At 39.1% G+C, this 144,179-nt stretch overlaps 4 protein-coding genes and 3 non-coding genes across 9 annotated transcripts; 3 read left to right on the forward strand and 4 right to left on the reverse strand.

Annotated features, from left to right (window-relative positions):
- Positions 1-9,848: 9,848 nt before the first annotated feature.
- LOC121508028 (dynein regulatory complex subunit 4-like) lies at positions 9,849-19,272 on the reverse strand. Of its 2 annotated transcripts, none has more exons than XM_041784494.1 (12): positions 19,152-19,272; positions 18,894-18,983; positions 18,682-18,774; positions 15,431-15,628; positions 14,118-14,324; positions 13,986-14,040; positions 13,710-13,912; positions 13,404-13,571; positions 13,109-13,195; positions 12,821-13,030; positions 10,220-10,285; positions 9,849-10,138 (listed from the first exon to the last, which is right to left on the reverse strand). In XM_041784494.1, exons 1-12 carry the CDS (start codon positions 19,152-19,154, stop codon positions 9,992-9,994), a joined length of 1,527 nt encoding a protein of 508 aa, XP_041640428.1. In that variant the 5' UTR covers positions 19,155-19,272; the 3' UTR covers positions 9,849-9,991. The 2 variants fall into 2 exon arrangements, with proteins under 2 accessions (XP_041640428.1, XP_041640429.1); XM_041784495.1 differs by having other exon boundaries at positions 9,998-10,138; positions 10,225-10,285.
- Positions 19,273-21,808: 2,536 nt separating this feature from the next.
- Positions 21,809-74,444, reverse strand: LOC121508236 (E3 ubiquitin-protein ligase DTX4-like). Of its 2 annotated transcripts, none has more exons than XM_041784944.1 (12): positions 74,139-74,444; positions 72,351-72,577; positions 49,172-49,386; positions 47,356-48,254; positions 31,623-31,684; positions 31,300-31,461; positions 29,772-29,833; positions 29,038-29,204; positions 28,812-28,965; positions 28,060-28,149; positions 27,415-27,513; positions 21,809-26,293 (listed from the first exon to the last, which is right to left on the reverse strand). In XM_041784944.1, exons 2-12 carry the CDS (start codon positions 72,559-72,561, stop codon positions 26,162-26,164), a joined length of 2,253 nt encoding a protein of 750 aa, XP_041640878.1. In that variant the 5' UTR covers positions 72,562-72,577; positions 74,139-74,444; the 3' UTR covers positions 21,809-26,161. The 2 variants fall into 2 exon arrangements, with proteins under 2 accessions (XP_041640878.1, XP_041640877.1); XM_041784943.1 differs by lacking the exon at positions 74,139-74,444 and adding an exon at positions 72,827-73,295.
- On the reverse strand, positions 33,914-34,000 carry trnay-gua. Its single transcript is given in 2 exon segments — positions 33,914-33,949; positions 33,964-34,000. It is a non-coding gene; the product is annotated as a tRNA-Tyr (tRNA).
- A 1,169-nt stretch (positions 74,445-75,613) lies between the features above and the next one.
- trnat-ugu lies at positions 75,614-75,686 on the forward strand. Its single transcript has one exon. It is a non-coding gene; the product is annotated as a tRNA-Thr (tRNA).
- Positions 75,687-77,894: 2,208 nt separating this feature from the next.
- trnak-uuu lies at positions 77,895-77,967 on the forward strand. Its single transcript has one exon. It is a non-coding gene; the product is annotated as a tRNA-Lys (tRNA).
- A 3,393-nt stretch (positions 77,968-81,360) lies between these two features.
- LOC121509091 (tripartite motif-containing protein 16-like) lies at positions 81,361-84,263 on the reverse strand. Its single transcript, XM_041786316.1, has one exon. The coding sequence runs from the start codon at positions 84,249-84,251 to the stop codon at positions 82,575-82,577; it is 1,677 nt and encodes a 558-aa protein (XP_041642250.1). The 5' UTR covers positions 84,252-84,263; the 3' UTR covers positions 81,361-82,574.
- Positions 84,264-86,366: 2,103 nt separating this feature from the next.
- On the forward strand, positions 86,367-111,440 carry LOC121507968 (ribosomal protein S6 kinase beta-2-like). Its single transcript, XM_041784400.1, has 16 exons — positions 86,367-86,543; positions 87,828-87,882; positions 88,401-88,438; positions 88,542-88,656; positions 88,863-88,931; positions 89,302-89,449; positions 90,827-90,884; positions 92,200-92,300; positions 93,363-93,453; positions 93,948-94,038; positions 95,928-96,035; positions 99,096-99,158; positions 99,537-99,614; positions 99,811-99,918; positions 102,529-102,641; positions 103,726-111,440. The coding sequence occupies exons 2-16, from the start codon at positions 87,829-87,831 to the stop codon at positions 103,901-103,903; spliced, it is 1,413 nt and encodes a 470-aa protein (XP_041640334.1). The 5' UTR covers positions 86,367-86,543; position 87,828; the 3' UTR covers positions 103,904-111,440.
- Positions 111,441-144,179: the final 32,739 nt, after the last annotated feature.

The following is a 144,179-nucleotide window of genomic DNA, read 5'->3' on the forward strand; positions in this document are numbered from 1 at the left end:
CTGCACTTTGTGTGAACGGTGGGGGTCCTGCCTTATATCACTTTTAACACCTGCAGGTCTTTTACCTCCTTTGTTGTTAGCATTTTTGCTGCGACATGCCCTAGCAATGTGCCCCACTTTATCACAAGCATGACATTTTTCTTGTTTGTACTTACAATCTGCGGCAGTATGCTTGGTTCCTTTGCATCTGTAACAAACCACTTTAGTTCCTTTGAATGAACGAGTCTCCTGTGGACCTTTACTCACGTTGAAACACTTCACTGTGGTGCCTGGATTTTGCAGATCCTGGGCGTTTTTGTTTGCTGTCTCCGCTGCTACAGCGATTGACAAAGCTTTTTCAAACGTTAGATCCTCTTCTGCCAGAAGACGTCTCTGAATCCGGTCATCATTAATCCCACATACAATCCTGTCTCTCAACATTTGCTGCAGTGTGTCACCGTAGTTGCAGTCCTGGGCTAGCCGCCGTAGCTCTGCCACATAGTCCATTACCGTTTCATTCGGCATACGGCTCCGGGAGTCAAACTTGTATCTCTGTACAATTTCACTGGGCTTCGGATCAAAGTGGTTTTTTAACAGGAGTACTAACTGCTGGTAGGATTTGTCCTTAGGCTTTTCTGGGCTGAGCAGATTTCTCATCAAGCTGTACGTCGATGCACCCACGACACTTATGAGAATAGCTCTCTGCCTGTCTCCGTCGTCTATCTGACTGGCCGCATAAAACTGATCTAGTATTTCACAATACTCTCCCCAGGTCTGATTTTTTATATCAAACGCTGCTAGAGTGCCAATAGTAGCCATGATTTCCTGTTTACTCACTGTCCTTTATCCCCAGTTAAATGCAGATTCGCATGGTGAAGCGGTTAGCAAGCAGGCTCACAGGTAGCTCCTTTTTCCATTGTCCTCCTCCCCTTGAAGCTTAATCCTCGTCGCAAAAAAGATGTTGTATCGCCAGAAGGATGCAATGTCCACAACATCTCATGAGTTTTAGAACTTTTACTTAAGTTTCATGGAGACAGGTATAAGAGTTATTCCGCTCTCTTGAGGCTGGCTACTTTTGCTAACTGCAGCTTACTCTGACTCTGCTAACAAAGAGTAAACATTCAACTTGACACGGTGTGAGCTCGCCATCTACTGGATCTGAAAGGTAATAGCATCTAACGTGTGCTAAGCAGAGAGTGACTTAAGAAGGATTACTAATTAAACTAATCTCTTTAGCTGGGATACCACATAATGAGATCATGATATATTGCAGGCAGACACTTTTGGCATGAACAGGAAATTCTGGTTACCTCCTTTATTCTAGCTGGTTTTGGTGTTCTCCACCTTAAACAGGCCTGCTTCCTAAAAAACAAGTGTTATCAGCTGGAGGCATGTTGGTAAATCAACAGGAAACAGATAAGAAGTCGTGTGTTTTCAACTGTCTCCACTCGTCTCTGCTATGTCAGAATCCCCAACTATATAAAAATGGACTCATACGTTTGGTTTTAAACAGAAGTGGGCACAGTTATTCAAAGATGTAGCTCTCTAACTGTTAATCCATCATCAGATTGATGACAGTACACGGTAATGTTAAAGCCTGATTGAAACCTCTGGGCTTTTATTGTGTTTTCTCCTCATTATCAGCATCATTACTAAACTGATGGGCGTCAAGAAGTGGGGGGATGAATGAGTGAATGGGTAGTGCGTTAAAGGTCTAAATGGACTTGTGTGCTGCAATTATCATCAGATACACTGAGTACGATCTCTACACTTTACAAAAAAATGATTTTTTCCACAATTTAACTGATTTACCTGACATGGAGGCTTTTAACACAAATGACTCAGTCCTGAAGGCCTCCTAGTGTTGTAGCCAGACGAAGGGAAACATGAGTCTAGAAGAGTCTACGAGGCCAGCTGAGCCCCTTTAACAGACAAAATCCTCATTTTGTCACAAACATGCCTTTATTTGAAACGGTAATATAATATCAACTGAATAAACTTTGTGGGGTGTGGGACAGAGTGAAGTTGTGCTCCTCACAAATGAGCCTATCCTATGAAACCGTTCTGTAATGTTAGCCACCGTAGCTAGCACCAGTTTGAGACATCAGCTGAGGAAACACGTCAGGATGGACTAAAACTAGACTAAAATGTTTTGAGATCAGAGTTTAATGTGATAAACCATGACAAAACTGGACTGGGCCAAACTGGATCCCTTTGTAGAAATGAACCATACATGAGCGCTTATCCAGGCTTTAGATGGTTTTTGTTTTTTTGTTTGTTTGTTTGTTTTTTTTATTCCTGTCGGCTGCTGTTTCTCTGTGAGAAATGAATGCTTCAAATGAAGCTGTCTGACTCCACCCCTGACTCCACCCCCCCCAGGAAATAGCTGGCAGCTGAGAGGAGGATCAGGAGAAGAGGGCAGACCTTTCTTCCAAGTGGGGAGGGCCAACCAAACCTGGGGGTGGTGCTAACTCCCCACATGACATCATGAGGGGAAATCTGAGAATGGCTTGTTTCAGCACACATTTTCTGAAAGGTGGGGTATGGATTTTTCTGATTCTTGCGGGGATTGTGGACATGCCAGAGGCACATACTTTGTTAGAAAAGACAAAAAAAAATCTATTTTGCATAATATGTGACCTTTAACTTAAAGAGTTAAATTAAGCTAACTTAAATGTATGACTGAAACTGAGTTAATATAGCTTTAAATGGCTAAGTACCTGCTACTAAACAAGGTTTGTTTTTTTCAGACACTTAAATGTTTTATGTATTCAGTTACCTCTAATGTTTGAGTTCTAATTTCTTATCAGGGATCGTAGTGAAGATTTATTCTAACTCGAGTCTAATAAAAAAATTTATTTCCACTACAAAAAAAATTAGATGTAATGAGTTTCACGAATATTTTCAGTAGGTTTGACCTGCTTGATTTTACAGTGCACACAGAAAATCCATGAACTACTAATCTGAAGGGCCAGTTCAAATGGGAAACATGGGGTCCCTTTTTCAATATTTGGACTCTTAATCTTCATCATCTCGTGGAAAGTTTGTGTTTAACGAATCATTTTCTTTTATATCTGAACCCCTTCTCATCAGCCAGAGTTGTTAGAGTGTGTTTGTGTGACTGCTGCAGTTTTAACTGGTTGATCTCTAACCTTCATTGGTTTTCAACAGTCTGGTCAGGCCATGGTGGATGTTTTTGTTTTTCTTTGCCTTTGGCGCCCTCTGGAGATTATGCTGTTATTATGCTGGAGACAATTATATTACAGCCATTATGATTTCAAATAATAATAATAATAATAATAATAATAATAATAATAATAATGTGGCATAACTATGACTCCATCTTGGTCTACAGATAAACTAGTCAAAGATTATGGGTATGAGGGATTCTTTCAGGTCTGTTTGGGTTTTTGAGAGGTCGATGGCTTTTCTATTAAATGTGTGGGGGTTAAACACGTCTGCTGTGGTGATTATAAACTGTGGTCACCTTAACCTGAGCATTATTACAGGGGAACTAAGTTACTCCAACAAGAAGCATAGTTAATTCGCAGCGATACAATACATATATATTCTTGAAATACCAACGTTCGCACAACGTTATTCATCCCTGGTGATCTAGTGGTTAGGACGCTCTCACGCGGAGGCCAGCCGCGGATAGCCGAAGAAGAAAAAATCAGTGAACAGGAGGCTTTTCAGACAGGTGTGGGTTCGAAACCAGCTCAAGGCAAACAGAATTTCTAAGAACGGATCCAGAATTACTTCATGGAGTGTCAGTGCTTCTTTAAGTGGATAAACTTTGATGATTAATGCAATTACATACATATATTTAGGGACAAGTGTTTTAATTCTTTATCTATTTAAATGGAAATAAAATACTGACTTAGTGTAACTATGTAAAGTTTGTTGACTTTAAGTAAACATTATAATTAACTACACACACCTTATGCATTAAACCTGGCACAAAAAGATTCAAATCTGGCCCAGAGAGTAGAGTGGCACTCTCAATTTATATATAATATAATATAATATATACTATATAATGTAACATTGAAATTATGCATATTCTCCAAAATTAGCTTCAGTGTTACTATTAAAATGATTAAATTAAGACAGTGGTGAGATGCAAATGAGTATTAGTTAACATTTTCACTAGGCTAGCTATTTCTTAGTGGTGATCCTCTGTTTTGGTCAAAAATAGCACACTTTGAAAATGCAGCAAAACAAGTAAAAGTCCTTAATAACAACCCTATTAAAGTCTTCAAATATTAAACATTAAACAGTCAGGTAAATTATCTGCAGTGCAGTTAAATAACCATGGCCATTGTTTAATAACTATATCTGTTGATTTCCTTTGCACATATGTAAGGTTCTTTTATAGGTTTATTTTTATTTTTTATTAATTAAATGATTTATGCTGGCCCATTTCCTACAAAACCAGTTGTCCTCAGATAGGAGATAATCATTTCAACTTGATTAAAAAAACAAAAAGTAATTGTTGAATTGAATAATATCTTTACCAAATGAAAGAGTAAATTATAATATGTATTAAAAATTAAAAACAGTGAGTTTTTAACAATATTTACTATTATTTTGTGGTTGCTCAGTATTTAGATATTTATAAAAAGCAATAAAATCAGGCAACTACAAGGTCAACTACATTCCTGAGGACCCCATTTTCAAACCTTCAGCTCTACTGCATGCTTCAAGATCACTCAAACTCCTTTGAGTTTGATATTTTCTCTTAAACTTGTTCATATTTTTGGACACTGCTACTGTCACAACCATAACATGTCAACACCGTCTCTTCTGTATAAAAAATATTTGAATAGATTATGAGATAAATGTATACTTTTTAAGAAGAGGTCTGCAGTAGCTAGCAACAGAGGGGAAACAAGATGGCTTATGTGAACAACTCATGCATATCATGTGAAAGAGTAGGTTATTTGTCACCCACCGTCAGACGTCACATGTGGTGGCAAAAACCTCCAAATGGTCCTAAATGGAGGCTAGAATATAATTGTTGATCACAATAAATACCAATATGATCTGTAATGTTTCATTAACCTCTTTTATATTTTTATTTATGTAATTCCTCCTATATATCTTCTATAACGTCCACTCTAGGGGATGAGGTGTGCCTCCCCGCTCTCTTTCACTAATATGCCATGTTCATTTGGCTTACGTCACTTGGGATGCACATAATGCACCTACTACCCACCTACATAGCACATAGTATACAATATCCCTTTTAGGCTATGCAACAACAACATTTAACCAAATCTAACATTCACTGTAAGTTTACAGAAGAATATAATGTATTATTTTATGAGTAGGGGGCACTAGATGACAGTTTAAGATGATGTTAGTGGTGCATTGTACATTATTCCTACTGGTAATGACTTTATTTTTTACTATGATGGTTTGATATTTGATTATATGAGGATGGGGTACTTTTAATAATGATATTGCTTCATTGTACCTTATATTCCTTGAAAAATGTTTATCACAGTGCTCAGGATTGTTATTTTTTGGACCAAATAGTTAAATAAAGTTGTTCAGCAAGAAGCCATTGACTTGAGTGGTATACATTTCAGAATTGTATGTTGTAATGAGGCCACTGTCACCACCGTCAGAGGGAGTTTTATTTGTTTTAAATGAATATGCTTACAATATGTTTCTTCAGTGCTGTTGAGTTATTAAAGTAATAGTCTCTTTTAATACTATGTTTGTTAAATAAATAAACATTACTTTTTCTATCTAGACTAAAAGTAAACATTGTATGATGTTAGATCTTTTAAAGTAGTACACATGAAAAAGTATAAAAGTGAACAAAAGTGAATATACAACATTTAACAGCGTATATGTGTACTAAGAATCCCAGATAATTATTTAAAACTCTAAATACATATTAGACCAAATAAATTTTTAAAAAATGGCTTTTTATTGTGTCTGACGGTGTTGACAAAAACAAAGTAATAACCAGAAAACACCTATTTTATAAAAAAAAATACAAAATCTGGAGGTTGCACCGGTATATTGCTGAACAGCCAAGACCTTAACCTATAATGATATACCTTCAGATTTTGTAATTTGACTTACTTTTTATTTTCAAAATTAAAACCTGTTTTATCCAAATTCTCAAGAATCAGTGACTCAATAAAATGTTATTAATTATACACACCTTTTATACTCCATTATTACCTCACAAAGTGCTTGTCATGGAAAGAGAATAAGTGTAAAATAAGGGTATGGGTAGTCTGTAACAGGTGTTTGTAAATAAATACTACAGTAAATTATATGTAAGCCTGGGTCTAACTGCCATGAATAAAGAATATTTGATTCTAATAATTAAGAGTCATTTATTTATTCATCTATCCACAGTCTGCATTCCTGACTGGAAGCCTTCCTTCATCTACTCTCAGCCGTTCACCTGTGACTCAGGAGGACACGATGAGCTGGGACATATGAGAAGACTGGGATCCTGGAAAATCAACAGCAGCAGCAGAGGAAGATGACCAGCAACTGTTTAACCTGTGCTCTGCCAAAGCCCAGGTGTCTTAGGGATAGTTCTTTATTTAGTTTCTTTAGTCAGACATCAACTATGAATCATAAGAGTTTAATAATAAAGAGCACGTTCACATACAGAGGACTAGGACAGGCATTTCCACAGTTTTCCATAGGAGAAAAAAAAGCAATAAGGGACAATATTCACTACTGGAAAGCAGTGTCTCCTGTTGTTCACTATGTGTTTTTTGCACTTTTTTGTTTTACGTATATAAGGGCTCACCTTAAAGGTCAGTTATTTGTTTACCATGTGCAACTATTTGTTACTGTGAAAAATATTTGACTGTTCCTTAAATGTCGGCAGCCTTTGGTGATTCATTTTAAGCACCTTAATAACACAATTGCAGTGAAATGTAAATTATTATCAGCTCTGCTTTTTTTGCATCCTGTGAATGGCTGTGTAGTTTTATCACTGTCTAATAAAAAATCTTGAAGGCATTACTGTTCTGGTGTCTTTACTTGCTATTGGTACTAAAACAAGACTCACAAGATTTACTCAGGGACTTTAGTCCTTTGAAACCTGAAGCATTTACAGCAGTAAGAAAAAGCAAATATTAATATAGCTGTAAAATAAAAAAAGTAAATCAACAGATATAGTTATTAAACAATGGCCATGGTTATTTAACTGCACTGCAGATAATTTACCTGACTGTTTAATGTTTAATATTTGAAGACTTTAATAGGGTTGTTATTAAGGACTTTTACTTGTTTTGCTGCATTATCAAAGTGTGCTATTTTTGACCAAAACAGAGGATCACCACTAAGAAATAGCTAGCCTAGTGAAAATGTTAACTAATACTCATTTGCATCTCACCACTGTCTTAATTTAATCATTTTAATAGTAACACTGAAGCTAATTTTGGAGAATATGCATAATTTCAATGTTACATTATATAGTATATATTATATTATATTATATATAAATTGAGAGTGCCACTCTACTCTCTGGGCCAGATTTGAATCTTTTTGTGCCAGGTTTAATGCATAAGGTGTGTGTAGTTAATTATAATGTTTACTTAAAGTCAACAAACTTTACATAGTTACACTAAGTCAGTATTTTATTTCCATTTAAATAGATAAAGAATTAAAACACTTGTCCCTAAATATATGTATGTAATTGCATTAATCATCAAAGTTTATCCACTTAAAGAAGCACTGACACTCCATGAAGTAATTCTGGATCCGTTCTTAGAAATTTTGTTTGCCTTGAGCTGGTTTCGAACCCACACCTGTCTGAAAAGCCTCCTGTTCACTGATTTTTTTCTTCTTCTATCTGCGGCTGGCCCTCCCGGTCAGGGAACGACGTTTTTCTTCGTTTAGATAATGCACGTCTATGCTTGTTAACCCATAGAGGGCGATGAAATCGTCTTGCGACTACTTTTGCTCACCTTCAGTTGATCAAAACGCCCAACTGAAACCCCCTAGAACCACAATTTTTGATCCCCTAACCACTGCAATAAAAATAACATGCATTTATAAAATCAGGTTTTAATTCTAAAGTAGCTGCTTCAAATTAGCATTTTTTCCCCTGCTCATCAACAATGTCAGCCATTTCCCAATATTTGGCATGCAGGGGAGTTCCACACTTTTTACCATGGTTTCTTACAGGACCAATATTGGGAAAATTTAACAAATCTTAAAATTAAAGAAAAAAAATGACAATGCTTTAAAATCAATGTTGTTGGTCATTATTAACACAGTCAGCCCCCTTCAATGAGATTTAACTCTAATGTGGACTCTTTCTTTCATTTTCTAGCTATTCTGCCTCTCAGCTGTAGACAGCAGGGACCCCAGGTTTGGCAGAGTGCATAAAACACACTACCCTGATTTGGTACCAGATTTAGGCAAGAAAATAAATGCTTTGACAAAAAGTAAAAACTAAAACATGAGGTCTTTTTATGGACTAAAACTAGACTAAAATGTTTGGAGTTTTCGTCAACTAAAACTAGACTAAAACTAAAAAGTATAGAAATGACTATAAAAATGCCTTGCATTAGGTTTCTGTTATTACTGTTATTCATCACCTTCCATGTCCGTTCTTTCTCCTTTTTTTTGTCCATTTTAACCCCCCTATTATTTTTGCACATGTATGAAGTTCAGTTGGTCCTTCCTCAGTCGCCCCCTGACCCTGTGGAGGGAGCCGGCCGATGGGTTTGCCCTTTGATAATGTGCCATCTAGTTGAGCAACACCCAGACCCAAAGGGAGAGAGTCTGCTCACATTAGACACGTCATCTCTTCATTAATCACCGTTAAGGGATGGTCAAAGGAGGGAAGGGGGAGCAGGGTACTAGGAGAGATTAGAATGGACTGGGAATGATTGTCAAACCAACTGTAATGCAGGATGATGAGATTTTATGCGGAGGGGAGAAGAAGCACCTAATCAATTAACTTTATAATAATAAAAATAATAGTAAAACACAGAGTAAAGAGTTTAAAAAATGTAGATTTGAAAAATGAATAAAAGAAAACATTATAACATTGGTATGGCTATATGTTGCTGTATTTTATGTAGAAATATTAGTGATAGTAATAATAATAATAGTAATTATTCAATCAATGTAATAATAATCAAGAATAACTAAGAATTTGTACTTTCAAGTAAAAAGCTGGGGCCTCCACTTGACTAAAAGTGGACTCACACCTGCAGTTCTCCCCCCACATCCTTCTATTTCACCCCATTTCATTTTGTAGCTTTGGTTTTTATGTTTCTGCTCTGGAAGCAGCAGAAGATAATGATAAAAGATGACATATATCATAGTGATTAAAAAAAGAAGCCTAGCATTAGCTCAAACAGGACACAAAAGTCATATGCCCAGCCATGATCAGCTGATGGCCAGCAGCTCCTAATTATCACCTCTCAGCTCCCACAGCCAATCACAGCTCTTTCCCTCAACACAGCGACGTATTTAAATATGACACACTTCTCACTGATCCCTACTTACACTGATGCTGATGCACCACTCTGCTGCTGCTTCTAGCAAAGCTTAACCTCCTCCACCCCAGCATCTTCCTTTACAGCATTTTAGCACCCTCATTTTAAAATTCATTTTACTATGGATTAATTACTTTTTAACTAATTTTACTGTATTCAGTATGCATTGCTGTAAATGCATCTATCCATATGGGGGTTTCTAGCCATGTGCTTCCTGGAAAGCCAAAGCATGCTGCTTGCTTGTACTTGAAAAGGGGTATGTGGGTTCAAACTCGGCCTTTTGCTCCTCTTTTCTCTCTCCTATACTGTAAACGCTGAAATCAGCAGCAGCGGCATTATAAAGAAAAATGGAAACATTGCAGCAGGAGGGTGTAATATGCCAGCAGAAAATTTTTAATTGTTAAAAACACCAAATCAGAGTTCATTAAATGGATGTTAACTTTTCAGAAAAATGAGAGCCAGGTAGAGAAGTGGAGTAGTGTAAGAGGTGAGTGAATCTGACACCTGCAGCAGTATCATAGTTTGTCCACAGCTCCAAGAGATTTCTGAATCTCATTTTTTCTTCTAAGGATCTGTTTTGAAGACTTGAACGGAAAGTTGTACAGCGGGAGGCCCTGAGCCCTCCGTTCCTCTTTGAGCCTCTCCAGGTGGTCGTCGTATTCCTGCAGGTCACACATTCATGTCATCAACACAGTAATAAGAACAACAGAACGGTTGAAAACATGGCAGAGTTAGTGACTGACCTTACATCTCTGAGCCAAATCTTCTTTCAAGGCTCTGTTGGTGGTCCTTCTAGCATCCAGTGTTTCCTACAAACAGAAATTAAAACAGATTCAGCCTTTTGTTCTCCAAAAATAAGTTTGTTCAGTGCTTACATTTTCCCTGATGGGCCAACATGAAAACTTATTGACTAACAAACTAAACTGCTGCCCGGTGGAGGTGACTTCCAAAATGTATTCAGATTGATTCTTGAGAACTTGAAGAGAATCCCCTAAAGGATTCTTGAAGTATCCCACTCACAAGAATAGCATGGATGGATGGACAGACAGAAGTATACTGGCCAGCCCTTCTTTAGAAGAAATTTGTTCTTAAAACCCACTTCTGTCTGTTCAGATGGATTGCGTCTCCCTGTCAGTCCTTATCACGTTTACCTCAATAAATCTCCCTACTGAATTGATTCATTGTAGAACTGAACTAGAAAAATTCTGAATCAAATTCTGTACAAACAAGGAGATTTTTTTTACCTCAAAAATGCTAAATTATACTTTGATAGTTTAGCTCTCAGCTGTAGAAAACAGGGACCCCTGGTTTGGCAGGGTGCAGAGAACACACCACCATGATTTGGTACCAGATTTAGAAAAGAAAATTAATGCTTGGACTAAAAGTAAAGACTGAAGTGTGAGGACTTTTTATGGACTAAAACTAGACTAAAATGTTTTGAGTTGTTGTCAGCTAAAACGACTGACTAAATGACTAAAATGTGACTAAAACTAAAACCCATTTCATTTAAAGACTAAAACTAAAACTGAAAAAATAGCAGCCAAAATTAACCCTGCATGACTGCAACACTCTGTGTAACCTAGCAACAGTCTACCTACAATGCACTGCATTGTTTTAAGGCGTGGCTAGCGATGGTGACAGAAATAGCCCCAAGACACCAAGTATAAACATGTTCTTTTCAACTGTAGCTACAACTGTGTAAATTAAGTTTTTATGCACTTTAATATATGTCTGGGTAAGATGTGACCAAAATGATTATTAACAGAATTTCATTTTATTTTTCATTCTATTCATCTTATTCTTATTTAAGTGAAAAAAACATCTCTATTGCCTCAGGTTATGTGCAAATACAGCTCTGTTGTTTTGTTTTAATGCACTTTTTCAAGTGCTTTCGTCATGTTGCCAAACTTAAAGGGAGACTATGAATAAAAAGTGCATGTTTCTTATCAAACTGATCTGTATTGGTTTCAAATTTGACATTAGCTGCTTACTGGCCACTGAACATGTCCAGCCCAGCTACATTTCTTGATTTTAATATTTGGTCCAGTTACATTTGTAATTGAATAGCCCTGATCTAGAAGGTTCGGGGTCCCCCCACCACCAGCATAGTCTCCTATAATCCTGTGGGGAACACTGAAAGCTACATGCATAGAGTAGTGTGCATAAAAACAGCTATTCACGCTGTAAACACTTCATTGCAGTGGTCCCTTTATTCCTGGTCAGTCTTAAGCAAAATCATACAGCCACTTTCTGTATTGTTATATGGGGGTCTTTGTATAATATTGCACTGTTTCTGTTGTTTGGTCTCTGGGTGTTGTCTTATTTTAAATAAATTCTATTTTCATTATGTACATGCTTAATATACTCTTTAATATGTATTCCATCAACCTGCCAGGGACTACGGATAGAAATTAGCCCATGGCTAAAATCTGGCACATTTACATGTCCATGTTCATTAATGTGCGTTGTCCCCTACAACAAATAAGTAAATACAATGTATGTAAAGTCTGAGAGCCCTAAAACATTGTTTATAGAGACTGTAAATATCTGTGGTCCTAGTATTGAGCCTCGTGGCACTCCTGTTTTCAGACACAGGTAGAAATACTGTTATAAAATTTAGGAATGCACAATTTGCAAAAATAATCTAATTGCCATTTTTTTCCCAAATATTGCGATTGTTTATTTAAAATCTATTTATCCAGGAGAACCTCATTGAGATCAAGAATCTCATTTACAAGAGTGTCCTGGCAAAGACAGGCAGACTGTGATTTAATATGGAATTATTCTTGGGTTAATCTTGTGTATTTTTCAACAAATTCAAGCAATGAATAATTCCATAAATAAGACCAAGTGTATTGAAAACAATGAAATTGTTTCAGAAGCAATTACCCCATAAAAGCACGAATCTGAATAAGAGGTTGCAACAAGCTTTAAGCTACAAGAGGGAGCTGGGGTGGGGGAAGTGAGGCTGGCCATCAGCTAACTGCAGCTGGGGTATGACTTTCATGAAGTACCGCTAGGTTTCATCAGTTTTAGATAGAATGAGCTATCTATTTTTGCTTGCAATACAAATTTTAGGTCATTTGCTTTGTTTAAAGGTATTATCATTTTCACTCATTTTGATTAAGAAAAACACAAAGAGGAGGATTTTTGTAAACATTATTAAAAATTTGACACTTGAATGTTTGCATAATGTGCTTAAAATCTCTGCTGCTGCATAAAAATGATTCATTAAACTGGTATATTGACACATTTCATGTTAAAGAGATATTCAAAATCGCAGCAGGCCATATTGCAATTAAATCTAATTTGCGATCAACTGCCCAGCCCTAATAAAATTGTACCTGGAGTTTTTTTGCAGCACTGCTGGCTGCATCTTGGTCAAGGTTAGCGGCGGCGACAACAGCATTAAGCTGACACTCTGCCCTCTCCACACTTATTTCCAGTACGGCTATCTTCCTCCTAGCCACCATCTCCTTCAGCCCACGCTGCTGCTGCATGTCCAGGATGGTCTCCCTCTGTTTCTTTATCAGCTGATCCCGTTCCTGCTCAGCCTGTTGGACACAGAAACATTCATATAAAGAAATCTTGCACACAGAGGGGAAAACTCATAATGTGAGTAAGCAGGTTACCTTTTCAAACGCTTCCTGCAGCAGCCAATGCTCCAATTTTAAATCTTCTAGCTCCTTCTCTATGATCTTAGTATGAGCTTTCTTTTTCTGTCGGACACAAATAAGGGTCTTTTTTTAAAAAACAGCTGTCCGTTAATACTTTGATTTTTGTGCTTCTGCCACTGGAAGGAGATGATAAAACAACTAAAATGCTACTTATGTTGAAAACCCTGTTACAAAATTTTATTCCCACCAAAGCAGACAATATAACTGTGCTATATGTTGTGATGCTTTGTCAACTGTGCTAGGAACGCACCGCCTCCTCTTTCTTGGCTTTGTTGTATTCCTCCAGCTGTTTACTGTACTCAGATTTTTTCTGTTCAGCCTCCTGCAGCGCATCACGCAGACGTTTTAACTCTTTCTCAGCTGTTAAACGCTTTCTCTCCTTTCTTGCCAGCTCTTTCTCCAGATCCTGCAGGATCTCCTGCAGGATCACACACACACACACACACACCCACACACACACACACACACACACCCACACACACACAAACACAAAAACTGTTTTATTTTTAATTCTTTAGTGATTTTGCAAAGAAGAAGTGTTTGTGTCCTGTTTAACCTCCTGATGTAAATAGTGCCTCTTTCTTGTAAGAGCTTCAGTGTAGGCTCTGTTTACTTCTTCCAAAGCCTTATCATGGTTTTTCATTTGAGCTTCAATGTGGCTCTCCCATCGCTTCTCCAACTCCTCGAACGCAGCCCTCCTTTTCTTAAGATGGTCTTGAAGCGCAGCCTCCACGTTCTTGTTATGTTTGGCTCCAATGTCTATAAAAAAAATGTTAGTGTAAAGAGGAGAGGGGTTTTGACTCGAGCTCAGAAACTTGATGTGTTTGTTTACCTGTGAGTCTTTTGTCGTAGTGCATCATTAACTCAATCAGCTCCGACTCTTGCTTCTGTTCATAGAGAAGAGAAAAAAATGTGAAGAGGTAAAACAGGACACAAAAAAAAGTACAAAAGAAAATGGACCAACCAGTTTGAGCTCCTTGATGCAGTTATGTTGGTGGAGCATTTTCTCCCTGTAGTTGGCCTGTAGGCTGTGCACGTCTCCCTGCAACTTGAGCTCGGTCTCTGTGTTCTGATTCTGTATCAGCGAGGTGGCGGTGACGTTGTCCATCTTTATTCCTGACACAGCGTTATGTTGTTCAGACAGGACATGCTTCAGCTTCTCTTTGTACACCTGATGTGACATTCAAGAACCAATCAAAAGAGATGCATTCTCCATTCAATAAACTTTGTTTAAAGGGCTACTGCACTATTTTTTAAATCTTGGTCCAATTTTTCCTATTTTTTGCAAAAAAGGATGCAACATTTCTTTGAATTACTCCTGTAGGTAGCTTTGAAAACAAAAGATTGTTAAAATGATCAGTAATTCAAAACTTTCAGATGCAACACATCTTAATAAGTAATTCTTTGTCAGTTTTATGATAGTTTTGTTTGTTTTCTGATAGTTTCATGTTTGCACAGAAGTGTGAACAGATGGATGGATGGAGGTGTTTAAGTGTGACTAAATCCTCGCAACATTTGAGCTTCTAGTTTTAGAACTTACCTTTTGTGTAAGAAATGGGCATAATGACTGCCCTCTACAGGTTAAAACCAGGCTTCTGCTGCTTTTCTGTTGGCTGGGCCAGTACCATCTGACATCATCAACCACTTTAGAACCAAGTCCCAGTTACAGCCTGTGTCCACAGCTGGCTTTTTTTTAGCGCTGGCAGTGCCTATAACCTTCTTCAGAGCACTTCTCACCCCAATCCTTGTTAATATGTTACAAAAATTGAATCCAACTTTCTTCTGTAAAATCAATAGCATTGTTTTAAAATGGCTGTGTGCTTCATATTTATATATTTCAATGAAATATCAAAGAGAAAATGTGGAGACAATGTAAAGGAATTCTGCCCTGACATGGACTGCAGCTGCAGACCTGAAAACTACCCTTATAAAAGACCAAATAAGGACAAAGTTTCCCTTCCACCATTGTCAGAACCCCTGACCCTTCTTGATTTTAGTGGCTAGTGAGGGAGAAGTGACAAGTTCAAAAGTCAAGCTTTTTCAACAGAGAGAGCTTTAAGCATGGAGACAGGAACAGCTGGGATTGAGGGAGTTTTTGTTACCCAGTTCTGAGTGCTCAGAATGCTGGATTACATTGGTTTGGAAAAATAAAAGCTGCCAGTGCTAAATAAGCCAGCTATTAGCACAGGCCCTGAATGTTTTTTTAATACAATCCTTTTAGTGGGCTGTTTTATTTAAATGCATTCTAAAGGTGTCAAATACTCTGAAGCAGCTCACACTGATTTCCACCTGGTGGCGCTCCTCTGCCTCCCGTCTCTCCCTCTCCCTGTTCCTTAGCTTGGCCTTGGTCTCCTCCAGGTCTTTCTTGCAGGTTTCCCAGAATGCCAGGAGCTTGTCCCTTTCCAGCTGGAAGTAGCTCATTTCCTCGCGCTCTCTGTCCAGCTCTTCCCGGAGGCGAACAATGTTCTCCACCAGCTGATGGTTTACACAAATCCCAGTCAGTTAAGAGAAATAATAGCTGGCCAATCACAGCTGACTTTGAAAAACATACTAAGGCTTTGTGTGGGACTTTTTACCACAGATAAACAGCAACTAAAAGTGCCCTGATGTAAATGCTGGGAAAGACAAATGACATCAAAAACTTGTTATCCATATTTTTTTCATAATAATACAAACATAATAATATGTGATTCTTCTTGATGCTAAGACTTTATACTTACTTACTAATTCTGTATATGCCTAGTGCCTTATTATATGTTTTATAGTGTTGTGAAAAAGTCTTTGCCACTTTCCTGATTAGTTTTTTTATATTTGTCACACTTAAATGTTTCAGATCAACAAAAAAACTAATATTCCTATTAGACAACGATAACCCACAGTAAGTGGATTCTTTGTTGACCTGGCTTAGCAATACTCTCAGTGTTCAAATCAGACTTTAGCTGGGGAATCCAACACAGTTCCTAAGAACTTAAATGAATCAACAATTTCACAATCCTTACCATGAACAGAATTTGGATTAGTTTTTTCCTAAAACAAACAAAGAGCTCCTCTGTTTTTTAAAAGATTATGGTCAAAGAAGTTTTCCCCACACCAGTTAATAAAGTAGGAAGGGCACCACCATGATCTTAGATCAGGGGTCATCAAGTACATCTGCACAAGGGCCAGATTTAGTCTCAACAGAAACTCTGGGGGCCAGACTTTCAAACACAAAGAAATTAAATAAATGTTTTATATTATTTTAGGCATTACCAGTGAGATCTATCCCTATTATCTATAACACAGCAGGCCACAAGGAGAAAGGCCTGACAACAGGATAGGCCGGACCCCTAAAAATCACAGAGAACGGGCCCCCCCAGTTGTCATTTAGCACCAATATTAACCAATTTATGACACTTTAAACCTTTTTTTGATACTTTTTGCCCCCTTTTGCCTCTTTAACACAATTTTTAAAAGATTTTAACCCCATTTAAACCACTTTTCATGCATGCTTTATCCCCTTTGTGACACTCTTATCAATTTTTTGCCACTTTTCTTCTATTTTTGCCACCTTTTAACCCCTTTTCGTTACATTTTTTCAACAATTTTTGCATCTTTAAAATCAATTTCTCCCACTTTTAACCCATTGTTGATACTTTTTGCCTCTTTAACCCAAATTTTGAAAGGTTTTAACCCAGTTAAAACACTTTTCATGCACGTTTTATCCCCTTTGTGATACTCATCAATTTTTGCCACTTTTCTTTTTTTTCCACTTTTCAACCCATTTTTACTTTTTTCATCATTTTTTGCAACTTTTAAACCAATTCTTGCCACTTTTAACCCATTGTTGATACTTTTGCCCCTTGTTGCCTCTTTAAAAAATTTTTTTGAAAGATTTTAACCCAATTTAAAACACTTTTCCTGCATGTTTTACCCCATTTGTGACACTCTTTTATCAATTTTTCCACTTTTTAATCCCTTTTTTATTACTTTCTTGTACTACTTTTTGTCATTCGTAACCAATTGTTGATACCTTTTGTGCCTTTTTTCCTCTTCTAACATTTTTTTTGCCACATTTAACCTCTTTTCACCACTTTATTTGGTCATTTTGCAGCACTTCTGCCAACCTTAACCCTTTTTAAAATACTTACTAATAATGACAGTAAATCTCTGAAAAAAACAGATCAAATTTTGAGTCATTCTAAAACTATTTCAATGTTATTTTTTGTTGGATGGATTTAACAGCTGCAGACATTCAAAGCCAAAAGATACTCTTAAAATCTTCTTTTCCTCCTTTTCTGAATTTAACCATCTTTCAGGGGCTGGACAGGAAGCTTTGGGGCCCCGGGCCACCAGTTGATGATCAGTGGCTTAGACAAATGAACTATGCTATCAGAGAATTTGACCAGGTGGCTACCCTCTTTTTCAGCCTGCAACTTTCTGTGTACAGAATAAAAATAAGGAGGGACAGAACATAACCTGTGTGCCTGTGTTTAAAACCAGGAAATCAGACATGATCATTGGCCAAAATCTGCTGCTTCCTATCAGTTAAAAAGTTTAAAACAAATAAACAAAAAAAATGATCAGGCAAATTAAGAGAAGCAGAAAGGCAGTCAATTGAAAAAGCTGAAGAAAAGTCAGTTGCTTTTAAACCTCTTCCAGGATGAAGAGTTTAGCATCCTTTACCCCATGGTTCCCAACCTTTCACCTTGGGACATCCCTACTTGTGTCTAAAAATAGCTAAGCCCTTCAGGACAGACTTTGAAAAATTAAACATAAATTCTAATTTTTATTTTCTCACTGACAAAATCCCCATATAAAACATGTACAAACACTTGTTTTTGCCAATATCTAAAGTAACCGTTATTATAACACTATATTTAGGCCACTCTGAAAAATGAAAACATTAAACTCTTTCTTTTTTTTACTTTAAATACCTGAAATTTCTATGAACCAAACTTAAAATGATATTAGAGTGATGTTAGATGTTAAAGCAACAGGTTGAAAAGTCAATCAGTTCTTGAGGATTTTTTAAATTTTGGAACAGGTATTATAGTTGAAGTTCTTTCAAAATAAAAAGTAGCTGGCAATGATCAGCACACATTTGTCTGGATGGCCACTGGCATAAATCGAATCATCATTTTAAAAAATGCATTTTGTGTTTACTCAAGTTATCTTGGTCTAACATTAAAATGTGTTTGACGGTCTGAAACATTTAAGTGTGATAAATATGTTAAAAAAAAGAAAAGAAAGAAAAGAAACTGCGGTAGGGGGATCCTTCCTGGCAGTAATGCAGCGCTACATCATCAAAAGAAACGTGACCAAAATGAAACAAACTTTGAAATGATTTTAAGATCGCTTAACTTCATAGTCCTACACACGTTGTCTGTGAAAAAAATGTGGTTACTGTTCTGTATCATCTGATGTCTGAATATTTGAGGATGTATCTGCAGCTGAAGGTGTTTTGTACATTACTTTAATTATTTGTGAAGGCTTCCACTCCCATCAGCTGGAGCAGTGATGGAGAGGCTACAGTTAGCATGGGCTCTGACCTGATCTTTGGACATCTCCTCGGTCGAAAGTCCGTCCGCCACCTCAGACGGTTTCCCCTTCGTTGGCGTCTTTTTTACTTTAGACTTTGATGGCTGGAAATCAAGCAATCAGTCAAGAGTTACGCTATCATAACGGCTTTCCGTTAACTAGACTAGCTAGCTCTTAGCCTACTACCAGAAAAGGAGAGGCTACAGTTAGCACAGGCTCTGACCTGATCTTTGGGCATCTCCTTGGCCGAAAGTCCGCCCGCCACCTCAGGTTTCCCCTTCGTTGGCGTCTTTTTTACTTTGGACGTTGATGGCTGGAAATCAAACAACCAGTCAAGAGTTACGCTATCATAACAGCTTTCCGTTAACCAGACTAGCTAGCTCTTAGCCTACTAGCAGAGATGATACCAGGCCTAGGCTATCACATGCTAACCGTTCAGTATAACATTTAAGTACGTATTAGACTAAAAGAGTTTACTCACCATCCTAAAAAGCTCGGTGTTCACGAAAAAAGTCTGGAAATTAGTCACAACCAGCAGGAAAGGTTTCAGCTAACTAAATGTAAACATAGAGCGCTGCCATGACAACACCGTTGGAGCAGCGCTTTTTTTCTTTGAACGTATCTTTATTGAAAAATTCTTCATTTACAAGTTAGATCCAAACCTCAGAGAGAAACCCCCACAAGAGTACCTGCAGCAAGCCAACACGAAAAAAGCTGAATGTAAATTAAAACATTTATATATTTACAATACTGTTTTAACAATAACCTTCATTTTAAACATGTTGAGCAAAACTGTTCATCGAAAACAAGTGTGAAAGAGACATCCATCCAGATACAAATTTCCTTCATTTTCCAGTGAATATTGGATCATTTTAGTCCTTTTCTCCAAGGACACAAAAAATAACTAATCACATTAACTCAAAATACTGTAACTGAGTAGCTCTACATGCTTGTACATGAAAAATCTGACTTTAATCTGAGGTTTAAATAACGATTCAGACTTAAACCTGGGTTTAAAATTACGTTTCTGACTTTAATCTGAGGTTAAAATCACAATTCAGTTTTAAATCTGTGGTTAAAATTACTAATTGACTTTAATCTGAGGTTAAAAATCATAATTCTGACTAATCTGAGGTTAAAATCACAATTTAGATTTTTATCTGGGTTTAAAATTAAATTTCTGACTTTAACCAGAGGTTGTATTCACAATTCTGACTTGAATCTGAGGTTAAAATCACAATTCTGACTTTATGCTGAAGTTAAAAACAATTCTGACTTTAATCGGAGGTCAACAACAATTCAGGTTTAAACCTGTGGTCACAATTCAGACTTCAATCTGAGGTTAAAATTTTACTTTTCTGACTTTAACCAGAGGTTGTATTCACAATTCTGGGTTTAATCTGAGGTTGAAACCACAATTCCAACTTTAATCTGAAGTAAAAATCACAATTCACATTTCTATTTGGGTTTAAAATTCCATTTCTGATTTTAATCCAAGGTTAAAATCACAATTCTGGCTTTATTATGAGGTAACCTGTAGAATTGATGGTAATGCTCTTCTGTCTGGTCCCCCTTCAAAGAAAAATTCACAGCTGCTCCAAAACTCAGCTGTACAAATGCTCACAACGACTAGAAAGACAGCACACATTACACCAGTTTCAGAAATGATTTTAAGATTTATTCTATTGGTTTTATAGCTCTCAGTGGTCTTTATCCTTATTGGCTGGTTTGCTCTTACCTTATGAGCCCGGTAGAGCCCTCAGTTCTTCAGGAAGGACTTTGTTAACAATCCCCACAGTTAGAACAAAAGCGGGCCAAACACTACATGATAATCATGCTGATTCTCAGGCTGAATCCTCCCTGCTGACCAAAGTGAGCAAAAGCCCAATAATCAGCTGATTCTTCAGATTATCTTGCCATAATAATGCCAGTTGTGTGACAAGAGAAATTTTCCCTCTCCAGCCTGATCAGAGGCGCTCTGACCCAAGCCCACTTGACTTTCACATGAAGTTTTTTCCCCAAGTGGGCTTTTATGCATTATGCACTGAGGGGAAACTTCTGTCTACTCTGCCATAAAACCCAGATCAGTGGAGGGCTGCAGTGATGGTTGTCCTTCTGGAACTTTGTCCCATCTCCACACAGGATCTGTAGAGCTCAGTCAGAGTGACCATGGGGTTCTTGGTCACCTCTACTAAGGCCCTTGCTGAGTTTAGCTGGACGACCAGCCTTTTGAAGAGTCCTGGATGTGCCGAACTTCTTCCAGTTGAGAAATATGGAGGCTGTGCTCTTGGGAATCTTCAGACTAGCAGATTTTTGTAGCCTTCTCCAGATCTGTGCTTTGCAACAATCCTGTCTCTGAGCTTTGCAGGCAGTTCTTCTGTCCTCCAGGCTTGGTTTTTGCTCTGATGTTCATTGTCAGCTGTGAGGCGTTCTATAGAGAGCTGTGTGCCTTTCCAAATTATGTCCAGTCAGTTTAGTTTAGCACAGGTGGACTCCAATAAATGTGTACTAACATCTCGTCGAGATCGAGGGAAATCGGAGCTAAATTTCAAGCGTTTTGCAAAGGGTCTGAATAATTATTTCAATGTCACAATAATTTTTTCCATTTCTAACTAATTTGCAAAATTTCTAAAATTCTGTTTTCATTTGTCGTTATGGAGTACCAAGTGTAGATTTAGGAGTATAATCTTTAAATTGCAGCATCAGGCAGCAAAACAGGAAAAACAAAACAGTGAATGGAATCTGAAAACTTCCTGAATGTGCTGTTAATTCCTGTTATTTATGGCATATCTGCCATTGTTGTGTATGGACTACAGGGAGGTGGGGTGAGGTCATGTATTCTTCTTTTTTTTTGTTTGGGTTTGAAGCATCTTGTGCTACATTTTTTGAATGAAAAGTGCTATACAAATAAGGATTGATTGATTATTCTCGACCTTTCTATGTGCCTTTAAGTGCATAAAAAGAAAAATTCTTCCTCATCTCACGGTGTCCTTCTCCTCAACCACCCTAAAACGTTTAACTGTTCTACAAGAGCTGTGGAAATGAGATCCAAACCAAAATCTCACTTATGATCAAACCAATGTGCTCTGAAAACTTCAGTGACCTCAAACTTGGAGAAAAACAGACGGACAACAGGTGGAAAATGAAAATTTTTACCTCACAGCAGAGCAAGTGTACAAGGATTTTTGTTTAAACTTGCCGTTACATTTCACACTCAGATAAAAGTCTACCATCAGAATCCTTTTCCAAAGAAAAGACGATGCAAATCAGCTTAACGTCTGTACACAATGACAAAAAAGACTTTGTATTTCACAATACTGTCTTTGTAAACCAAAGATGGAAGGGCATAATAAAACAGGGCATAATTGACATAACATAAATGTACAAAATGGAAATTAATCTATCATAATGTGAAGAAAATGCTAATTAAAAAGAAAAGTGTAACTATAATTCATATTATTAAAAATTAAAAAGTTACTGAACAGGTAGAACCATCATCATAGGTAGAGGATGATGGGATTTCTGTGGAGGACCGTAATAAGACCTTAAACTGGGAGCATGTTGGTAGCATACACAGTACACAGATCCTCGTACGCACACATACAAACACTCATACGGCTTTAATAAAGGGTCATTAACAGACCCAACTCTGAGACTGGGCAGAGTGTCGATAATCGGTCAGGAGAGGAGGATTCCAGTCATTACTGATGGCCAAATTAATGCCTCATTCATCATAATGTGTAGCTGTCACATGATGCTCTGCTGCACCAGCTCTGTGTAAGTTCTGTCTTAATGTGGCGTTACATCCAGAGTAAACCCTACGCTGAAACTAAGTTATAACCTAAGTCCTATCATAGTTTGGTGGCACCACAGAGACGCTGAGGTTGAGCTGAATTAGAGGAAATTTACATCTAAACTAACAGAAATATTGTGGCAGATATGACATTTTCACTTCATTTAACCAATCAGTGAAAAGCATTTTTAACGCAGTGTTTGTTAAAGTGATGCCTGTCGTCTCTAAACAGGCTAACAGCTAAAAATAACTAAAAATAACTAACCAAGTATGAAAATTATGGTAAAGAAGGGAACCCAGGTTTTGCAGAGTGCACAGAACCCACCAACATGATTTGGTACCAGATTTAGGAAGGAGAATAAATGTTTGGACCAAAAGTACAGACTCAAATGTAAGAACATTTATTGGACTAAAACTAGACTAACATGCTTCTGAGTTGTCGTCAACCAAAGCTAGACTAAAACTATAATGGGTAGAAATGACTAAAATGTAACTAAAACTAAAGGCATTTAATCTAAGAACTAAAACCAAAGTTAAAAATCGCAGTCAAAAGCAACAGCGTTGGCACTTGTTAGCGACCTGTTTCCTCGTTCTTTGCTCTCATTGTAAAAGACAGAAGAAAATACTACCAGGGCACTGCATGGCAGGACACATTATGAGTCTGTGTGATCAAGCTGACTGTGTTGCTGGTGCGAGACATTCAGCACAGAAAACGCACTGCTAACACCAAACAGCCAGTAAAATTCTCTGCTTCTCTTCGCCCTCTGAGTTATCCCACCTTTTTAAACAACCATACCTTTCAAGCCTACGTTGAAACTATCTCAGCTGATGGAACACCTTAAATGTAACCACTAATTTCCATATACAGCAACTGCTCCATGCTCTGCAGCGCCACAGTTTAGCTCTGACCCAAGGTGAGTGACTGCACACGCTGAAGAGTGTGTCTAGAGTGATGTGACAGAGCGCAGACCTGATCAGCTTGAGACAAGAGGATAGCGCTCACAGGAAGACTGAGTTCATACAGGGGTAGCAGGTCAAAAGTGGATTGTGTTGTGTTATGTGTTGAGTTCATTTTGACATGATTCCATGATTTTATTGCTTCCATAGGTGAGTATGTTATGTAGTTAAAAGGTTAATGTTTGCTACAAAGAATCTGTGGTTTCATGTAAAATTCTGTGGTTTTCTAACTCAGAAGTGAACAACTCCTCATCAATGGTGCTGTGATAATTGTGACCTCCTGATGACCTTTTGCTTGTGCTGCAGGATGAGACGTAATGTTGATGTAGTGATGGAGCCCAGTGTTAATTTAGGCAGCTACTTTTAATCTTAGTCTTAGTTTTAGTCTTTAAATGAAATGCATTTTACTTTTGGTAACATTTTAGTCATTTTTATACTTTATAGTTTTAGTATAGTCTTAGTTGACGAAAACTCAGAACATTTTAGTCTAGTTTTAGTCCATAAAAAGTCCTCAATTTTTAGTCTTTATTTTTAGTCCAAAAATTTATTTTCTTTCCTAAATCTGGTACCAAGTCATGGTAGTGTGTTCTATGCACTCTGCCAAAATTGGGGTACCTGCTTTCTACAGATGAGAGGCAGAATAGATACAGCTGCATTGTTTGTTGACAGATTTACCCACAGTGGAGAAATATCACAGATTTTGAATGTCTGACAAAAACTTTAATACATTTTAGTCTAGATTTAGTCATCCAGACTTACTCTGAGTCGGTTTCAGTCATCAGAGAACTATTTTTGTTAAGTCTTAGTCTAGTTTTTGTCATGGGAAAAAAAGGCTGAAGACGAACATTTGTAGTCATAGTTTCAGTCTACAAAATTAACACTGCTTGAGTCCATGCATTGTGTTATATTTTGGGATTAACTGGATATGTCGCACATTTTTTCCAGCTGTTTGGATTGATCTGCTCTACGTGGTTGATGTGGTTTGGCAGCAGCCAGCTACAAACAGACCTGCAGCGTATTTCCAACAAAGCAGGAGTAAAGTGGCGTTTTAGGGATGTGCTGAAGCCGGACAGGCACTTGAACTGCTTCTATCAACTAGAGCGGGAGCAATTTGATCTGCAGTGCGCTTCGCCGGCCATTGTATGTGAAAATTGGAGGTTAGTGGAGCATAAACTCTGTCATAAGTAAGAACTTACATACAAACTTGATTACATTAGAACTTACACACAGCTAGTGTTGGTGCTACCCATTGCTGGTCTTTAAATGTATAAAATATAACTCTTGGTTTCCTGAAAACCTCACCTGTAAGAATATTTATTGACTCATTGAGGTCATAGTATCAAATGATGGATGTAACTGCTGGAGTATATTTCTTGCCATGTGTTTTGATGATGTTTAATATTCTCTATTTTAATGCTTTGCTCTTTTTTTCTCAGTTTTCAACACTGGGAGGCACTGTGCACCGCTCAATCCTTAAATGATGCTTAATAAGTAACTGCACAGCCCATTAAACGTTCTCTGCATCAGAAGAAAGTCCAGTTGTGCATTTTTTTTGTCTTCCTGTGTTTTATCTCTTGCCCTCTCCATGTTCCCCTTTCTACCAACACTCTGCCCAATCTGAGGGGCTCGTAGTTCAGTAACATCCCCCTAAAACATCATCAGCTTGTTTTTCTGACTCGTGCCTCTCTTTAGAGGGACACAACAGCAACATGATAAATGTGTACCGTCATAAAGAATAAAAACAAAATACAGATATATCTAAGGTTAACTTGTACCACAGTGGCTCATAGTAAGACTCTGAAAAGGCCCGAATGACTCGGCCTTAGTTTGGTCTTTTGTCGTGTCACGCTCAGTCATAAACAAACAGGTCGTACAAAAACCCAGCGAGTCAAACAGAGGAGGTAAAATATGGAATGACATTACATGAGGATTATAGTAACAATGATAAAAAAATTTAAAAAGTAACATGGGTGGATAACTCAGCAACATGTGGATTTGTTCCAGTAGCTTCCAGGCAAAGTGTAGTTCATCAAAATCACCACAAGAGGGAGCAGCAGCACCACGGTTCAGCCACAAGCTGGCACATTTTCCTCAGTAACTCTTGGTTTCTTTGTGTGATCAGTGATCTCTAAAGTACCATACAGGTTAGTTTTACTCTACCCCTATCCTACGCTACATTCGTTCACCATCTTTCCATCTTTCTGCTACGTCCCTCCTTCTCTCTCTCCTTCCTCCTGCCCCCTCCCCCTCATCTCGCTTTCTTTTTCCTCTCTTTTCCAGTTTTCTTTGAACTGCTCTAACATTTGACCGTCTTTTCCTGGTTTCTCTTTCTCTAAGTAAAGTAAACTTGGGTATTAGTACCAATTCATTCTCACTTCTCCATGTTCAGTACCTAGCTGTGGAGGCTAAAACCATGAGTGTGATCCTCCTCTTCCTCTGTTTCTTCCCTGTCTGTGCTGCAGCCTTCTCAAACCCCCTCTTAACTTCTGATGTTCAGACGGACCCGCATTGACAGGCAAGCCCAGCAGTGACTCAATCGACATCTTGAAAAGTAGTTACCTCTGCAAAACAAAATTAATCTTCTGTAACATCCCCCCGGCACCCCCGTTTTCTTTAAGTGCTGGCAGAGAAAGTGTCCGTCTCGGTTCCAGGACTTCCTCTTTTCCTCCCCTGGCTTCTTCTGCTGTTTAAACTTTCATCATCTTCATTTCTCCTCTCTGTTGTTGTCTCCACTCGTCCTTTCACTTCTCCATCAGTGCGTCATCTTCTGTGATGCCCTGAGCTCGCAGCTCCTCAAGGACGTTGTCCAAGTGTCCGGGGTCTGGGAAGCCATGGCCTGTCAGGTTGGAGCCAAACTCCGTCTTGTGGTGAACCTTAGGATGGAGACAAGACAGTTTTAGATGGACTTTAACATAACGCTGTCTTCTGACAGCCTTTTTTTAAACAAACGTTTCACTTTTTGTGTCTTTTATTCTCATTTCCCTCGGTTTCTTTTAATTGATTTTATTGTTATTGCTTTTATTTTTCCACTTTGTTAACTCGTGTTTTTAAAGGTGCAACATAAATAAATCTGTTGGGATCATAAATATTTGATGGAGGCAAATTTCTGCTGTTGCTTTAAAAGGATATTTAAACTGATATTTATTTCATGCATATCTCTTAAACACTGTAGGCTCCTCTCTGAGCACGCTCACACTGAGGGATGGGGCTGACACACACACATACTCTCATCATAGTAAGTTCCTTTATACATTTTAATTCTGTTAACTTTGTTTTAATTCTCTTCCTTAGGTACTTTCAAAATAAAAGCACATTTTACATCATTTTAACAGTAGGTAAAGCATTTGCAGCTTGAATGTTTAAGACTATAATGTAAAGGCATGTCAAAAAACAGTTTATAAAAAACACTTTTAGGTAACTGTTAACCTTTAGTGTCTTGATTATAGAAAAAGCAACTAAATGTGAACTATGAAAAACACATTAAACTTCAGTGAATTATTTGTACATGCACTCCTGCATATTTCTTAGTGTTTAACAGTGTATTTAACGGAATACACCTCTACCTCTAAGTCATGGTTTCAGCCCACACTGGTGTAGCAGTAAAGCACTAATCTAAATATTAAATCTCAAAGACAACATAAAAAACATCATTGATTCCTAAATCAAATAGTCTAACTGCATTTCAAGATGTTTTTTGAAATGCAGAATTCTCAAACTTTAAAGATACAAATAAAAATATGACTAATGCTGATTAACTATCAAAATGCAACAGTTGGTCACAAACATATAAAATATTTTCACAGCCTTATTCGAGAGTGATAAATCTGACCGTGAAGAGAAAGACAGATTAGATTTTAGAAAAAAATGCACAGATCAAAAAGAACAGCTTTGTCCACAGGGGGCGCCAAAATGACCACAAACTAAAAGGTCCATACAGGAGCTTTCATACATTCAGATCTTATCTCTCCCTCTTCTGATGTTCTTCTCAACTAACCTCGTTCCAGATGACGGTGTCAGACTCTCCTGTAGTGTTCGAAGTACCAACTGAGAAGATCAACCTGCGGTCCCACGCTACCAGGAGCAGTCTGAGTACCTGCAGGCAGGGGATTAAGAGATTACGAACCTGTTTAATGAAAATGGTCCTATCCTGCACAGCTGTAAAAATCTTTGATTGCATAATTCTGTTAAAATAGAGTCTAAAAAGCAAGTAGCAGAGTTTTAGGTAATGTGTCACTTTTACTTAACATTTAGGGTGTATAGTGTGTTTTTGAGTAATAGTAGTTGAAGATTTTAAAGCCATCAGCAATAAGAATACCAGTTAATGCTCTTTTTTCTATTCAACTATTGGATGATTCACCACCCCATTAATAAAAATGATAAAATCTCAGGAATCATAAATATTCTATTTTGAAAGAACCTAAGTATTATGACCTTTTCACCTTATGTTTATAAATTTAGAGACATTGTGAATATTTGTGTGGTAATACAGTGTAACAAAATATGATGAATGGTTAAAAACAAATGAAAGTATTCCAGAAATTATACCAGAAGAGGTGAAACTATCCATGTAGGTTTTAAGTGTTCGCACAGATGTGTAAATGTCGCTGGGTGTCTGTTGTTTGATGGTGGATTTTGTTACCTTGCGTCCTTTCTCGCTGTCTGGGAGGTAGCAGTGTCGGGGAAAGCCTCTGGCAGTGAAGGGCTTCCCTGGGTTCGGATGCTCTGGTCCCTGTGAGGTGATTTTAAAAGCCAGTCTTAAATAGAGTATCCTTTAAAGCCTTCATGTTGGAATAAAATGAGGACAGTTTGCTGAAGCTGAGGAATCATTTCTGATGGCAGGTAATAAAAACAAGAACGTCTATGGCTTCTATATTTGTTGCTCTGGTTTTGAGGGAAGTATTGATATTGTTGAGCTTTATTAGATTTGTATTTAAGTTTAAAAATCTAGTGTTGTGACAGTCCTAGCTCTAATACCCAATCCTTTAATTTTTTACATTCCAATAAAATTCAAGTTTTTTGACCCTAACTTGAGGAAAAAGTGGAGATAAATGATCGGGTGATTGTGAATGAACAATAGGAGAGTATCTCCAGTTTAAGACTGTACAAGGCAAGCCCAGGAGGGAGTAAATATGGTACGTTTGTGAGTGTTCAGGACTCTCACTGTTTAAAAACATTAAATGCAGGAGGGCTCTGACGCAAACATGACTGAACACCAAATTGTTGCAATCTTGTAAAAAGAGACCTGCAAGATATTCATCAAATATAACTGACATTTCCTCAGATGTGAGCGTGCAATTTCAGTTTAAGTTTCCCAGATGAAGGCAGAAATAGCTCTACTATTATCACGCCCAGTAGGAGAATAAAACCAAGTCCACAGTCCTCCTGCTGTACCTGAATGCCTGGTGGGATGTTGTAGATGATGCGTATGGTTTTGCAGTCGGGATGCCCGGGCAGAGAGTGGGGGATGACATGGTACTCCATCTTCCCTGCTGGCTGGTTGCCCGTCTTCACGCCGTAGATGGTTTTACAGGTGGGACACTGAAGACTGAGGAGACCTTTGGTTAGCTCTGCAGCAAAGTGGAGAGATAACAAAGTGTCTCTCTTTAGGCTAACTTACCTGCCGTCCTTGTTGCCATTGTTGTACATTGCCACCAGACACTGGAAATGGTACTGGTGTCCACACTGTGCTAGTCGTCCCACTGACTCAGCTCGAGACACAGGCCCCACCCCCGGACCCTTATATCCAGACGGGCCCCCTAGCGGCTCCATGCAGATGGTACAGTCCTGAGAAAGATGAGAACATTAATGAAACCCTATTTTTAAATGAGTGTGGTAAAAGTTAAGGGGAAACACAGGTGGTTTAGAAAATATGTTGCTTTCATACTGATTTAAAATGTTTTTTTTTCTCCAAAGACAGACTGAGACTGTCACTGAAAGAGTCTGAATACATTGGAGTTTCACTACAATGAGAGTACATATTTTTTTCTAACCAGGAAACATTTTTTTTCTGTTCTGTTTGAGGCCACCATACTCCACTGACAAAAAAATGCAACTCTAAGTTGGAGAACATGGGAGGTTCTTGTCTATTGCTTCCTTTCATTTTGATGTTGATGAAAAAACAAACAATGACAGAGATAAGCTAAAAAAAAGAGAAGTAAGAAAACAACAGGTAACTCCCTCTTTGTTGTAAGGAATACAGTCAAAAGAACCTCAGCAGGACGAAACTCAAACTTTAAATGGATGGATGGATTTCAACTGGAATTGTCTGCACTAATTCTTCATTCACTTACAAAAAGTCAGGTTTTAAAAAAGCTACAATATGAAAGCTACAGATAAAACTAATGTCCAAACCTCCTCTGGTGGGCTTTTTACTTTCTGCAGATACTTTTTCACCACCTCCTCTGGAGTTTTACCTGCAGAAGGAAAAGAGAGGAAACAGAAGAGGGGCATATTAATCATTTCAAACACTCACAATATGAATGTAACTTATTTATAGGGGTGGGAATTGATAAGATTTCATCGATATCGATGCCATTACTGATTTTCTTTTCGATTAAATTCTTTATCCATGCCCGTACCGATCCCTTCCTGTCAATTTCCTTTTTGTAAAAAAGTTGACTTTAAATGATTTCCCTATTAACTCAAATTTGAATGAGTCTCTTTCTCTGAACACTGAAGACGTACGCGACCTTCTCTCTGAGTCAGTGACGAGTACTCTACTAACTACTGGCTACAATAAACAGTTACGATTACTAAAAATGTTAAACATCAACTGTTTGGGAGGACAACAAGCTAAAACATAAAAAAAAATCCCTTAAAACAAACTGCCTTCTGCAGCTTCAATCTCTGAACTTGAACTTGAATTAGATTACAACACTAATACCAATTTCTTTAAAAGATAAAACCTTAAAATAGAATAAAGACTAGTCTCTGGATCCTAGATCTCTGGATGTACAAAAATAAATTGAAATCTTCAACAAAATCAACAATTCTTGTGCAAAAAGATGCATGCCTTGCCTGAAATCACGTGCCACTGAACTGTTCACATCATTTCTTGAGAAATGTGCCTGCTTTGGCCTGTTTTTGTGACTGTCTGCCAAGTTAACTTCCTCTACTTCTCTGTTCTTGTCATTGCTGACTGTCTCTGGTGAGACTGTGTTTTTTAAGGCACATAAAGTCATTGATAAGGGAATTAAGATTAAACATAAACAATGGCAATGGATTGACCCAATTGGAACCGATTCTCAACTGGAACCAGAGCTCAATTCCCATCCCTTCTTATTTAGGTATTATTATCATTAATTTCTATTGATATTGATGCCATTATCTGAACTACTATCAATACTTTATTACTATAGTACAGAAAGATGAGAGGACAATGTATTTTACATTGCCTTTTTAAAGTAATTTTGGTCAGCTGGCCACTACTGGGAGGGTTCACCACTGTTCCAAGTTTTCTCCATTTGTGAGTAATGGCTCTCGCCATGGTATGCTGGAGTCTCAAAGCCTTAAAAATGGCTCTGTAACCTTTTCAGACTGATAAATGTCTATGTCATTGTTTCTTATCCATCCTTGAATTTCTTTAGAAAGTGGCACGAGGGGCTGCTTTTCGAGATGTTTTAGCCTACTTCACTTTCTATTTAAGGGATTTCTTGATTCAACAGGTCTGGCAGTAATCAGACCTGCGTGAATTAACAGCAATAATTGGCTTAAAAGTGATTTATTTTTAGAGACTGAAAAATATGGAACATGTATCTTCCTTAAAGGACAGTGGTAAACACAAATAATTCCCTTTTTTTGGATAACAGTGTTCAAAAATGTAGAGTAATTTCAATAGTAAACATCAACAAATACATCCTTGGTTGTTCTTGTTGCTCACCCTTGCGAGCCTGCTTCTTGGTGGTCTTCCTGCAGCAGTGTCCGAAGCCTGGCACAGGCTTGATGTCGCTTTTGCTGACAGGCGGAGGGTGCAGCACGAGTTTAGGAGGCCGGGTCAGGCACACGGGCAGAGCAGCAGCACTCATCAGGATTCCTGTGATCCCTGAAACACAGCAGACAGAACATGAGTCTGCTTGGAGGAAGAAACTCTTTATCTCCATTCTAGTTATTTGTGATATTCTGTGAGAAGGCTCATCACAGTTTTCACCTTGTGCAATCTGTGAACTACAGCAGACTAAGGTTAGACTGTTAGGGTTTTCTTACCTGCCAGTGCAGGGTGAACAGGACTGGATCCGTTAAGGTTCTTCACTGGGACGGTGGGCACACTGCAAAAGAAAAACACTATTTAATTCAATGAACAATAAGTCCAGAATTTTCAACTTTGATATGATAAAAGTAAAACCAAGCAATTCAACGCCTGTTTGGATGTCATGGCAACAAGAGCAGAAGTCCAATGAACCCAACGTTTCTTGTTTTGCAAACTGTCTCAAGAAAACCGTCTAATTTGTACTGTTATAGTGGAAACGTCTCTTCATGACTAGATGTTTTTTTAAGATTTAATGATTTTAAATGATACAATTCGATACATAATTGGAGATTTTCTGTCTTAAAAACACTGTAAATTGAAAAATCTCAAACATTTAAACAATCTTGATGTATTTCCATCGGTAAAATCCCAACAAAAAGTTACCCAGGAGTATTGACTTGTAAATACTTACTTTGAAAAACAGATGACAGTCATTTTTAAACAAAAAAAGAACAATTCAGTGTACTAAAAACCTCCTGTCTCTTCTCTTCCTCGATCTGTGTCTCAGCATTAGACAGTAGGCTTGTTGTCGTTCAGCAGACAGAGAGTTTATGAATAACCACGCCAAGTTATGCGTGTTTATAAGAGCTAATCTGTGGAGTTTCCATCTGCTCAGTGAGCTCAAAGACATGGACGTCATCAAGCTGCTCACTGGGGATTACCTGCCAGGTCACAAAGCCCCCTCATCGTCATCATCATCATCATCTCAACACAAAATATGCTCTGTATCAGTGTTACTACCAGCCAGTCTCACTAAGAGATTATGGTTTTGGTTTTTGTCAGAATTTTAAAGGGCCTGTAAATGAGCTAGCAACTATGTCTTTATAATAATTTGCTTTGCTTTTCTTAAAGAAGAGGTGCATTTATTTATAAGATGTTTAAAAGTCAACCAGCACACCCTGGCATGATTAAACCAGTGAATCAACAAGGGCTGCAAAACAAGGACTGCAAAAGATCAAACTTTTCAGTGTGACTGATCTCAGAATTTCTGGAGTTAATCACAATACATCTTAATATTTTATCACATTTTAAAATACCACTATTTCACATCTAAAACTGTTTTTTTTCTGTCATTTTGGATTTATTTAATTGTCTTTGACTAAAGCCAGGTATGCACTGTACAATTTCAAGCTGACTCTTGAACAGTCATGTTGGATTGTCACTAAGGATGCCTGACCATCATGCACGATTTATGTGCTCACAGTATACGGTCCGATGGTTGTGCATGACCTCGTGATTATAATCATGATTAATTTCCCATTCCACACACTTTGGTTAAGCCATGTCAGCATCTCCCTGCAACCACAGTGATGTAAAATAAGTCCACTACTGCTCCTCCATACCTAATTTCACTGAAAAACCACGAGACAGCTCAAAGTCAAAAGTCATCTGCACCTTGTGTTATCAAACATTTACCTTTTTGACTCTTCCTTCACTTCCTTATCAACCCATAACAAGTTCCTTTTTCTGTGGTTGAACTCATGTTGAACTTTGATCAACCTATAAAAGCAGCTCTATAAGCAAACAGGAAGTCAGTTGCCTCAGTTTAAGAAGAAAAAGCCAAAATGACACAAAACCAGCTTGGAATGCAAAATAGTGGAATTAAATTGCATTGAAAATTCTTTAATTAATCCTCATTAACTACAGAAATTGGGAGGTCAATTGTAATGAAATATCTTAATCTTTAGACAGCCCTAGAAATGAAACATTTAGGAGCAATGGTGGACTTATTTTACATCACCGTAGCTGCAGGGAAACACGGATGTGGCTGAATCAAAACCTTCCGAAGGGACAATAAAGTGTGCGATTAGTTGTGATTAAAAAAAGTGCACAAATTGTGGACCATAATTAATCACTAATGATGTGATAAATCTTGACAGCCCTTGATCTAACCCTTCAAATGTACCTCAGAAGGCTCTGGTTTAAAAATACCGGGGTGACCCTTTAAAGTCTGAGGTTATGTTATAATAAACGACTCAGCTGACGACTCAATGTGCCATCACAGCAGTTCAGCGGGGGTTAGAGGTAGTCAGTTACAGCTGGAGTCCACTGAGGCTCTACAATAAACACACACATTGTTGGCTGAGAGTGTGCGCTGTTCTTTGTCTTCTAGCTGTTAAATGACCGCACACACGCTGTGGAAGTCTAAAAGGCTGCATTTAAGCTGATGACAGATCTGCTGGGAATAAAAAGGTGTGGGTGTCTGAACAGAGCAGTGAAAAAAAACCCTAAACAAAAAAGGGAAACGTCCTTCGAGCCGGATTCGAACCAGCGACCTAAGGATCTCTGCTTTCACCACTACAGTCCTCCGCTCTACCAACTGAGCTATCGAAGGGACAGCCCCTCTCACACACTGACTCATACACAGACACAGTGACTGACGGGAGCAGGGCAGAGCGCTGGGATGATCTGTTGTTTCCTGTCGTTAGTTTGGCTTTAACAGGCTTTCTGTCAGATCGCTAAGCTGCTTTCTCTTAACCCGACTCAGCCACACATGACGACACGCGTGTGAGTGACTCACACAGTCTGGTGTGTGTATTTGGTCTGAGTCCACATTGATTAGTGTGTGTGAAAGGAGGTGTAACTTTTACAGCTTCAGAGAGACAAACAGAGTGAATAGAAGAAGAGTAAACACACAGAGGGAGAGATAAAAAAAACCTCCTCTTTGAAATTAATACAGATTTTAACAATAGTTTGTACTTGCAGAAAATCTGGATTTTAAAAGAGAGACAAAAAAACCCCTCTAGATTATCTTTTTGAACTTCTGCTCCTTCTGCCAAGGTTTCCAAGTTCTCTTGGGCTACTTTTTCTGTACTATCACGGTTAGATTATGTTTGTTTGCTTTTGCTCCAGCTCATCAAACAAATTTTAATGTTAAACATAGATGACTTAAGAAAAAAGGCCAGAGTTCATGATTCAGCACTACGATGGAGACTTGGACTTCGGGACCTGTGGACCTGGACTTCTTGTTGTAACTGATGGGACCAAAAAGTCTGCTATCTACCAGAAAATCCTGAAGGAGAATGTCAGATAATCAGGTCTTGACCTCAAGCTCAAGCACACTTTGGATATGCAGCAGGACAATGATCCGAAACACACCAGGAAGTCCATGCCACTTAACCGCTCTTGTTAAATGGCTCTGTCATTTATATGAGGGAAGGGTTTATGCGTTGTACTTAGTACTGAATGATTTGCAAAAATAATCTAATTGCGATTTTTTTTCCCAATATTGAAATTGCAATTTACTAAGTGATTTTTTGACAAATTCAAGCAATAAATAAGCAATTCATACATAGTAGCATGAATCTGAATATGGGGGTGGAACAAGCTTTAAGCTATAAAGGAGGCGGCTGGGGTGGGGGAGGCGAAGATGGCTACCAGCTGAGGTATGACCTTCGCAGAGTAAGGCTAGGCTTCATCAGTTTTATTTAGAATGAGCTTACTATTTTTACTCATTTTGCAAATGTAATATCATTTGTTTTAAGGACAATATCATATTTATGTCACTCATTTTGATTAAGAAAAACATTCATAAAACACAAAAAGGAAGATTTTCGTACACCATTATAAGAAAACAAACTTGAATGTTGCATAATGTGGATGAAATTTCAGCAAAAAAAGATTTATTAAACTGGTATTTTGACACATTTCAAGTTGAAGATGTACTGCAACTTCTGCAATTTGTAAACTGCACCAGGCCATATTGCAACTTAATCTAATTTGTGATTAATTGCCCAGCCCTACTTAGTATTGATATAAAATATATTTTCCTTATGGTACTTCTGATACTAAATACTCCCCTGACACTACAAGTTTATAGCCTACACTATGTCCTACCAGCATGTGAGAATGAGACATTGCAATGCATTGTGCAGCATTGCACGCTCACTATTGACACTGCATTGAATAAATATGCAGGTTGATGACACGTGCATCATGAAACGACAAAGATTTGCTTTCAAAATGCAATTGTGCAGTCCAATCAGATTGGATCACTCACTAACAGGAGCGCTCTGCTGTCGTGTGCAGTCAAAGTGGTTTAAGATCTTAAACTCATCATAAAGATTTATTCATTAAAAGATGAGGCTGACTGGCAGCTTCCTCTGCTGATCGCAGGAGGGAAACACCTACATTAGATCTGCTCTGGATCAAATTAATGAATGACACACTGTGATAACACATGCATATACACACACTAATCTCTTTAAATCAGTCAGTGGATCTATAAATTATTAATAGGCTGCAGCGTTAGCAAGGAGGTATTTACCGCGTGATAAATAGAGGAGGGATGTTGAGTCACGTCTGATTGTGGATAAGCTTCATGTGGCTTATTAACACACTTAAAAGCTGACCCAGTGATTTACTGATGACACACACACACACTGACAAAGCTGGTCTTCGTCTCACACCTCTCCATAAACACAGTCGACATTTGTTTGTAAAGAGACATGCTTTAAAACACTGGTTCTAGCGCTAGTAATTACTAATGACCGTTCAAAGTAGATTTTAGATGAAAAAAGCTATTGGAAAAAAAAATCAGACTGGAGCAGCAGGATTTTCTACCTCACCACTATTAAGAGGTAAAATAATCTAACTACTTTCAAAGTTGTGTGTTTACACAGCAGGCATCAACATGCTTCTGTGCAAGCTTCCCTTTGTCCCCTATGAAACGTGATTCAATAAAAGAGGAAGTTTCAGAGGAAGTTGGGACTGAAAACGAGAGCAGTGAAGAAAAAAGAAGCCTGAGACCTTTAAAAAAGGAGGATCCCGTCGACGCCTGAGGAGGAGGGGGGGGGGGTCTGAATATGGTCTCCAGTCTCTCGACCTCCTGTGACCTCAAACCCGCCTTCCTCCCCTTCGCCCACTCCCCCCTTGATCACACACTCCCTCAGCTTTGTCTCGATCACTGCCCCCGTCCCTCTGCTCCTCCTCGAACTCCCCTGGGCCCAGATGGACATCAGCTGGTCTGATTTAGACCCCAGACAATAACACACTCCCTCATTTTCTCACACATATTGTCATGCGCACACAAAGCCGCACACAAATTCCTATAGAGACACACTTGCCTTGTTCATGGCTTTTCATGCAGAATTTCTCTGTTTCAGTGAATTATAATGTGATGTAGTGAAGGGTTTGCATTTGGGGATTTTCTTTAATTTCTCAAAATCCTAAAGGCTAATTGACTTTTTGTTTACACGTTCTTTCGTGCATGCGTGGGTTCTCTTTGGGTACTCTGTCTTCCTCTCACAAACCAAAAATATGCTTGTTGGGTGACTTGGGGACTCTAAATTGCCCGATGGTGTGAGTGTATGTGGTTGTTGTCTATACGTCCGCTCTGTGATTTACTTGTGTCCACTTGTGTCATCCTGCCCAGGTTGAACCCTGCCTCTCACCCAATGACAGCTGGGACTGGCTCCAGCCCCAGTAACCCCCAACAGGATAAGCAGAGTAGAAAAGGGATGGATGGATTTTGTTGCTGCACAGCAAGGCTTCTTCTCTGGGCTTAATGGGGAGTCCCATACCACCACACCCCTCCTGAACAGCAATGTGAAGTCTTGTGAGGAGGCAAACAAATACCTTATTATTATCATCAGTAGATTTTAACTGTAATATTATCAGAATTATAAAATTTAGTAAAATATTCGCAATATCAATAATGATAGTCATCATGCATCCCCAAGAGAGAGCTTTTCAAATTTTGGTTTGATGACAGACATGACTTTTAACAATCAGAAAACCTTTTAAAGCAGCATCCAAACACAAAAACGGCACAGAAGGTAACTCTGGGAACCTCTTCTAATATTTCCCAAACAATAAAGGATGTAATTTTGATTCATTCTGCATTATTCTACTATATCTGATAGGATATTTAACCTGTGTTTGCTTAGAGCTCCCTCTACGGGCCACATAGGATAAAGTAAATAAAGCAGCAACCTGTTGGTGAGCTGAACAGGTGCCAGCACCCTCTCACTGCGTCTCTCTCTTTTTAATAAAGTCAGACTTTCTCTCTTTCGTGCACCCCCTTCCTGCTTAATTTGATTTCCTAAATATGCTGTCTGTGCAGCCCCCTACCCAGAAACCCCCCAACATATCATCCCCTTTGTCTCATTTCTCTAATCCTCGACCAGAGACAGAGCAAGAGAGAGAGCACATTCTTCTTCGCTGCATCTCCACGTAGGATTGTCAATATTTACTTTTACTGAGGGTGAGAGTGAAGGACAATGTGGTGGTGTGTGCTCCCTCTCCCTGGTGTTGGCCTGATTTCTTGCACTGCTGTGTGATCAATCTTTGACAGTTTGCTGACTCGTTTCTTTGTCTTGTACCCCCCCTACCCAGCCCTGTTCCCATGAGCCCTCGTTTGGGCGCTGTCTGAGACTGAGACCATCTACACACACCCCTCCCTTCCTAAGAATTGGGATCGTCTGGAGGAAGCAACAATGCCGCCTGCATGGACACCATTGTCTTCTTCTCCCCCATCTAAAAGTATTCCAGTTATGAATAAAGATTAGGGCTGGGGGATATATACAAAACAATCATAACTTTAGAGCTGTATGGCAATACACGGTGCATTGTCAACAACTCTGTATATGGAGGATGTCAAAATGTTTGATCCTCTAAACTAAGACAAATGCTCACCATCTCATTCAGGCTCTATGGCTAAAATAAAGGTTGACAAATTGCTTTCAGCCTGCAGAATAATAAGAATACAGAGAAACTTCACTGGAAAAGTTCTGATAGAAAGGAACAACTCAAAATGAATAAAGGATATATACATATTTTATATTTATCACAATCATTCAAGTTTGATTCAGTGTTTATCAAATATTTTGTCTCTTCATCTCAAAGGTGATTGTTTTTTCCTTCTCCTAACATAACTTCTTTTTGTGCCTCTAATGTATTTGCATTTCTGATGTCGTTTACTTGTCCTGTAAACTGGTTTATACAACGGCTGCCACTAGTGCAGCGATTAAGTCAGATGTAGTTAAAGTATAGGGGCAGTTTTATCGGAATTGGGCCACATTTCTTTATTAAAACACGAGCAAAGAGCCACATTGAAAGCTTGTCTTGGCAGAGAAGATGTTTTTGCACTTCTACTGACTGTCCTCGGCATGAGTTTTACCCAACAACTCCACTGTTCATAAACTGCAGCAGCACCAGCCTGTTGAGCTCAGGTTACTATTAGAACTGCATATGCCTACTACCTCATTTTGTCTTGTCACTCTGATTGGCCTGTAATGAACATGACAGATAGAACGTTTGTCCAATCACCTTCTGAGAATTTTTTAACAGTCCTGCCATTCCCAAAAACTTTGTATTCGAGGTTTTCACACATCAATGTGAAATATAATCTGTTTGGTGGATATATATGAAACAGTTTATCAGTTGTGTCAGGTTTATATCCTCCAGCATTTAAGCAGAGGACTTTACTTTTCCCAACCAAACAAACACACCCACTCTAACAAGTGCTATGTAAAGTGGAGCGACTTTGCTAACAGGGAAAGTTGAGCCTAAAGTAGCGAGACGCTCTTTAAGGAAAAAAAGTTAGGAGAGCTTTAAAAACACATGAAAATTATGAAAGGAAAGAAAATGTTGGAAAGCAGCTCAGACAGGACTGAGCCTGGAGAGGGGGAAGGCAAAGGGAAGCAGAAAAAAAACGAGTGGAGGCTCAGCATTGTGCTGCTAATGCAGCCCAGGCTTGGCTAATCCAACAAAGGTTACTGTGGAGACCAACAATGAGGCTCTGAGGGGCCCAGACCGCTGAGACGCGACAAGAGAGGAGGAGGGAGGAGAGGAGAGGAGGGGGTCGGAGCTGGAACAAGCAATGGCGTCGAGGACGGAGGGATATGGACATAAAAAGAATCTTAAAATCATCTGAGCATGCAATCAGTTTCAGAAAACATTCATCGGGAATCTAAGGTGCTACTTTCAAACTTTGAATGCATCATGTTGTGCAGCAAAAGTGTTCACAGTTTAAAAAAAACCCTGGAGCAGTTATTTAAACCAAGAAGTTATCAAGCTTTATGAAGGAGGTTTATCTCTCTGCTTTATTATCATGCAACAAGCCACCGTGACATTGAGGCCTTTTTCAAACAATGTATAGAAAAGGGTGGGACTGCAAATGTCGACTCATAAAACTCAGCTTCTGGGGGCCATGAATGTCCATCTATCCAAAAACTATTGTGATATTAAGGTATGGACAAGAGCTGTCAGATTTACTTTGAGACATTTCCATACCACGTTTTGAAACAGTACAATCTGTTATTTTATTTTAATAATCAGCTGTACTTAAAGGTATGGCAAGGCTTTCAAAAGCATTCTAATTTCTTAGCAAAAGCTGCAAACCATTGCACACAAATTTAAGCAATCTGGACAGAACTTTGTTTGCATTTTTGGTATAGAAAACAAGAAACTAACTATTGGGTGCATATAACTTGTAGAGATTGGGGCTGCATTAGCTTAGTATTTTTAGGGATTTGGATAGGGAATCAGAGGGTTGCCAGTTCAAGTCCTGATCAGCTGTAGAGATGCCAGATCACTTCCTGAGCAAAGCCGATGTGCACTTTAGCAAGACGAACCCACAACTTGTTTGGCAGTCTTTCACATGTAACCGTTTACTCCCTGCATTTCTATTAACGATGAAAAAAAAAAACAGACTCGATCATCTCACTGCCAAACTGAGAAGCATGATTTGTCACTCTACAGAATGTTTCCATTGCTCCACAGTCCAGTGTCAGTGTGCTTTACACCACTCCATCCATTTCTACTAATTGGAATTGGGGATACGAGGCTTTCCTGCAGTTGTTCAGCCATGGAAATCAATTCTATCAAGCTCCTGCCACACAGTTTTTGTGTTTACATTAATACCAGTATAGTTCAGAGCTCTTCAGCTTTAGAATCAGCATACAATGGGGACTTTTACGCATAATGAGCCTTAGTAGTCGTTAACCCCTGTCTTCCACTCTGTGGCTGAGCTGCTGTTGTTCCTAAACGCTTCCATGTTCACATAAAATCACTTACAGTTGACTGTGGAAAATCCAGCAGGGGTGGAATTTCACAAACTGTCCCAGAACAACCCATTTAGGATCATGAATGTTTGCGAATGGAGACTGCATGGCTAGGTGCTTGATTTTATACATGTGGCAACAGGTCTGATTGGAACACCTGAATTCAATGTTAACAGGTATGGCCAAATACTTCTGTCCATATAGTTTAGTTTAAACTTTTGGGTACCTTGAAATGAACTCCAAGTGGATTAAAGTAGATTTGAGAACTGCTTGAACAAAAGAATGAGTTAAATCACTTTATGGAAGCACATAGAGATAGAGGAAACAGGAGGAGAAATGCTGAAGTGAAAAAGTCACAAACAGGGAGAAAGTAAGAAAAAAACAAGTTGACAGGCTGTAAGAGATTCAATAGAAAAGAAGCAGAGGTTCAAGGGTACTTAGGGGGGAGAAACAGGAGCCAGAGAGCAGTGGGGGAGAGAGAGAGAGGTTGGCAATCGAACCACACTTAAATTTGGTGTGTCCTCACTTGTCAAACTTGTGTTTTTTCTTATAAACCCCCCCACCCCCGCAAAGATTCATCATCATTTGGAGTTGCTAAACATCGTCAGCTCAGCTATCAAATGCATTTTTGTTTTGTGTTTACCACTTCCCCTCACACTGTCATGACAACAAACACATAGAGGAAGAAGAAGTGAGTACATCGGCTCACAGATCTGGTTATAGCAGCAGTTTGACGGCCTTTATAAGAGCCCCTAACTGGATTTTGTTTGCAATGGATAACCACTGACGAAAATGTTAAAGAGATAAAATGAAAGGATTTCCTGTGTTTTTCTTATCTTGCCACTATGTTTCTGCTATTTGGAGGAGTATTAGCCCACAAAAGATTATAAAAGCTCTAAATATAAACTCATAAACTCACCATAATCATAGGTTCCTGAAGTTTTTAGGGTAAGAGGCCTGCAAGATTGCAAACAGCTGAATTTTTTACTTCAATTTAACCCAGGGCTTTTCTAGCCTGCTGGGAAATTTTTCTGTGTATTTTCAGTTACAATTAGTAAGAATTCAAGTAGACTTTTCACATATAGTCCTAAACCTGAGGTTCTCTTTAGCATTAAATGCAGATTAAACCCTCTGAAACTGACGTTGTTGTATACAACAAGACAAGACACAGGTCATCAAAACTTAAATAACTTTTCAACTGGGGCTGGGCAATTAATCGCAAATTAGATTAAAACGCAATATGGTCTGCTGCAATTTTCAAATCACAGAAGGTGCAATATTTCTTTAACCTAAAATCTGTGTCAAAATACCAGTTCAAAACATTTTTTTTACAGCAGAGACGTTATGCATTACATATCATGCAATCTAGTGGCATATTTTAGAATCCTATTTTCTTCATTTTTCTTTTTAAATATTACAATTATATTAAAATCATCACTCCCTTTAATACAACAGTTCATACCGGATTTGCAAAACGAGTCAAAATCCTCACAATTAGATATTTCTTCAAAATTGTCCAGCCCTAGTTTAATCTAATAATGTGTTGTTAGTATAGAATGAATTATTGCTTGTTCTTGGTGGAAAATACATGAGATGAAAAACTTAAGAAATGATTGCATATTAAATCGTAATCGCGGTATTGGGTAAAAAATAAAAACAAATCACAATTAGATTTTTTTCCCAAACTGGTTGGCCCTATTATGAACCATAAATCACAGCCTGTTACTTGAAATTCCTTAGCCGTTCTGCTGTTTCACTGAAGCTATCCATGCCTTCAAATCCCTCATAGAAGCTTTTCGAGCGAGCTTGGAACCTGGGTGACTTTCTGGGGTACTTAAGAATTAAACTACCCCAGTAAATTTAATATTGAATGTCTTTTTAGCTGTTTTAATGCAGTTTTGATTATTTCTGCCACTAGTTTTGAATGCTTACCACGATGTTGTAACTAGGGGTGGGAATCACTAGTGGCCCCATGATACGATATTATCACGATAATTGGGTCACAATTCAATATTATTGCGATTTTAAACATTTTGCGATACTGTGAGTATTCCGATACCCTATATTGCGACACATTGCGATTTATACCATTTTTCAACTGTTTAACTGATTTAGCATTAGTCTTGTCTTATTTTTGTCTTATTTCTGCTATTTTTTTCTTCGTGTAGCACTTCTTGCAAACCTCATGTGTCATGTCCATGTCATTCATGTCCTGCTTGTGCTTCTAATGTCCTTCCCCTGGTGCTGATAGGTCTGTTGTACTATCTTTCTCCTGCTTAATGACCGTCACCTCTGCCGACCTCCCTGGACAAACAATTGTCCAAACAATTGATTTTACTTTTCCATTATCATAGACTTGAGTTCATATTAGCAATTAATTTGAAAAAAATTGATACTTGGTGGACAAGACGATACGATATATATCACCAGACAAAACATCGCGATACTATGCTGTATCGATTTTTTTCTCCCACCCCTAGCTGTAACCCACAATGCTTTGTGGCATGCTAACAACCAATGGGAGGCCTGAATAGCTCCTAATGGAGAGACAGAGAGCCTGTGATGTGGCCTTCTGTGTCACTGCAAACAGCAGTGGCTTTTAATAATGGCACAAAAACAGCCAATACAAAAAAAGTGCAAGGACCTTTTTGTAAATATATAAATACTTTAAAGACCTTTTGTCACGGACTATTTTTTTTTTTTTACTTCTTCGTCCCTAAGAGATAGGAGAACAAGTTTGCACAAGAAAGTCACGTTCATTATTGTTTACTGTGTGTCAGACATACAAATCCCTTAGTGTGAATTTCCTTTTGCTGTTTTTTTTTTTGTTTGTTTGTTTTCATAGTCCCATGCCTTTTTAAAAAACCAAGTGATATATCTGTTGCAAACATATCCTTAATGCCTGGGTTGTCCTGAAAACAAAAGCTTGACTGTGCAACACAGGGTTGATGTTTTACACGCTTTTAAAGACAAGTTCTGGAGAGGCAAAATGGTTAGGAAATAGCTCGGGGCTTGAAGGGTTAAAAAGGTGGTAACAGCCTGATCTGGTAGTCCAAGGGTTTCAGGACCCTTTAGCACAGAAAAACAATCATTTTATATTGTGTACTGTGTCAAAATGAATGGCAATTAAGGCCAGTTGGGTAGAAAGTCTAGCATGTTTTATTTTGCATGCACAAAGTCCAGGAACACAACAGGCCAAAAGAAGAGTTTTGCTTTTCATCAGTAACTTAATTTAGTCTGAAAAATTAGAATGAAAAAGACATGTGATATAATCGAGATCGTGATCTGGCCATCCAAAAAATCGATTTGTGATATTTTTCCACATCTCCTACCCCTAGTTTGAGTAAAAATATAATTCATCCTGGGTTTTCTCTGTCAGTATTTCCTGAGGTCTCCACAGTGGCTACTAATTCAGGATGGAGAGGGGGGTGCTGCTGACTCGTGGCCTTCACGCCCCCTCCCTCTGCTCTACAGATGCCACCTCACAGATGGACGACACACAAACAGGGCCGACTTTTGACACACACTAATGGCACGCACACACAGAGGAATCAAGTAAACAACTTCAAGGTCAATTTAACGTTTAACTTCAGTTTTCTTCTGTTTTCAAGAGAGTTTTTGTGCTCAATTATTGTTACCCAACATGATTTTGCTTCTTCTGAATGCCACCAAAGGTCAGTTTGTTGGTAATGCTAACACATGACACAAGAGCACAGAGAAACTAAAACCCAATCCCATTTGTTTCAGTGTTTTAAATTCCTCTGTATGCTCCTCCGCTTGATAATCTGTCCGTCCTTCATGCAACATCACTTTCATGTCTGTTTGGTACATTTCTGCTCAACACACCAAGATTTTAATTAAACAAATTAGCATTTAAACGCTGAACAGATTAAAGGTCCCACAGCAGAGACGTCCACCAGGAGTGAACGTGAGTCCAAAGAGTCACACCTCTGAAGTCACTTTCTTAAAAGTCACTGCAACGTGACAAATGCATGACTCAATGTGACACTAAAAAGCACAACACCTTCTGGGGCCACACAGGATGTATTTATTCTGATGGGAATGTGGCTCTGCGTTTAGCTGTGCATGCTCGGGTGTGCTTGTTAGTAAAAGTGTTTTTGCATGTTTGAACGTGCAAGTGGGCATGCGAAAATGTCAAGAGTCTTTATCAAAGGCATTTCTGTACTGACACATGTCAGTGCAAATCATCTAAATGTTTGCGATTAATATAGGACTGCAAAGTGTGGGAAAATATGCAGAAACACCTTGGGGGAGGACAGTAAGAGATACAGAGATATGTTCAGCTGCAGGTTTGAAAAATTACGGCGCGATTAAGAATGAAACTCATTTAATTTGCAATGTCTAACAAAACTAAAAGCGTCTATTAGTTCTGATGTGCTTTTGATCAACAACTAAAACAGTGAAAGAAAATTTGCTTCTTATTAATTATTAATCTGCTTCATTAAAAGATTAACCAGGAAAAGCTTCAGTGTCCCGGCCCAGACAAGCAGCAGCAAATTTACCAAAGTTATGGACAAGCACACTACACATAACACCTAACATATATGCTCAACCAATCCTGGGTCACTACTTAAAAGCATGATCCATGTTCCCATAATGATTTTAATTTTCTTTCACAAATATTGCAAAAGAACAGCCCCACTGGACATAAATCCTCCAGCAGCAGATTCTACATACCCATTTTTAAGAAGCATTTAGGGAACAAATAACATGAATGATGAACATTTAGGCTAGTAATGGACAATTTAGGCCAGCCAGCTCAGGCATTTAGAGTGCAAAGATGAGCTAGGTGTAAAGCAGCAGCAACAAGTCTTTTTCTGCAAGAAAAAAAAAACAAGACTTTTGTCTGACTTAAAAACACAGATGCATCTTTATAATCTGCTGAATATGAAGCTCAAAAGACAGATAACTGCCAGCTAAGAATAAAAGGTATCTAGAAGACAATACAGACTCATTTAACATGACAAGACAGATTGACTGTTTCACAAGTCTATCTATTACATAGAAGTATAAATACACAAGGGTAACATCCCATTAGCAGTGCTTATTAAGGGCTGAACCCTTTAAAAAAAAAAACAACTTGGAGGATGACTGAATGAAGGGTCTGTCGGAATCATTACAGGACAATCAGAGCAACGAAACAGGAAATATGTGATGCAGCAGGCGAGTGCTGTCCAAGGCAGTAGACAACATAACCCAAGCCTAAGAGGCAGCTGTTATTATCATTTTACTATCAGTGAAGCAAGTCAGTAAAATACACTTTCACCAAAGTGAGTCAACAGCAGAGCAATTCTTTTCTCTTCTGTTAATTAAAAAAAAAAAAGTGCAGTTCTGGTAAAACTGCCACAATAGCCATATCTACACTAATCTCTTTACTGGCTTGCAGTTGCTCCAACTAAACCACGGCCATAGCTATCACCTTGTTCTCCTCATATGATGCTGATTGGAACAAACATTTCAGCCTGAAGCTTAGTAAGATCAACCCGCTTGATGGCAGACATAGAATCTGGCCAATCAACTGGCATTACACAGTCAAGGCTCATTCATATAACCTTTGGAGGTAATATTAATCAGAGAGCCAATCCAGTATTTGTGTCAGGTTTACACTATTTTTATACAAATGATCAGACTGATGATGCCAATCCAGTTAAAAAGCTAGACTACATTACTGTTGTATTAGAAATGAGTGGTGCTAGCTCTAAGGCCCTGTCCACACGTATTTACAGAAAACTTTTTCAAAATGAAATGGAAATATATCATTTTCGTCTCCGTGTGGACAAGTCCTAAAAGCGCCGTCTGTGGACAAAGGCCATAAGAGCTGCCTCTGAAACTCCCCAGTTCCAGTCATGAACTGAGAAGGATCCAGGTCAACTCCAATTTTGTCATTTGTATCAGCCTGACAGATGGTCAACTTACAAATGAGAGGAAACGTTTTTACCCATGACCAAACTATGCACAGAGGTCGTAAAGAATTAACAGACCCATTGGTTAAATCCAGAAAAAAAACACTTAAGATGTTTTTCCATTGAATAAAAACATGTTTTCTGGTGCCCTTTTGCTGAACTTTAGGTCTGTGAGTCAAGCTGCTGTGGCTCAGTTTGTATCTCTCCTAACTTAAGATCTAATCACTAAAATCCCTTATTCAGATATAGACTTTCACTAAAACAACCACGGAGTTGTTTAAACTAAAATAAGTAGTCAGTAGAGCAGCACAGGTTGTAAAGATTCAAGATCAGAGTTCTTCCAACAGGTGACTATTCCTGCCTAGCGAAATGTCTCCTATTTGATTCAGCTGTTAGGTGAAACATATACCAGCAGGAAACTGATGGGACACAACAGATAAACACTAGCTACTGATCTCCGTTTCTGCCATGCTAGTAGCTGATGTTTGTCAACAGGGCCCATATCAGCCAATACTGATGTTTAAATCATGCATGGGTGCATCCCTAGTAGTCATGATGATATGTTGTTCAGTCCTGCAGAGAGCTGCAGTATAACTTCAGTAAACAGGCCTCTTGGCGTTAGACACAGAGGCTGATACCACATGATCGCCTTCTCCAAAGCAAAGAACTATGAAAGGTCATCATGCAATCTGCTGGTTCTTTTTGTGTGTGTTCTTCCACAGTCAGAGCTGTGTGTGTGTTTTTGTGTTTTGTTGACTCACCCTGATGCTATGAGCGCTCTGGACTGAGCCATCGCTATCCTCTGTAACGCCGGTCTGCTCAGCCCAGCTAAACTTGATCTCTGTGGCAACGGGGCATGGCACACTGTTGCTGCAGACGACGCACTGCGCTGCGGCTTCATCACCACTGGCGAGGGAGAGGGCACGGGAGAAGGTGGTGTGGTAACGCTGTTGGCAGGGGTGATTAATGTGGCGGTTGGCACTGAATCGCTGGCGGCTGAAGATGAGGAGAGCTTAGGAGGGATGGACGGAGGGATCTGGTTTGGGTTTGCTGACGGAGGCTGAGGAGGCGGGAGGGATGGTGGCGGCGGCCTGTTGGAAGACGAGGAGATACCAAGAGAGGACGTGCCAGCAGTGAGGGCAGCAAGCGATTGGGCGAAGAGCTGGGCATTCCTTCTAGGGGAGGCGACGTTTTTGGAGATGGCGAGGCCGTGCGGCAGCGTCTGATAGTAGTTGGAGTTTGAGTTTGAGTTCTGCTGCTGCCCTCGTCCCAGAGTGGCTGATTTGGATGGACTAAGAGGTTTAGCAGAGAAAGATGCGGAGTTCTTGGGCCGCTGCATGGTCAGTGAGCGTCTACTAAGTGTCTGAATTCCAACACCTCCTCCTGCTCCCCCTGTGTTGGCCTTCACACTCAGTACAAGCATGCACTGCTGACAGGAACACGGCTGGCCCAGTCCAGTAGCTGCTAAGCCTCCATTGGGGTACAGAGAGTTTCCAATCCCCATACTGCTCCCTGACACTCCAACACCCAGCAGAGCTCCAGTTAGACCTCCTCCTCCTGCACCTCCTCCTTTAGGCAGCGGGAGAGGCCCAGACACTAAAGGGTAGGCCAAGTCTGCTCGCCTCTGCAGCCTGCGACATCTCTGGCTCTGTTTGTTCACCTGCAGGAGGACAAAACAAGGCATTCACTTAATCCTGGTTATCAGTTAACTCCTAAATCTACAAAGGAAATGCTTTCATTGCATAGCTACAGACCAGCTACCATCTTTAAAACATCTGCCAGATGCTATGTGCATGATGTACCTGCAAACATGATGTGTGAATTTCTACCATTCTTTTCATTAGGTCTTTAACAAAGCTCTTACATTTTATGTATTTAAGCTATTTTTATTCTGAATAAAGGTGACTGGAATCCATAGCAACCTACAGCAACTGTGAGACTTGACATTAAAGTGATTGCACAGTGATCTGCTGCTGTTAGGTGTGCTGGGTTTGCTTTCCAGTTCTTAAAGAAATAGTTTTCACATTAAGCACAATGGTTCTATCAGGGCTAATAACGTTTTTTGTCTCCCCTCCACTGTGACTAGTAGACTGAATAATCAAGCAGACACCCAATTTTACTAGTGACTTTATTATGGTGAGAAAAAAAATATATGATAGAGCTGATAGATTATGGCAAAAATCAGGATCATGATTATTTTGATTGATATTGATGTCATGATTGTTAAACACAATTACTAAATGACTTTACATCTTTATATACAGGTGCATCTAAAAAACAAATACCAAGTAAAAGTTCATTTTTTGCTGTAAAATTACTTCAGAAAGTTACATTTCCATATATTCTAGATTCATCTCACACAAAGTGAAAAATTACACGACTTTTTTGTTTTAATCTTGATAACTTAAAATAAACTTTTTCATGATATTCTACATTAATACTATAATTTCACACTCAGGTAGCTCATAGAAAGCCTACCACCCCCTCTCCCTGATTACTCTTTCACTGTCCTAAAAAATAAAGGCACAAAAAACAATTCAGGAAAGGAACATAGGGTGTATAAAGAAAGAAAATCACCTGTGTCATGTTCTGGAAATCAATGAGGTAGCAGAAGCCGAGCGGTGTCAGGTCGAGGCAGGGCTGTTGGCGGTTGTGGGCACTCTCGATGGCGATGGCCACCTCCATGTCATAGGGCGTCCATGTCCCTGCATCGTTTTCCCACTCCCACTGCCAGCCCTGACCTGGCGCCGAGGCTGGGTCATAAAAACTCCTTCGCACCGGACGGATGGTTCCTGAAATAGACAGAAGAAGAGATGTGAGATTATTAATAATTCAATCCCAACAGGTTTCTTCACCAGGTGAAGGACACATGTTTTAGAAGCAAAGATAGCAAGATTTATACAGGCATGGCCGCCATGAATGCTAAAATTAAAGGACAAGATGGATTTTATCATGGGGAAAATCAACCAACAGTCCAACATACCTAATCAAATAGCCCAGTAAATCAAAACACTACAGAAAATGAGGGAAAGTTTTGCTTCTATGACCTATAAATAAACAACACGACTCAAGAAAAATGGAGGCTTTGCCTCCCACACCTAATAAATAACCACAATGCAGCCTTTTTAACTAGATGCTGAGTTTTCACAAAGAAATTGAGCTTGAAATGTTACAGTATTCCCAATTGTCTCATTAAGCAGCCACAAAATAAAACATGCATTAATAACAAGAAAGAAAAAGAGGTATATTGCTCTTTATACCATTTCTGGCTGATTACAATTAAAAAGACATCTATCCAACAAATCTTTTTAATGGGAGGCATTTGAAAGTCAGAGTTGTGAAGTTCTGCACACTGCTATCAATATTTAAGATACACCAATCAAGCTGGTTACTGGGAACGGATAATCTGTTTGACTGATGACTGGCCAGTTTTCAGAATATATCGAGACCTGCAAGTCCACAGATAAACAAACATAAAATACCACAAGATGAAACAATCAAAGATGACAGACTCCATCAAGAATTAAAGGTTGTACGAATTAAAGGCTTATTCTAAGTTAACAAAAAAAACACGTCATACATTCAGGTGATTAAACACCAATTTAGATAGGCCTGCTTTTAAATATAGATACTAGTATATATATTATCAAATTTGTTCTTCTAAAGGCTACTAGACTAAATATTAAACACTGTACCTTTAAATAAGTTGGTAAACATCCACCAGAAATGACACAAAAAAGGGGGATGACATTCAGGTGGCTCTATGCACTTAAGGCCATTGAATTAACAGAGGTTTGGGAGCAGTCAGTCCACTTTATTTCATGTTTTTATACACTTGAGTCTTCACTTTCTGTTCAACTTTTACCAACAAATGCTGTTCTACAGAGCCAAAAAACAGTGGAATAAATACTTAAACAACACAGTCTCAACAAAGTCCCTCTGTCCCCCAGTGGGATAGACTGGAGGGTTTAGAGGAGGGTCCCAAACAAGCCAACCACAAACTACCTCAGTCTCCAGTGGCAACGGGCTATTCAGTCAATGCCAGTACAAGAAGAGGACGGCATATGTGAGCATTTGTGAGAAAGAAAGACTTGTACAAGGAGGGGATACTTGCAGAGCAGTTCAGCACACGGACATCAAAAAGACAGGTTTGTTTTGTACGGTGTAAAAGAAAGAGACAAAGAGAGAGTGAATAATCAAACTGAGATAATGTACTCTGTATTGGCCGTTTTACTTGTACAGTACTTCATTTGCTAGAGGAACTTTCTCGAAAAGATGACATAGGCGTAGCCAAATAAATCTATCACATATGCAAAACTACTGAGAATAAAAAAAATGGGGGATGAGTTTCATGTAAAAACAGAAATGTCTACATTTATCAGCACAATTTGAGGCCACTAGTAAAATGTCAGTAAGAAGCCTGGGTGGGCAGTCGTGTTAACACAACAAGGAATATTTAGAAAATCCCTGTGGGCATGTGGACTGGGGTGATGAGGGTTATGTCCTGAAACTGCTGCATGACCAATTCAATCTTTTCACATGAAATAAAGTTATGACATGCTCTTTTCTGTTAACAGTATGTTCTTTCTCCACTCTGTTGAAACTGTTTGCCTGTGTGTCAGGGAACCTGACACAACTGGACAAAAGTTTTACACCTGCATGTACAGGTAGTAGTAGTATTATACAATTCAGAGGTCCACCTCAGAAGCAGCTAACAAAGATAGCAAGGGCAGCGTTGCCTTCACTTAGTTCGTGCTAATGTAATTGGTTAGAAGTCCAGGATAATGACAGTAAAAAGAAATGCAACTGGTATTTGGGGTGTCCAAATAAAAAAAAAATACAGATAGAAGCACTTGAAGGCTGCACCTACCACTGGGGTCACTGAGGTCGGGACCTTAGTAATTTTGCAGCGACACACTATATGGACAACAGGTGGCTTAGTGCACTGGGGCACAGTCATGTTGGAATACAAAAAGGACCTTCCCAAAACTGTTGCCACACAGTTGGAAGCATAGCATTGTCCAAAATCTCTTGGTATGCTGAAGCACTAAGATTGGCCTTCACTGGACACAAGGAGCCTAGCCTGAACCCTGAGCACAGTGGAGGTTCAAAACTCTTAATGTACATGAGAAAATTCTCATCGACGTAGGTAATGAAAACAACAAAGTGTGGATTCATTTACTGTTGGGAGTGCAAAAGATTTTTTCTCTTACATTGTAACTGAACAGATCTCTTTGTAGACACACTCGTCAAATATTGCATTCATACATAATGAAATAAATTCATAAAACCATGAGTTTGCTTTAATTGTAAAAGCTGCTATCCTTTGCAGACTTTATGGTGATGTGTTTTTAATTCCATTGTGCCCTTTATTCAGTTTCATCCACAAAGAACAAGTTAACTTGATGGACTCACTATGTAGACAAACAGCTGCAAATTAAAGTTGTCCACTTCAAAAGGCCAAACCACACAAGTGCTCTTTTATAATTTCTCCATTATGCTCAACATAAAGGAATACTGTGCAGCTTTCTGTATGCCTGGAGGGAAAAAAAACCTTTGTGCATGTGTGAATACAGCAAGAGCCAATTTTAGAAAGGGAATAATACGTGAATGGTCGGCAGATTTGTGTGTTTGTGTGTGGTTTAAGCTTTATCTGGTCTTGGCCCTCTCAGCAGGCCAACAGGACAACTTGCCTTTACATATAGCATCAGAAGGGGCTGTAAGCAGAGCAGCATGCCTGTTTCCCATCCATAAATAGTCTGCATGTGCACGGCCATGCGTGTGTTGTAGACTGCAAGCAGAAAAAGTCCTAAATCCTGTTGCTCTCTCACACAGTGCCACACTCCTTTAACAATTTTGTAACTGAAGCTTGCAGCTTATTTTGTATGCCAATCACAGTTCAGATCAAAAGCAACATGTGTGGGTGTGGCTACGCTGGGTTACTCTGTTTGCATTTGAGATTGTGGTATGTCAAAAATGAACCTGCTGTCTTCCCCAAAAGGGGAGTAAATCATTCATAGACTTACATGCTTTAGCTCAAAAACATCTGGAGGGTGAAGAAATGTCTGTTTTAAACATGAGTGACTATTAAAGAGTATCAGTGAGAGAAACTGAACTACTAAGGAGAGGAAGACAGAGGACAAAGAGGCCTGAAGCAGGTGGAGAAAGAGACCAACCATCTGGTCTGTATTGTTCTCCCTACCACTGACCCCTCCCTGCACACACACTATAACACACACATAACCACACATTGCTGCAGACTGACCAGCAGGCGAGCACATGTCGGGGTGGGGGTCAAGCTTCATGCATGGCAGGACGGTGCAAGTGCTCTTCGTCAACAGTTACTCTGTGGGAAAATTCAGCCCCGAGCGTGAGCCAGCACTTCCTCTTCTTGGTTTAGCTGCTGCACGACAAAATGCATGGTTGGCACGTTCACAAAGGTGTGTTTTGCCACGGTCTTTTTAGATCACTTCAGATAATTACAATCAAACTCAATTAAGCTTTTGACTTTCTCTGACTCTGCTGCTCTACAGTGAGAAACGGCCTGAAGGTCTTTCACAACATCGCCCATCACCAGCCCTGTGTTTACAGTGAGGTGATAATGAAGAGGTGCAAACAGCGACTCATCAATTATCTGAGAGTTATTAGCATATAAATTAGGCCTGGGTGATATGGCCTTAATATCAAACCAAAGTATTTTTTATCCCTTTGCAGTAACTGTATTACATCACAGAATTACATTAGAAGAATTTTAATGCAATTAAGTGAATAATCAGGAATTATAAACACCATCCCCCCCTAAAACAAACCTGTGATAGCACAATAAAGTCATGTCTAAGCTTAAGATCACAATAAAAGGTATTTATAAGATGACTTAGGTGTGTCAAGTTGCTACTGAAAACGCCACATTTCCTGATGTGGGCGTTCACACTGAAAGCACTCGGGGGAACAACAACTACGGACTTTTATTGTGAAGGATTTGTTGACGGTACAATGTTTATCATTGATCTGGCTTATTTTGACAGTGGCACTAGTGAGCTTATGCTTCTAGAGTCTGCAGCTGCTTCTCTGATCTTGTTCATCAACCTAGCCTGCTTCTTTGAATCATCATGGACTTTACAAGCAAATCAACAGTTTAAACACACCTCTAAACAGTTTTTTAGGCAGTTGTAATAGTAGTTGCAGCAGCACTGGGCTAAACACGAACCGTCCTGGACCAGCTCATATTAACACCTGACAGAGAAGCTGTTCAAAGTGGATACTTGAACCATGTTGCTGCTATCACAGACATCAAACTTTGAGAGGAGGGAACACACCTTTTAACCTATTACTGTGCTTCACTATAATTGCGGAGATACAAGTGGGTGATGTTGGACTTGTAATCTGGCTGCTCTTTAGCGTCAGAGCGAAACATGCTGATGACTGGACTCAGACTGAGCTCTGTCAGTTTGTAGAGCTAACGGTAGCAACGTTTTTACCTTGTGTGTGCAATATAGAGCAGACTCTAAGCTGCTTAGGACTTACAAAATAGTTTTATTATGGCACCATCATATCTGACTGGAGAACCTATATACCTATGTATACCTGGTATACCTAATGTAAATCAGGTATACCACCTAATGTAAATAAGGTATAGAGTTTTGTTTTAACACTGCTGGAATATCAAGGGATATCGATAAAGGCACCAGTATCAATACAAAATATCAGCTCCCATCTCTGGTTAATCCCTAGTAGCCTATATTATATGATAAAGATGTCTTTCTGCTAAAAAAAAAACAAACAAAAAACCTCATGCCAGAGAAAAGGGTGAAAACGGAGGCAGATTTAGTCGTAGCCATTATCTCAGTTTCAGAGTGTTGACATAGTGATACCTTCACACACTATTACCCCGGGATTCCCTGCTTCAACCACTCTACTGTATCAGACACAAGCATCTTAAGACTGTGACCTCATGCATTTGTGACTGCATATCCACACATCACCGACATGAAAGACTTTCTGCAACACCGCCGTCTCATTTCTCATGCTACGCTCCTGAAAGCTGACGTCTCCCAGTTTAAACTTCTGCCCTGACCTGAACCTGGTCCATAACAAATCAGGTGTAATAACTGCTTTTCAACCAATGGCATTCTGAAGCTCCTCTAAAAATATATCTTTGACCTTTTACCTCTCTTGACTAGAGATAGGACAGTGACAAAACTGATCTTCAGCAAGTAACACTGTCACGGTTTGATCTACAATACAAATGATGTTTCACAGCTGACGTATGGACAGAGAACCAGTAGAAGAGTCTTCCTCGAAGGTGAGAGGAAAATAAGGGACAGAAGAAAGCGAGAATTAGGAATGTGAGATAAGAGACAAACCAAGGCTGAAACAGAGCACTAACAAATGATCAAGAAGGTCAAAGTGACCTGGATTCTTTCATTCATTTTAGTTTCTATCATTTTCTCTTGTTTAGTTTCTCTTCATCACTCTCCCTCTTACTTCCTCTTTACGTGTCTTATTACCCAGCCTTGTCTCTGTTTCAGCACTTCTCCTTTTCTACTTACGTCTCCCCTCTTAGCACTGCTTCAATGACATTTTCCCATTTTTAACAGCCTATTCCCCCTCCCTATCTTAATTTCTACATGAGCAAACATCGACTACATTTCCATTCCAAGTCTTTAAGTCCTTATTTCCATACTTCTTTAAGATAATTAATAATCAATAACCATACATACTGCATGCTGGAACAACCACTGAAGTAATTAAAAATGTTTTAACTCACTAACTCAATAATTACAACCTGTATTTATCTGATTAAAGGCACACAAAACATTACGTGTTTAAACATCACATCTTCAGGCATTACAAAATTTGTTTGTTGTCTTATGTGTTGTTGAGTCAATGTTTTGATTGATTTTATATTTCATATCTTTTAATTCTATGACAACAAACATGTATTATTAAAGTTAATTTACTTTTAAACTGTTAATTGCAACAAATGACTTGTTTTTTCCTCTGAAAGCCCTCTGTTGTGCCATTCTAATGATGCTATCCATGCCTTCATAGCTCTTTGAACGTTTTCTAGCCAAACTGGAACTTGGCGGACTTTCCAGGGTCTTAAAGGATTAAATCCACACAAGTAACGCCAATACTTTATCCGTTTGTTTTCAATTTTCAATTGTTCCTGCTGTAATCCAGTTAGCCTGCTGCCATATTGTCTGTATCCCAGAATGCATTGCAACAGGGCCCTGACAACCAATGGCAGGCTGTTCCATCATGACAATGACTCATAACAGAGAAAAATAAACACAAAGAAGCTGTGACTTCTTAATAAAAATGTGAATATTTTGAAGACTTTTTGTCACAGTATTATTTTTTATCTCTACAGACCCCAAAATATGGAAAGACAAGTTTGAGCAAAAAAATCAACCATTAATGTTTACTGTGTTACTTACATAAAAATCTTTTAGTTTTGATTTCCATTTATTTTTTTTCTTTTGTCTTTGTAGTCCCATAACTTTTAAAAATTTAAGTGACATTGCTGCAGCATACATACTCTTAAAGCCAGTGTTAATTCTGGCAGCTATTTTAAGTTTTAGTCGTTGTCTTTAGATGAAATGCATTTTAGAGTTAGTCACATTTTAGTCATTTCTACCCTTTTTAGTTTTAGTCCAGTTTTAGCAGACAAAAACTCCAAAACATTTAGTCTACTGTTAGTCCATAAAAAGACCTCAAAGTCTTTACTTTTAGTCCAAGCATTTATTCTACACGACATTCTTGTCTAGTTTCAGTCTTCCTGATCTAAATGAAACTTACTTTTTGTCAGTTTTAGTCATCATATGTCTATTTTTGTTAGTCTTAGTCTAGTTTTTGTCATGGAAAAAAGACTGTTGACGGACATTGTTAGTCATAGTTTTAGTAGCCAAATAAACACTGCTTAAAGCCCAGGTTGTCTTGAAGAAAGGGATGTTTATAGCTTGTCTTTGCACCACAGAGTTGATATTTTACAAGCTTTTTAAGACAAAAGTCCAGATGAGACACAATGGGTAAATAGCTCAGCTCAAAATACACTGAAATAAGCATCAGCCAAGCACCAAACAGCTGGCTTTTCCATTTGGTGAATAAATATCAGATGACTGTGGGGCTGTTTGTACCAAAACAGTTGGTTAAAAGAAAACTGCAGAATTTAAAGTGTTTTTGGTGCAGCTCTGTCTCCTGCTCATATGGGGGAAGAATTCTTTACTGTAGCTTCGTAAACATCCCTAAAGCAAAGTGACTTTGCTGATTTTAGTATCTTAAACAGTGTTCCAGGTTTTGTACGAGGATCCAATGTGACGAAAATTTAAAGATTAAATTCATTTCTCTATTTTTCTGCAGTTGTGAAGAGATGTAAACGTGTCCTTTAGAAAGCATGAAGAATAAAATGTCTGATGCCACGTAACGTTCAACAGCCGCTGCTACTGCTCTAGGCTTTTCACCCTCCACGCCTCCATGCTGGCTATGTGGCTGACAGCTAGGAATACTGGAAACCTCATTGTTTTCAATCCTCAGAAATGCAAGCCAACTCCTTGAAATCACACAAAACTTTCACCTCAAAATAAAACAGACATCTTTTGAGCAATCATGCCAACTCAAATTCAATGTGACGGCAACAATAATAAATGAAATCAGAGCCAAATGTGGACGATGCATCAGAATTCTTAATCAGTGATCAACAACGTGCCTGCATGGTGAAGTTGCTTAGAAGAATCTTTTTACTGATTTAAAATCACTGAGAGAAGATGTTAGAGGGAAAGAAAAGGGGAAATTCACTCTATCTATCTATCTATCTATCTGTCTCTTTTTTCCATTTTTTTCCTTTTGTTGCTTTTCACCTCTTTTCCCCTCTGTGAGCCCCACTAAACCCAATCACATGAGAGTCAGCAGGCTCAGGTAATCCTTGCCTGTGCCTATGTGGAGATTATGTGTGATCTATTTTGTTTTGGAAGGAAAAATGTTTTCTCTGTTTTCAGTTGGAGGGTGTGTTTATTCAGTGGAATCTATGATACTGTAACGCAGCAGCGACACTAATATTTATTGATATCTCCATGCTGTTATTTACCTCGGCTCTGTGTATGTGACTGTGTTGCTGTATAGCGGGCAGTGAGTGATGTCCCCCCAGAGGCCTCACAGTACCAGTAACTCGACACGCAGAGTTTCACAACAACAACTCAGAGAGAAGAAAGCTGCGCTCTGACCCCTCCACCTCTTTCATCTTCTTCTCTCTGTATTTCCTCCTCATCTTTCCTCAGAGTTAGAATGTATGCAGAGAACGAAGCAGGATGCTGAACTGAACCTGGGTTAGCACTTTACAATGAGAATGAAAAGTGTATTTGTCCGGTCCTTTAAATAACTTTAAAAGAGTTTCATGTTATCTGAGTGGACAACAGATGGGATTACAGGTCGCTGCTTCGTCTAAATGCAAAACAGGCTAAACTAAAACACCTCCACGAGCAGCATATAAGCCAAATTAATCACTGAAATACTTCAAATTAGTCTGTATTCTTTTATCCCTTCTCAAAATTGACCTGATTTTCAATCAGTCAATACATCCAACAAGAGATGTATGATATTGGATGTTTGCCGACACCTGATATGCCGATATTTACATATTCATCTTAGCTGATATTGTTATTGATATACCTGGCAGGCCAGATTGATCATTTTATGTATCCATTGCATGGATACATCTCTCATTTGTCTGGAAAACCTTCCATGCAAAGTGTTTGGGAAGGGCAGGACTTTAAAGAAACATTCTCAGAAGGTGATTAGGCGACTGTCTGTCTGTCATGTTTATTACGAGCCAATCAGTGACAGGAGAAAATGAGGTAGTACACAATCCCAGCTCCAGTAATAACCCTGTAGCAGGATAAGACTCATGCCGAGGCCTGTCGTGAGAAGTGCAAAAACATCTCTGCTAAGAGAAGCGGTCAGTTTGGCTCTCTGCTCTTTCTTAATAAAGAAATGAGGCCCAAATCTGATAAAAAAAAAAAAAAAGAAAAAAAAAAGCTGCTATATAGCAATATCTTCATCTGAGATAAAAGCTACACCAGCAGTAACTTCCAGTACAACTAAACCCCGCCCACAGCTACCACCTTGTTCACCTCTAAAAACTGTGATTGGTCCAGACCTGGTACAATCATGATGTGAAAACTCCGCTGGACAGAGCTCGCCACTGAAGCACAACACGAAAATAGATAACAAAAAAAGCCTATCTTCATCTGTTTAAAAGCCCCTGGAACATTACCTAGATGCTCATTCCTAGATGCTATTGGGGATGTGCTTAGACTTAACAGACTAGTCTAAAAGGAGTAAAATACTTAAAGCAGAGTCAAATTCATCACAGGGTTACTGTGTTAGCGGGTGTGATGCAAGTCTGATACTGTGTAGAGCGTAGCTAACATTAGCAGCTAGCACCTTCAGCCTTCCTGTCTCTTTGCAGATTAATATCATGCTTTGATAAGTGCTACAGTTGAGAATTGCTATGAACACTTGAACACCTCCATACTACCTTTATCCATTTATTACTTAAAAACGTCCATATCGCACTGTTCCTACTCCACACTAACTGCTAAGCTTCTAATATTTACATCTAGTAAAGTGCCGGGGGGAAGCGCAGACAGGTAGGCAGCGGCCATTAACTTGAGCTACAGCAACTTCTGGTGGCGGGAGGTTCATTGCAGTTTGAAAGAGCATAATGGACTGTGATTTCAAGCCCGTGTTTATAACCCCCCCCAAACCACCACCGCATCCGTAGATCCTATATGATATAAGATGATTATCATTTCTTCCCCTCCTCTGTCCTGATGTAGCTCAGTTCACTTGCTAAATGTAAAAACATTTCTTCAACTATAAATCACTTCCAGTAAACCTTGCCTTTTGAACATTACTTTTAGACCTAAAGCTTTCTGATAACAGATTTGATGAAGCTCCTACAAAGGTGCGTGCTCTGCTCACAAGTACCTGTATAATGTAATTTTTGAACACCTGGAGGTCAAACAGTGGACATAATTACCGTCCATTCCTGCTGTCATGTTAACAATTTAATCAACAAATAAGAAATGATAGTAATCACGTAACAATATCTAGATGATATAGACCTGATAGGGTATTCACAGATGGCTTAGTCAAAGTATAATCTGAAATTAAGCGTGCCATGATTGAAAATTGAAAAAAAGATATTTTAAGTTTCTGTAGAAACCCTGTTTTTCCAGGCCAAAATAAACCAAAACTACAAAACTCAAAGCATTTTAATCTCCTGATACATTTTCTTTTTCTGTAAAATCAAAGCTGTTCTTTAACTTCTGTTGACCTTGTCATACTTATCACCCCTCTTTGTTCTGGCCTTGTCATGCCGCGTCCTCCCTTCCGCTCTCTTTCTGTCTTTGTCTCTATTTTGTCTCACCTTGAAGGAGTCCGATCCCCTGAGTTTTGGGTTCAGAGTCAATTTTCAGCTTCATAAGGAGTGAGAGAGAAAAGAAAAAGAGATAGAGAAAGACAGAAAGAAAGAGGAGAAAAGATTAGAGGTGGTGAGGGACAGATCAGATGGACCAGAGGAACTCTGACATGAAGCCGATAATGAGAAGAGGAGACTCTGACCTTAAAAGATTGGAAATGTATCCCTCATTTTCTGTGAAAAGATTCTAAACTACATGGACATGATCTGTCAAAAGCTCCTGAAATATTGATTCAAGAAGTCTTAATTTGCTAGCTCTCACAACAGAACAGAACTTTGTTATGTCGGTGCATCCTTCTCTGTTGGGTATGTAATTCTGTGTGTTGCTAGTGTGTCTGTAAACATGTTCTGTAATTTCCTGTCCTGTCTCAGTCATCTGGTTTGTTGTGTTCATGTAAACGTAATCGGTGTTAAAGTTTGCCTCAACTCCCTACCCCCATCCTTGTCAACACAGTCTCCCCCCTCCTCTGTGTCTCTAGGGAGTCTCCCATCCAACCCCTGCCCCCCTATCTACCATGACCTCGACGCCCCGGGGCATTGTGGGGGTCTGGGAATGTGTCTCCTTCAGCAGGACCAGCTGGAACAAGAAGAGCTGCAGAAGCAAGGAAAAAAAAAAAAAAAAAAAGAGGATGCCCTCGAAGTCTGAATAAACAAAGATGATTTCAAAAGTTACATGAGTTCAGTAGTCTTTTCCCATTTCTACCAACAGAGGCATGAATGCACGCCGTGTCCCGCTCATTTATCTCCCTAGTCTCATCCCAGGAGCTTGAATTTAGATATTATAAACGAATGAGCCCCTCCTAGAATTAAACACAACAATCTCAAACTCCTGTTTAAGACAGAAACCAAAGGAAAGAAAGCAAGTTTTAAGCTAAATCGTTCAGTTACCAACAGAAAACATGCAAGTCCCCACATGATGAAAAACAGTGTTAGTTTCAAAAGTTTTGTTCCTGTGGCGTGTGGAGAACAATGTGTCCAAAACAGCACTGACAGATTCTGTCATCGCTGCACAGTCCTGACCCAAAAATGAGAAATCTCTCAAGATCTAAACACAACTTTGGAGAAGTGAACATGGCAGATGTAAAAAGTTAGTATTTCAAGAGTTCAGCATTAATGTTTGACTTAAACAGTGATTAAAAATGTTAGTCGACTACCTTTTCCCATTAGCATAACAACACAAAGACAAGAAGAAAAATCAATTTTTACAAAGGAGAGTAAAATGAGATTAAAATGTTACTGAGTCATTTCATGTCCATGATATTTTTCCACTGATTGTAAATTCATTAAAACACAACATACAGGTGCATCCAGGGCTGCCAACTTGTGAGAAAACCTTGGAGTGAGACTTCGTCATTTGCGCGACTCTCACGCCAATTGCATGAGAGTTGGCAGCCCTGACTTCACCCTCGTAAGCTAGCTGACAAGTGCAACTCCTCCCCATGGGGGGTCTGATTTGACAAGAACAGGCTATCTTCCTGCAATTCAGCTAATCAGAGGTAGCTAGGGTGGATGCTTGGCTGAATTTCTAGAAATGAGTGAGGAATGGGAGGTGTGGCGTGAGTGCGTGTGAAAAGCGTAATTTGCGTGACTCTCATGCCGTTTGCGTGAGAGTTGGTGGCTCTGGATGCATCTAAGAAATAAGAATATCATGTAAAAGTTTATTTCCCCCCATGATTTACTTCAGAAAATAACACTTCCATTCATTCTAGACTCATCTCATACAAAGGGAAATGTTCCAAGACTCTTTGTTTTAATCTTGATGATTACCACTTAAAGCTCAAAAATCTTAAATCCACTATCTCAGAATATCAGAATATTTGATTAGAATTTGGTTTTGTCACACCATTTAGCAGCTTAAGTTAAATAGCATTTCTGAAATTTTAATTTCTAATACCAGATGCATTTTTGAAGTTATAAATCAGGGGCCTTCTGAGTACACTATTCATCCATTTCAGGTTCAGGTTTCAACATTTTTTAAGTAGCTCAAGATTTGAACGACGAAATCTTGAAGACTAAAATCTGTAATCCGCTTTTGTTCTCTGAGAAGGCAGTGACATGACCGGTTTTTCTGGTTGCCTAATAATTGGGCACAACCAGTCACTCCAAACTGAAAACAGGAGGAGTAACAACAGCACAACGAGATACTAACTAAAAACTTCCACATAGTAAAAGCCCACTATTCCTTCAATGGTTGTCACAATATCAGGACTTCAGCTCTGTTAGGATCCCAGTAAAACTGAACAACTGATATTAGATTTAACACCACAGGCACAAAATAGTCCATATAGGCACAAAATAATGGGTAATTTCTTCTTTTTAATACAGAAAATTGCATAAAGACTTCTGCAAACTCTCTAAATTGCACAAAAACTTTGGCAATGATTCAGTGTGCTGCAGTTTGCCTTCAATTCTTGAATGAGTATTTTTGGGGTTAACCTATTGATCATTATCAGGCATTTTTCTCATTAAAATTAGGGATACTCAATATTATCAGCACAATATCAGTATCAACAGATATAAAAAGTGCATTATTGTATCCGCAGGTATGACTATTTCTGCAGATATATACAACCAATATTTAGGGTTTAAAATCTGCTGACATCGTAAATATTGGCCCTACAAACCAACAGACCTACTTCAGATGAAGTCTTTCCTTAGTCATCATCATTCCTTACACTTTAAAGGCTGTTTTAAGGACTGCAATATGGTTATTTGTTCTTTCTTAAACTTAAAATTATACGTTTGGAGGACAAAAGTTTTAGATCTGAACTAGGGCTGAACGATATATTGGATTTAAACAGTGATGGCGATGTGCACATGTGCAATAGTCACATTACAAGGGCATGCACTTGTCAGGTAACCTGGTGCTTCCGTGCTTTTCAGTTTAGGCCAAATTCACACATTTTCTCGTTTCCTTGATAAACGTGCATTTCAGTAAACCTGAACTCAACCAGAAGACAGAGAAATGAGCTCTGTGCAGCGAATTTGTGTCTCTTCTCCTTAAGTCATGCTGCAGGTGATGCTGCTGCTGCTGCCACTACGATGGCATGATGCTCAAGTTATGCAAGGCCAACCCCAGGTGAGTGGATTCCCTCTATGGCTGGGCAATTAATCGAAAATTAGATCGAATCGCAATATGGCCTGCTGCAGTTTTCAAAGCGCAAAAGGTGCAATATTTCTTTGACCTGACATTTGTGTCAAAATATTAGTTTGAACATTTTTTTCAAGCAGAGACGTTACACATGACGTATCATGCAATCATTCAGGTGCAATTTTTTTTTAGATAAGTCCACAAAAAATGTATGGTCCTTTCTTTGCACAGACATGTTGATTGGAGGGTTGTCAAGAATAATCACACTAATTGTAATTTGCAATTAACAATCATCCACAATACGTGGGCTAATATGGAAATTAAACTCAATGTCTCAATTCAGTTTTAAAAGCTTACAGACAGCTCAGTAGACAAGTTGGGAGTCACCTGAGCCATGTGCTATCAAACATTTACTCTTTACTGTTAAAGTCTCTCCTTTTCAATCCAAAACAAATTCCTTTTTTCTGTGGTTAAGTTCATGATGAAACCTTCAATTTACCCGTAAAAGCTGGTTTGTATCACAAGTCACCCTTTATTTAAGACAACAGAAAAATATGAAATTATACAAAAACAGATTTAAATGCAAATAGAGGAGTTTTAGAATGGGATAGAGAGGGTGCCATTAATCCTGATTAATTACAGAAACCTTAAAACTAATTGATAAAAAATGTTAAACCTTTGACAGTCCTAGCTGACTGTTTATTTTACATCTTCAATGTGTGCGTATTAGGGCTGAGGCGATGTGGTAAAATAATCTAATTGCGACCCCCCCCCCCCCCCCCAATATTGCAATTGCGATTTTATATGTGATTACTCCTTGACTTTCTGTTATTCCTAAACAAGGCCTGAACAATTCTTTAAAAGTGTCTAACTCTGATGATTTTGACTCAAATTGCAAAATGGATATGAATTATTGCATTGAAGGGTTTTTGTCATTCTTATATTTAAGAAAAAAAGTACAAAAATGAAGACGATAGGATTTTTTTCTTGTAGGCTAGTCTAAAAAAAATTCACCCAAATGATTGCATGATGTTGTACACAACATCTCTGTTCCAAAAAAAAAAAAAAGGTTTCAAACTGCTCTTTTGACACAAATTTGCAATGCAAACAATATCTGCAGCTGCAAAAATAGGATTTATTTAACTGGTATTATGACACATTTCAAGTTAAAGAAATACGGCACCTTTTGCGATTTGAAAATTGCAGCAGGCCTTATTGCGATTTAATCTAATTTTTGATCAATTGCCCTGCCCAAGTGCGCATCAGTGTGAATATCGCTGCAGCTCGACCTTTCTAAGCATTAATGTAGTCATCAGTTGGACTCATGTTGGCTAAAGTAACTTAAAATGTGATTAGAAATGGCTGATGACATTTAAGGGACACAGAGGTTAGTTTACTTGTAAAGCTGATGAAGAAACAAGTCGCTACGTCCACCTGTCCTGTCTCTTCTTATCCTCATCCTCTGTCTGTGTGTTGGAGCTTTTGTTAGAGAGCTGCACAGTGAGATATTCCAAAATTCAAACGGACAGAAACACCAACAAAAATGTACAAGCTTTACTTAATGCACAAAAGGTCACTCTATTTATCTGGTTTCATTTAATTAAAAAAAAATCACAATATATTGCAGATAGAAAAACTATTAAAATGTCAGTTTTTTCCAATATCATTCATCCCTCATCTGAACTACATTTACACCTCCATATCAATAATGGTGACAGCTAAAAGGAATTTGTAAATATCAAATATCGGTAAGAATCATGTATCCCTAGGACCAGGAACTTTTTAGAATTGTAAATCGATTATGTCAAATCGTGACCCTAGAATAGGAATCTAATCCTGAGATGCTGTAATATTCACATTTTTATTAGGCGACCAATAGTGAGTAAAATCTTGTTAAATTTACCAAAATCTGCAGGCAAACTCCTCCACACATTGTCTAAACTGCAGAGAAACACTAAAAACAACAGTCAGTTCTGGCTTAAGTAGGAGAATTGTTGTGAAATGGGTGTTTTGTTCTTGCAAATTAAAAACAGCTTAGAGAAACAGAAGAGTCGATATGAGAGGCACGAGCGTCAGAGCTCAACAATTTCACTTATGTTAGCCCAAGAACTGGATCCTAGGTGGAAATAACTCTACCCTTTCCCTTCTTTCTCTCCTCTTCTTATTCCACTTTACTGAACTTGCTAACAACCAGCAAGCCCAGAAACATAACAAGCCTGTCGAGCTCTGTCCTGCTTCTGAAAGCCCCCAGACTCCCTCGATGTGTGTTTGTGTCTATCACAGTCACAGTGGAGTAACTCACATCTGTTCTGTGATATCCAACAATGGTGGAGCGGCTAAAGTCAGAGCGATAGAGAGAGAAGGAGAGAATGCAGACTTCCCAATCATCTCACTCCTTCTGCAACAACCACTCCCACTCCCTCGCTCCCCCCATACGACACACAGAAACTCGTATCGTTCTATCTCTCCCATGTTGTAGCCAAATCCAAGAGGCCCCTGGGACTTTTCCCTATTGACGAAACTAAACACTTAGAGAAGAGAGGTAGGGGGGTTGAGAGAGTGAGAGACCCCAGAGAGGGGGAGGGTGTTTCAGACAACTATGGTGAACTCTCTGCTCATTAGGCCTTGAAATATTCAATTCTTTCCATCAAGGTCCCACTGTGTGTGTTGGGTGAATGTGCAGCTGCTGTGTGCCAAAGTTCTTATGTGCCAGCATAGTGTTCATGAAAAAGGGCTAAAGCATGCAGCTAGCCCAGTTGCTCCATGGTCATTTGCAGCTGCTCTCAATCATCACCACACACACACTATCACACATTTAAGTTTCACAACAATCTTTAAGGCGGGGTATCCAGATTGTTTCTATTAACTTCAGCAGCCTGCTAAGTGTCTGTCTTGTCTGAATATAAAAAAAAAAAAAAAAATCTGTAGTTCACAGTGCAGTTGTACCTAATGGGAAATAACTGCCAGTAAAAGCCAGAGCTACAGGATACTGGCACAGAGATTTCACCTGAAATATTCCTGATTTAAATGATCATATGTGCATCTAACAGGAGGACACACAAGACATAAATACACTATCAGACAAAAGTATTTGGCCACACCTGTTAATTATTGAATTCAGGTCTTTAAATCAGACCTGTTGCCACAGGTGTATAAAAATCAAGCACCTAGCCATGTAGTCTCCATTTACAAACATTTCTGATCCTAAATGGGTCGTTCTAAAGAGCTCAGTGACTTCAAGCATGGTGCTGTGATGGATGCCACCTTTGCAATAATACAGTTCGTGTAATTTTATCCCTGCTGGATTTTCCATCGTCAACTGTAAGTTATACCATTAGAAAGTGGAAGCATTTAGGAACAACAGCAACTCAGCCATGATGCAAAAGACCACGTAAAATCACAGAGAAGGGTCAGCGTCTGCTAACGCACATGGTGTGTTAGTCGCCAGCGCTCTGCTGATTCCATAGCTGAAGAGTTCGGAACTTCCACTGGCATTAATGTAAGCACAAAAACTGTGCAGTTAAAGCTTCATGGAGTATTAGTTTCAATGGCTGAGCTGCTGCAGGCAAGCCTCGCATTGGCATCAGATGGAGTGGTGCAACGCACACCGACACTGGACTGTGGAGCAGTGGAAACTTGTTCTGTAGAGTGAAGAATAACACTCCTCTGTTTGGAGGATGCTAGGAGAACGTTAGTGGAGGACGTTTGGTGGAGGACGGGTAATGGTATAGGGCTGTTTTTCAGAGTTTGGGTTAGGCCCCTTATCTCTAGTGAAGGTCAACCTTTATGCTTCAGCATACCAAGACATTTTGGACAATGCTATGCTTCCAACTTTGTGGCAACAGTTTGGGGAAGGCCTTTTTTTCTATTCCAACATGACTGCACCGTCGTGCACAAAGCAAGGACTATAAAGACATGGTTTGATGGGTCTTGTGTGGAAGAACTTGACTGGCCTGCACAGAGCCCTGACATTAACCCTGTTGAGCATCTTTTGGATGAACTAGAACAGAGATTGTGTGCCAGAACTTCTCGTCCAACATCAGTGCCTGACCTCATAAATTCTTTACAGCATGAATGGGCATAAATTTCCCAAAAACACTCCAAAATATTGTGAGAAGCCTTCCAAGAAGAGTGGAGGCTGTTATAGCTGCAAAAGAGGGGGCGACTCCTTACTAAACTGCATGTGTTTTAAAATCATGTCACTACAGTCCTTGCTGTTGTAATGGCCTTCTCTAACACTATCAAATGGTCTTGCAGCATTTTCAATCTGACTTAACACATTTTGGTAAAATTTGCCTTCTTCTTTAGGCACTGAAACTTCAGCAGGTTTTCAGGAGTTCTTTGCTGGTATGAATGCATTGAAGTGAAATATTTTAAACAAACTTTAAGGGCGGTCTCTTTCACTCTCTCTGCCTGGAAAATTCAGGCATTCAGGACCAGACAGTTCGGTCATTTATAGAATAGTAATATACAGCTTAAGTTTTAGTTTTAATGTAAAACCAAACTTCTAACAAAATAGTGCCCTGAAATCACCACTTTATGCTAGAAATAGACTGGGAAATATACCTAGCTATTTCAAAGCAGAGTGTCAAACACTATGTATCTATAAATGAAAAAATCTTCAAACTTTGAATTTTAAAATCCTTTGAATTTATGTACGAGACTCACTTTTATTGTCAAGTCTGTTTACACACACAATGGATTTGTATTGGTGTTGTTTTACAAAAAGTAAATAATTCAAATTTAGAATATAAAATATGAACAAAGTTTCTGGTGTCCTTTCTTCAATATTAACTTTAAAACCCTTAAGACCAACAAGTGTTGTGAAAAAGAGCCTGACTAAGAGGAACTTTCCTTCTTTATTTTTCTAGGGAAAAACTGCAGCTAAAATTTTTCTTGCATGCTTTATTTCATTCCAAAATTTATCCATGCTCTAATTTTGATCAGTGCTCGGAGCTATCAAAGGCATCAACAACACAAATAACCCCACTATTTATTCCATGTAGTCACTAGTTAGCAAGACCCACATTTAAGCTGCAACAAAAGCATTAAGCTAGATAGCCCAGGGGTTCCCACACTTTTCAGCCCATGACCCCCAAAATATCGGCATCAGAGATGGGGGACCCATACTTCCCTTGGAGGTGGGTAAATTCACATTTAAATGAGTTTTTGCACACATTACTTACATCTAAGCACAAGTCTCACTTATCAAAAACTATGTTTTTGTTTTAAATTAAACTTATTTTAAGATTTGTTTTTACAATAATTGATCAAATCTATTACTTTGAATCACTTTTCTTTGTCTCTGGGGCAAGCATCCTGCAACCCCCCCTTAGTGTCCAACGATGCCCCCCAGGGGTCCTGACCCCCACAGTTGGGAACCACTGGGATAGCCCACATTAACTGCTAGGTTGCTGACACCACAAGCTAACAAACCAAACCAAAGATACTTACTGATTGAAGTGTATGTGGGAATGGTAACAGCCACAATCTGGTCAAAAATGCATTCTTTGATGGATTTCTTTTTAACCTGTAAGCTTACTTTAACAAAGCAAGCAATCCACTGCTATGTTTCACTGTGAGAGCCGTGCTTGTTTAACAAGGGAGATGATCTGCCTCTCAACAATATTTGGAGAATTTTATGGGTTTTTCAGGGAATTCCAGGACATTACATTAAAAGAAAAGATGTAAAAATGCCATACAAAGCAACAAGTCACTAAGCTGAAAACTTTTGCCCGTGTATCAATGCAACATGTAGGCTGACATTTACTGAATCAACAAAGGAGAGGAGACAAACATACTGAGAAGCAGTGGACATAATGAAACTTTCATGTCATGCACTTGGATCACACAGGTCGCACGCTGTTGGCAGGATATAAACTGTATTGCTCCTTCCCGTGCGGCCGCTGTGAACAATTTTGCATTTACACATGAAGCTAAAACATCTCTGGAAATTTGCTTTTCCAGATGCGTCACATCATCACAAACTATAATGCTGCTGTTTCTGGGTCCATAATGTCATCTTAAAGCAGACACACTTGGGTTAATTTCACTCCCTTCCTTAGGCACTGTGTCTAAACTAAATATGAAGCTTTCAGCCCTGTATTGCTGACCAGTTTCATGACCTTTAAGGTAGCCATCTTCACTCCAGTACCTTTGTTTGAGCTTTGTGAATACCCATCCACCTGTCAAGTGATGTGTCAAGTGCAATCAGGCTCAAGTTGAGTGTTCACTTTGCAATTTCAAGCCGACTCCATGACAGTCATGGTTGAAAGTAGGGATGAACGATTTGCCAAAATAATCTAATTACAAATTTTTCCCAAATACTATGAATGTAATTCAATTTGCGATTATTGTTGGGTTAATCTTATGTATTTCTCAACAAATTCAAGCAACAAACTATTCCATAAATAAGACCATGTGTATTGAAAACAATGAAATTGTTTCAGAACTAATTACTCCATACTAGCATAAATCTGAATAAGAGGGTGCAACAAGCTTTAAGCTATAAAGGAGGCGGCTGGGTTGGGGGAAGTGAGGCTGGCCATCAGCTGATCGCAGCTGCGGTATGATTTTTGTGAAGTGCCGCTAGGTTTCATCAGTTTTAGATAGAGTGAGCTAACTAATTTTGCTTGTATTGCAAATTTGAGGTCATTTGCTTTGTTTATGGGTATTATCATTTTTATGTCACTCATTTTGATTAAGAAAAACGTACATTAAGCACAAAGAGGAGGATTTTTGTAAACCATTATAAAAAATTTGACACTTCAATGTTTGCATAATGTGCATAAAATCTCTGCTGCTGCATGAAAATGATTTATTAAACTGGTATTTAGGAGATTGGAGAACTGGAGATATTGCAACTTCTGCGATTTGAAAATTGCAGTAGGCCATACTGCGATTTAATCTAATTTGCAATTAACTGCCAGGCCTAGAGGAAAGTCAGCGTACACTGTGACTGATTCGTTTAAAATGCGCAACCACCGCGCACAATTTAAGTGCTTACACTGCACAGACCGAAGATCGTGCACAACTCAGTGTTCACACTGTACAAGTGAAGTCAGGACGGAGTGTAACAAATAGAAATGAAGCGTTCTTTGAAAAGTCTCACCCACAGAGATTGAAGTCAGCTCTCTTGTATCGTTTTCACATTTTACAAACAGCAATAGAAATGCTCTCATCTCTCTCCCACACAAATACATATTAACACCATCATCTGCAAACACAACTATCAGCTACATAGTAAAAAATATTCTGTGTCAGCTGGAGGTCAGCAGATAGGACTTATATCCTTTGCTGTTGGGTAATGCACATCAAACAGGTAATCTTGTTGCTTTCATGGTGATTTAAGATGCTGTTCAGCGATTTACAAAGGAAAAAAGCCCCAAAAGTGGAGATCTGGCTTGTAGCTCTGCTTTCTCTGTGGAAGTGTGCAGTCATACAGCCAAAATATCAACATCAGACAAGCTGGTTGGGCTATGGTCGGCCAGTGCATCCCCCTGCACGCTGCACAACAAACAGCACACAATCAGGTTGATCAGTCTGATAAAACATATAATAAATCATGATGCAGATTTGCTTACCGTTAACAGTCATGCTTTCCAAAATCCTTCCACAAGATGGATCTCAAACAAACATTCCACCATTTTTTATGCTCTCTTGGGACAGAAGACAAATCACAAGACTCCAGTTTTTGCCCCACAGCACTGCACAAATATCCTAGTTGAGTATGAATGTGTTTAACCCCCACAAAAGGCAAAAGACACAAACCACTCAGAGAGTTGACATTCACCGTTAAGTCAAACTACATTAGGGTAATTCAAGCTTCATTAAGAGCCGGACTCTAGTCTCACGCACTGAGACTACATTGGTTTATTGATACAAATATGTCCAACTCCGCCGTGATAGGTGCTTAAATAACCACTTACATCTAAATTCTACTAGACCTTCTTCTGGTTGACCTTGCCAACAAGTTAGCAAGTAAGGTTATATGTCAAATGTAAGAAACATTCTTACATTTTTTCTGCTCTGTACAAATCATACATGTCATACGCGTCAGTTACTTCACAAATGCAACAAACACTATCCCTTATACTTATGGTGATATCCAAAGGTAGACGACAATGCAACTTCTGCTTGGTTATAAATCTCTGCTTGTCAACTTCTGGGTCAAAGCCCAGTACAGAAACTGAGGTGTATGTGCAGAACACCTGAACCAGTGTGGGGCAGATTGTGATGCAGACATGCAAGAGTAAACTGATCACTAATGGCATTTTCTTGGTGTGTTGGCATTCTTTTTTCTATGAACATACATGTAAACCTTAATTCTGTGAAAACATAAATGCATACTTGTAGGGATGCACAATATTATCCACATGAAATTGGTATTGGCAGATTTAAGTTTAAAATGTGAACTATCAGTATTAACAGATGTGAACATTTCTGCCAATATTTTGACCATAAAATCTAACTATAGCAGCTGTAGATATCAGCTAACAAATAAATAAGTTAGTGAAGTTTTAGGCTGGGCCAATAGACCTTACGTCAGCTGAACTATTTTTCTTCAATTACCATCATTCCTTACACTTTAAAGTATGCTTTAAGGACTTATATTTGTCAATTTGTCCATCCTGTAACTTCAAATTGTCTGTTTTGAGGACATAAGTTTTAGATCTGAACTACATTCAAATATCAGCATCCATCCATGCTGGCTAAAATTCATCTGTAAATATCAGCATACCCAATATCAGCAAAAATCCAATAGTGCATCCCTACTAACTTGAAATAGAATTTCTGTTCTGCTAAACAACCAAAATTACTGTCTTTTGCTAACATTATGTAGTTGGATAAAGGCATGATAGCAAATTTCCTGAATTTACATGCAGTATTACTTACATTTTGGGTTTTGAAGTAAGTTATTAGAGGCTGACAGCATTAATAAAATGTGTGTGCTCAATCATGACTTAAAGCATGAAAGGTGTGAAATAAAAATAAATAGGACGGTATCATAAAGCATGCAATCAAAAAGAAAGACTGCACAGCAACACACCTCCTCAAGGAACCATAATTTAATCTTAACACTGGTTAAAGCAATGCCTTCACTTACAGGAAGATTTTATGACCCTAAAGCCTCCATAATGAGCCAATAATGACATTCTCGTCCAGTGCATCACACTCTGCCTTACCTGTGTCCTGTCTGAACTGATGCATGGACTGGAGATCTATGATGTAAGGCGACAGCCGGCTGTCCACTTGGCCGAGGACAACGCTCCCTCCGCGGGGGTCGCTGCTCCGGATGGCCGCCTCTATCTGGTGGGATACCGCCGGGCTGTATGGCCTCCAACGGCCGTGTTCGTTCAGCCATTCCCACACCACCACGGCAGAGGCCAGGAGCATGTTGTTACTGTTGGCCCTGTGGAGGACATTTATGATTAAAACAAGGGCAAGACGTCTTTTTTTCAGATATAGTTTAAGTGTTGCGGGGTTTGCTGGCCAAAATATAGCTTGCAGCTTGCTTGGAGGAGGCAGAGGCCAGCCAAACCGCAAACACTGAGGCTTTGGCACATAATTCTGTGTAGTTTCAATTCCAATTTCACTATTTAATGTGGCAAATGATTAAAACATATCGTATCCCAAAGCTAAACAAAGATATTTGTCTTACATGGAGCCGTGGCAGAGCTAACGCCGGGAGAGACCGACACATTCTTCTGCGGACATCCGAGCTCCTCGCATGGCCAAGCGGAGAAGGAAATCACGGTCCTCGCGCCGCTGTGTTTGTTATAACACCGTATTATGGTGTTAAAACTGCCGTTTGATGAACAGAGAACGAAGAGGCCTAGGTCTGTATGTTTTAGTCCTTGCTCCAGACACACAGATAGCTTCTCCGGCGGCTCGTTAATGTCCAGTGACGGCCTTTTGTGAGATTTTGGCTCGGTGGAGGAAACCCCCTCGGTGTAGAGAAAATACGGTTTAAAAAATGACGTTTCGACTGATATTTCATCTATCAACTTGGCTTATCAGTCCAAGCTATAGCAGCTTCGGTGGGGTGGAGATAGCAACAGCTAGAGTGTTTTCCTCCCGTAGTTTGGGGCGTTGCATACCGAAATGTTGGGAAAGTGTAGTGGCTTCCAACAGCGCGCAACCTCAGTAGTAACGACTCTCCAACCAGGTGTTACGCCGAGTAGTGCTACCCAGCGAGAATTGTGTGCAGATCGCGTGAGCGCGCACAGCTCACCACACTTTTCTCAGCATTTTTTACAGCATTTTTCATTAATCAAACAATAAGAAACATTTAAGCGTGGCAGTAGTATTTGTCCTGAAATATAATTTAATATTTTTAAGACTATCCCAGATTGTTTATAGACTTTGGTAAATACAACTCAACAACTGTGTTTTAAACTCAACCAGATTTACATTTAAAAGTTCAGTATATTTGCTGGAAGCAATATTCGGTCCTTTATTGCCCTTTTTAATGAAAGAGCTGCTAGCATTCTTTGGAATAGTATGGTATTTCCCGGTGGGCGTTCTCTTAATTCTCCAACACTCAAATAATGCGGAAATAATGTGTTTCAACAGTAGAACTCATCGTAATGTCTATTTTCGCCTTATGTGTGCGCGCTCCCGCGAGTCGAATGCAAATCTCTCGTGACGACACAGCTCATCACACCACCGGGTCATACCAGAACAGGTTCAACTGGTCTCGATCCCGAGAACACAGCACTTTAAGTGCACGCTGAGGATACTTCTTACTAAAATAACTCACAACAGACATTTAGGCCTCAGCGCAATGCTATGGTATTTTATTTTACATTTTACAGCTACTAAAGTGATTCATCTTTCAAGCTGTTGGAACAAATTATACTGATCGTTGTCAATAAGCTGCTGCTGCAGGCTGGGACTATAACACATCCAATTTGCACGTTTCTTTACGGTCAAATGCACCACTTTATGAATTCATTAAACTCAAAATTTACCTGTTGCTATGAACTTCAGGGTCCACTCTCCTCGGAGGAAAATCCAGGATCGTCTCAGAATTATTTTAAGCTAGCCTTTTCTTCTTCTCATCTCCACCATGGCTCCCTCCTTCTCCCTCTCTGCTCTCACAAAGCAAAACCGCTTCGATTTTGTCTTCAAGAAAAAATCCAAACAGAGACGAGGAACTAGATTCCCTTTGGCGAATCAGGCGCAGGGAAAAATAGAAGTAGATCCATGGTGCCGTGAAATAAACTCAACCATGCTTGTCATAATGCTATCCTTTCGGGTCCATCTTCTCCCGTGTGGGAAAAGTTTGTATGAGGGTAGAGAGGGGACTGGGAGCACAGCAGCCCCCCTCACCACGCCCAGAAACCCCCAGGGAGATCCACTGCCAATAGGGAGCAGGTCTCCAAAAACATTTCAAGCTTGACTTGAAATATATTTTGCTTTGAATTCTGCACCTTTGTAACTTGGTTCACTATTTGTTGAAATATTCCTTATAAAAAGATGTGTGAGTGAAATACTACCATATGTGAGTTGAAGTGTTTACAGAAGAAAGTTTTTGAGCTGATTTGCACAGATAAACTTAAAACGAGCTTTGTTTAAGGGAGATGATTTTAAATTAAGAAAAAAAGATTGGCATTCAATGTTCAGCAGTTAACATAGTGGTTTAGGGATATCCAGCACCAAACATGTAATTATTCTTTACGTTATATCACATGCCAAGAGAGATCTCTTATGAAAAAAAAACACATCTTAAAACATAAAAGGGGAAGAAAACAAACACGCTCTTAAGTATTGTCTGTGGGGTTTTTTTTTGTTTTTTTTTTTTTTTTTTAGGAAAGATGCCTTTATTTACTTTTTCTTCCTCTGCTTTGTGAAATTTAGTCCACAAAAATTCTACCTCATGGAATGTTTGTCTTTAAACCATTTAAAATTTTAAAAAGCTACAATTTTACACTTCTTACATCTATGATTCATATCTTGTATAAGCTCACATCTTTCCAAACTGGATTTATGATCATTTATATGGGGAAAAAAATGGTACTTTACTGCTACGAGGCTCAACACTTGTGAAAGTAGCGACATGCTGCCACCTGCTGGACGGATCGGATTGGAACTTGCACCACGTTTTTCAATGCAGTTTGATACTGACACCACGACGTAAACTACAGACCAGGATGATTGAAAGCGCTTTTACAGAACAAAATTGTGAGTTGATGTATTTACTATAGATATTTAACTTTATTACTATTTAAATTGCCGGTAAATTGGTAGTTGTGTGGTTTTTTTCACGCATAATATCCGTGCAGGCTAATACTGGATGGACGCTACTAGCAAAGCGTATCCCAGTGTTCACGGCGACACAGAATCAGTTAACCATCCAGACTATATGTACTTGAATACTACGACTGTAATATCACGTCCGCAATTGAGCTTTTTGAACAAACGTGACGTCATAGCTTGTACACAAGGCTCCATAGCTCAGGGGTTAGAGCACTGGTCTTGTAAACCAGGGGTCGCGAGTTCAAATCTCGCTGGGGCCTGCACGTAACTTTTCACTTCTTTGTTAAGGGTGCAGTGTGTAAAACTTTATAACATCTGGAAGTGGGTTTTAGATTGCATTTCTCTGCTGGAAACTGTGGCAACCAGTTTAATGTGTTTCTGTAATGTCAATACAATACAATAACTATTTATCCTGTTTCCTTTTTTCCTTTATGTTATCATGGAAACGTAAAAATCCAAGATGGCGGCATCCATGGAGGGGAGCCTCCCTATGTATGATTTAAAGGTTAATTCTATGTTGTTGTTTTTTTTCAAAATAGCTATTTTTGAATTTAGATGACTAAACAGTTACGTAGATAGACCGTCTTAGAAATGTTTTGCTTTATTTTACCAAGTTTGTTCAGCTAAATGCTACTCGGCTAAATATTACACACTGCAAGGTTAGCCTTCCACAATTGTAGGTCTACTGTGTATGTATTACTCATTCCTGCAAAAGCATTGCACAAGAAGAAAATAAGTACTCCAGGGGTGGTAAGTGACAAGGTTTGACCCTTGGCTTTTCGATTTGTTTGAATTTTAAGAATTGAGTTGTACCCATTTTTAATGTCTTGTATACTTAGTTCTGATCAGAATTCCAGTTTTTTTTTTTTTTTTTTGGGTGGAGGCCAGTGTTAATTTTGGCAGCTATTTTAAATTTTAGCCTTTAAATGAAATAGATTTTAGTTTTAGTCACGTTTTAATCATTTCTATCCTTTTTAGTTTTAGTCCAGTTTTAGTCAACGAAAACTCAAAACATTTTAGTCGAGTTTTAGTCCATAAAAAGTCTTACATTTTAGTCTTAACTTTAAGTCCAAGCACTCATTTTCTTGTCTAAATCTAGTACCAAATCATGGTTGTGTGTTCTATGCACCCTGTCAAACCTGGGGTCCCTGCTTGCTACTGCTTTTCACACTTTGAACGCTTGTTATTAACCTAAACAGCTCAAAAAGAGCGTTTTGGTAGTGTTTCTCTTTGTTGAGATCACTTCTTGTCTCCCAAGGTTTTCCACAGCTGAATGACACCATCTGCAAAGAATCTGTATTTCACAGGCAGTCGTTATGGTTACTCTTCCAGTTTTTATTTTTGACTCCAGTGTTATGTTAAGGGAGGCAGCTAGTCATGCTGGTATTATTAATTTCAAAATCAGCATTTTTCATCATATATTTATGTTTGTTTTTTGACCACTTTGACTAGTTGCTGCCCACGGGCAGCCACCTGTAGCCTACGGAGGCAAAATCCTATTTTGAAAAATGACCGAAAGAAGAGTGATTTGACCCCAAGCATTTGGTATCTTTCTCTTTCCAAATGAAGTGTTGTTTACTTTTACAATAAATCCCTTAACTTCAGATTATTTAAAAGAATGGTACTTCCAAGTCTAACTTTATGGAGACTTCTTAACTGAAAATCAGTGTAAATAATCAAACTTCCCTCTCTTACAAGAATACTTTGCTAGTAAGCTAGTTGTTAAATAGTAAAAGCTAATAACATATTTAAGCTTGTTTATAATCATAAATAAAGAAAAGGGCTTGTTTTCTTCTGGGACGATGAGACATGGTGACTTCTATCGTTCACGTTATAGCTCTTAAATTTAACTAAGCTTTAACATAACGGCTATACAAGCAGTCATGTGTGGTGTATTTCCAGTTTCAACCATCTAACTGCGTGTTGTAAACACCAGAGTACATGGTAGCTGGTGTGATTAAGGTTGGCTTTTTTTTGCACAGACACTTGATGAGTTCGGTTAGCTTCCGGGCAAACCGACCTCGAGAAGAAGCACAGTAAAGGAGGAGTTTACTGAAGAAGTAGGTTGATTATCGCCGAACTTCGTCGAGTGCGAGTTCGAGTCCCGTTTAAGACAGACAGTAACGGCCAGTTTATGCTTTGACATAACGTGGTCGATAAACACCGAGGTCTCAAGCTCGCATCCCGTTCACAAGCGAAGCTTTAGCGTCGCTAACCTATCAATGAGGTGTCTCCTAGAAGAACAAGCAAGCGGATGTCTTAGGCCAAACCAAACACCTACTGTCTGCAGCAGGAAATAGAAAAGCCGATTGTTTAGCCCGAACGTTAGTGCGTAAGCGTGTTTAATTGTCGTTCGCTAATTGAATTCGTTCAGCCGAGGACGATGCAAGAAGAGTGACCATCACAATGGTACATTACCTTAAAACGTAACAAAGTCTTAATGTGTCAATATTTCTGTTGTTGTCAGAGCCCGGATAGCTCAGTCGGTAGAGCATCAGACTTTTAATCTGAGGGTCCAGGGTTCAAGTCCCTGTTCGGGCGTTAGAACTTTTTGCCCATCTACTATTGACTCCAAACCTCCTCACAAGCTGCCTATACATCTTCTTGATAATTATGAGGGAAGTACATGCTGAAAGCAGACGCACTGAAGTACGTTCCACCTTTACTTTGTATTCCAAGTGGCTCATTCACTGCTCCAAGCACCTTAAAACTCTAACAGGAGCGTTGTCCTTCAATCTTTTTTTTTTTGTTGTTTTTTTAATTGTGCTTCAAATATTATGTTGTGATAATCACAACCTTAAAGAGCAACTTTTTTTTTTCATATTCTTGTCTTAAAAAGCCTTTTGAGTAACTAATGGAGTGGAAAGAGTAGGATGAATCCAGCTAAAATGGGCCATTTTTGGTACATTTGACTATAACTTTTTTCATGCACAAGATCAAATTATACTTTAATTCATGGGCATAAGCCTCATGAATAACTTTTTGTTGAAAATGTGGGAAAAATAGAATTATTTTTGAATTATCGGGCAAGACAATCAAGACACCCAGTTTTGAGCTACACCACTGTCGCAGGACAGTAAACATGAAGATAGGGCCTTAGTTTTACTCTTATTTTAGTCTTTATTTAATAAAACACCCTGTAATGAAGACCAAAAGACAACACTGTAATATTATTTATTCACAATGTAAAACTTCAGTTTACATACATCAAATCAGTGAAGTCTCAAGAATGATTCTTGTTCAATGATTTCATCAACAGATCCACTTAATCTTCAAAATCAGTTCAAAATTAGGTCTGCTACTAATGTTTATGTGCATGTGCAAAGATTTCTCAAATGAAAAAATTAGTGTTAAAATATTGATCAAAGGCTGAAAGTGAACAAGCTTTAAACATCTGAAAAAGGACTTGTGCATGTTATAATCAAAATTATAAAGCTATGTATACACTCCATCTAGTGAAAACTCCCAGGGAAATCCAGTGTATGCGAGATGTTGAATTTGTACAGAATTACATTTATCAAGGGTGGCGTGGTTTAAAGAAGTGAAGTCAATGACCCTACTGAGCAGATGAAAAGGACTCAGATACAGCACAACCATGGTTATCATGTTAATGCTTGCATATCTAACTGAAAGCTGAACGAAGAAATTACAATTTTTCTTCTTTCAGCTTTAACTTTGGAATGAAAGAAGAAGTTCACAGTATACAAGCTCTGACTTCAAGAGGAGCTGGAGACTCTATGAAAGAGCAGCTATGGGTTGCACCAGCTCTGTACAAGTTCAAAAGTAGTCTAGTTTAAATGTAAATTCATACTTAAGACAGAGTTTACACCCTACTAACATTTAAGGTCTGAAATAGTTTCAACCAAGGCTGAAGTTGTTATTTAAACTTTACACATAACTCTATGAGGAAATCAATGAATTAATCTATTTCCATCATTCACTGTCAAATTATCGTGTTATTGACAATCTAGATACTCTTATTTTATATTGAGTATATGATCAGGCTGTAGGCTTTAATTATCACCAAATAAAAATGATTTCTCATATTTTTGCAAACACATTCAGTGTTGTTTGAGGATTAGCAGCAGTCAGTAAAAGTTAGTTTTAGCCTTTAGCCTATTCATTAAAACGAGAGACAGCACTAAAGCAAGCACTGCATTTTTATGTATTTACACTGTAGTACAATGTAGCCCTTTTCAAGATGTAAACCCCTTTTCTTTAAACAGAATAATCCTTTCATTGGTAATGACAATAATGTGGATGGGCACATTGAACTAAACCATTTGAAAAGGAATGTCAGATATAGTGGTGTGAAAAAGTATGTGCCCCCTTTCTGATTCCTGAGTTTTTTGCGTATTTATCATACGTTTAGGATCACCAGACCAATTTTTATATTTCATAAAGACAACCCAAGTAACTGGAAAATGCAGTGTTAGAAAGATTATTTAATTTTTTAAGGGGGGGAAAAATTCCAAACCTCTCTGGACCTGTGTGAAAAAGTAATTGCCCCCTTGTTAAATCATGAGTTAACTGTGATTAACCACAGTTTTTGGAAAGCTGAGTTCAATTTCACTGGCCACACCCAGGCCTGATTACCACCAGATTCAATCAAATCAAAAAATCACTTAAATAGAAACTGTCAGACAAAATGAAGTAGGCTACAAGATTTCAAAAAGAAATGTATCATGCCACGAACCAAAGAAATTCAAGAACAAATGAAAAAACAAAGTGATTGGAATCTATCAGTCTGGAAAAGGTTACAAAGCCATTTCCAAGGCTTTGGGACTCCAGCAAACCATTGTCAGTGCTATTATCCACAAATGGAGAAAACAAGGAACAGTGGTGAACCTTCCCAGGAGTGGTCAGCCAACAAAAATCATTCTGAGAGTGCAACCACGACTCATCCAGTAGGTCACAAAAAAACCTAGAACGACTTCCGAAGACCCTTAGGCCTCACTGGCCTCAGTTAAGGTCAGTGTTCATGACTCAACCATAAGAGAGACACCAGGCAAAAATGGCCCCCAAGTTCCAAGGCCAAAACCATTGCTGACCAAAAAGAGCACAAAGGCTCGTCTCACATTTTCCAAGAAACATCTTGATGATTCCCCAAGACTTTTGGAGAAATATTCTGTGGACTGACGAGACAAAAGTTGAACATTTTGGAAGGTTTGAGTCCCGTTACATCGGGCATAAAAATAACACAGCATTTGATAAAAAGAACATCATGCCAACAGTCAAACATGGCGGTGACAGTGTGATGGTCTGGGGCTGCTTTGCTGCTTCAGGACCTGGACCACTTGCTGTGATTGATGGAACAATGAATTCTGCTGTCTACCAGAAAATCCTGAAGGCGAATGTCCGGCCATCAGTATGTGCCCTCAAGCTCAAGCACTCTTGGGTTATGCAGCAGGACAACGAACAAAAATACACCTGCAAGTCCACCTCTCAATGGCTCAAGAAAAGCTAAATTAAGGTTTTTGAGTGGCCCAGTCAGGGTCCGGACTTAAATCCAACTGAGATGCTGTGGTGTGACCTTAAACAGCAGTTCATGCTGGAAAATCCTCCAATTTGACTGAGTTAAAGCAATTCTGTGAAGAAGAGTGGGTCAAAATTCCTCCACAGTGATGAGAAACACTCATCACCCATTATCGCAAACGCTTGATTTCAGTTATTGCTGCCAAGGATGGAACAACAAGTTATTAGGTTCAGGGGGCAATTAGTTTTTCACACAGGGTCAGATAGGTTTGAACCCCCCCCCAACTTAAAAAATTAGATAATCTTTCTAACACTGCATTTTCTATTTACTTGGGTTGTCTTGGTGAAATATAAAAATTGGTTTGATGATCCAACACATTTAAGTGTGATTAATATGCCAAAAACTCAGGAATCAGAAAGGGGGCAAATACTTTTTCACACTTCTGTAATAGGGTAGAAGAAAGTCTGACAACTTTGGTTCAAAAATAATTAAATAATTGCAAAATGACACAAAAATGACCATGACGTGTTCAAGATGGGTTAAAAGTGGCCAAATAGTTGTGAAAATGGATTAGAAGTGGCAAAAAGTGGCTTAGATTGTGAAAATTGGCATTAAGGTGTTAAAAGTTGCATAAAGGTGTTAATAGTGGCAAATAAGTCCTGAAAAAGTTGCAAAAAAAGTGTCAAAAGGAGATTGGAAGTAGATACAAAAGTGATGAAAATGGGTCAAAAGTGGAAATAGATGAGAGGGATGGGCTGAACGGGGAAAAACGTACCATAAAGGAGGTAGAAATGGATTTTAAAAAAGGCAAAAATGCGGTGAAAGTTGGGGCAAATGTAGGTTGAATGTGTAAAAAGTGCCTAAAATGGGTTCAAAGTGGCAAAAAGGGACTAAATTGCTTAAAAGTGCTAAAACTGTGTTTAAAAAGGCAAAAATGAAAAGAAAAAGTGTTAAAAGTTATGAAAATGGGTGAAAAGTGAGGGAAAAGTGCTATAAATAGGGAGAAAGTGGTGAAAATGGGTTAAAAGTTGCAAAAAAAAGTGGCAGTTGAGGTTAGAAGTGGTTAGAAAAGTTGCAAAACTTTGTGAAGACTTGAAAAGGATGGCAGAACTGGGTCTAAATGGGCAAAAAGTGGTAGAAATTGATTTAAAATGGCAAAATGTGGTTTAAAGGCAAAATATGGAGAAAATGGGTTAAAATTGAAAGGAGGTGGCCAAATTGTCTTAGAGTGGCAAAGGTGATGAAAGTTGCAAAAAGGGGCAAGAGGAGGTTAAAAGTATAAAAATAAATGGAAAAATTGAGCTAAAAGTGGCTAAATAAGTAGTCAAAGGTGGAAAATAGGTAGCCAAAAAGGTTAAAAGCGGAAGTAGGTGTCAGAAGTGGGTTTAAAGGAGCAAAATAGTGACAGAAAAGTGTTAATACAGTGGCAGAATTGGGGGGAAAAAACAGACCAAAATGTGCCGAAAATATGGTTAAAGTGGCAAAAAGGTGTGAAAAGAAAGTGGTGAAAATGGGTTGAAAGTGGCAAGAAGTTCCTAAAATTGTGTGCAGTATATTGCAAATATTGGTTCAAATTAAGTTTAAGAATCAAAACACAGAAGTTAACCCTATGGAACAATGTCGTTGTACGTTCTACAATGACAATAAATGATTCTGATTATATGACTTCTGTCTATTTCAGCTTACAGAACTCAGCAGCGTCTCCATGAGAGCAGTAACCGAGCCAGAGTCCAGCATGTAGAGGCTCAGTGAATGTGGTTTGGACTCGATGGAGGAGAGTCATAGTCTTAGAGACGCTGTAAAAGGACAGGATACCTGCTCTGTGATCCAGGTAAACTCCAAATCTGGAGCACAGAGGACCACGAACAGGAGTTTTAATATTATTGTACCAAAAGTTATAACTTTTATTGTCACACTCTAACGCCCAGGATCTGTCATTGCGTCCAAATACACAAAGATTGGAGACCCCCGCTCTCCTGATACTGCTGTATGCGACTGCGACACAAAGCCCTTCTCTCTTCTCCACCTCCCAGTAACAACGTCCAGTCAGACTCTCTTTACTCAGGACCTGACTCCAAAATGTGAACCTATCTGGGTGACCAGAATAAAACTGTTTTTCAGCCACATGTGTCACTCTTCTGTTCCCCTCAGATAATAAAAGATTTCGGTTTAGTGTGTTTGGATCCATTGTGATGTCACATGAATACTTTAAGAACTCAGCTCTGGTTTTGGGCTCTGATCCTGACAACAAAACATCCACTTTAGTCACTGTCTGTGAGATATTTGTCCACTCCTCTCTCAGAGCGTCCTGTAGTTCATCTCTGACTTCTGACAGAGCTGCGGTCACACTGTCCAAATACCTCAGAGGACGGATGTTGATGCTGGTTGGGTCTGCAGGCTCACTGAGCTGTGACAGTGAAGGGAAGTCACGTAGAAACTGGTTGTGATCCTGTGTTTGTGCCAGCGTCTTCAGTTCAGCGTCTTTCCTTTTCAGCTCAGCGATCTCCCGCTCCATTTTCCCCCGAAGCTCTTTGACTCGACTCACTTCAGTTTCCTGCTGCGATTGGACCTGCTGCTTCACATCAGAGCGCCTTTTCTCCATGAGGAGGATCAGCTCAGTGAAGATCTTCTCACTCTCCTCCACTGCTTCATCTGCAGATCGATTGATGGCCTCTTCCTGCTGTTGAAGCAGCTTCACATCCTTCTCTCTGTCCTGGATTCTCTGGTGGATGGTTTGTCGACTCACCTCAAGCTCTTTCTGCCTCTCTGTCCTCTCTGCTGCAGCTGAGACCATGTCGTGGCCTTTGTGTTCATCCACGGAGCAGAGGTAACAGATAGGCTGTCGGTCAGTGCGGCAGAACATCTTCATCACCTCATCATGACGAGAGCAGATGCTCTGTTGGAGCTTCTTAGACGGCTCCACCAGCTTGTGTTTCTTTAATGGAGCTACTTCAAAGTGTGGCTGAAGGTGTTTCTCACAGTAAGAAGCCAGACATTGCAAACAGGACGCACAGGCTTTCATTTTTCTCCCAGTGCAGAAGTCACAGGCCACATCTTCAGGTCCAGCATAGCAGCGATCATCAGGAGCAGCTTGGAGTCCAGTCTTCTTCAGCTCCTCCACTAGAGCTGCCAACATGGTGTTTTTCACCAGGACAGGCCTTGATGCGAAGCTATGCCTGCACTGAGGGCAGCTGTAGATTCTCTTCTCATCCTCTTTGTCCCAGTGGGTTTTAATGCAGTCCATGCAGAAGCTGTGTCCACAGGTAGCAGCCACTGGATCCTTCAGTAGATCCAAACAGATCGAACAAGAGAAAGTTTCCTGGTCGAGTTGAACTCCTTTCTGCGCCATTTCAACTCAGTAACAATGAATGAGTTTCACTTTCATAGAACTCAAACTAGTTTCACCTCTGATCTACAGAGCATCTGTCTGTGCAGTCAATGTCAGCTTGTGTTGATTGCACCCATCTTCAAACTGGAGATCTGATGTAGAGAGAATGAGGAAATATGTGGTCATAGTGCAGCTGGCTGTGTTTGAGAGCAGGAACAACAGGAAAGAGTGGTTATCGTGCTGATTCATTTCAGGACGAGGAGCGGTAATCACTAATACTCTGTGCTTTAAATTTTCACTGTCTTAAGTTTTATAAGAACAAATGCACTTTATCTGACTTAACGAGCTATTAGGAGCTCAGTGAATTCCAGCATGGTACTGTGACAAGTCCAGTCGTGAAATTTCCTTGCTCCTAAATATTCCCCAGTCAACTGTCAGTGCTATTACAACAAAGTGGAAGTGATTGGGAACGACAACAACTCAGCTGTGGTAGGCCATGTAAAATGACGGAGCAGAGTCAGTGGATGCTAAGGCAGAGGTCGCCAACTTTCTGCACAGTCAATGGCTACAGACCTCCAAACTTCATGTGGCCTTCAGATTAGCTCAAGAACAGCGCATAGAGAGCTTCATGGAATGGGTTTCCATGGCTGAGCAACTGCATCCAAGCCATACATCAGCAAGTGAAATGCAAAGCGTTGGATGCAGTGGTGTAAAGCACACCACCACTGGACTCTAGAGCAGTGGTGACGCGTTCTCTGGAGTGACGTATCAGGCTTCTCTATCTTGAAATCTGATGGACGAGTCCGGGTTAGGCAGTTGCCAGGAGAACAGCACTTGTCTGACTGCATTGTGCCAAGTGTAAAGTTTGGTGGAGGGGGGATTATGGTGTGGGCTTGTTTTCCAGGAGCTGGGCTTGGCCCCTTAGTTGCAATGAAAGGAACTCTGAATTCTTCAGCATACCAAGAGATTTTGGACAATTCCATGCTCCCAACTTTGTGTGAACAGTTTGGGGATGGCCCCTTCCTGTTCCAACATGACTGTGCACCAGTGGACAAAACAAGGTCCCATAGAAAGCGTTTTGGAAGTGCAGGACTTCTTGAACAAAAAAAAAAATTCAGAAGGTGATTGGAGGAGTGTTCTGTCTGTCAGATTCATGACAGGCCAATCGAAGTGATAAGACAAATGGCAGCGCTTCTCGGTGAATAGAACAAATGCCAAGGCCGGTTGGCAGACCTGTAAAAACATCTTATCTGACAAGGAATCCTTTCGAAAGTGGCTCTGCTCTTGATTTAATAAGAAATGTGGTCCAGTTTGATTAAACTGCTGCTTTCCTACAGCTACATCTGAGCTAACAGCTACCGCAGCAACAGCCATTGAATACACCTTCAACGCCCACTACACGCCTAAGTGATTCTAAAAACATCCTGTCTTAAAACATGGAATATGTGAAAATAGCACTACATGTGACAACAAAATGACATTCACACATTAAAGCATAACATTTATAACAGTGCTAACTCACCTAAAATAATAACTTATTTGTATAACGCTTATAAAAACAAGGGTTTATGAAATGCTTTGACATGTGCTGAAGCGAACAGAAGAGCAAAATATAAGCTCATAACAATAAACTGGTTTTCTTGCCTCTCAGTTGAGGTTTGTTGTAGTTAAATCTGCAGTTAAGGACAATGGAAACTCTAAGCAGCCTCAAAATAACTAAAGAAATACCCTTTTTTCTTTTTATGAATAAGACAGAGTATTCCATTTATTTAATGGCAAAACCTGAATAATATCAGCCTCAGCTATTTTCCCAGCCCTGTTTCATGGTCAGCATACCAGTATTTTTAACTGCCTTTTATAATCTGTCAAGGACACTGAATCAGGCATTTGTATTATACACAAAATAAAATTGACGATACAAATATATTATATATACAAATAGAAATTAATTCAATTCAATTAAATTGAAACATAGACACTAAACTATGGCCCATAATTTTAACTGACTGGATAGATGGATAGATATTTTATTTTATTTTATTACTTATTTCATTTTTAATAAGGCGCGACATGGATACCATCTTAGACTGCTTTTCTTCTCAGGACCCCCTGATGACGTAGGAGGTTAAAGGCAACAACAACACCGCGGAACGTTCATGCTGTCCGGAGCACTATGAAGGGGACCTAGGCTGTCCTGTGTGTTAACTAGCTGATTTGTTTCCGTAAACGGGTAACAAAAGCAGCGACAGTCATTTTTTATGACTGTTTTTGTCTTAATAAAAGAGGAGCCAACTGATGAAGGAGCGTTAGCAGGTAAAAATGCTAGCATTAGCATTTGCTTGCCTTCGGGTGGTGTTATGGTTTAAATAGTTCCCATTTTAACTGACGACTTTGAACCCAATGCTTCTGGGATTTATCGTAGATTCAGTAGATAGTGGTGACAGGGAGAATCCCGATGAATGCCTTCGTTTTTAGTTTTAAAATAAATGAATATCTGATTAAGTATTTCTCAGTAATAAACAACACAAAGGGACAGTCACTTGGGCGCGGTACGTTTTTAATGGCTGCTGTAATTACGACAACAGAAGCATTCAGCTGAAAGTCATCAGTTGACACGGTAACTCTTTAAACCGTCACGGCTACCTGTCAAACCAGCTCTCAACGTGACATCAGCGCACTTCTGCTGTAGTCAGCCAGTTTTCACTTGTGAGTTTTTGTTGGACAAATGAAGCTGCGCCCTGTCAAATGTGCTTTGTAATAACTGCTTAAATATTAAAGCAGTCTCATGTAAGCACTGCATTTACTTACCTGTTACATATTTTTGTCTCCATCCGACTAATGTGATCATGCTAGCATGAAAAATTAAGCCAGTTTTTCCAAGCGTGTCATACTGTGGGGTCTTACCATAATCGTGACATGTGACATGTGATATGTCTGTAATGTAAGCCATTTACTTTATTTGGTTCCAAAGCTTTTGCTATATTATTTACGGTTATAATATACACTCAACTTATGATACAATATGTGTCATGTTACCGGATTCCTAATATGATTTTAACGCTATTTGTAAGATTTTTTATTTTCACAAATACATACGACAATTAAAATACAACATGCATACATTATCCATACACACATCTATATAACATACATATATTACACCTGTGCATGCTATCCCCACGCAATAATACGTACAACCACCTTTTGTATTGTTATATGCGGTTCTTTAAAACATGTACTGTTTATTTTGTGTGTTAAATATGTGTTTACTGGCTTTGTGTATATTTTTATTTTCAAGTGTGCTTGATATACACACTTGTATGTACAGGGGCATCTAAAAAAATAGACTATCATGAAAAAGTTTTTTTTTTATTTTTCCTGTAATGTCATTCATGAAGGGAAACTTCCGTACATTCTGGATTCATCTCATACAAAGGGACATTTTTCAAGACATTTTTGTTTTAATGTTGATGATTACGGGATTGAGTGGAGACCAGTCCAGGGTGTACCCCGCTTCTCGCTGATAGACAGCTGGATAGGCTCCTTTCAAAAAATATGATAAAATATTGCTTGCTGACTGTACAATCTCTGTTTCAGCATGGCGGGAGTTTTCGACATAGATCTGGAGACTGAGGACATCAGTGATACAGAGGTTTGTATTCCCCAGATGTTTTTAACACAGCTTAACAATTAATGTGATTATTAACACTCCTAATTAGAGTACCAGGTGGCACATTGGTGCAGTGGTTAGTACAGTCACCTCACAGCGCCAGTGTTCTGGCTGGTGCCCCCATCAGAAAGGGTCTTTCTCTGCAGAGTTTGCATGTTTAGATGTGCATGCATCGTGTCTCTCCAGAAACTGTGGTTTCCTCTAAAGACCAAAGACATGCTCATAAGCCTGACTGGTGACTCTAAATTGCCCATAGGTGTGAGTGTGAATGTAAGTCTGTCCCTGAATCAGCCCTGTGATCCACTGGTGACCAGGCCAGGGTGTTTCCTGCCTCTCGACCAGTGACTGCTGGTACTGGCTCCTCAACCCTAAATGGGATAAGCACTGTAGTTACTGGATGACTGGATGGATAATTAGACCATAGTCCTGGTACTAGGATGTATAAAAGTTTTTGTATACATTTGTTAAACTGGTTTTCCTGTGTGTATCATCCTATGTAGGAGGATGTCTGTGACTTCACAGTGACAGAGCCAGAGAAGTACGTTGAATTTAGTTTCAAATCTAAGTGTGTAAATGCTGATATTGTTTAAGAATAAGCGTATGCTATTGTTGTTGCCACATGTCTGTCGTGCTCCTCTCAGTGTTCAGACGGAGGAGGTGGAGCTGACAAGTGAAAGTGTCAACAGAGACAGTGAGAGAGTCGGACCTGACTGCTTTGAGCTCCTCACTGTGCTGGGAAAAGGAGCCTATGGAAAGGTGAATGTGTGCTTTAAGATGTTTCCTGTAGTAATGATTACAGCCCCCCTTGTAAATGTGCAAAGGGACTCCGTTTGGCTCAAAAACATAGAAAAGAAAAGCAACTAGTAATGTTTTTCTCACTACAAGACAATATTCAATTTCAGCTGTTTCGTTTATGTGATAATGTATAGTAATCTTAAAAAAATAATGATATTCCTTTGCAGGTATTCCAGGTGAGGAAGGTTCAAGGGGCTCAGACAGGGAAGATATTCGCCATGAAGGTCCTGAAAAAGGTACTCTTTCATAGATGACAGTCTCTCCCTTTGTGAATGTTTTACCGACAGACAGCAAGCTACCTTTTAAAAAAAAAAAGTTTTGAAACCAAACCTACCAGTATCAGTTGAGTTTGACAAAAAAAAAAAAAAAAAACTCAAGAGAATTTGCACCTGAAATGTGAGTCAAAATTGACTTCCCTTTTGGTTCAAACAGAGCTTAAGTCACAAATTGTCAGTAAATAACGAATGAAGTTTTCCCTTTTCTCCCCTTTAATGTTGCTTAGTTTTTCTGCCCTCACTTTCAAACTCATCCTCTATATCTTCACCATTCTTGCATCTTTAAAGGCTCATCGTCTCACTAGTCTTGTCTTGTTTATTTGATCTCCAGGCTAAGATAGTGTGCAATGCTAAAGACACGGCACATACACGAGCCGAGCGGGAGATTCTGGAGACAGTGAGACACCCGTTCATCGTGGATCTGCTCTATGCCTTCCAGACTGGAGGAAAACTTTACCTCATACTGGAGTGTCTGAGCGGTAAGATTAAGGGATGGTGATGCAAAATAAATTGCAATTTTATTATTTTAATCACCATCACGAATCAACAAAGCTTTCTCCATCTGCATGTCTGGATTTACACACTCTAACACCATGTACCTATAGCCAAATGGAACTCGATCTAGCGATCAGCAACTTTCAGAGTAGTTTTTGCAAATTTAGTGGTAAAACAAATGCTTTTTTTAACTTTTGATTCATGAGAAACATTCTGTAAAAAGAGATGGCTAAAGCTAACGTGGATTCTTAGGTATTAGTTTATCACAATATCATAATATAAAAAATATCACTGTGCATCACATTTTCCCTTGTATAGTGTGGGCCTGACATAAAAGTAGACTCAACGTCTACTAGACTAGGATTCTGAGGCTGCATTCACACTAGGCAACTAAGGCTTGGCAATTAATCAACAATTATATTAAAATGCAATATGGCCTTCTGCAATTTTCAAGTAGCAGAAGGTGCAATATTCCTTTAAACTGAAATTTGTGTCAAATAGCAGTTTAAAACTTTTTTTTTGCAGCAGAGATGTTATGCATGACAGATCATGCAATCATCCACAGGCAATTTTTTTAGAATAGTCTAAAAAAGTCCAATTTTTTTTAAACTTTTTTCTTATTAAATGAAATGATGTATTCCTTGTGTTTGCTGGAAAAAAACAAATATAACTTAAATCAATCATATCAAATTGCAATTACAGTACTGGGGGAAAAATCGCAATTACATTACCTTCCCAAATCGTTCAGCCCTATAGGCAACCCAGACTGTTGTCTGTTGAGTGAGTTCTCCGTACTCTTCCTTGGTCCTAGCATGAATGAAGTTGGTGTGCTCAGTTTTAAACGATGGTGCAACGACTGACCGAGACGACTTAAATCAAGTCAGTAAAGTAAATGTTGCGTCACTGATTCTCCATCATGCCAACTCTGCGGCTGCATGTCTTGTAAACTACATGTTTGATAATATGACTTGATGACATATCTTTGGCCTGGTTGGGCTTTGTACGGTGTGATTACAGGCCAGCGGGGGTCTGGAGAGGGGGGCAACTTACCCTGGTATGAGCCTCCCTAAAATTCAAATGTTTGTTGCCTTTTTTAAGCTCATAGAAAATCACTGCGTTCATTTGGAGTAGCTTCCTGTATTTTTTTCATGTGATTACAGCAAAGAACTCTGGATGAGGACCTCGTCAGGGCTTACCTCTAAAGTGGAGAAATCAAATACAGTGCATGCTACAAAGCCTTTCAGATCCTGTTTGTATTTATTACAAGTGTTGTCAAAGATGTAGAAATGAGGGGAGAAGAAAACAGATAGATGGACAGACTCATTCTTTACTAATACATCTCTTCCTTTGTTTGTTACCAGGAGGGGAATTGTTCATGCAGCTAGAGAAAGAAGGCATCTTCATGGAGGACACTGCAAGGTTAGTACTGTCACACTGAGTATATCCACTACAGATACATTATTTTTGTTTTTAATTCAGCAACACTGATACCTCTATAACACACACCAACAAGCAAATCGTTGTGAATGTAGTGCAAAAATGTCAATATTCATTGTACATACAATTAATTTGTATGAGCCTGAAAAAGCAATCTTGTTTTATTGACATGATCTTACAATTTAGCTCAACTTAGCATTTGCAGAAATCAGTATAATCATGATGTAGATACATTGCAAGTAAAAAAGTCAGGCATAGATTTCTCCGAAAGAGGAGAAGAAAATAATGTGTAAATGCCATGCTGCTTAATGGAGTCTGATGCATTTCAGACAGTGAGGAAATCTAACCACTAATTGGCTTTAAACACAATGCCAAACACATGTGTGGCTCAAGTTTCTCATAGTTTGTTAGCTGTATCTGTGCAGAGACACATAGATCCTCATAAGAATGCTGTTGATGGAAGTTTGTTTGTCATCTCCATCAAAGTTCCCCTTTTTAATTGTTGTCAACATGAAATGTTTTCCCAGTATTCACCAAATGCTGCTGATTTGTGAGCGGTCGATGCAGCTTGGACTACAAAAGGAAACCAGAGCACTTAGCATAGAGTGTACAGATTCTACAACTCTGTGTAGAATCTAAAAATAGAGATTATATAGGGTACAGCCTCCTTCAGCCTGGGTCCAGCTAGGTAACACTATATGGAAAAACATCAGACACCTTACTATTCCACCAACAGGGACTGTAAAGACATTATATTCAAATACGTGCACTTCAGTATGGAGTTGCTCCACCCTGTCTGCACTCTTCTTGGAAGGCTTTCTACAAGAATTTGGAGTGTTTTTTTTGTTTTGTTTTTTGTGGGAATTTGTGCCCATTCGTTTTGCAGAGCATTTATGAGGACAGGCGCTGATGTCGGATGAGAAGGCCTGGCTCACAGTCTCTGTTTTAGTTCATCCCAAAGGTGCTCCATGGGGTTGAGGTCAGGACTCTGTGCACTGAACTCCTCAAACCATGTCTTTATAGTCCTTGCTTTGTGCACTGGGGCACAAATATGTTAGAATAGAAAAGGGCTTTCCCTAAACTATTGCCACAAAGTTGGAAGCATAGCATTTTCCAAAATGTCTTGGTATGCTGAAGCATTAAGATTGGCCTTCACTGGAGATAGGAGACCTGGCCCAATCCAAAGATTTGTGTGTATGAAACTATTTCTGACTTTGTATTTGTTAATTTTTTCAAATGTATTGCTGCAGGGAGAATACTTAAATGTTGGGTTTAAATTTTTCTCATCTGTGTGTAGTTTCTATCTAGGAGAGATCACACTGGCCCTTGGTCACCTCCACTCAAATGGGATCATTTACCGGGACCTCAAACCTGAAAACATCATGCTTAATCATCAAGGTAACACCACACCTGTAAAATCATCAAATAAATCAGCAAAAATGTTATCTGATATTGAAAGCAAAGGTTCAGTGAAAGATTTTTTACTGCTCTATATGCAAAAAGGTCTGAAATACTGAAGATGTGTGAGGGGATTAGCTTTCACGGTTTATATGCATTATGTAATTGTTTTATGGAGATGTTTTTTTTAATTTAAGATCCAGTTTTTTGCCTTTTGCCTTTTTTATTATTTTAGATAGTACAGTGGATAATGCGGGAATCAGGGAGCAAGATAGTGGAAAATTTAGTTCAGAAGATAAGCCACAGGTAAGCCCCAAACATGGGTTGCCAGCTTGAAAAACTTAATCCTCTATACCAGTGGTAGCCTTTTTCCCATAGAGCCCAAGCACAAGTGTTATTAGCAAAATACCTTGGTATGAACCATTCACATGGGTTTTATTAGGATTCTAGGTAGTTTGGGTGAACCAAATTTTAAGAACCTCACAGCACACAGGCTATCACACCAAACCTGAAATCTCTGGTGCCCCCCCAAGGGGGTCCCCGGCCCCAGCTTGAGAACCAAGGCTCTATACAGTGGCACTTTTTGAGATACTTTACAATATAAGTTTATCCCCCACAGGAGATTACGGTCATCTTGGCCTCTTCTGTGAGAACCTGTCAGATCCCTGATCCTTGAGTTAAATTACTGGAAAAAATGAACTTTTTCATGATATTCAAATGTTTTTAGATACACCTGTGTAGCCTAGCTTCTGTGCCTGTAGTTGGAGAAATTTCCTTACAAAGGGGCGGCGCTAACCTGTATCTACTGTGACTGATATACTTACTACTGAAAAGTACAACCATTCTCTAAACTAGCAGAAATATCCCTTTATTTCAATGTTGATTTTATTTCCCAACAAAAAAAAAAAACATTCTTGTAATACCTGATCAATATGAGAACCATTTGTCTCCTTTATTGCTTTGTGGTTGACCCTTTATTTGATTTCCTTCCACTGATTCTTCTACTAAAGCTACACATTCAACTTGGAAAATATTACTTAAGTCTGTTTCTTCTTTTTTAAGGACACATCAAGCTGACGGACTTTGGCCTCTGTAAGGAATCGATTCATGATGGAACGGTCACTCACACCTTCTGTGGCACTATTGAGTACATGTGAGTGACATGGAGCTCATGCCAACATGAAAACACATCACAGGCCTTTTCTTAAACCGCTCCTCACGTCCTTTCCCTCAAAACTCCTTTTGCACGCTCTTGTGGAGGGTCTGCCACATTTAGTGCTGCCCAAAACCTCAAAGCGTGGGTGAGAGTGGACTGGAAAACCCCTGACAAGGAGTCTGCAGAACAGGTGTAACACACTGTATTGTTTGTCATGAAGATGCTCTGCACAAACTTAAGTATTCTATAAATGTTAAAATCTGTTCAAATCAGCCTCTAATTTCAACTCTTGAAAACAGGCACAGAAAAAAGAGGGCTGTTAGTTTGCTGCACATCCATCACTGCAGGCTGAGAGGATTTAACTTTATATTCAGGATTTAAAGAAAAAGTAATGTCAGGCTTTTGAAAAGTGAAAAAAAGTTTAGTAAAAACCTGTAAAATGTTCAGAATAGTTTTTTATTTCCCATGTTTGTATGTCTTGTTCTCTTCAGGGCTCCAGAGATCCTAACCAGGTCCGGTCACAACAGAGCTGTAGACTGGTGGAGCCTTGGGGCCCTTATGTATGATATGATGACTGGATCGGTAAGTTAGAACCCAGCTGTTTATATGTAATGGATATTTATTTACCATGAGAAAGGAGACAACCAGTGGTGATGGATTTACCCCAAATCTTACTTACACAAATCTAAGAAGGGACGTAAGAAAGAGCTGCAGGAGCCTGAAGCAGCTTTTATCAGCAGTCTTAGTCTAAGGGTCGAAATCAAAAGTTTGTAACAGCAGTTGAGGATTTGAAATAGGGCTAAGCTTCCAGTTCAGGAACTAGCTGACCTAACGAGCTAACAGCAAAAATGAAGTAAACTGTCAATGATCAATGTACCGTGCTTTTCTTCTCTCTTTTTTTAAATTCTTCTCTTATTTTTAATTTCTTCTCCTTTTTTTCTTCTCTTTTTTTTATTTTCTTCTCTTTTTTTAATTTCTTCTTTTTTATAATTTCTTCTCTTTTTTATTTCTTCTCTTTTTTAATTTATTGTCTTTTTAATTTCCTCTCTTTTTAAATTTCTTCTCTTTTCTCTTTCTTTCTTTTTTAATTTCTTCTTTTCTTTAAATTTCTTCTCTTTCTAAAATGTCTTCTCTTCTTTTTATTTCTTCTCTTTTTTAAATTTCTTATCTCTTTTTAAAAAAAGCTTTCCCCTTTTGTACCGTACTGTGCTATGACAAAGTATTTGCCCCCTTCTTGTTTTCTTTTTTAAGATTTGGATGGCTTTTTTCCTCAATTATTTAAAGAATCATTCAAAACCTGCATTTTGTATTTACTCAGGTTATCTTTGTCTGGTATTTACATTTGTTTGATGATTTAAAACATTAAAATGTGACAAACATGCAAACAAAGAAGAAATCAGGAAGGGGGAAAAAAACTTTTTCACAGCGCTGTAGGTGGAAAAGTATGCAAAATTTATGTGTGGGGCTTTAAGATCTTAATCAATTTAATAATATCTGATCCTCAAGTTTTTTAGACCTCTAAATTTTCACTGAGACCTTTTGTACCTGAATAGACCTGATGAGTGATATCAGAAAAATGCAACACTACCTGTAGGGCCTTCGTCTGGCACATCCAAAAGAGTGCTTGTAATAGAAAACAGATGAATTTTTTTTTTTTTTTACCAACGTTGATAAAGATGCGGCAAGAAAAACAGTAAAAATAGTTTCCGATGCTTCAATCAGAATATTAAAGAGATTGAGGCAATATAGGATAACTTACCTCCAAATGTCTGCACATTTACACTTTTTTAAGCCATATAATTGTTGCCTGATGTGTTCATTTACTTTATAAATGGATGAAACTGCAACCTCATCTCTGTCTCAGACTTAAAACAGTCTTCTCATGCTGGTACTGCTTCATAGATCTATTTCGCACTGGAGACAATACTGCCATCTGTTGGCCCCAGCTTGTAACTACACACTGTAAATTATAAAATGCAAACAAAAAGAGGATATATTCATATTGAATATAATATATTTAAAATAGTACAATACAATACACTACAATACTAAATAATATAATAAAGCTGTCAATTATAACAAGCCATAGAACTGCATCGGTACATTTAAAATACAACTCAGGCCACGATAGAAAGTTCTTTACTGATCTAGACTCAAACAAGTAAAGTAAAAATAGTTACTGCTACTTCTGTGAGCTAAGTGGGTTTTAGATTTCTCATATAAGCAATAGAAACCAGTTGAAACCAGAACATCTGCTCAAAATCAGATGAATTTAGTTTTTGCCGAATGACCGTGCTGTGTTTTACTCAAAAACCACTAAACAATTACAGGACTGTTGTGTGAGGAACATCTAAACTACTGTCTGGGCCAGATTTTTCTCCTACCAAAGCTCCTGACTACTTTAAAATGATGCAGTAGCACCCGTCCATGTATTTTATTAACTGGTGCTCCCTGTTGTGTTTCTTCACCAGCCTCCATTCACAGCTGAAAACAGAAAGAAGACCATTGACAAGATTTTAAAGTGCAAACTCAATCTTCCGCCGTACCTGACCATCGACGCCCGGGACCTCATCAAGAAGGTACAATCACAGACACACAACCACGCTAAGGTTGGAAACACTGGTAATTTTAGTCACATTTTAGCTATTTTTAACTGTTATGGTTTTAGTCTATTTTTAAAACTGGGAGTAGACTCTTTTGTTGTGCATTGTACAGGAGGATATGACGCCCAACCACGACCTATCTACAGCCAGACCAGCTGCTCCTGGCTGGTGTTTGTCGTCAAAGTTTTAGTCAACAAACATTTTAATCAAAGAAGTTAACACTGGTTAGCAACATTTCTGATACTTTTTAGGGATGCACGATATTTGATTTTTACCAATATCAGTACTGATATTTAAATATGCTTTTTCAGTCCTTTTGGACACACTTTAAGGTTTTAAGATGACCAAGGTAACAAATTTTAGTCCTTAAAAACACTTTAAAGTTTAAAGAATGAGGATAAATGAAGAAAAGACCTCAACTGACATAAACTCCCCTAATTTATTAGTATACATAGACAAAATGTAGAGTTGATGTATGCTGAAATAAACACGCAAAATATCAGATGTAAATATAGGCAGAAATTTTAATATCTGCCGATACTGATACCAGACGATTAATATCTTGCATCCTTAATACTTTCAATACTTGGTCTTTTAACGATAAAATCTGTGTTACCAAATGATCCATCAAAGCTTTTGAAAACCCTTAAGATCTTTAGTCATATTTTAACTTTAAAAGCTGCTCCAAGCAAAAGAGAAAAAGCACTGACTAGATCACAGATACATTAAAACCTTTTTGGTGAAAATAGCAATGTATTTGTTTAACCTTAACAGAGTGCAGAAGTTGTCAGCAATGTTTAGGGATTAAAAACAAGAAAACACACAATAATGAGTGCTCAGGAGTTTTATTTTATGTTGCCATGTTGCCAAAACAGGTATGAGTATTTGGATTGGATTTTTACTACTTGGTACAGGTTCCTTGCAGATGTGGGGCAAGAAGTGTTTTCTGCATATAGAAACACTACCAAAAAGCCATGTTTTGTGCTGTCTACGTCTATGCCAATCATTCAGGTTGCAAAAATAAAAGCATTCTAAAGCTGCTTTTGTGTCCCTACCAGGAGGGTACAATGGTGCAATAAGGAACTTGTTACTCATGAGATGGATCTTGTTTTTTGTTTTTTGTGTTTTTTTATACCACACCTAGAGCTGGGGCAATTTATCTAAAATTAATCGAAACTGACATCTAGATCCTCTAACCGACATAAACCTGCTGTGTCAGTTATTTCAATTACCACAAAACTACTGGCTGTAGTCACGTGAGAGGTAGCCAGGTGTTGGAAGGCTTGTAGCCTGCTGTAAACTCAAGAAAGGAAGTACTAGTCATGCGCTCATTCCCATCCAGTCCACTAACACTAAAACACAGAGTTGACTGTGCAGTGTGAGCAGCAAAGTTATTTTCTAAACAACAGTATAACAATAATTTATTTTGCTAGCAAGAAATCCAAGTTGTGTGTTTTCCACTTTTCTTGGAAAATGTGACTTTTTACAAAAAAAATTATTTCAGCTGATGTGTGGTTTGATTTAAATAACTTTCAATAAACAACCATAAATTGTTAATCTCTGCCTGTTCCTTTCAGTTATTTGTTTTAAATGTATTTTCGGAACAAACAGAGCAGGAAGTTCGGGATGGAATAATCATTCATTAATAGTAATTGGGGTAAAAAGTTCAATTGATTGTGATTTTGATTTTTCCCATGATTACCCAGCACTAACCCCGCCCACCAATTAGTTGGTCAATGGGTGTAATTTTAGTTGACCAGGACAGAAAAAAGTAACAAGTTCTTTGCAGCACATCTTATTCCTTTTGAACTCATTATACTGATTCAGAAATTATTATTGGCACCTGTCTGTAATTGTATGATTCCCATCATCACACACAACTATTTAGAACTATTTACTACATAATATCAGATAATGATTTTGTCTTATTTTGCAACAATTGCAGGACATTTCTTAATCCACACAGTGTGGAAACTGTGAAGATAGAATTCAGTGTTTATTTACTGAGGTGAACTGAAAATATCTCCAAATGTCAGTGGTAATAAAAGACTAGTGCTGGGTATATGCAGGTATTTGTTGATGCACATCATTCAGCTGTTTGATGCATGTTTTTTTGTCCTGGGATGGGGTGCCTTACTCTGTGTCATAGTGGCTAAGACTCGGGGTTTTTTTGCCTTCATTGTTTGGTTAAGTATTAGGATAAGCCAGTGAGAGGCAGAGTAAGGCAGTTCAAGCTTTGTTTACTTTATTTGGTTTGTCTGGGATTTATAGCAATGGAACGGAGCTGTTGATACTACGCTCTATTCACTTCCTCTTCTCATCACATTTTCATTATTGCCCTTATTGCCTGAATCAAGCAGCAGAAGTTTTTGGTGGATTTGTGAATACAAAAGGACTATTTTTTGCTATACCAAACTGTGCAATAAATTCAGAGTATACCCTCTTCTGCAGGCATCACTGCACCGCTGACCAGGAGACATCTCTATTTCTCCCCTGTGCTCTCTGTCTGTCTGTAGCAGACGTGACCGTTAACTGGTGCATTATAATAAGATGATAAAAGGAAGCAGGATAACTGTAATAAATAAAAATCTTATTAATTCAGGCAGCATTAGATCATTCACTCCTGTCTTCTGTTTCTGTTTTTTTTGCTGGAGTCTTGTGGTTTGTCAGATCGCCATAGAAGAGTGGTGTCTGGATAAAATACATTCAAATCTAAAACATAAAAGTCATCTCTGCAGGGATCCTTTCTGAAATGTTTGTACGATTAAGACTAACATTTTGAGCCTGTTAAGGACAGAAAACAAGGATATCAAGTTGAGATATTTGATTAGGCGCATTTGTCCTCGAGGACACTTAGCAGCCATTTCTGACTGTTTCCAAAACTTGCATCATCCATCCTTTTTAATCTGCCTCTCATTAGAAACAATGTCAAGAGGATTTATTTTGCAAAATGAGAGTTATCCAAGCGATGGATAACTTCGAGACTCAACAGCTTTTCCATCTATTTATCAGTCTGTTTTAAATCTTTCTCTCCAGCTGCTGAAGAAGAACCCAGCCCAAAGACTCGGCTCCAGTAAAGCAGACTGTGCTGATATCCAGGTGATTTATTATACTCATGCACCCACCTGAAGTTATTGCAACTACAAATAACTAGTCTGGCTTTTAAACTGCAATGTATACTGTGGTTTTCTTTCAACTGGACAAACAAAATTACACCAAATCTGAGGTTTAGTTCTCTTTAGCTCATTTAAGAGATTTTCATTATTTTAGCTCTAATTGATCTGATTTTTAATATTGTATTCGCTGTAAGTTGGGTGATTTGTAACCGCCTTTATTTTGAAGGATTTTGTTGAAATTTCCAGTTTTTCACCAGATTTTTCAAATGAAGTAGACATGACTTAAAAGTGTTTCTAGGATTTATTTTATTATGTTTGTGAGAAATAACGATAGTAATGTGTGTATTTTTGTTTACTGCAGAAACATCCATTCTTTAGACACATCAGCTGGGATGACCTGCTCAGCAAAAGGATGGAGCCTCCATACAAACCACAGCTGGTAGGTCGTCCATTGGAGCATGATCCTCTATATTTATGGGGTTATGTATACCATTTTTCTCAACCTCCCATCATCTACAGCTTGCATTTTCACACAGCCTCACATCCGTAAACTTTGTACATGTTCTAGCTTTTTGTCCTTTCAATCACCTGTTTTTCCTTTCCTCTGTTTTTATTCTTGTCTTCCCTTTTTGTAGCACTCTGATGAGGATGTGAGCCAGTTTGACACCAGATTCACCCGGCAGACACCCGTGGACAGTCCAGATGATACAACACTCAGCCACAGTGCAGAGCTCGCCTTCGCTGTGAGAAACTCTCCTATATCCGCCTTATGGTTTCTGTGGAGCCCCCCTTGGTGTCTGCTGAGACAGAAAAAGTCGTGCAAAGCTGCTCTGGGTTTTTAATCTGTCCACTGATTTACAGTCTGTTGTCTTGTTCTGGCTTTGTTTTTTGCATGATTTTGTAATCATGTTTTTTTTGTCCTCACCTCAGAGACAAAAGGAATGTCACAGTTTCTACAGCAAGCGTATCCAACAAGAAAATTATCCAGATTTATGGCTTGTCTTTATGTTGTATTGTGTTTTCACAAATTTTGCAAAACAGATGGATTGGCCAGATTCCTTGTAGCTACAGTACTGTGCAGAAGTTTTAGGCATGTAGAGCGCTAACGGTTCTTCACAGGTCCTGATGTTCCACAACCCCGGGCTGAAGAGAGGAGGGAGGGCGGCCAGAGTCAGTGTCGACACATGTGACATGTATGTGTGCCACTTAGCAGCCAAGGTCAAGCTTAACAGCATTTCTTTGCACCCCTGATAATATGTCCAGCAACCAACAGTTTTCAGGTGCTTAGAACATATACACGACAACCAGGGCGTTGTGGCAACCCTCCTACCTGCCTTAACAGTACCCTAGGCTATGTTTTTAGCGCCATATCTACCCATAACTCTGCCCTAAAGCTGTGGTTTTTGTTTTGTTTTCATCAGATTATTTTCCCATGCCCTTGGTAATATACAAAGACATCCAGAGCATGACCTGAGTTGTGTCAATCCTCCTTCTCGCCTGATGGGCCCTCAGGTGGGCAATCTCACCATTACACGCCTTACTTCAGCCTCAAATTTCGGCTCAAACATGCCTAAAACTTCTGCAGAGTACTGTATGTAATCAGGCAGATCTATCTTGCTAAGCTCCAGTCTGAAATGTGGGTCAAAGAGCAGATTTGACCAATCAGTATCATTCAAGGATGTACATGGTTTGGCATTTTTCCAAGTGTAAAGATCACGCAGTGTTGGAAGCGCCATCCAATTCCCTCTGCACCTCATTGTCACTGACAATTACCAGGAAGGTCTGCTACTCAGACAAGGTTGGGATTGACCTTTATCTACCTACCACTTTGGACAGTGGATTCAAATATCTACCAGCCACAAACATTGTGACAAGCAAGGCACTGGTAACACATCTTTAGCAGAAACACCAGTTGCAGTGAGGAACTACTCTTGTATGATACTGAGTTAAACCATCCCAGTGCAGAGCCACCTGTAAACCCTTGAAAGCAGCTCTGACAGAGGGAGGAGTATGGCGGCATAATACTGTGCTACTGCGTTATGCGATCTGCGCGCATGGCTGCAGAGGAGCTGCGTGCGTGAGTCAAACATTCACTCAAGCAAATTACTTTAGAGCTTTCACACCACTCGCACGCAGAGTATCTCTACCCACGCGAGCAATCTTATGGCCTGAGAGAGGAAAATCATGCCTTGTGCGCACTCAGAATCTGAGAGAACACACAACTACTGTCATTGCTCTTCTCCTCGTGAGCAGATTTTCTTTTTGGCAGTAAGTAGGCGGACCCAACCATTATCGTATCCCTAAATGTAGTTGGTTGGTCCTCGTCTTTCATGATTGGCTGTCGTCTGTGTGTTGGCCGGTGTGACAGTCGGAGCAGATGTTCCAACGATTCTTTTTTACCTTCTAAATGGCATTAAAATGCAATAACATCGCTTGCTGCTCCAATGTAAGACTTTATTGTTGTCCTTAGACCCATTAAGGCAGTGAGGAAGGTGTTTGTGTGGTCACAAACTAAGTTTTAAGCCGTAGAAATGGAAACAAAAATACAGGTGACTGTGCAGTTGCCTGTTCAAAACAAAGCAAATGGAGGAGACACCCAGAGAAAAACTTCTCATTCTAAGTGGAATATTTCTCATCCAGTATGATTGTGGTTATGAATCTGTTGGGTATGGGAATGTTTATACTTGCACACAGTCTGCAACAGGCAGTGGAATTTGTTTTTTAGGGGTTTTCTCGTCTTTAGACTATTCAAAAAACAAAATGTAAATGAGTGTTTAGCCGGATAGGAAAATAGATGATCGGAATATCCTTGGTAGGTACTCCCCGCTTTGGAGAAATGAGATCGTACTCTCACTACACATACTGCCACCTACTGGATCTGACTGTGTACAATCATGTACACTGTCAGAGGAGCAATCATGCTTGAGCAAGTTACATGAAACAATCATGCCAATGTGAAAACACTCTTAGGATTTTTTCAACATCAATTTAAGGAAAAATAAGGATGTTACAGGTGAATGAGGTCCATTGATCTTGCTTTTCATGGGCTCAAATTGATATGTAAGTGTTAAAAACAATGACATAAAGATCCATGAAGACACATAGTATATTTTTAAGCATAAGAAGCTTTTTGTTAAGACCAGAAACAGTTGTTTGAATCTCTTTTAAACTCCTTAAACAAAACAGTTATTCACTTTCAATTATTTCTATATCTAGCACTACCTGGACTGTGTTTGTCAGTGAACTCAATATTTCTGCTTTGTATGTCGTCCTTAAAAAATGTGGTATCCAAAGGGATTATTTCAGTGATTTTGTCTGACTCTTGAGCTATTTTGATGTATTTTTTCTAACAGGGTTTCACCTATGTGGCCCCTTCGGTCCTGGAAAGTCTAAAGGAAGGTTTCTCATTCGAACCTCGGTCACGACCCATACGCCGACACAACAGCAGCCCACGCACACCCATCAGGTAACACACATCCCCACACACACACCCCCCCATACCTGCTTTTAATGTTTGTTTATGCTGTGAATTTTCTCTGTAAAACTCTTTGAATTGATCTTTGTGTGAATGAAGCTATAAAAATATACTTGTCTTCCTTACCTCAACTAAATTAAACATGACTACACTGATGGTAAATAAATACACACTATATGGAGGAAAGAATTTTGCTGCCTGACCACTAAACCGACAGGGACTATAATGACATTGTTTTCACTAACATGCATTTTTTAAAAAGATTATTTCTGCCCTTTTTGCCTTTATTTAGATAGGATAGCTGAAGAGAGTCAGGAAATACCTGCAGATAGACCTGTGTGTGTGTGTGTGTGGGGGGGGGGGGGGGGGTGCACCAAATAGGATATACATGTACTTTAATATGGAGCTGGCCCCCCTTTTTTGAGTGTTTCTGTAGGAATTTATGGCCATCAATTCTGTAGAGCATTTATGAGGTCAGGCACTGATGTTGGGCGAGAGGGCCTGCCACACAATCTCTGTTCCTGTTCATCCCAAAGGTGCTTGATGGGGTTGAGGTCAGGGCTCTGTGCAGAACAATCAAGTTCTTCCACTCTTAAATCATCAAACCATGTCTTTACAGTCCTTGCTTTTGCACTGTGATACAAACATGAGCGTATTTGGACACAACAGCTCACACAGACTGATTTCCTGCAGACACAGCAGTCTGAACCTCACTCACTCTCGCAGGGAAGAAGCAGATCAGCTGCCCCTCTGCCAAACATCCAACATATTTCAAAGTTTCTGAAGTTAAATGAACAGTTTAATCAAAGTTGCGCCTGCACAGGTAGTCTGCAGCTGTCAAAAAACGGGATAGTTCTTTGGGTATCAAAATTGGGCTTCTCAAAACCACGATACTGGCATATTCTGGTTTCTGAAAATGTATGCATGCAAAAACAGAAACCAGGATACTTAAAAAACCTGTCAGAAACCCAGAATACCCACGTTCATGCAAACACAGTCAGTAGATAATTTTATTTACCCTCTTTCTTTTTAACTATATGGAATCCTTCACACCTTGTCCATCTTTGTCTTTCAGCCCTCTGAAATTTTCACCAGCTGGACCTTTCAAGTCAAGCATTGACGGAGAGCCAGACCTTTTCTCTCCGACCTCTCCACCAGCTGCTCCGGTTCACGTTCCTGTGGAAAACGGAGCCGCCAGTCAGCCGATCAGGACGCCGGCAAGGAACAAGAAGCAGAAGGGACATCGCAGATGAGGAGGAGACTTTGTTCAGGTTTTTATAGGACGAGTGTGGATGCACAGAGTTAAAGGTGTGGTTAGTGCAGATGTCATGATTGTTTGAAGTGGTTTAGTAGTCGGTTTAACTCTGGGTCATTCTTTTCACGACTTCTGTTCGTCATACAACACCCACTCACTGGATCAACTGCATATTTTCAAGCTTTTACTGTCAAAGGAGGCTTTTCACTTCCATGTGTTTTGAAAAGTGGCACAACCTTTGTCATCTTAATGATTTAGAGTGCTGAAAGGTACCAAAAGCTCTTTAAAAAAAATCCAACCTTCACTTAAACAAAATCTGCCATGAAAGGGAGAAAAAGTACTTTTTAAATTGCACGGATGATTTTGCAATTATAACAGTGTGCAGGGTTTGCTTGCTGCTTTTGATGATGAAAAAACAAAAAAGTTCCCACTATTAGGTGCCAAGAGCTTCTTTATTATTTGCAGTGGTATCTCTATTGACTGATTTTCACTGGGATCATATGAAGGTATAAAACTCTGATATTGTGACCACTCTTCTGAAGATAGATCTTCATTTACCTCTTCTCTTGGACATCACAACAAATCATAAAGCTTTAATTTATATCTTCTACACTGCGCTTCTAGTTTACACTGTTGTTAATGGATATGTGAAACAATCACTTGTATAATAATGTTTTCTACGAATAGCACTTTTCAACATCAACCTTCCTGAATCTCATCCTAAAGTCAAGGTCGGGTAAATGATTGATTGGTAACAGTGTTTCATTTTACATGTACATGCTGTGGCAGTTACAGCAAAGGGAACCTGATATGAAGCTTTTTTGGGGTGGTTAATTAGTTCATCAGCTTTTAATGAGTTCATCAAAGTTTGTGCATGGAGGTCGCCTATCACAGGCTGACATTTTAATTAGAGAACTGATGAAGGACCACTTTATTGAGGCCCTGATTTCTTTTCCATTAAGGTTGAACTGTGAAACTGACCTTCAGCCATCAGGTTATCAGAAAAGTTTCAACTACACAGAATATTCAGGGATTGTGGTAAAGTTAGGGATGCACATTATTGTCAGCATCATATCATTATTAGCAGATATTTTCTGTAAAGTTAATTATTGCTGTCAGCAGATCTGAAAATTGTAGCCAATATTAACAGCTGATATATTTGCTGTGAATATCAGTAGTATGTAGAAATAAAATTGTGGAGTTTTAGAATGGACCAGCAGGCTTATGTCAGCTTAAGTCTTTTTCTTTGTTCATCCTCATTCCTGAATTTTAAAGTGCATTTTAAGGACTGAAGTCTTAGGCCTTAACTACATTTAGATATCAGTATTATTAGCAATATCAGTATCCATATCAGCTGAAGTGAATTTGTAGATATATATCTGCAAAAATCCAATAGTGTGCATCCCTAGATATTTTAAAACCAGTGTGTTTTATGTATTTCAATGACAAAATACCTTAATGGATAAATTTTTCCTATTTCATTAGAGAGCTGCTTATGAGATGGCTGCTTTCACCCCTTGCCTATCTGGCTACACTACAAGTTTGCCAGTTTTAGCAGAAAAAAGGGTCTGCTTTGCTCATGATAAGTTAAAGAGCATAAGTTCTTGGTGTGGCCCTCATTATTCACTTTTTTAGTAACTCAGTTATCATGTTTATTTATGTCCACATAGTTTTATTTTTCTCTAATTTATAAATATATATAATAAACAGTCACGTGCACAAGTTTTAGGCATGTATAGCACGAATGATTCATCAAGGGGCCAGTGTGCCACAACCTAGGGCTCCAGTGAGGGGGGGGGGCGGCCAGAGTCGAGCTCGTCGGCATCTATTTTGATCCTTGGTAATACGTCAAGGGGCTGGTGGTTTTCAGGCCCTTGGGACATCCAGCATGACCAGGGGCTCATGGCAACCCTGCCTGCTCAGATGGTACCCTAGACCAGCAGTTCTCAAGTGGTCCAGGACCCACAAGTCTGTTTTACAACAGATCACGACCCTAGTTTCCAAAACATTTTCGACAGCGCATGTTTAACTAATGGAATATGTTGCCATTTGGAGCATGACTGGACCAAAACACCTCATATAAAAAAGAAAAAGGACAAAACTGACAAATTTTATACCCTCATTTCCCATCATTATGTGTCAATTTTTGCCATTTTTTCTAGAGAACCCGTGAAATTACTTCATTATCATGGGAAAAGTAGCCGTTTATTGCAAGAAGAGGAGATAAACTAGTTGAAATATTGATCAAACTTTCAAATTGAATTTCACAGTGAAACAGGGTAAATTAAAAGGTATGGATGCATGTTCAATAAGGACTTCAGGACTTTTCACACCATTTTTTTTTTTCTGACACCGAGTCACAACCCGATGAAATCTGCTCCATGACCCACTTTTGGGTCCAGACCCACCAGTTGAAAACCACTGCCCTAAACCATTGGTTTTTAACTGGTCCACCCGTAGGATCCACCACCGTTTCTATGACAAAAAATTGTGTTTGTTTGTTGCAGTATGGACCTTAGATGGAAAAAAACATATCACTAAACTAAGAGACAGGCCAAAACTTTAGGGTGACATGTTAGTTTAGGACTACATGTCAGCCTAAAACTTCCAGATATTTTGACTTTTTTTTTTTTTATATCCAGGAACCAGTTCACGACCCACTAGAAACAGCCCCTCAACCCACCACTTAAGAACCACTGCCCTAGACCATGCTTACTCACCACATCTACCTCTTACTCATCCCTAAAGCTGTGGACTTTGTGATTTTATCCACAGATTATTCTCCCATACTTGGGAATATGTGAGGACATCCAGAGCATGACTGGGATTGTGTCAATCCTCCATCCCACCCCATGGTGCCCTCGCACAGCTCATTCGCCACATCTACACCTTACTTCAGTTTCAATCTTAGGTCCAAACATGCCTGGAAGTTCTGCACAGTACTGCATATATATGATGGAAGCTACAATGACAAATGTGCATCCTTGTGGCATTTTTATCAGCGAGGAGAAGGTTAGAAAAAAATTTCACAAAAACAAACGATACATGTTTAATGAACACTGAAGGTGCATGGTCAATTTCACAGTTTAACCAGCCAGCTCCTCTGCAGGTTTCACATTGCCAGTAGCTGTCACAGGGGTATTCTGGCTTCATTTCTGTACAATGTAAGGGGACAGAGAAGCACTGTCCTTTTTTATTTACAGTCAGTGGTGTTTGAATTTAGGGGTGGGACAGTACCTACATATCTACTGATTTAATGCTACATCACACACTAAAGTGATGCTTCATGAATGTAGGACTTGATCTTAGCAATCATTCATCTTTTGGTGCCATTCGTCTGTTTCTCATTTCGCTGAACTTTCTTTGTGAAGAGTTTTTACATCTACTGCCAAAGCTTAAACACATCCTATCCTCATATTGTACAAAAAGGAAAAATCCCAGAGTGACAGAGAGTGTTTGACCACTGTATTTATTTATGTGGGCACATAAGGAATCTCTGTGCAGCAAAGAAAATACGACTACACAGTCACACAAACATAAACAACCATGGTCAAGGCTCATCTATGCTCTATGTTTGAAACAGATACGGAAAGACTTTTCATTCTTATTTCTCCATGATCTCTCAAAGCTTACAGATACAGGCTGAATGTTGCAATACCACCACTAATCATGGGGGCAGCGTTGAGCAATTAAGCCACCTGTTCAGCCCAGAGCAGCAAAGCACACAGAGAAGAATGATTTAAAAATGGCCAAACTTCCTGAGGAAATATTACAGAATCATTTGGGAGTTGTTACAAACTATGTACATACATTTGCTGTTAACTCACCTGGGCAGAGAAACAAAGGAGTTGTGGAGTTCTATGTGAGACGGTGATCTCAGTGGATTAATTTTTCAACATCCGCCTCAAACGTGAAGGGAGCTTAAATGAGCCTTTAGTTAAAGTAGGATAGAGGAAGTGGTGCTCTCTCAAAAACAATCATAATCTTGTATAAAAAGGATATTTTTGGTTAAAGAGGTATTACCTATTTTTACACAAATTCAAGTAAACAAATACTTAAAATCCTATATATTTAAAATGTGCTTGACTGACACCTGTTAGACAAGATGCAGGGCAAAATCATTGCATGCAAACACCAGTTCAGCACTTGAATGTGTTACAGCAATTCTGCGAGGTTTATTCAAAGCCAAAATTACTTCAGATTTTTTTTAAATGTGTTCTAGATTAAGAGCAGACTTTATCATGGTATTATGTAATATTATGCATAAAACAAAAAAACAGGGATGAGTCTTCAAGTACCAAAACACAGGGAACTCTTTAAGGCAGCATGGATGAAAAAAAACAACACATTAGCAGGGATTATAAATAATATATGTTACTAATTAATTCAAGGGTTTAAAAGAGACAAATACTTAAGTTTTTTGTTTAATCAGTCTATGAATTGTAATCAGTTAATGTATATATGTATGTATGTATGTACAATAAAAGGTAATTTAGATATTTGGATTAAAAACAGGAAACAGATTGTTGTAAATAACATGGCTGAATAAGTTGTGTTTAAGATTGTATACCTAATTGTCTTTTTACTTCATTTCCTCAACCTTTTGCCTGTGTGGAATGAGTTGTAACAGAAAAAGAATGTATATTACATATATCATAAAACTTCAAATATAAAAGCCGATCCAAATTAAAGGCCCAGTCCTGTTTAGTAGAATGGTTTAGGTGTACAATAACATAAAAAATGTCTGCATTAGAAGGTCCTGTGCATTTAATGTTGGTATAATTTGTAGATCAAAAACAAGGTGAAGCAGCAGGATGCTTGGAAAAAAAACAAAGATGATCTTTAACATTCACTTGTGATTGACCTCCAATACTAATCAAATACCAGTGTTGTATTAATGAACTGTACAGGTTCATTGCAGATGGTGTCACAAAGCAGCGGGGAACTCTAGATGTGAAAATAAATGAATTCTTAAGATGCTTTTGTGTCCTTAAGATGTAAAATATTTAGAAAAAGTCAAAGTAAAACAACAGCAGGCAAGAATTATAAAAGGCTCCGTCTAAAGCCTGGATGAGTCGTATCATGCTATGATTGTGTATGGTCTGTTCCTACAAAGCAGTCTGGTTTGGTTCAGTTTTGCACATTAAACTCTGATCTTGCTCAGCTGATGTCCATCCAGCCTCACTCATTGTGACAGGAAATCCGTTTCTGTTAAGAGATTCAGATCATTTGGCTCAGCTTAGTAGAGCTGGCTGTTTGGCTGCCAAACAGCTCTTCATTTGGTACCAGTTTGAGTTTTTAAATGTGGATAAAATAACATTAAAAATGGAGGACAGAAAACTGGTACTCAAACAAGAGCTAGCTACAGTGGCTCACATTAAAGAGCTGTTTTGTAGCACAAGCTCAGCTAGCCTCTTAGCTCAGTACAAGACTTCAAGACTCTTGTCTCCTTTATCTGGATAGACAGTGCTAGAAGGTCTAAAGGACTGAGTAATTTGTCATTCTGAGTGTTGCCACACCAGGTAAATCAGTTTAACTGTGGGAAAAATCCCTTTTTTGTAAAGTGTAGGAATCATACTCAATGTATGTAGAAATTTTCAGATGACAATTGCAGCTTAGAGATCCGTTTAGAGCTGTAAAGTACAAACTTGTCTCCACTTGTCTCTCCCCCACTTCCCACTCACCAGGATGTCATGGTTGCAGATAGCCTATTTCTCACTGTGACCATGACACTGGGAGTCCTTTATTTGTAAGTCTGGCTGCAGGCTAGATGATTTTAGAGAAGCAAACAGGCTAAGCTAACTTGCTTAGCTATTCAAATATCTGTTTGTATGTTAAATAACCTGTTTATTTTATCTAAGCATGCCTTCTAACTGTTCATTTAAATGTTTAGATATATCTGACACAGCCAAAATGATCTTATAGCACTTCATATTGACTTGTAAATCATGATATATTTCTCTGAGAATTCCACCGCAAAAGTCTATTTTTTCAACATACTCACGGCACAGTCCAGGTTAAAATATGTATGTAGAAGTGAGGTGTAAGGCTGAACTCAGCCATTCTTTCTGTCATTACCCAAATCTTATGACAATAGATGAGGGCTGGGGTGAAGATTGCATTTTTGTAATACAATTTTTTGTTTGGCTTGCCTTCCCTGTTGGTTTGAACTCATGCATTATCACTTGTCAGTATGCACAATTTTACATTTTTTGCTTGCAATCATAGAAGTTCTTGGTAAAACTAGTGTGAAATACACCCAGACTGCTTATCCTTTGTTTGCTCCCTTCTACTAGTGCACAGCTAACAGTCATTTAGCATACATATATTTAACATAAGCATAAGCTAGCATAGACCTCAGCGGTGTACTTAATTGGATCCTAATGGATCGGCCCATTGTTGCAGATACCTGGTCTAACTATCAGAGTCAGGATTGGACCAATATCCAATACCAGGGTTGGATCAGATCGGCCCATCTATACACAGCTGAAGATGTGGTGATATGTTATCACAGCTTTAATAAGCAGGGTCTCTGGTCTAGTTTCTATTTCAGTACAAGTTTTGTCTAAAAATAATTAAAGGCCTGCTTCAGACTGATGCCTGTCCCAAATAAAGTCAGGGTTACTTATTGCAGTAAATAAAAGCCCAGGCTATTACTTGAAGTTTTATGGTGCATAAGCAATACACACTGAAGAAAAATAATGGACTTTAACTTTGCCTTTGATTCAGCAACCAGGAATTGTCTAGGAGTGTAAAACCTCTGTGAATATTTGGTAAACATTTCTAACACACTCTTCAAATATTGCAAACTTTTCTTTGAGAGATGAAATATGTTGAATGAAAAAAAAAATGATAGCAACAAACAACAGCATCTTAAGAGCATTTTAAGAGAGCTGTATATTTTCTATTAACAGTTTACTCAATATGTATTCTGTCAGTTTCTGTTCATAGAATAATTCAATGTTATTTTATTTATTTTATTTAATATAAGACACAATAGATCTTCAAAACTAGCTGCCTTTGTTTTTGTTATAAAGATGTTTGTGTAGAAATGAGTCCATCACATCATTTCTTCCCCCTCTCCCAGCAGCCATAGTCATCAACACTGTACAAAGAGTCTTGACTTTGGTTTATTAGCAGACTGTATACACTCAGTCTCTTTCTTTTATGTTATAAAAATGATATTACTGATAAAACTATTAAACAGGGCTCTTCATTTTGTTTGTTTCAACACCAGGTTCCCACTCTCATGGTGATATTTACAGTCATTGTGCACAGACAAAAGTTCAGTGTCCAGTTTTGTAAATGTCTTTATAAGGTCAAAAATTATTAAATTATTAAATTATTAAATGATGGATTAAATGCTGTGTTGAGGTGTTTTTCACCTAAAGGGTGTAAGAGGATTTTTCATTTTAAATGTTTAATTCAATTAATGGATTGCAGTTTATTTTTGTGAAGATTTCTGTATTTTTCTTTTTGCTTCTATGTCTCTCTGCTCTATGATGAATGTGTTTAAAATAAAAAAAAGAAGATATTGGGGAATTTTTGTGTGACAAGTTTTATTTAAGCAGCTGTGACTTCTGTTTCTGATGGATGGATGGATGAATGGATTTGTTCATCTATCAAATGATGGATAAGTTAATCAATAGATGAACTGGTTTATGGATGGATGAATAAGTGGATTTATCAATGGATGGGTTGGATGGATGGAAAGATGAGTTGGTTTATTGATTGCTGGATGGATTGGTTCGATTGGTGTATCAATGAATTGATTCATTTATGGATAGGTTTATCAATGCATGGATGGAATGGTTTATCATTGGATGGACTGATGATGGATGGATGTATTGCATGCTTTATCTATGGACTGACGGATGGATTGGTTGGTTGGATGTATGAATGGATTGGTTTATTGTGGGATGATGGATGGATTGGTTTATTGTGGGATGGATTTTTTTCCCTCACAAATTTTTTAGAATTGTTTCTCCCTTCATAGTCTATGCATCTTCTGGGAGTCTAACAGAATTAGTTAAATATAAAATAAAGCTCTTTCTCAGCCTTAATCTCATTCCCTGAAAAACACTCATGCACTCTAACTACAGCATGATTACCACTCAACACTGAGGTAACAACTTCACTTTTCTCCTTAATGACTGAAACAGAGTTAAGATCTTCAGCTTAAAGCAAATTCATCTTCAAAGGTAGTTTGTCATGAAACAATCATCAGAAAGATGTTCAATGTTCCTCCTCAAAAAAGGGGGTTTTAAATTCAAAGGATTATGAAATATTCCAATTAATGAAATTAGAATCAGAGATGTCCATCGATACTTCTCAGTTCCCAAAGCGGTGAAGAAGGAGAAGAAGCTGCAAAAAATTATCATCATTAATTTCCCTCTAGAAACTGTTTAAATTTTTTTCTCCACTTTTGGTTAGAAAAGGAGAGCAGAGATCATTATTTTTCCTCTCTGATGCTTCGTTTTCTCTAACGCTTTCTTTCACACTTCTCTGGTGCCTCACATGCAGCATTGCTTTAAGTTTCTCATCTTGTTTTTTTCTTCTTTGTTTACAGAAAAGCTTGCATGTGTTTGACAGACAGCAGTGTGCCAGCAATTAGGACAAAATTAACAGTAAGGTTTTTACTCTGAAAGAAGGCTAATGCTAATTAAAGCAGCATCCAAGCAGGAAATGTCTATATTTGAAAAATGATGATAAAGTAAAGGGAAGAGAAGGCTCCAGGAGAGAGGTGGTGCGATAGATGTACAGTGACACATTCCTCCTTCTTTTTATCATCTATCACTTAAGTGAACAGAGTTTCATGGTCTCTTTTTAAGAGCCAGGGGTGAAGGGAGAAAAATACACTCACAAGCAAGTTAATTAGGTACACCCTGCTAGAAGTGGCTGGACTTAGTGTTGCCTTTAGAACTGCTTGAATTCTTTGGGCCATGGATTTAACAAGGTGCTGGAAAGATTCCTCAGAGTTTGGCCATTACCAGAGGAAACATACATGATACAGACAAAAGTATTTGGTCCCCTGACCATTACACCAACAGGGACTGTAATGATATTGTATTCAAATACATGTACTTTAATATGGATTTGCCTCCATCTTGCAGCATAACAGCCAATAATGGAAGGCTTTCCACAAGCTTTTGGAGTGTTTCTGTGGGATTTTGTGCCCATTCATTCTGTAGAGCATTTATGAGGTCAGGCACTGATGCTGGCTCACAATTGTTGTTCCAGTTCACCCTTAAGGTGCTCAGTGGCTTCTCTGTCCCCTTACAATGTACAGAAATGGCACCCTTAAGGCCATGGCTCTGTGTGGGCCAGTCAAGTTCTTCTACACTGAACTCATCAAACCATGTCTTTACTGTCCTTGCTTTGTGCACTGGGGAGTCAGGCAGGTAACGTTTTCCTGGCATCCACCAAATCCAGAGTAACCCATCTGACTGCTAAATGTAGAAGTGTAATTCGTCACTCCACAGAGCAGGTTTCAAGTGGATGGAGTATGGGTGGAAAAAAAAATCCTCACTACAACAGAATGATAAAAATCATACTCATAATCTAAGGGGGCTGAAAACGTCTTAATTGTAAGAGTTAGGTCTTTCTTCCTTTAAGGTTGTTCGTGCACAGACGTGCTAATTACTTCATAACTTCACTTAAAAAATGGCTTCGGCCCCATTTTGAGCAATGAATCCATCATGATGATGAAACACCATGAAAGTCATGGAGCTTTACTCAAGGACCCCTGAATCCCACACTGTTCAGCTGGTATGTTTAAAATATGCTGCCTTTATAGAGCCAGTCGACATTATTTTCTTTGAAGACGGCCAAGTCTTTGTCCATTCACAACTCCACGTGCATTTCTATTCAAAAAGAGAGAGTGAAAATAACAGGCCAGTATCAAACCCCAACAAAGAATCTCAGTTCCCTCAGTTATTTTTGGCTCCATTCAGCTGGTTCTGTTGAGACTGTGGATGTTTTAGAAACTCAGGGTACAAAAGAGAACACATAATTATGAAAATCCAGAGTATTCCCTATGGTGTTTGAGCTGGATGTGCTCCAGCTTTTTATGTAACTTGAAATGTGATTGTCTTTGTTTGATTCTGATTCTTATTCTCTGAAATATTTGACTTTTATACCTTTCTGTCAGTTGCCACAGAAGTAACATTTTACAGGTTGTTCATCTGCTCATCAGGGACATTCTCATGAATATGTATTCCAATCAAGAAAATTATTTGTCTTCTTATCATGATAATTTATCCTGTTTCTCTTTTTTTCAGAAAAATAAATGAAGGAGGTGTTTTTTTTGTTTTTTTTTACATTTTTGACATGTTTCTACTGTCATCAGCACCACGCCTAAGAAGAACAGCTGGTAAGAACACGTCACAGCAGTCAGGTGACTGCAGAAGACTGCTGACGGTAAAAAAACATCTACTACATTATTTGTCTGAAAAAAGCGACAAGATAAATAATACATCTCAAGAAAGCTGCGAGGGATTTCCTCCAAATGTTGTAGAAATATCCACGCTGACTGAAGGATCAACTCCTTAGATTTTGGCCGAGACACCACATTTTTTACATCCAAATAAAGACACTTTAATTTTGTACAAACACACATCTATGAGCTCATGGATCTTTCAAGAACTTTGGAGATGCCTCAGCAGATAAAAATCATGTCTCCCAAAACTAACCAGAATTTTATCTGAAAAATGAAGATTTAAAAGCACCAGTGAACAAAATACAAAAAGATTGTGTTGAATACTGTGGTTCACTGGGCAGTGAATGTGTCCTCTTAACGATTTTGCAAAAATACCGACCTGAGCAGTCTGTTTAAAGAGGATCTATTATTCTGATTTTCTCCTGTATTTGTGTCAGTCTTAGACACCTACAGTGTATAGAAGCTTTGCAAACACTGTCCTTGAAAAGATGGATTTCAGCCTCTGTCTGAAAGCCTTCCATTAGTAGAGAGCATTTTTTTGTTTATATTGTGAACTTTTATGGGGGAAATTGGAAAGAGCTGCTGAGTGGCTGGTCTAGAACATTGAGGAACAGGGGGAATACTGGGTCAGACCAGTAATAACACAAAATTTTGTCCAATCTGATGCCAGGCTCAACTAACTATGAACCTGCTGTTGAGAGAAGCAGAAAAACAAATCCAGGGGTTACACAAACAAAGATATATCTCAAGTTTTGAAACTTTGCCAATGTTTTGTATCACCATCCAACATTTTAGCATACTTCATATGGCAAAGACTATTTGGCCACACCTGTTTTGGACATTTTGGACAATGCTATGATTCCAACATTGTGGCAACAGTTTGGGGAAGGCCCTTTTTCTTTTCCAGCATGACTGTGCCCCAGTGCTCAAAGCAAGGACTACAAAGACATGGTTTGATTGATCTGGTGTGGAAGAACTTGACTGGCCCACACAGAAGCCTGACCTGAACCCCATCAAGCACCTTTAGGATGAACTGAAATGGAAGCCAGGCCTTCTTGTCCAACATCAGTGTCTGACCATATAAATGCTCTACAGAATGAATGTACACAAAATCCAAAGAATACATGCACATGAGAGTACATGTATTTGAATTTCATGTCATTATATCCCTGTTGGTATTATGGTATGGCGTCCAAATACTTTTGTCCATCTAGCGTATATAGCGTAAGTTTCCTTTAAGTTGGTTTTCACCAGTGTTTGCCTCTCTGAAGTCGGTCCCAGCATTGCTGCTTTCAACCTGTACTCTTGGTTTGTGTTTGCTAGAGTAAATATATCTTTCCTCTGTGGGCAACTGAAAATAGACACTATCAGTAGGTGCAAAACAGCATATCAAATACCTGGTCTGTTGTAAAGGAAGTGCTACCTCTCCTGGAGATCTACAGAAAACACTGGTTTCTTACTTGTATGGAAGCTAGCTTAGCTTACTTTACACGGCAGATCAAGTCAGTATGAAAAACACACCCAGACTGATTGACACATGTATCGACCAATCAGTCATGTGTGGCGTATTATTGATGTTTTTTGTATTGGTAAAAACAGTATAAGACTTGGCAACATTGACTGAACGTGATGCAGGCATGGGGCATTATTTCAGTATTTCTGTTGGCTAAAATCAGGACAGGGGTTGTTCAAAACTGGATGTAATAGTGTTTTATAGATTCTCGTTGGGACATGGGGCACAGAGCCTGAAGACAGGACATCCTGGTCAAACTTGGATGTAAGGTCACTGTAATTTGCAAGGTCATATGCAAAGTCAAAAGGTAAAAATCTTTGGGACTCAATTATCTTGCTTGTAAAGGTGATATGTCTAGAGCACTATGAGGGATTATCTTTAATCTTTGCACAAATATCCACCATAACTAAAAGATAAACTGAATACATGTTGGAGGTGAAAAAAAAACACCCTAGCCTTTCTTCTCGATCCACCACTATACTTTCACTGTCTGGTACTTGTGAACCTCTCAGAGAATTATAACCACCAGGTAGTTGGGCACTAATGATCATCTTGTGTTATTCCCAGTCTCATAGGCTGATGGATCTGATTCTAAAACACACACAAGGTCCAGTGGCCACAACAATAAGTGGTTTGCACAAACCACAGTGGTTAGTTGCACAATATCCTGCAGCAAGTTAAATCAGAAAACAAAGCTGACTCATTGAGAATGGCTGTGCTCGCTGCACACATGGATTTCATCGGAGGGATAAAAAAATTGAAGCCTTCAAACTCTTCAGTGAGTTCAGGCATTCATTATCTGCAGGGTTACATAAGGCTCTGCTCCATTATTCTCATGGACTTTTTCTAATCTTCACTTTTCACAGAGGTATGAAGCAATGCTCCGTGTAATGCTGGTGGCCGTTCTCCATCTCTCTGTAGACCCCTGACGCCTGTAAGTCATGATATGTGTTCAGTGCATGATATAAAAACATTTAAGGGAGGTTCACAGAGAAGTCAAAATGAACTAATATATGATTTTTAACAAGTGTCATTGAGTACAAACACTTAATGTCCAAACTTTTGAGTTAATTGCTTATTTTGCTTGGCATAATATTTGACTAATGACACTGATGGACCTTAAAGGTTTGCTACCCTTCAAGTGCACTTTTCATTTCAGTGGAGAGCTATTTAAAAGTAATGTTCCTCTAAATGGGCTGCACAGCGATGCAGGGATTAGCACTGTTGCTTCACAGCAAGAAGGTTACCTGGTTCATTACCCAGTCAGGGCCTTTCTGTGTGGAGTTTGGATGGATTCTCTCTGGGTTCTCCAGCTTCCTTGCGCCACCAAAAACATGCTCATTAGGTGAACTGGTGACTCTAAATTGGCCGCAGGTGTGAATGTAAGCATTCCTGGTTGTCTGTCTCTAAATGTCAGCCCTGTGGTGACCAGTCCAGGGTGTACCCTGTCTCTCGCCCAGTGACAGCTGGGATAGGCTCCAGCCCCCTATGACCCCCAGCAGGATAAGTTTTATAGAAAATGGATGGATGGGTTCTTCTAAATCCAGTATTTTAATGAACGGTTTTACAACAACTAGGGATAGGCAATACAAATTTTCAAAATCTTATACAATACAGATACTGTTTGATGTAATTTCCCCAATACTAATACTTGCAAAGAAAGATTAGAATATTGGACTAGCAATCTTTTAAAAGGTAAAGATTTCAGGAAAGTTATATGATGTATCCAGATCACTCAGAACTCTACTTCCATTAAATTTAACTTAACTTAAATTTACTTCAATTTGAAAACTTCACTTGGATTAAAATATTTGTGCAAACAGATTCAAAATAAAATTGATGAAAATAAATAATTATAGCACAAAAATTAAAATAAAATTTAAATATCTACAATGTGAAAAAATGCCCCATTTCTTTATATTTTAAAAAAAGTCAGCTAAATTAAAAATGAGAGAATTTAAGAAATACAAGTCATCAAAGATTTTCCTAGAAATATTTATCTTAGTATCTTTCTACAATTTGGTCTTTATACAGTTTGTGGTATTTAGATTTGGCCTCAGTACTTTTTGTTATATTTTCTTACAGTTTTAAATTGACTGGGGCCACATTGAGCAAGAAGGATGGTCAAGTTCATATACATGGGAGTAGAGATTTGTTACTTGTGACTGACTGGTCCCCTAAGTCACTGGTTCCCAACCTGGGGTCCGGGAACCCCTAGGGGGGCGCCAGAGATCTCAGGGGGGTCACAAGGCTTTGTCTGATCTGAGGTTGTCATGATTAGATTGGCATGTATTAACTAAGATCATGGCAGAACTTTACTTAAATAGTTTATACACATGTATTTTGGGATAATAAACATAAGTAACCTATTTTCTTTGGGGTTTTTATATGAAACAATTAAAATTATTGTTGATTTTTGACAGCAATCAATCCCTTTTTAGTTCGTGTGGGTCTTGGGGGGGCTCGGCTTTTCTTGAATATAAGTGTGTCGGGGGGGGCTTCAGGAAAAAAGGTTGGGAACCACTGTGCTAAGTCACATGGTAAGGTAGGTAGGTAGATGTCTGACTGGTCTCTAAAGTCACGTGACCCGTACAAGCAGTGAAAGCAACACAGTCTGGAAGAGAGAGAGGGAGAGAGAGACAGGGAAGAACTCGGGGAGAAGCAGTGGAAAGATCATTTTGATATTTGATACTTAAGTATCATTACTTCCACCACTAACAACTACTTTAGTGTTAGGAAGGCATCCCATACAACAACCCCATCTGTCAGGTGACGTTAGTGCACCAAGAATCAAATTCCAGCTGATCACCAGAAGGTCACCTTGCCATGCACCTCAGGAATATCTTGCAAACTTTGGCAGTTTACCATGAAGTAAAGGTCAGCAATTATCTGAGGCCTTTAGAAATAGTTATTAAAGGTGTAAATTAAATATAGGGCTCACATCAAAAATATTCCAATTGTTAAGATGATTGTTTATGATATAAAGAAGGTGCTCAGAGTGAATATGATTTTTTAAAAAGTAATTGTGGGGGACCCTGGCCCCAACAGCAAGGTCCCAGCCCCTCAAAGAGCCCCAACATGTCTTCATATCAAATCACAAACAGTCAGGTAGATCCTATAGTCACATCAAAGCAATGAATTGGTAGATTACTGTGTGGTAAAGTGGCATGCAGTTAATACAAATATATGATTCAGGGTGCTGTTTGGTATTAGTTTGTCACTACAGTATGTAAAGCCCTAATTAAAAAAACTGTTGGGGCGTTGTGTAAAATGTTTTCTTGTGAAATCTCATAAGCCCATATTTTATTCACGATAAATTACAGAAAAATAGTAGCTAATTCTGAATTTGATGGAAGCAACACTTTCCAAAAAAGTTTGGACAGGGCCATGTTTACCATTGTGTCGCATCCCGTCTTCTTTTAACAACAGTCTGTGACCTAGAGCACATGTTGCTCTAAAACTTCTATCCACTTTTTAGTCTTGATGGTGTGTTTCCAGATGTGTAAGGTGGCCCAACTTTTTTTTGGAACTAGGGTTGTAAAAACTAGAAGTACACCTGGTGGTTCTAGGCTTCTGCAAGGTAAACAATTTCCTGACAGTGGAAGCACAGTGGTGGGCAAAGACAAAGAGCTGGGGTGGTTTCTGTGGTAGTGTGATTTATAGGAATCTTATAAAGATGGACATTAGGCCTTATGATGTCGACCTCTGACCATCAAAATCCAATCAGTTCTTCCTTGTGTAAAAGTTGACCAGTAAAATCAAATCAGTGGGAAAAAATTCCCTCAAAATATTCTTGAGATATTAAAAGTCTTCTGTCAGAAATGCTCTGACAGATGGACTGACAACCTGGAAACATCCTCCCTTCAGCCTCAGCTGTTGCCACTGCAGAGGCATGAAAGTAATTCTTGCAGCAGTCTTTCCTGCTGCTAAAATTCAAAGATAATTCACCAGCCCATTGAAAATGCAAGAACTAACTCCACTTCTGTAACTCAGTTGATTTCATCTGTGGTTTTCCGCCATTTTCAGGAGGAATTCTTGTAAATCTGCTCTCCCAGACCACAGTCTGACCAGTAAAAAACTCTTAAGGTAGTCACTTCACCATGAGGAGCAAACATGAGTCTTTACCACAGCCTGTGAGAGGACAAGAACTTACTTTCTCCTTGTTATCACAACTTTTCAGCTCACTGGTGCTCTACAGCTGACAAATATCCTTAGAGTAAGGCGGCTCTGTGTAAAAGTACTGTCATGTCTGAATACAGCTTTTACAGAGCATGTATAGACCAGTGGATTACAGGAGACATCGCTGTGACAGGAGCAAACGGGATCACATATTCCAAGTAGTTTGGTTTCTAGCTGCCTCCCACTGTGATTATGTGCTTTATTTAGTTGTAGAGTACTTGTAGAAATCTGAAAGTCTGTTAAATGATAAGCCAACTAACTAACTGAGGCATGCCTGCAGATTTTATCACCTCTTTTTTGTCTGAGCTGTGTTATTTCTCCTTTACAGAATTAGTGAATATTTTTGTTTAACTTTGTTTAGATTTTTAAACATGTTCAAAACAGTTTTAGTGTTATCATCCGCAAAATGGATGAACAGTTTACTTGGTGGAGAAGTCCCTGTTCAAAAGATACTCCTTGGGTTAGTCAAGCAGCATGCTTTGACTTTCCAGGGAGTGCATGTCTAGAAACCTCCATATGGATAGACACATTAATGACAATGTGTATTGAATACAATAAAATTAGTTCAAAAGCAATTAATCCATAGTTGCATGAATCTGAATATGAGGGTGCAACAAGCTGTATGCTTTAAAGGAGGCGGCTGGGGTGGAGGAGGTTAAGCTTTGCTGCAACAGCAGCGTGGTGTGTCAGCATTAAAACAAGCAGGGATAAGTGACCAGTATGTCATATTTAAATGTACTGCTGTGTTCAGAGAAAGAGCTGGGACTGGCTGTGGGAGCTGGGAAGTGATAATTCGGTCAGCTGATGATGGTTTGACGTATGACTAGGGTGTCCTGCATGAACTAAAACTAGGCTTACTTTATAGTATCTTCAGACCTAAAGTTGTGGCATAGCACATCAGTGTGCCTCAATATGGTGCCACACAAGGTCAGCTTTACCATGCATAATGTGTGCATGATGCTTGGTAAAGCTGAGGTCAGACTACATGCTATAATCATGACCGTAAACCCAATCCAGCAGTCATAGGGTTTTAGGACCTATCAGCCCTGAAAATGGATCATCAATAGGCTGTTTGCAGTCACATGATCGTGATGACGCTAGATGAGGGGGTCAGGTGGTGGGGGGCAGACATAAGGAATGAATGGGAATGGAGGAAAGTTAGTATCAGCTGAGGCAACATGAGCACCATGGAGGTTTAATGTGCTAAACCATAAAAAACTGTACTGAACTAAGCCGGACCGCTTTGTGGAAACGGACTATACTTGAGTGTCATGTGACACCACTCCTCCACGCTTTAGACCGGGGCTTTTTAAATTCCTGCCAGCTGCTGTTCCTCAGTGAGATTTTTAAAACATTTTTTGCCTGAATATTTCACTCCTTTGGTGCACAAACTTATCCAAAGAATGTTTTTATTTTCACATGTGGTGTTAAAGTCATTAACAGTACAAAGCATGGCCTTATAGTAGCGTTTCAATATGCAGAAATTGTCTTGCCCCCTATCTGGAGTTCTCTACTGCTGCGGGATGTCATCTACCATACCCTATGAAGTGAGTCCATTATATAGGATAATAATCCTAATAATCCATTCAGTTTTCATATCACTGCAGAATGGCTGATGCTTCTTATAAGTGCACTGTGTAATGAGCAGTGTGTAATTTCAAACACAGCCTTGGTGGTGTAACAGAAAGAGATTGCATCTCTTTGCTAAGTGGGATATCTTGTTAGATCACCTTAAACACTGAGATCAGCTACAGAGTTCTGTACAGGTGAGAGCAGCTCCTGTATCTGATCTGTGCACTGTAGATTAAGATTAAGAGTGTGAGAGCAGCCTGGGAGTTAAGCCAGAATATTTACTGCCCCCCCTGCTGCCTGCAGTACGGGCTGTAAACTATGGGTCAAGCTTGAGTTGAGCCACACACAGAGGTATGTGCTGACTTAGGCTGCTGCGTGACTTCCAATCTTGGGTTTATTACAATAATCACATTTTTAAATGAGCCAATATAAGGAGAAAAGCAGGTTGAAAACAATGTGTAGTAGTCCTTTCTGACCAGTGGGGAACACTGTTTAGTCACTGCAGTTGTAGCTTGGAGGCTACAACACAGGGGGAACAGTTTAAGATATTATGAAGTGATTTTATTTGAAACACAAGAGGACAAACTGATCTTCTGTGCAAAATCCAAAGATGTTCTCTCCATTTTTTCTAGACTCTTTGAGATCACCCATCCCCTTCTACTGTCTTCTCCCTCCTTCTTCTCCTTTCAGGTTTATCTCCTGACCAATAAAAACAAGTGGCGTTATATAAAGTTCATCAATAAGTTTGCATGTTTTTCATTGCACAATAGGGCATTTAGTCATGCACTCTTTAACTTCTTAACCATGTTCATTTGTTCATTCTGTGATTTCTTCATTACAGGGGATCTTTTATTTGTGTCTAAACATCTGGACTTCAATCTTGCAGACTTGTAAACTTGTACAATGCATTCTTTCTTGCACATCTTGAGTCCTTCAGGCAAACCAGACCCACAATTTACAAAGTTAGCAGAGGATTTCAAACTGACTTTTCACAGGGTTTAGAGAGAGTACACAGGTGGTGCAGATTTGTCATAACTTCACAACTCAATCGCAATCAGATCCTTGCAATATTGAAGTGACACTTCATTGAATTGGCAACTGCAGTGCACTAAAATGATATTAAGGTAATCCTGTTGCTATATGAAGCATATTGCTAAATCAGGAAGAGCAGTAGACAAACATATCGTGAAATGTGCAGATGTGCAAAAATATGCAAAGTGCACAAATAAAGTACAAATAGTTCATAACTGCCCTTGAATTAAGTTGAATGTATGTGGACTTTACTTTGGTATAGGGGTGTCCAAACTCCAAACAGAGAATATTAGGATGACAGGGCAATTTTGACATGCCTTATCTTTAGTCTATTGAAGTCAGTTATCCAGTGCAGGTTAAGATGTACTTATCAGACATGCTTAAGGAAAGAACAGCCTGCATCACAGCTTTCTATAAGTGGCTGACAAGACAAATAGCCATGCATCCTTCCATCCCTCCATTTTCCTCCACTCATCCAAGGTTGGGTCGTTGCTGCAGCAGGCTAAGCAGGTCAACTCAGACATCCCTCTCCCCAGCATCAATTTCTGACTCCTCCTGGGGCATCCCGAGGCATCCCAGACTAAAAACGAAATATAATCCGACCAGGAGGGGAGGGGGAGTTGCTTAGTAATTGAATATGCTTTAAAAACAGCCTATCACAGCCTTCCATTCAGGGCTGATGATACCAATGACAGTTGACTGTGGAATATCCAGCTGGGATGAAATTTCATGAACCATCTTATTGCAAAGGTGGCATCTATCGCAGTCATTCTGTAGAGCATTTATGAGATCAGGCACTACTGTTGGACAAGAAGGCCTGGCTTACAATCTCGATTCCAGTTCAGACTAAACGTGCTAGATGGTGTTGAGGTCAGAGCCCTGTGTGGGCCAGTCAGGTTCTTCCACACTGAACATATCAAGCCATAACAGTGTAAGTGTGCTCTACACCAGTGGTTCTCAACTGGCTGGATCCCAGGACTCCACATCAACTCCTTAAGGAGAACAGCGACCCAAATTTTGGAGATTTTTTTGGTCAATCAGATGTATTTTGTAAAAAAAATAATAGAGCTTGTGCCTAAGACAGTACAAAAGGTGAAACAAAACAATGAAATAGGACAAAACATGTAGGTTTCATAGAGTCTCATAGACAATTGCTACAATGTTTTTCCCAGGCACACATCCACGACCCACTGAAAAGGGCTTTGCAACCCACTTTTGGATCCCGACCCACCAGCTGAGAACCATTGCTCTACACCACTCTGTCTGACACTTGGCACTGGTCTTTGTAATGTGAGGCTTTCTGTGAAAAGACTGTTTAGTTGGCTATTAAATGTTTTGTCATTAGGTCAGCTTTATAACTTTTAGTGTCCTAACCCACTCCTGCTTACCCCCCCCCCGGTCCCATCCCAATCATGTGATTGAATGGTGGAATGACTTCCATCCTGTGGGAATCCTGTGGGACACCCATGACCCATGGGAATCCCAATAATTTCAGCCTCTAGCGTACAGCCATTCAGGCCTTTCATATGGATCCTTTTTCAGGATCTGGCCCTCATTCCTAACTAATTGAATTTCCATCTGGGAAAGCTTCAACAGGAAACGTTTGAGAAAAGATAGAGGCTTTGAAAAATCCTCGGAGTATGATTGGGTGAACATTCTGTCTGTCACATCTCTATGGGCCAATCAGAGCAACAAAGCCCATGACGTAGCCGCTAGCAAGTTGCCATGAGCAGCTACTGAGAACTAATGTGAAACATGGCGACTAAGACATGTAAGTACACGACTTTTGTCATTTTTGAAAAGGAAACAACTCACTACTGTTCTTTGTTCTTCTTTTAATGAAGAAATGTCATCAAGTTCTGATAAAACTGGCGCTTTAGTAACATCCACGCTAATCTCTTCCTCCATAACTGCACCAGCTCTTGCTACTTGTTAACATCACGACTCTGCTGCGCCTGAAAGTACTGCCCCTTGTAGCTGATTGGTCCTGTCACTTTCTAACCAGGCCCAAACGGTTCAGATGGTAGATTTGCAAGATGGATTCACCAGTGGAAAATTCAAGGAAACAGGCATATCCACCTGCTTCAAGGTTACCTCCTGGTGTTGTAACAAAGAAATGCAATGAATACAGTCAAGCACAACTTCATGCAGGATATTTTTCAATAGACTTTTAGAATTTGCTGCACACTATTTACTGTAAATATGGAGCACAGGGTGCAGCTGGCCTGCAGCAGTGATTTGAACATCCCTGCTCTAGAGCAGTGGTTTTCGATTTTTTTTTTCACCAATCACACATCTAAGGTTAAGCGAAAATCTCAAGGCACACCATATTCATATCAGTACAAAATAGACTTTTTGAATAATATAACAGTCAAGGTGGCCCATAAGGGGGGATAAAGGGGAGAGGTTTCTGAGGCCCAGCCAACTAGGGGTGGCAAAAGTGGGCAATAGGTGGCTGAAAGATGGCAAGAATTGGTTAAAGTGATGAAAAAAACATGGCAAAATTGAGCAAAAAGTGGCAAGACAAAGTCAAAAATGGGTAACAATTGGCATAAGGGACCAAATAATGGATTAAAAGTGGCAAAAACATGTTGCAAGTGTCAAAAAAGGTGGCAAAAATGGCTCACAAGTGGCCAAAAAGGTAAGGGTCCAGCCAGATCCACACACCTTGACTTGCCTCAAGGCACACAAGTGTGCCTTACCACACCATTTGAGAACCACTGCTCTAGAGTATAGTTTTATTACCACTGTTTAGTATTTTCTATATCATTGTTAAATAATCTTCCAGTCAGTCTTTCACTGTAACTGCAAGTAGAAATGTCATTCATAGGAGACTTCGTCTTACTTAACAGTTTCCCATCATGACTTTAGTGATTATTTTTCTGTCAATAAATGCTGACTATTATTTTTTGCTGTTGACATTGTTGTGTTAATGTCAGCTTTGTAAAATGAGTGAAATACACAACTGAAAAACAAAAATAGGATGAATCATTGTCATGTAGATATTCCAATGTGATGAAGGAAAGTTATGACCAGCAACCAAAGTTTGCCTACTTACCTAACTAGCTAACTGCATTATAAGAGAAGCTTTAACATGATTAAGAAGGTCTTGATGTGGACTTTGTCTGGATCAGGTGACGCTGCACATAAACTCCTCTCAGTGCTTCTAAATAGCCACAAGACAGTCTCACCTGAGACTCACAGTCTATTCTTAATCTCTGCAGCATCTATTTCCAGCTCTGGCCTTAATCTCAGGCTTTATGTCAGCTTCTGTTGACAAAGAATGCTCCTCACATAGCACATAAGCGTAAAGGCTTAGTGTACTCTGCTTTATATTTAGCCGTGTCTCAGCGGAGCAGGGTCTGAGGTAACAGTCTCACTGAGGAGAGAGCAAGGAGCAGCTGCTACAGAAACACCCAGTTCATGCAAATGTATGCCATTTTTTCATTAAATCCCAAGTGTGTCTGGATTAAAATCACTTTTAATCAGGAGGAATATTTAGCACAGTAGCATTACTGCTTTAATGGCTAAGTGCAGTGTTACTCTATGGTTCATCATTAAAAGAGAAGGAAGAGTTAGAAAGAGAAGAGCTGGAACATGAGCATTCTCAGAGTTCAAGTCACGATGATGACTGGTGTTTAATGGTCGATTAAGACTATGGTGTTGAAACTTACCAAATTTTTTAAAGCTTTATGATGAAAAGTCATTTTCCCTGGAACTATAACAGGAAGCACAGAGACATGGGTGAGACATAGAGACCATGAATGAGCAGAGGATGACATTTATGATCTTTTGGCAGATTCTCTCTAACAGGAGATTGCTTCATTTTTTTTTTTTTTGCAGCATGTCAGCAACAGGAGAGTGAGTCAGTTTTTCCTCAGCTCCATCGCAAAATAGCTGGGATTTTGACTGTAACAATGGTTACAACATCCTTCTCCTTTTTTTATGGAGGTCAGGGTGCCATATGGAGTAGATTTTCAGGAGTCAAGGTAATGTGAGTCAGGGCTGGAGTAGGATCATTTTGTCACCAGCCTACTTTAGTTCACAACCTTTCAGTTACTCAATTGCTGATTGAGTAATGTTGAATTAGGCTAATAATGATTTTTGAAGGGCATTAAAAGTTACTTTTAGTGTTCAGATAGAGATATTCTTGAACCAGTTTTACCATGTGTACTTCTTCACACTGTAGAACAACAGCTAGTCTGGGCTTTGTGTGGTACTGACAGCAACAATCACACTGAGCTCTATCCTGGGGCCTGGTACTGATGCTGATACAAAAATTAGGTTTAAAACTGTAAAAATATCTTCTTTAGTCATTAAAGGCCAGTTCCCACAATTAGAAAAGAAAAGGACCAGGTGGGCTTCAGTCTAACCACTCTGCCATGAAGCCCAGATCGGTGGAGGGCTGCAGTGATGGTTGTCCTGCTACAACTTTGTCCCATCTCCACACAGGATCCCTGGAGCTCAGAAGGACCATCAGGTTCTTGGTCACCTCTCTCACTGACAGCCTAAGCTTAGGCAAGCTTAAGCAACACAGAGCCTTTCTGGGTGAAAATAAAACACTTCAAAAATTTGAGATACAGTTTACAATTGAGCCAATGTTGCTTTTTACCAAGTTTTACCTAAGGCTTGCTAAACTACATGGAGCAAATATATCCATCTGTGGCACCGTATGGCCTGGCTTCCCCAAACGCATCCTCTTTAAAAGAGCTTTGCACATTAAAATCTCTGGAGGCTAATGCCAGTACTATTGCCAAGTTTCTTATACAATCTAACTTCAAAAATACTGGAATATCCCTTTAACAAAAGGAAGATGAGGCAGCAGTAGCTGATGTGGCTGTCACCATTATGTCAAAGTAAACCTGGGTTGAAATAGTTTTCATGCCTTCTGTGGACATTATTAGCCATACAGTAAAATATCCTACACTTTGATAGGTCAGTAGCCCAAAGATTATCTCTACACTTACACTATTAAAAAATAAGATTTCTACCAATCACACTACCACAAATCCCTAAACCAGACCCACCACTGTACTTTCACTGCTAAGCTATACATGTAGTTGTTTTTTTATTTTTTATTTTTCAGTCATGTTATTTGGAGAGATGCTGAGTGTGCATGATGGGTTTGGCAAGAATGTTGTTGATAACTGACATTGCTCTTGGAAGTTTTTGTAATTTTACTTGGCCTCTTAGTATTATTTTATTAGACTTATAGCATGTATTTCAGCAATAAAACCGTTTTTATATCATTGGCAAAAGTGCAGCTGAGCTTTAAATATTTCAGACACAGATATTTTCTTAAGTTGGATTCTTTTCTTTGGTTGCCTGGGACTGGCACCAGACTGTAAAACTAAACTCTTGACTCTTATTGTTTTTGGAGATGTCTCAGCTCAAGTTCAGTTGCTCGACTGTTTGTGTTGCATTGGGCAGAGTCCATGAACTGTCTGAAGTGGATCAGCTTGGTCTTCATGCAACAGAGTATGAAAGGTTTTCTTTATTTATAAAGTAACAACTTAAACCCATTTTTATAAAATTCTAAAAGACGGTTTATCCTACTGCTCAAAGAATAATGTGACATCACCACGTCTTTGTGGAACTGCTGTGTTATGTAACAGTACAAATAAAATGAAAATATATGGAAGTCAGAGGCAAATGGGCAAAGATTAGCAGTTCCTATTTTTTAATGGAGGCTGAGAGAGAGTCCAGAAAAGAGGAACAAAATCAGATAATAATGTTGGACCGGTTCTCTTTAAGAGCTGTTCAAAATGGATTAATCAGTGGTGAGGAATCAGTCACAGTTCATCAACAAAGCTAATTTTAAAGATCATATACATGCTTCTTCAGGCAAGTTCTTCACAATAAATGTCTGTAGTTGTTTTTTTAGGTGCTTTTACACCAACATAAGGAAATGTGGTGTCAGCAGCAGATCGACCAACCTCAGTAGGATGCAGGTCACCTGAATACACATTTAAAACTGTCATCCTTTAATTGTAACACCATGATATAATAGCATTCACAGAAAGGCTTAAACAAATACCATTCTACAAATTTTACACCAAACCACTTCTTGAAAGTGACTTAAATTACAGAAAAATCTGCTTTTCTCCTTCTCCCTCCCAGTTCCAGTGAAAAAATCTTTGGCTATGATGACACTAGTTGGATGAACATGAATTTAGTCTGTGATCCAGTTCTTCAGTCTGCTGCCAGTGAGGGAAGAAGTTTTGCAACTCAGCAAGGGGATCTTCCCCCTCAAGCTTAACCCAGGTCCACTGGCTATTTTTCCATTTTGTCAATATTTTTCCTTTGAAAATTTAAACCACTCAGAAAATGTAGACTATGCTCATGTTTGGCATCATTTTTTCTGCACTACCTCAGCTTTAGGAAATGAAAATTATATTTTTTTAAGTTTAGCTTACTGCATTAATAAAGGAACAACAAAAACACAAACCACCAAAAATGTTTTTATTTCAAACAATAAAGTGTCTTTTTTTTTTAAGAAATTACAAAATGCTGACATTATGAGAAAAAAAAAAAACTACCAGTGCCAGTCCTGTGCAGTAGGGTCCCCTATGTGTAAAAACTGTTTTTATATCAACTTCAAATTATCATATTTCCTGTTTTACTTGGCCTATTGACATCAAACAAAAATATGGAAAGAAAGCTCAAAAATCACGCGTTTCACACTGACTGCAATGCAAAATGTGGCTTTGCTTTCATGCTGTCATGTGACAAAAAAGCAGATGATGAAATCACAAGATATCAAGTCTTTATGATTTTTTTCTTGTATGAAATTAAATTAAATCAAAAGTGAATGTCAGGCGGGGCTGTGTGTCAGTGGTTGAGAATAACAAAGTCAGGTAATATCTGACAGAGATTCTATCCAACCGTCTGTCCATCCATCCATCCATCCATCTACTAAGCAACACATCAAACTTTGCATCCACGTGTCCATCCGTCCGTACATCTGTCTGTCTATACACCCATCATCTATCATCCATCCATCCATCCATCATTCCATCCATCCAACCATCCTGCATCCATCCATCATCTACTAAGCCACACATCAAACTATGCATCCATCCATCCATCCATCCATCCATCCATCCATCCATCCATCCATCCATCCATCCATTCATCCATCCATCCACTAGGCGACACACCAAGATTTGCATCCATCTATCTGTCCGTATGTTGGTCCGTCCATCCATCCGTCCATCCATACATCCATCTTTCCATCCGTCCATCCATACTTCCAGCTGTCCATCCATCCGTCCGTCCATCCATGCATCTGTCGTTCATCTGTCCATCTGTCCGTCCATCCATCCATCCATCCTCCATCCGTACATCTATCAATTCTTTTATCCATCCATCCGTCCGTCTGTCCATCCATCCATCAATCCATCCATCCATCCATCCATTTACTAGGCCACACATAAAGCTTTGCATCTATCCATCCATCTGTCCGTCTGTTGGTCCATCCATCCATACATCCATCCATCCATCCATCTGTCAATCCATCTGTCCATCTATCATCCATCCGTCCGTTCATCCATCTGTCTGTACAGCCATCCATCCATCTGTCGTTCATCTGTCTGTCTGTCCATCCATCCATCTGTCTGTCCATCCATCCATCCATCCATCCATCTACTAAGCTTCATATCATGCTTTGCATCCATCCGTCCATCCATCCATCCATCCATCCATCCATCCATCTACTAAGCCACACATTAAGCTTTTCATCCATCCATCCATGCATCCGTCCGTTCATCCATCCGTCTGTCTGTCTGTCCATCCATTCATCCATCCATTCATCCATTCATCCATCCATCTACTAAGCCACACATCAATCTTTGCATCCATCCACCCATCCATCTGTCCGTCCGTCCATCCATCTGTCCATCCATCCGTCCGTCTGTCTGTCCATCCATCCATCCATCCATCCATCCATCCATCCATCCATCCATCTACTAAGCCACACATCAAGCTTTGCATCCATCCACCCATCCATCCATCTGTCCATCCATCCATCCGTCCATCCATCCATCCGTTCATCTGTCTGTCTCTCTGTCCATCCATCCATCCATCCATCCATCCACTAAGCCACACATTAAGCTTTGCATCCATCCACCCATTCATCCATCCGTCTGTCCATCCGTCCGTCCGTCCATCCATCCGTTCGTCTGTCTGTCGTTCCATTCATCCATCCATCCATCTACTAAGCCACACATCAAGCTTTGCATCCATCCATCCACCCATCCATACATTAATTCATCCATCAGGCCACCCAGCAGGCAAGTTATTCCTCCGCTCATCCAGGGTCAGATTGGTTAGCAACTTGCTAATCAAGTTGACCCAGATGTCTCTCTCTCTCTCTTCAGTAACTTTTTCCATCTACAAACAGAACTTTACCTAATAAAATAAATGTTGAATGTATGTCATTTCTAAATTTAAACTGTGTCTTTGATTTTATAACTTCATTTCTCCCAGAAGATGCTGCTGTGAAGTCAGTCTTGTTAGGCCTCAGTGGACAGAACACTTTATTGAACTGAACATCCATCAGAAGAAATTTAAAGGTTGACATTTTTAACCACAAGCTTAGCCGATCAATGCACAGAGTTCCCGCTGAAACTCCTGCAGCCACAATCTGTCTGGATAATGACATTAACTTATTGACATTAACTCATGCTCTGTCACAGGCCCCCTTTGACCATCCTGTTTCCCTCCTGTTCCACATCCCAACCCACTTCCACTGTTACCACACAGCTCTCCCTCTGTGCTCTCAGGGCTATTATTGGCTCTGTTAGCCTAGTCTGGCTAATGCATTATAAAAGCTCCCCTGGCCGGGCTTATCCTCCAACAGATTCACACCTCCATGTCGCCGCAGCATGTTCTGTGCATGCTGAGAGCCTCAGCCGAAGCAGAGCTGACGCCCACAGACTGCTGGCATCCCGGGTGACAACAGACAAAGAAAGGAAAGAAGGAGGGAGAGCTGGCAGGCAGGAAGGCAGAAAAACGAAGAGAGGGGATTTCTGTCATAAAACAAACTAACATCAGGAGGACTCACAGAGACTTCTTGAGGTGAGTCTGTGCCGGAAAGTTCAATAGAAAAAGCCTTAAGTCTTAACAAGCCCTAAGCCACCAGAAAGGTTAGTTTTTTCTGGTATCATGGGGCCTGGGGAGGGTAAATATTCAAATCTAAAAATATACCCTTTTACAGTGTTTCTTCAACAGGATAAAACTGATAAAACCAAAGTGGTATCCTCTACAGCCTAAAGATAGCTCTGCAAATATATTTTGATCCTTATGTAGGGAGGGGAAACTGTATTTTTAAATGTATTTGGCTGTTATAATGTGTACGGAGAAGTTCTCACAAAGTTTACCCAGCAGTGACTTAAAAATTGTGAGTTAGCAAGTTTTCTGAGTCAAACTTACTCAGCAATTTTTCTAAAGAAATCCAATTACATCCATTTAGAGAGAAATAAAAAAGCCCTTAAATATAGAAATAAATGATGGCTCTGTTCTTAAACCATGTAAACGATGGTTAACACTTGGTCAAGGTTAAAGGCCCAAAATGTTCATCAACAAAGCTAATTTTAAAGATCATATACATGTTTCTTCAGGCAAGTTCTTCACAATAAATGTCTGTAGTTGTTTTTTTAGGTGCTTTTACACCAACATAAGGAAATGTGGTGTCAGCAGCAGATCAACAAACCTCAGTAGGATGCAGGTCACCTGAATACACATTTAAAACTGTCATCTTTTAATTGTAACACCATGATATAATAGCATTCACAGAAAGGCTTAAACAAATACCATTCTACAAATTTTACACCAAACCACTTCTTGAAAGTGACTTAAATTACAGAAAAATCTGCTTTTCTCCTTCTCCCTCCCAGTTCCAGTGAAAAAATCTTTGGCTATGATGACACTAGTTGGATGAACATGAATTTAGTCTGTGATCCAGTTCTTCAGTCTGCTGCCAGAGAGGGAAGAAGTTTTGCAACTCAGCAAGGGGATCTTCCCCCTCAAGCTTAACCCAGGTCCACTGGCTATTTTTCCATTTTGTCAATATTTTTCCTTTGAAAATTTAAACCACTCAGAAAATGTAGACTATGCTCATGTTTGGCATCATTTTTTCTGCACTACCTCAGCTTTAGGAAATGAAAATTATATTTTTTTAAGTTTAGCTTACTGCATTAGATATAGGAACAACAAAAACACAAACCACCAAAAATGTTTTTATTTCAAACAATAAAGTGTCTTTTTTTTTTAAGAAATTACAAAATGCTGACATTATGAGAAAAAAAAAAAAACTACCAGTGCCAGTCCTGTGCAGTAGGGTCCCCTATGTGTAAAAACTGTTTTTATATCAACTTCAAATTATCATATTTCCTGTTTTACTTGGCCTATTGACATCAAACAAAAATATGGAAAGAAAGCTCAAAAATCACGCGTTTCACACTGACTGCAATGCAAAATGTGGCTTTGCTTTCATGCTGTCATGTGACAAAAAAGCAGATGATGAAATCACAAGATATCAAGTCTTTATGATTTTTTTCTTGTATGAAATTAAATTAAATCAAAAGTGAATGTCAGGCGGGGCTGTGTGTCAGTGGTTGAGAATAACAAAGTCAGGTTATATCTGACAGAGATTCTATCCAACCGTCTGTCCATCCGTCCATCCATCCATTCATCCAACTATCCATCTACTAAGCCACACATCAAACTCTGCATCCATGTGTCCATCCATCTGTACATCTGTCTGTCCATACACCCATCATCTATCCATCCATCATTCCATCCATCCAACCATCTACTAAGCCACACATCAAACTATGCATCATCCATCCATCCATCCAGCTTTTGCTGTATAAGCCATAATAAGCTCAGTAGCTTCTGCAGCACGAACACACCCTTGCAACTTAAGTGGGCTAGTTCATGTATGATATAATCATTTCAAGAAAGATGCGGTTGGCTGTCCACATCGAGACGACATGGTAAGTGTTCACGGATTTGTTCATTCTGGAAACATCGTTTCCATGTGGATGAAACGCTGATATGACAAAAACTTTTGCATCTCCATGTGGACGGGGCCTTAAAATCAGATCGTGGGTGAAAACACATAAAGACAACGTACATTTTCAGGTGATTTAATAGAATAAAGGCTACCGATGATAACCAGAAACAAAAACACGGTGAGGGAGAGAGAAAAGCTAAACGGAGGAGCTGCTGTGTGTAAGGGGGGCAAGATGAACTATTCCATCCATCCATCCATTTTCTATACCACTTATCCCGTTGGGGATCGTGGGTCAACTGGCTGATGTTGGTTTTATTTTTAGGGGAAAGACCCCAGTAAATCAGATAGCTAATTTAGTGGGATTAAAGTTCATATGAAAATAATGAAACCAGAGTGATGACCATTATTTACAAATAAAAGACAGATGGAAATTAGAAATATTACATGTATGCATATACCTGGCTAATATGGTTAAATTTATGCAAGCTTTTGATTTGTGTGCCCCACAGTGGGCACAGCATCAAAGACAACAAAGCCCACCCACTAAGAGGAGAGATCTGATTGGTTAATTTTACTGTTATTCAAAAATGTTCTCTTACTGAATGTATTACTAAGGCCCAATGAAATGTTGTAGTGGTAATCACAGAGGTAAAAATAAAGTGCTATCCTGCCTAGTAACAGCAGTGACAGAAAATTCTGATGGGACGAATTACTGATGATGAAACACAAACTAAAAAAGGAATGTTTTAAGGGTTTTATTTTCTCAGAATAAATTTTGTAAAGATGTTGATTGTTAAATAATGAAAGGATGAAATAAAAAAGGAAGTAATGGCTTTCCAAATATATATATTTTTTAATACTAAGGCCATCTTAGAGAGTCTACAGCAGTGGTTCTGTAGCTGAGCATATGGACCCACCTCCTTATGAGGCTTCAAAATGCCCAATCACTTAAATGTATTCAGTAACAAAATCCCCAGGAAACTGCCTAATTGTAACACTGTCTTGGCCTCCTTAGCCAGCATTACACATGATACAGATGTGACAGATGTGTGATGACTTGACTTTATTTACTGCTGTCTCAATGAATAACTGGCTCACTGCAGCACAGGGAACTGCCTCAATCTGTACATCTCAGTATCACAATTGCATTAATTTAAAGTCCTGTCTTTGTCTGCAGGATGAAGGCCAGATGCCTCCTCTCCATGGTGGCCAGACTTCCCACCATCAGCGAGGCGCAGGAGAGCGACACTGAGGATGCAGACCTGGACTACTCTCTCCACACCATGGAGGAGTACGTGGACTCCATCAGAGAGCTCTCCCAGCCGGCCCCGTACCCGCTCCACGGTCCCCTCAGAGGTCACCGCCGTTGGATGATACGCACCAACCCCAGAGTTCTTCCCGTGGCTCAACCTGTATATTTGCATCCCACAATGACCTGCGCTCCCTGGGCCCCTGTTGACCTGACGGATGTTTCACTGATTTTAAGAGACGGATCAAACTGTGACTCATCTCTGCGCCCTAACCAGAACCTGCTGAACAAGATGGTTGCACAATCTGTATTTGCAGGCCTGGTGTGAGCATAGGAGGACTGAACTGAATCAACAAATAACTTTTATGACTTTGTCATCAGCTACATGCTGTATGGTTAGATTGAAAAAGTGATATAGCACAGCCACTTTCTGAAGTCATGAATACTCCCTTTACAGCGCATAATGATTGCAACACATAAGACACACAATGGAAAAGTGAAATCAAGAAGTAGAACAAATTGCAAGCAGAGCCTGACTGAGCTACAAGCTGGTTGCATTTGGTCCCAGAAGGCTCTGAATCACGAAGAATTAATTGTGACCACTTATGGCACTGAGAATTAAGCATAATTACCCCTCTATTTGCTCCAACTGAATTTCTAACTCACAAAGCAAATAGTACAAGTGATGAAACACCCAAAAAGTTGCCTCAGCAAAATCCGACATGTTTCTGTAGGGAGTTGTGAGGTATCGCAGATGTGTTCTTGACCGTCAGTCTCAATGGCACACTACAGGAGATGAAACAGCTTTTACGGGCAGACATGTCCCAAAACTGAAGTGTGAAACCCTTTTTAAACTGAAAACATGTCATCTGATGTTGGCTTTGGCTACTTTCTTACAAAGTTAAGAGACAAAACAATACAAGCTGTAGGAGAGAGACACCCCCTGCTGCATCAGTGTGCCAAAAAGGTGGAAAAGCTACCGGGAAGAAGAAAGCTAGTGGCACTTTTGTACTTTTAGATTCTGCACTTCTGGAAAAAAAAATACAACTTTTAAGAAAATCATTTAACCAAGCTTTTTTCTGATAATGCATTACTGAAGAGTAAACAAACCAAATCAGATTATTACTATTTCCTGTCTGTGATCATGTAAGCAAACATACATGGTACTGATGTACATAATAATGGAGTTGTTTGGTCTAAAAACTTTTTGCTCTTTGTTTTTGCTGCTTTGTTGACTTTGCTACACTCTGCTGTCTCTACACTTCTCCTAGTGGTCATGTACGCTTCTTATAGCTGTGTTTTTCAGGTGCAAAGCAAACACTCCAAACAAATGCAAGGAACGTGTGGCAGCCATGATGCAGAATGCAGTGTTTAAAGGATAACTTTATTTATTAAAGGGAAAAAAGTCATGCAAACCTGCCTGGCCCCCTTTTGAAATCATGCACTTACTGTGATTTACCACATTTTGGGGGAAAAAGCTGAGTTCAATTCCACTAGCTACACTCAAGCCTGATTACTGCCAGACCTATCAAATCAAGAAATCCCCCGAATAGAACCCGTGAAGTGAAGTCGGCTATAAGGTCTCAAAAGCAATACATCATTAACCTTGCAAAGCAGATAGATTCACCTGTTTCCGTGTTTCTCACTTGCAAAGCTCTTGTCTGAACCGTCTGGGCCCAGGACCAATCAGCATTGAGGGGCAGTACTTTCGGGCAGAGTCAAGCAGCAACAAGAAGGCCGGTGCAGTTATGGTGGAAGACATTAGCGTGGATGCTGCCAAGGCGTACGTTTTATCAGAACTTGACCACATTTCTACGTTAAAAGAAGAACAAAGAACAACAGTGAGTTGTTTTCTTTTCAAAAATGACAAAACTCGTGTACTGACATGTCTGCAGTTGCCATGGTTCGCGGCATTATGCAGCTCTCTATGGAGTTTACTCCTCTGTAGTGGCGAACCTCGGTAGCAGATACATCACATGTTTCTGTTGCTCTGATTGGCCCGTAAAGATGTGACAGAACATTCATCCAATCGCTCTCTGAGGTTAGGCTCTGCTTTTCCCCAAACGCCGTCTATGGAAGGTTTACCAGATGGACTTGTGAAACACATCCATTTGGTGTGCCAGGTTAATACATCATTGACATCTTCCAGTCTTGAAAGAGTCACAAAGCCATTTCTAAGTCCTTGGGACTCCAGTGAACTACAGTAAAAAGCCATTATCCACAAATGGAGGAAGCTTAGAACAGTGGTGACTTTTCCCTGGAGTGGCTGGCCTACCAAAATTACTCCAAGAGTGCATCGACGACTCATCAAGGAGGTCACAAAAGAACCCAGAATAACATTAAGACCTGCAGGCTTCAGTTTACTCAGTTAGGAGAGTTCCAAGGCCAAAACCACTGCTTACCAAAACGAACACAAAGGCTCATCTCACATTTGACAAAAACATCTTGATGATCCCCAAGACTTTTAAGAAAATATTCTGTGAATTGAAGAGACAGAGTTGAACTTTTTTAAAGGTGTTAATCCTGTTACTTCTGAGGTAAAACTAACACAGAATTTCATCAAAAGAACATCATACCAACAATCAAACATGGTGGTGGTAGTGTGATGGTCTGGGGGTGCTTTGCTGCTTCAGGACCTGGATGGACCATGGATTCTGCTCTCTAGGGAAAAATCCTGAAGGAGAATGTCTTACCATCAGATCATGACCTCAAGCTCGAGCACACTTGGGGTTATGCAGCAGGAAAACTATCTGAAACACACCAGCAACTCCACCTCTGACTAGCTTACAAAAAAAGAAAAATAGAAGTTTTTGGAGTGGCCTAGTCAAAGTAAAGTGTGGCATGACATTAAACAGGCCGTTTATGCTTGAAAACCCTTAAATGTGGCAGAATTAAAACAAGTCTGCAAAGTACAGTGGGCTAACATTTCTCCACAGCAATGTGAAAAAAATCCAGCGTGCGTTAACGCAAATGCTTGCATGCAGCTGTTGCCACCAAGGGGGGAACGACTTAATCACATAGGGCCAGGTAGGTTTGGATGGCTTTGCTCCCTGCACAAATGAAATCATCATGTCAAAACTGTTGATAATCTGAAACATTTAAGTGTGACAAATATGCAAAAAAAAAAAAAAAAAAAAAAAAAAAAAAGGGAAATCAGGAACTGGGTAATGTTTTTTAACAGCATTGTAAATAACCCTTCAGGTTGCACATTCTGTAAATCTTTAAATATGTTTTGTGTAAAATGAAATAAAACATTTGTTACAAAAACAGGAAACAACTCGAGCATCAACAATGACGGTGTGTTTCACCATGTAAACATCCTTTCTCCCTCCAAACACTTCTCTCTTCTTCATTATCTTTGGGACTGTTTTGTGCTCAGCCATCTACTTTTAGTTTCTTCTTCCCTGAAGTTCTGTGACCATGTGGAAAGTGTCTCCAGCTGGGTCTTGGCAAAAATTCGTCCAACAAACATGTGGTAAGGGAGAGTGGGAGCAGAGCAGCCCCCCTGGAGACGTTTCCACAGAACAAGCCTGCATGTCTTTATATGGCCGACCCTGAACTGCTCTCACACATTGTGAAACACTGCACACGTCACACACAAACAGAGTTACAAAAAGAGTGTGGTTTTTTGTTTGAAAGATAAAATTGCAAATAACTTAAAACCTAACATAATAGTCCAAGGAAACAGCCCGACTGATTCATAAATGGGAAGTTTATTGTGCAGATTAGAGGTGTAACTTTGACTGCTGCTTCAGCAATATGTCTCCTGACAACATTTCTTTTTCTCTTAATTAGATCCACATATAAAGCTGAGGTGCAGATATCATCGCCTTTTCCAAAACTCATTAAACCAGGAGAGGAGTGAGTTATTGTAAGCAATCACTCTGCAATAAGATCCACTGCTGCGTGTCAGAGGAGTGATATAAAACAGATTTTCTGCTTGATTCAAAGTTTGGTTGCAAAGTTCCAAAGACCCATGTGCTCCGTAAACACTCTGAAGTGTGGCGTTTGATATGAAATACAGCTGCAGTGAAGCAATCAGCGTTTTGTGTCAAAAGTAAAACTAAGATGTCCGTTTAGAGGTAGTAATATCAGAAGAATGCATTTCAAACACTGCTTATCAGCAGCATGAAATGGAAAATAATACAAATATAAGTTACTGCTGCAAGCTCAAGAGTGGACATGCACTGAAGTCAAAGATATGATGGAGAAGTCCATGTTTTGGCATGGATGAATTCATGTTTTCTCAGAGTGAAACAGAAAGTTTGTTCACTTCATGGGAAAAAAAACTTTCCCTTCATCTTAGCCTGATTTTCAAGTATTTGCTTTACTGCAGAGTATAAACAACTTAACATTTCAAGTGCCTGAGATATGATTTAGCGTCTTGGATGTTTACCACTTTGTTGATTTTAGAAAAAAATCATGGTCAATAGAATTTTGCTTTTTTGACAAAAAAACACCTCTTTAATGTGAAAGTTAAAACAGATTTCTACAAAGTAATTTCAATGACATTAATCTATATCAGATCAAATATGTGACTGCATAGATTGAAGTTTAAAGCAGTGGTTCTCAAACTTTTCAGCCTGCGACCCCCAAAATAAAGGCACCAGAGGCTGGGGACCCCCACTGTACCCGGAGGTGGTTGAACACAACCATGCATATTCAAGTATAGTGCAGAAAGGCTGTCCATAAGGGGGGATAAAGGGGGAGGTCTCTGGGACCCAGCAATATTGGGGCCATGGAGGTTAGAAAACAATGGTCCATTGTGAAGTTAAGCTGTGAAAACCATATTTTATATTTGGCCTGAATAATAACCACTCTTATCAAAGAAACAGAATTCTTTATTTATTAATTTGTGTAGTGAATAGCCTTCTTTACATGAAAATAGCTCTTTTTAAAAGCTTAATTAAAATGGGTTAAAAATGGCTAAAATAGGTTAAAAATGGCAAAAAATGGTGGAAAAGGTGAAATAAGATTTCGAAAGAATATATCGTCGCTGTCCGATGAAAAAAACGTATCTCTACTTTTGATGTTTTTGACATTTTACGATGTATGGCATGTCCGCATTCCACCCTAGCAACTGATGTGTTTGGTACCTACATGGCCAATAGAAAAATGCTTCATAACATCATCTATTTAAAACGTATCTCCATTGAATGTCAGAGTGTCTGCTGTGTCTGGTCTTATGGCTCCGCCTACTGTTGTTCGTCTGTGGAAGGGAAGCCGGCATCGTTTGCTGTTAAGGTAAAGTATGACTTAATGTTTGACAATTGTATTATATTCTTTTGCTGCTGTTGACCCCCACCAACATTGCCTATGTGTCAAACGATGTGCCATGTCTGTAAAGTTAAACACACGCCATTCAGACACTATGGTAGCCAACGCTAGGCTAAGTAGCCTAGCTAAGTTAGCTTTGCCATCCTGGCATCGCTGTCTGTGTTTGGATCACGACAGTGTTGTTTACTTGTACATTAGATTTCTGACCGATATGTAACGTTATTCATCAACGTCATGTGCCTGATATATGCACTGTGTTCTCTTTCAGGATAGATATGTCTCTCTCTTTAGAGGAGCTTTGTGAAATCGCTGAAGTATGATAGGGCAACTGAGGCAGAGGCAAGAGAGTGTCAGAACAAGTGACAAAGGTTTGTGGAGGAAAAAAATATGGTTAAGTCAGCCACTGCAGAGGATGCAAAGAATGCACATGTTTAGCTTATTATTTAGTTTAGATAGCATCAGAGGGTGTGCTGTTGAATAGAGACAACAAGTGTATTGGAAAAAGGCACCCTTTTCATGCACCTCGTTGGTTGTGGGAACAGGGGTGTGTTTCACGTTGGGTGTTTTTTTTTTTTTCAGGCGCATCCGTGTCCTGTAGTAGCTTACTTAGCGTCATTTCAGGGCTTTGGTATTAGCCTAATAGCTCATGGATGCACGTAGGTCACAAGGTAAGAAAAGCCAAGAGTCCAGAAGGATAATTTGGATAGGCTAGATATTTTTAAAGCCAAGGATAAACATTAACCCTCTTGGGACTGAGCCATTTTTTGTCAAAATTTCTCTCGCCTGGACTTACTGTCTTTAAAGGCTTGTACAAACATCGACCCAGTGGTGCACAGTCAAAGTTTAAACATCCTTTTTTTATGACAACCTGAGCTTTAAGAATATGAGGGCTGTAATAATGTTATTTAAATTATAAAAAAATTCATAGGACTCAAAATACAAAAGAAAAAAAGTGGAATTTGAAACTCAAGGATTTTTATTGAAAACACATAGTGAACATTAGTGACTAAGCCTTTTCTTTACATACTCATTCTCATGTCTTGGGGACAAAAACGGGAAAAAAGTAACATCCTGTGACCAAAGGTTTTCAAGATATGTACACAAAATATGTCCATGCGTTTTCTCCTCCAGATACTCCAGGGCTTGCTCCCTGTTCATATTTCTTTGGTTTGCCTTCACTGAATGCCTTCTTTCTCTGTATTGTGACAGGTCTGTCTGCTCCCTAGTCCGTCTCCAAAGCATGACGTAAGAGACACACCACCTTCTGATTGGTTGAATGTCCTCCCAAGATGCATTGTATGACCTCTGACCTCACTGCCCAAAACAGAGATGGCGGCACCCGCGGACGATAATCAAAACAGGATAGAAAAATGGATTAAGAATTGATAAAACGGCATTTAGAATCGGCTCCATTGCGGTGGATTTAATCTTTAAAGACCATAAAAAGTCATCGAAGTTCCAGGCTCACTAGAACGGCGTCCTTAAGGGCTACAAGGGACTTAAAAATGAGACCGGAGGTTCGTAAATAACCGGACGTCATTGAAGCGCAAACTTAAAATAACACTTATGTCCGCTATCACCCACAACAATGCACATAAGTCCATTTAAAATAATTTCAACAGGTCAGTGATGACTGTGTAAACAGAGTTTCATTTCCGATCCTAAATGAGTCTATTTGAACAGTTTTGGGGTTTAATTTATAAGTAAGTTTGGGAGAAAAACAGTTTTTTCATGCTCCTGGAAAAAATGAATTTTGGAGATATGTTCTTTTCACTGGGCAGCGGCGATATTTGGGTTAAAGTGGCAAAAGTGGGCACAAAAAGTGGTAAGAGGGGATTAAAAAGTGGCTAAAATGGCTTTTACGTGCAAAAATTGCTGGAAATTAGGTGGAATGGGATGAAAATTAGTCAAAATCTGGCAAAAATTGGTTAACTGTAGTTAAAATGGGCAAAAAGGGTTATAAAAAGTGATTGATAAAGGCAATAATGGGTCAACAGATTTAACAACAGGAAGAAAGTGGCAAGAATTGGTTTAGAAGTGGCAAAACAGAAAAAATGTGACTGAAAGGCTTTAAAATGGAGAAAAATGGGTTTTAAGGGGCAGAAATGTTCTAAAATTGGCAAAATTGTTGCTGAAAAGTGATGAAAAAGGTTGGACATTTGGTAAAATTGGTGTAAGGTGGCAACAGTGTAATCTCCAAATATTCTTAGTGTTTTAAGGCATCTGGTGACCATCTCTCAGCGTCTCGTGACCCCCAAGGGGGTCCCGACCCCAAGGTTGAGAACCACTGGTTTAAAGACACCTGTTATTGGAAGGTCCAGTCCCTGGTTTATCGGTATTCCTGGCTACCATTACACCATGAAGACAAAAGAACACTCCAACAACTCAGAGAAAAGGTAACTGAAAAGTACAAGTCACTGAATGGATATGATATAAATCTGCGTGGATCAGGCCGTCCTCACAAACTCAGAGAGCGTGCAAGAAGGAGACTAGTGAGAGAGTCCACCAAGACACCTGTGACTACTCTGAAGGAGTTCCAAGCTTCAGCAGCTGAGATGGGAGAGACTCTGCAGACAACAACTGTTGGCCGGGTTCTTTACCAGTCAAAGCTTTATGGGAGAGTGGCAAAGAGAAAGCCACTGCTGAAGAAAACTCAGATGAAATCTGGACTAGAGTTCACCAGAATGCTTGTGGGAGACTCCTTGGTTAAGTGAGAGAAAGTTCTTTATTCATCTAAACAAAGTGAAAATTTCTGTGATTTAATTGATAATAAACAACAGTGTGAAAACTGATGTTTCAATCTTTTCCAGATGGGACCTTTATGCAGGGAACTGAATGATTCAATTATTTCAACAGATGAGTTCACAGATTTTAAAGCTTTAGACATTTAGCCATTAAAGGAAATTAAAGGAACAAGAGGTCCGACTCTCAAGATTTTCTGGTGGAGATTTGTCAGAGTGAGAACAAGAGATATTTAATAAACCAGCTGCAGTTTTTATTTTTATGATAGTAAGTTAATAGCCAATGTTTTATTTTTGATATAAACTAAATATCCATTCAAGAAAAAATCCAGGAAAAAAATCAGTTAGAACAGGAAGGCCCACCATCACACTATGAATGTTCAGCAGACACTTATTGATCAACACAGACACAGACATGAAGTACAGCCCCAATTTCAAAAAAGTTGGGGCGCTTTGTAAATTGTGAACAAAAAAACAATGCAATGATTATCGATCTCCTAAAACCATATTTTATTCACAGTAAAACTTAAACAACCTATCAGATGTTGAAACTGAGAAGTTTTACCATGTCACTAAAGTTAATAGCTCATTTTGAAAATAATGACAGCAACATATCTCAAAAAAGTAGGGATGGTGCCAACAGAAGGCTGGAAAAGTAAGTAGTACTAATGACAAAACAGCTGGAGAAGGACTTTGTAACTAATTAGGTGAATTTAAGACAGATCAGTAACGTGACTGGGTATAAAAGGAGCGTTTAAGAGAGGCAGAGTCTCTCAGAGGTAAAGATGGTCAGAGGTTCACCAATCTGAGAAAAAAAACTTTTCTTCAATGTAAACCTTTAAAGACTTTGAATATCCCAATATCTACAGCACATAGCATCAGTGAAAGATTGAGAGAATCTGGACAAGTCTTGCGGGACAAGGCTGATGGTTAATCAGGCAGTACTGCAAAATCAGGACACTAAGGAATCATCAAGGCCCCTGATGTGCCACAACCAGAGGGGGCAGGAGTCAAGCTTGACACATGTCGACATAATGTGCCACTCCACCAAGGTCAAGCTTAATATAATCTCTTTTTCTCCACATTTTTACCCCTGGGAATATGCTGACGGTTTTTGGGCCCTTGGGACATCCACAGCACAATCTGGGGTTCGTGGTAACCCTACTATCCACCTAGACGGTACCCTTGGCCATCCTCTTACCTGCCCCAGTGGCACCCTCAGGCATCTTACTCCCTGCATCTTTGCCTTACTTCTG

The sequence above is a fragment of the Cheilinus undulatus genome, linkage group 4 (assembly GCF_018320785.1).
Source record: "Cheilinus undulatus linkage group 4, ASM1832078v1, whole genome shotgun sequence".
Lineage (NCBI taxonomy): Eukaryota > Metazoa > Chordata > Actinopteri > Labriformes > Labridae > Cheilinus > Cheilinus undulatus.

Excerpts from the sequence above, each read along its gene's own strand:
- LOC121507968 (XM_041784400.1), top strand. The coding sequence starts at position 87,829 with ATGGCGGGAGTTTTCGACATAGATCTGGAGACTGAGGACATCAGTGAT. Across the intron at positions 94,039-95,927 it reads ATGATATGATGACTGGATCG|CCTCCATTCACAGCTGAAAA; the intron begins GTAAGTTAGAAC and ends TTTCTTCACCAG. Across the intron at positions 102,642-103,725 it reads AGCCCACGCACACCCATCAG|CCCTCTGAAATTTTCACCAG; the intron begins GTAACACACATC and ends TTTGTCTTTCAG.
- LOC121508236 (XM_041784943.1), bottom strand. Across the intron at positions 29,834-31,299 it reads CAAGAAGCAGGCTCGCAAGG|GTAAAACTCCAGAGGAGGTG; the intron begins GTGAGCAACAAG and ends TTCCTTCTGCAG. Across the intron at positions 28,150-28,811 it reads ACATCCCACCAGGCATTCAG|GGACCAGAGCATCCGAACCC; the intron begins GTACAGCAGGAG and ends ATCACCTCACAG.
- LOC121509091 (XM_041786316.1), bottom strand. The coding sequence starts at position 84,251 with ATGGCGCAGAAAGGAGTTCAACTCGACCAGGAAACTTTCTCTTGTTCG.
- LOC121508028 (XM_041784494.1), bottom strand. Across the intron at positions 13,913-13,985 it reads CTACGACAAAAGACTCACAG|ACATTGGAGCCAAACATAAC; the intron begins GTAAACAAACAC and ends TTTTTTTTATAG. Across the intron at positions 13,031-13,108 it reads TGCAGGAAGCGTTTGAAAAG|GCTGAGCAGGAACGGGATCA; the intron begins GTAACCTGCTTA and ends TGTGTCCAACAG.